Genomic DNA, 144179 nt, shown 5'->3' with positions numbered 1-144179 from the left:
TGCGAGATTCGATCCGGCGACCTTCGTATTACAAACCCGAGCGCTTACCGCTCCGCCACGACGCTGTGGAAAATTGTTAATCGTAGAAAGTATTTCACAGGAACGGTTTCTTTTAACTGTCGAGTTTCTCGACAACGGCTGAGAAGTGCATCTTGGTGCTTTGCCACATTACACCTCTGGTCATGAGCTTTTATTATGCGCAGAATGAATCCAATCTGAATTTCACAATTGGCGGCCTCCCCTTGTTAAAGTTGCTGTAAAATTAAAGTTTTCAGAGCTGGCCGGAAGCTTCCAGGTTTCACCCAGCGTCCACTATTCTTTCCGCATTTCGCCGCTATCAGTCCTTAATCCAGCCGACATGGCTTGTCTCTGACCGATTTAACCACTCACGGCTTCTCGAGTCCCGTACCGGACAGCAGGAGTCCCCCAAAACCAACAACTTGCCAGCCACGTGCCCTTCAGCTAACTGCCAGTACGAGGGCCCGCCAAAATCAAAGCCGCCACGGCTCAAGAGCGTTCGTTGCAACAGCAAGGATCCGCTACGGTCGCAGGTTCGAATCCTGCCTCGGGCATGGATGTGTGTGATGTCCTTAGGTTAGTTAGGTTTAAGTAGTTCTACGTTCTAGGGGACTGATGACCTCAGAAGTTAAGTCCCATAGTACTCAGAGCCATTTGAACCATTTGAATTGAAAGGATCGTACTACTGATAAAGCTGACATTTGATGATCAAGTGTAAGATACCGATATCAATACAGATTAACTAGATAAAAGGAAGGTAAACTAAGAGCATAGTAATTTATCCATCCTAAGCAACTGTAGTCGCATATAATGGAATAATAAGCAACCAGTTGCGTAAAAGAAATTTAATTTTAATGCAGGAGTAGGTTTAAGGACTTGGAAGAACAGTTGAACGGAATGGACAGTGTCTTGAAAGGAGGATATAAGATAAACGTCAACAAAAGCAAAACTAGGATAATGGAATGTAGTCGAATTAAATCCGGTGATGCTGAGGGAATTAGATTAGGAAATGAGACGCTTAAAGTAGTAAAGTAGTAAAGTAGTTTTGCTATTAGGGGAGCAAAATAACTTATGATGGTTGAAGTAGAGAGGACATAAAATGTAGAGTGGCAATGGCAAGGAAAGCGTTTCTGAAGAAGAGAAATTTGTTAACATCGAGTATAGATTTAAGTGTCAAGACGTCATTTCTGAAAGTATTTGTGTGGAGTGTAGCCATGTATGGAAGTGAAACATGGACGATAAATAGTTTGGACAAGAAGAGAATAGAAGCTTTCGAAATGTGGTGCTACAGAAGAATGATGAAAATTAGATGGATAGATCACATAACTAATGAGGAAGTATTGAATAGGATTGGGGAGAAGAGAAGTTTGTGGCACAACTTGACCAGAAGAAGGGATCGGTTGGTAGGACATGTTCTGAGGCATCAAGGGATCACTAATTTAGTATTGGAGGGCAGCGTGGAGGGTAAAAATAGTAGAGGGAGACCAAGAGATGAATACACTAAGCAGATTCAGAAGGATGTAGGTTGCAGTAGGTACTGGGAGATGAAGAAGCTTGCACAGGATAGAGTAGCATGGAGAGCTGCATCAAACCAGTCTCAGGACTGATGACCACAACAACAATAATTTCAAATTGTTCAATTGGCTCTGAGCACTATGGGACTCAACTTCTGAGGTCATCAGTCGCCTAGAACTTAGAACTACTTGAACCTAACCAACCTAAGGACATCACACACATCCATGCCCGAGGCAGGATTCGAACCAGCGACCGTAGCGGTCTCGCGGTTCCAAACTGTAGCGCCTACAACCGCACGGCCACTCCTGCCGGCAAATTTAATTTCTTTACCGGTTTCTGGCACTTTGTGCCCTTCCTTACAAAGTTATTCCTATTGTATTATTTGCGAGTGTCAACAATAAAGTGCGTAAAGGGCCATGGCATTTTGCTCTATGCTCCTTATTGTTGGCACCCGCAAATAATGCGGCGGGTATAACGATGCAAAGAAGGCTAAATTAATTATATGCAACTGGTTGCTTATTATTTCATTATAAGCAAGATCATATTGTTTTTATGCTCCAGAATTACGCGCATATTACCGGGTTCTATTCCAGCTACTGCTGGGGATTTTTCCTTGGCGGGCCGGCCGAAGTGGCCGTGCGGTTAAAGGCGCTGCAGTCTGGAACCGCAAGACCGTTACGGTCGCAGGTTCGAATCCTGCCTCGGGCATGGATGTTTGTGATGTCCTTAGGTTAGTTAGGTTTAACTAGTTCCAAGTTCTAGGGGACTAATGACCTCAGCAGCTGAGTCCCATAGTGCTCAGAGCCATTTGAGCCATTTTCCTTGGCGGGAGGCCTGGTACGCGCTACACTGAGCCGCTTGCGACCAACTGAGAAGTTACTGGATCGAGTAGCAGCGAATCGAAGGTCAAAAACCCCGACGACGACCAGAAGAGCAGTATGGCTGACAACTTGCTCCTGCGTGACACATCCGACGACGCCGTCGGCACAGGATGACATGGCGGTCGGTAGGGACCGGCTGGCCCACCTATCGCCAGAACGCAGAACTTTACTTTCTCGTTCTCTGTATAGTTTTAAGAAGCCACTGTGTTTCAGAGCAAATGGTTTCCTGTTAAACGTTGCATTTGTTCTAATTGTCCGATAAATGGACGTCTTCCTAAAGAAACGTTTTTTTCTCTAGTCTCCAACTGCGTTATATGTTACTGAAAACTATGAGGTGGTAGGTCTTGCTAGGCTCTAGACTCCAGCCATTGGGGCGAGCCGTAGTGCTAAGTAAGTGCTTTTAATTGAAGGTCTATTAGCAGACTACAGGGGCACAATCAAGACGTTGTTATCAGGTGTCTTACTGAGCCTACCGCACAGACGAAGCACGCTGTGTTCCTTGCTGCCCATTTTGCTCTCTCTGCTTCATTTCTACAAAGAAAAAACACATGTGGCTCCTTTAGGCTTTCAAGCTGTACTTCATTCCCGTATTCTCCTTACTTGGCACCCACTGACTTTTCCCTCTTTTCCTGGATGAAGGAACCATTACATTTCCGACATTTCCAGAGTGAACACGAGGGGGAAATTTTCTGAACAGCTAAAATGCAACTTCTGCTACCAAGGTCACCATCATGCCATTTGGAAAAATGTGTCGCATTAGAAGGTGAATATTGGAGATGAACCAACACCCTCACCAATTTTCTTAGGCACAGCTTGATTTTTGAAAGTCATAATTAAAACTTTCTGAGTAACTTTGTGAAGTGCACCGCCTGTAATAGTCGAATCTTTACTGCAGAGCATATCACCTTTAATGCATATTGCTACAAATATATGTTAACGTTTCTTTTCTTTCAGTATCGTATATAGAGTTTTATTTTAATAGCTACTTTCATCTACACACAAGCCATCTTCAGATCATAAAGAGACTCTTGTTTAGTGTGATTTCCACAACGGCCCACACATCGTTAATATATCTTTTATAATGACAACAATACAGAACGTAAGGGGAAATAAATTTACATCGTTCATAACCAATCAAACAGAGAGAAAGTCATAAAAGCCGTTATGCCGTTAAATTGTGTCAGTTCACAACTTTTAATGGAATACTGCGTGAGTTTTACTACTTTCCACCTGATTGGTTATGAAAGATGTGAAGTTATTTTACCTATACGTTCCGAATTGATGTTGTCAATTTAAGAAAGATTTTAACTATGTATTGAGCTGTTATGGCAAATACCCTAATAGAAAACGTTTCTACGATCTGAAGATGGCTTCTGTGATGCTGAAACTAACAGTCAAAACAAAAAGTTATTTGAAATTTCCTGGCAGATTAAAACTGTGTGCCGGATCGAGACTCGAACTCAGGATCTTTACCTATCGGAGGAAAGTGCTCTACAACTGAGCTACCCAAGCACGACTCACGCCCTGTCCTCACAGCTTTACCTCTGCCAGTACCTCGTCTCGTACCTTCCAAACTTTACAGAAGCTCTCCTGCGAACCTAGCAGATCTAGCACTCCTGAAAGAAAGGATATTGCAGAGACATGGCTTAGCCACAGCCTGGGGGATGTTTCTAGAATGATATTTTCACTCTGCAGCCGAGTCTGCGCTGCTTGGGTAGCTCCGTTTGTAGAGCACTTGCCTGCGAAAGCCAAAGGTCCCGAGTTCGAGTGTCGGCCCGGCACACAGTTATAATCTGCCAGGAAGTTTCGTATCAGCGCAAACTACGTTGCAGAGTGAAAATCTCATTCTGGAAACATCCCCCAGGCTGTGGCTAAGCCATGTCTCCGCAATATCCGTTATTTCAGGACTGCTAGTTCTGTAGGGTTTGCAGAAGAGCTTCCGTAAAGTTTGGAAGGTAGGAGGCGACGTACTGGCAGAAGTAAAGCTGTGAGGATGGGGCGTGAGTCGTGCTCGGGTAGCTCAGTTGGTAGAGAACTTCCCTGTGAAAGGCAAAGGTCCCGAGTTCGAGCCTCGGTCCAGCACACAGTTTTAATCTGCCAGGAAGTTTCGTATCAGCGCACACTCCGCTGCAGAGTGAAAATCTCATTCTGGAAAGAGTTATTTGTTTTTTTGACTTCGAGTATTTTCAATCATTAATATACAGATCGAATGTTTCCAACGTTGACAAGATCAGAAAACATGACACGTTAATGGCTTTGTGAGTCTCAACTCAGATGGAGACTCAAATAAGCGACAGTATCGGAATCAGTGCCGGTGCAGCGCTACGCGGGAGAGCCCAACATCCATCATGCCCCGCAGCCCGGAAGGTTCCAGTGGAGGGCGCGCTGCTATCCACTGGAGGAAAGCCCGCGACGGCGATTGAGATTCACTTGGAGCCCGGGCCGCCGCCCTGCTGAACCCCCCGACCCGCTGCCATCAGTCGCCGTTATTGCAGGCCTCTGGAGCGGCGATCCGATCTTTTTCCGCTTTGCGCTCTAATAAGATTCCCGCTGATCTGTGGATCTCTCAGGAATTCCGGAGAAGCTGCTCTATAAATCACGCGTTAATTTAAGACGTTTCTCCCGGAAAGCGGAACGGAGCTGCGACGTCGTCTCCGGAGAGAGAGAGAGAGAGAGAGAGAGAGAGAGAGAGAGAGGGAGAGAGAGAGAGAGGGAGAGAGAGAACGAGAGAACGGCCGGGATTTCGGCGAAATCGCACAGCTGCGACGCGATAAGGACAGGAACCGAAACAGAGAGAGAGAGAAGTGTGAGAGTGAGCGGGTCAGATGGATCCAGAGGCAGAGAGTTAGGGGAGGAGGTCACAGAGTATCTTCCACATGTCTGTATCTCTGCGCTTATCACGGTGCGTGTGCGGGCTTGCGAGTATGCGAGTGTGTATCCCCTCTATAGAAGAGTGGGACACTGAACGAAATCGTTGAACATGAATATGTGAAACACGACTGAGCGGCTTAACCAAGACAGGAAGTTTTGCACTCCAGCTATGGGGATCATTGATAGAGGAGGAGGATAGTTTCCAAATCTCAAAAATCTGAACATCGTTTGAAGACGTCGGTTTCATTATTCAACAGTCGACGTTTGGCCCTGCTGAGCCGTCCGTGGGTGATGCTCATTTGCTCCAGGACAAACACAGTTGAGACAGGTATTACTGGAATGTTTATAGGGTGTTTCGGCTGGCCGGGTAACCGCGTAGTCTCAGGCGTCTGGTCACGGTCCGCGCAGCTGCCCCCGTCGGCGGTTCGAGTCCTCCGTCGGGCATGTGTGTGTCTCTGTCGTCCTTATCGTAAGTTAGTTTAAGTTAGAATAAGTAGTGTATAAGCTTAGGGATCGATGACCTCAGCACTTTCGCCCCATAAGACCTTACCACAAATTTAATTTGATTCGGCTGCCTCTGCCTATGAGTTTTATGGAACCCACAACGCCTTCAAATATCATGCACAAGATTATCATATCCTCTCCTTCCCTACGCGCAAACTATTAGTCCTACACAAAACATAAACAAGACCTTACTGTAGGAAATTTAATGTCGTTAAATTTTCTACTCGGATACGTTTTCAAGAGGCCGTAGTTTTCAGAAATGGCTCTAAGCACTATGCGACTTAACATCTGAGGTCCCCTAGACTTAGAACTACTTAAACCTAACTAACCTAAGGACAGCACACACATCCATGCACGAGGCAGGATTCGAACCTGCGATAGTAGCAGCAACGCGGTTCCAGACTGAAGCGCCTAGAACCGCTCGGCCATAGCGGCTGGCCCGTAGTTTTCGAATTATTCAAGAAAAACGTACAAAACGACCTTCGAACGAGTTTCTTTAATAATTGGAAAACTGTGACCTCAAGCGAAAATGTATCCGCTCAAAATTTGACTACATTAAATTTGCTACATAAAGGTCTTGTTCATTTTTTTCTCTGGAAGTAACAATTTGCACGAAAAGTGAGCGAGAACGCATAAAAACTTTGGGTTTGGTTTTTAAGGTGTTGCGGGTTGAATAAAACCCATAGGTAGGAGCAGCTGTGTCCTGCTGTATAAACTGACGATCTCCCTCAATGTTCTGAAAAAAACACAATTGCTAAATACGATGGGACGTCAAGTAGCAAGTTACGTGTTACTGTGACAGGCCAAATAAACTTTTGTCGTATGCTGTACTACACTTCAGTGACATAGGTACACGATAGTTTTTTGAATATAGTAACCAACAATCCGTAAACAACGGTCGGAACTTTCTTCAATTATTCAACAACTGAAAGATAAAAATTTGCTCCTTGGTCATGGAGTCATTCGAGGAGCGCTGTGACTAATTCAATGAAAGTCTACTGTCGGTAGCGCGTAATTACCCAGATCAAGAGATCAAGAAATACTAGCTGGAGGGGACTTTAACCGACTATAGACTGGGACGTCTATGGAATTATTGCGGCGAGGTGGGGGGGGGGGGGGGGGGGAGGGGGTGCACACAGACAGATAGTCTTACGTTCTTATGAGGTACTTGAGAACACGTGTTCAGAAGCCTGTCTTGGGCCGCTAGCCGGTCGCTGTGGCCGAGCGGTTCTAGGCGCTTCAGTCCGGAATCGCGCAGCTGCTACGGTTGCAGGTTCGAATTCTGCCTCGGGCATGGATGTGTGTGTTGTCCTTGGGTTAGTTAAGGTTAAGTAGTTCTAAGTCTAGGAACTGATGACCTCACATGTTAAGTCCCATAGTGTTTAGAGCCATCTGAACCATTTGAGCAGCTAGTTCCGCAGCCCACACACAATGCAAGTACTCGTATCTTATACCTTGCAGTTTCAAACAAGGTGGACCTTATCACAGCTTCAGTACAGAGACGAGAATTTGTGATCATGACGTGATGTAGCACCTAGGGTTAGTTAAGTTAATAAATCAGTCAAGAGGGCTAGAGGAGTGTTTCTGCTAGAAAGAGCAGATGAGCAGTTCTTGGCATCTCATCTACTGAATTAACGTCACTTAGTTCCAGTAAGATTGACGTAGAGAAATTATCGGCTAAACAGATTGCATATAGTAGTCTGCAGACTATGTGGAGGTAAGTGGTTTAAGGACGGAAAAGATCCACCATGCTTTAATAACGAAATTCAGTGATGAGCAAGCAAAGACTGTTGCACTCTTATTTATAAAAGAACGCACAAATGGCGGCAGGCGAACGTTAGCAGAGATTCGTGCGTCTGTGAAAAGATCTGTGTGTGAATCATACAACTATCACCGTCATATCTCAGCAAAAGATCTGACCGAGAACGAGAGAAAATTCTCGTCCTATGTAATATCGCTAAGCGGTTCTATGGCTTCCATCCAGTGTGGTGTGACACTTGAAGACATCAAAACGAAAGCTGAAGTTTTAACTTCAATTCACGGAGGAGAATCGTACAAATATACCGTCGTCTGACCATCGAAGAGGCTGCCGTATGGATGTCATAGTTATAAACATCGTTGGCGCAGAGAAACAACGTAAAGAGTTCAAAACATAAGTCGCTAGGTCCGGATGGAATCCCAACTCGATTCTACCAAGAATGCCCTACGGCATTTGTCCATTATTTAGCTTACATTTACAGCGAATCTCTCACCCAGCGCAAAGTCACAAGTGACTGTAAAATAAGAGCACGTGACTCCTGCAATTAAGAAGGGTAAAAGAACGGACCCCCTAAATTACAGACCAGCGTCCATAACATCGGTTTGCTGCAGAGTCCTTGAACATGTTCTTAGTTCGAACACAAACTCTCTTGAGACAGAGAAGCTTATATTCACGAATCAGGACCGTTTTAAAAAACACCTCTCGTGCGATACTCAACTTGCCCTTTTCTCTCGTGATATACTGTGAACCATTGATGAAGGGCTACAGGCAGATTGCAAATGCGCGTGTCCAGGTTTCAGAAAAGCATTTGACACGGTACCTCACTGCAGACTTTAAAGGAAGGTATGAGCTTATGGAATAGGTTCCCTGTTATGTGTGTGCCTCGAAGACTTTTTAAGTAACAGGACCCAATACGTGCTTAGGTGGTGAGGGTTCATGAGAGACAAACATATCGTCTGGAGTGCCCCGGAGAAATGACCTGGCAGGCAGGGTGGGCACCAATTTGGGGTTGCTTGCTGATGATCCTGTAGTGTACGGTAAGGTGTCGAAGTTGAGTGACTGTAGGAGGATACAAGATGGTTCAAAGTGTAAGTAGGCTGTTTAGGTTTTTTTATCGGTAACGCCACGTAGAGCTCTGTATGAAAATCACTGGCTGTGCTGTGTGCAGTCCGTGGTTGGTTTGCATTGTTGGAATATTTGCTATTGTAGTGTTGGGCAGCTGGATGTGAACAGCGCGTAGCGTTGCGCAGTTGGAGGTGACCCGCCAGCAGTATATAGACTTTTGAACATTATTAAGGTAAATACATTGTTTGTTCTCTATCAAAATCATTCATTTGCTAACTATGCCTATCAGTAGTTAGTCCCTTCAGTGGTTAGAATCTCTTATTTAGCTGGCAGTATTGGCGCTCGCTGTATTGCAGTAGTTCGAGTAACGAAGATTTTTGTGAGGTAAGTGATTCGTGAAAGGTATAGGTTATTGTTAGTCAGAGCCATTCTTTTGTAGGGATTACTGAAAGTCAGATTGCGTTGCGCTAAAAATATTGTGTGTCAGTTTAGTGAATGTCTGAGTACGTTCAGTTTTGCTTAGCTGTTTGAAAATCAAATAACATAAGATGTTTATCAGCACAGTAATTCATTAATTTTTCTAAGACGACTGCTGCGCAAGCACCTTTTCACGTATGCGTACACCATCATTATTCCACCACGCAAACAATTGGGGTTACAAATGGTTCAAATGGCTCTAAGCACTATGGGACTTAACATCTGTCGTCAGTCCCCTAGACTTATAACTACTGGAACCTAACTAACCTAAGAACATCACACGCATCCATGCCCGAGGCAGGATTCGAACCTGCGATCATAGCAGCAGCGCGGTTCCGACTGAAGCGCCTAGAGCCGCTCGGCGACAGCAGCCTTCGATACGAGATGAATTAGAGAAAATTTAAAGTTGACGATGTCATGAATGGAGCTGGCTCTAAATATAGGATTTGTAAGTGATGCGGATGAGTAGAAGAAACAAACCCGTAATGTTAAGTTATAGCATTAGAAGTGTCCACTTGACACTGTCACATCGTTCGTGTATCTGGGCGTAGCGTTGTAAAGCGGTATGTAATGGGACGGGCATGCGACGACTGTCGTAGAGAAGGCGAATGGTCGACTATGGTTTATTGGGAGAATTTGGGAAAGTGTGGTTCATCTGCAGTGGAGACTGCAATATGAGACGCTAGGAAGAACGATTCTTGAGTACTGCTCGAGAGTTTGGAATCCGTATCAGGTCGGATTAAAGGAGGAAGACATCAGAACAACTCAAAGGCGAGCTGCCAGATTTGTTAGCGGTGGGTTTGACCAAACCGTGAGTGTTACGGAAATGCTTCGGAAACTCAAATGGGAATCCCTGGAAGGAAGGCAATTTGTTTTCCGAGAAACACTGCTGAAAAAATTTAGAGAACTGGCATTTGACTCTGACTGCAGAACTATTCTGCTACCGCCAACATAAATTTCGCGTAAGAACCACGAAGATAAGATACGAAAAATTAGGACTCACAGATGTAAATAGACAGTCGCTTTTAATTAGCTGTGTTTGGTGTGGAACGGGAAAGGACATGACTAGTAATGGTATACGGTACCCTCCGCCACGCACCGTACGGTCTCCTGCAGAGTACGTATGTAGATGTAGACGTGAACGTCTTTCTCGTTGGAAAGTCTCTTTCTCTCCAGGTGTACCTCAAGCTTGCCTAAAAGACAGAAGTTCACATGACTGCGGCCTTGATCGAATTGTTGGCACCATTTGACAATGGCTGGATACGACACTGCATTTGGTTCACATAGCGTCAGCATTTCACAATGAATCTTTATACTCAGTAATATCACAAATTGAGTCCGCCTTGATGCAAAACATCGTGTTATTTATTTCTTTACTATGGGGTAATAAAGAAATAAACAAATAACACGGTGTTTTGCATCAAGGCGGACTCAGTTTGTGATATTACAGTTTTTCTGTGCAAACAGGGACCAAATGGAAGAGTTCCAAGATAATATTATTGAATCTTTATACTCTTTAGAAGTATTGCTCACAGGAAGTATACCGTCCCATGTGTGGTGTCTAGGAATCCTGCGTACTAGGTTAGCCAGAAGAACATTCAAAAAAATGGTATTAATGAGTTTTAGTAAGAAAAGAAACGATACTTAATTTGCAATTACACAGATTTACCGCTAGCAAAGGGCGACACACGAAATAATGAATCTTCTTCAGTAAAACAATTCCAAGCCCGTGCTACATAGATAGTACAAGCGAAGTCACTCGCGTTGACGCTGCTATACAACTGCCTAATCTTGAAGCTGCTATTCAACTGGGGCGTCACCAGTTGGTCGCAGTCCTCTTCACACAGGGGCCGCTGCCAGCGCGTTTTCGTCCTGGATGGAGGTCCGGTCAGCGTGAGATTGGCTGACTTCTTCTCAGAGGCGTCTTCTCTCTTGCGTTTCCGAATGGCGTGCTGGCATTTGACTTTACGCTGTAACATTCCTCCTCCTCACAGCGACGGACAGTCTTCGTATACGGCGGCGGAGACAGGAGCATAGACAGACTGATGGACTGGAAGCTGTGGCTGCAGGGGGCGTCAGACATCCAGTCATCGGCGCGCGGGATTAGCAGAGCGGTCTGAGGCGCTGCAGTCATGGACTGTGCGGCTGGGCCCGGCGGAGGTTCGAGTCTTCAAATGGCTCTGAGCACTACGCGACTTAACTTCTGTGGTCATCAGTCGCCTAGAACTTAGAACTAATTAAACCTAACCAACCTAAGGACAACACACACATCCATGCCCGAGGCAGGATTCGAACCTGCGACTGTAGCGGTCGCTCGGTTCCGGACTGTAGCGCCTAGAACCGCACGGCCACTCCGGCCGGCTTCGAGTCCTCCCTCGGGCATGGGTGTGTGTGTTTGTCCTTAGGATAATTTAGGTTAAGCAGTGTGTAAGCTTAGGGACTGATGACCTTAGAAGTTAAGTCCCATAAGATTTCACACACACACACACTTCCAGCCATATCCCGCCATCCGGCCTTCGCTCAGAAAGGGTACCCATACACCTCCTGAGGTCCATAATAAGATAATAAGACGTAGAAGGCGTCGGCTGCTGCGGCGTGGGCAAGTCCAGCTCCATCGGTAGGACGAGACGAGGCGGAGGAGGCGAAGGCTCCGTCTCCATGCGGACATCCCGCGGTACCGTGATGAAACACTCTGGCGGTGCTGTGGCCACGCTGTCCTCGGGATCCCTGAACCTGGGGGAAGAGATACAGAAGGGTCAACGTGCACGTGACAGCGGCGAATTTGACTGTGATGTCAGCGCTGCAATCCGTCTGGGCCTGAAATGAGGTACATGCTTGTGGCAAGTCGACCAAAGATCTCGCCTCTCGCCAACTCTCCGCTGCCGCTAAATACCTTGAAAAACACAATATCATGCAGCGCGAAGCGACACTTGCTATCTTCCTTCGGCGCCGGATGCTGAGAAGGGTGGAGCAGATGGAACAGTGTCGATGGCGGCGGTCGTGAGTCTACGATTCATTTGGCTTACTCCGAGACTACGCGATGTAATATGCTCGTCTATTAAGTAGATGATCGTTTCACCGTCTTTTTACTTCATGGTAGCGGTTAAGATTTTTCTGCATAAAGACGGTTTTCAGTAAATAGTTAACATTTACATCACTTAAAATAGAGCTGAGTGTTGTTTCGAAGGATTACTCTTCCTGGCTATTTTAACCCTGACGTTACCCATCAATCTACATCTACATCTACATCCATACTCCGCAAGCCACCTGATGGAGTGTGACGGAGGGTACCTCTATCGGTTCTCCCTTCTATTCCAGTCTCGTATTGTTCGTGGAAAGAAGAATTGTCGGTATGCTTCTGTGTGGGCTCTAATCTCTCTGATTTTATCCTCATGGTCTCTTCGCGAGATATACGTAGGAGGGAGCAATATACTGCTTGACTCTTCGGTGAAGGTATGTTCTCGAAACTTTAACAAAAGCCCGTACCGAGCTACTGAGCGTCTCTCCTGCAGAGTCTTCCACTGGAGTTTATCTGTCATCTCCGTAATGCTTTCGCGATCACTAAATGATCCTGTAACGGAGCGCGCTGCTCTCCGTTGGATCTTCTCTATCTCTTCTATCAACCCTATCTGGTACGGATCCAACACTGCTGAGCAGTATTCAAGCAGTGGGCGAACAAGCGCACTGTAACCTACTTCCTTTGTTTTCGGATTGTATTTCCTTATGATTATTCCAACGAATCTCAGTCTGCCATCTGCTTTACCGACGATCAACTTTATATGATCATTCCATTTTAAATCTATCCTGATGCGTACTCCCAGATAATTTATGCAATTAACTGCTTCCAGTTGCTGACCTGCTATTTTGTACCTAATTGATAAGGAATCTTTCTTTCTATGTATTCGCAGCACATTACACTTGTCTACATTGAGATTCAATTGCCATTCCATGCACCATGCGTCAATTCGCTGCAGATCCTCCTGCATTTCAGTACAATTGTCCATTGTTACAATCTCTCGATACACCACAGCATCATCTGCAAAGAGCCTCAGTGAACTTCCGATGTCATCCACAACGTCATTTATGTATATTGTGAATAGCAACGGTCCTATGACACTCCCCTGCGGCACACCTGAAATCACTCCTACTTCGGAAGACTTCTCTCCATTCAGAATGACATGCTGCGTTCTGTTATCTACGAACTCTTCAATCCAATCACACAATGGGTCTGATAGTTCATATGCTCTTACTTTGTTCATTAAACGACTGTGGGGAACTGTATCGAACGCCTTGCGGAAGTCAAGAAACACGGCATCTACCTGTGAACCCGTGTCTATGGCCCTCTGAGTCTCGTGGACGAATAGCGCGAGCTGGGTTTCACACGATCGTCTTTTTCGAAACCCATGCTGATTCCTGCAGTAGATTTCTAGTCTCCAGCAAAGTCATTATACTCGAACATAATACGCAGTCCAAAATTCTACAACTTATCGGCGTTAGAGGTATAGGTCTATAGTTGTGCACATCTGTTCGACGTCCCTTCTTGAAAACGGGGATGACCTCTAACCTTTTCCAATCCTTCGAAACGCTACGCTCTTCTGGAGACCTACCGTACACCGCTGCAAGAAGGGGGGCAACTTCCTTCGCGTAGTCTGTGTAAAATCGAACTCGTATCTCATCAGGTCCAGCGGCCTTTCCTCTTTTGAGCGACTTTAATTGTTTCTCTATCCCTCTGTCGTCTATTTCGACATCTACCAGTTTGTCATCTGTGCGACAATGTAGAGAAGGAATTACAGTGCAGTCTTCCTCTGTGAAACAGCTAGGCCCTGCAGCCTAGACGTTTGGAGAACTCAATCATTCAGATCCATTTTAGTGCCACAGTGGCAAAAGAACTAGCTAGTTATGTGCAGGCAATTCCTTTGTAGCTGGGTGTAAAAGATGTATCAGAGATTGCTAGCTATCAAGTCTTCAAATACAACAGCCGTTCATATTCTATTTACCATCTCTGCTTTATGTGTAGCTATGCACGATTTCTCCTCTCTGCAATATTCAACGGGCCTTTGTAGAGTGTAAATGAGATCAATGAAATACCATATTATTTGTGGGTATACTGTCCAGCTAGGAAAAGCTTTACTCTCAAATTCCAGTTGGTGCTGGTTCAGCCTCATGTCGTGTCAGCTAGCGAACATCACCCAAAGGATAAAGTATCTTAGGAACGCTAAGGATTTTGCCCACGCTCCTTTCCGTCATCTCTCATAGTGAAAAGCAGCAGTGGCAGAAACGTCTGAATATTTCACAAGATGAAGTGGTTGCAAACCGACGTTAATGTTGCTGCACCCTATAACTGCCATGACTGTCAGTGCGCATATACAGGGTCTCTCAGACCTTTTGGGTCAAATTGAAACAGGTGGTTGTGGGCTCACTGCTTCGAATACAACCGAGATAGGGAACCGATTAACGGACTTGCATATTTACAGGGCGATTCAAAAAGAATACCACAACTTTAAAAATGTGTATTTAATGAAAGAAACATAATATAACCTTCTGTTATACATCATTACAAAGAGTATTTAAAAAGGTTTTTTTTCACTCAAAAACATGTTCAGAGATGTTCAATATGGCCCCCTCCAGACACTCGAGCAATATCAACCCGATACTCCAACTCGTTCCACACTCTCTGTAGCATATCAGGCGTAACAGTTTGGATAGCTGCTGTTATTTCTCGTTTCAAATCATCAATGGTGGCTGGGAGAGGTGGCCGAAACACCATATCCTTAACATACCCCCATAAGAAAAAATCGCAGGGGGTAAGATCAGGGCTTCTTGGAGGCCAGTGATGAAGTGCTCTGTCACGGGCTGCCTGGCGGCCGATCCATCGCCTCGGGTAGTTGACGTTCAGGTAGTTACGGACAGATAAGTGCCAATGTGGTGGCGCTCCATCCTGCTGAAATATGAATTGTTGTGCTTCTTGTTCGAGCTGAGGGAACAGCCAATTCTCTAACATCTCCAGATACTGTAGTCCAGTTACAGTACCACCTTCGAAGAAAAAGGGACCAAAAACTTTATTGGCTGAAATGGCACAGAAAACGTTCACCTTAGGCGAGTCACGTTCATACTGAGTTGTTTCCCGCGGATTCTCAGTGCCCCATATACAGACATTTTCCTGTGCTGCGAACAAATGCTTGCTGGATGCGTGCTACATTTTCATCACTCGTTCTCGGCCGTCCAGAACTTTTCCCTTTGCACAAACACCCATTCTCTGTAAACTGTTTATACCAACGTTTAATACACCACCTAGCAGGAGGTTTAACACCGTACTTCGTTCGAAATGCACGCTGAACAACTGTCGTCGATTCACTTCTGCCATACTCAATAACACAAAAAGCTTTCTGTTGAGCGGTCGCCATCTTAGCATCAACTGACGCTGACGCCTAGTCAACAGCGCCTCAAGCGAACAAATGTACAACTAAATGAAACTTTATAGCTCCCTTAATTTGCCGACAGATAGTGCTTAGCTCTGCCTTTTGTCGATGCAGAGTTTTAAATTCCTAAAGTTGTGGTATTCTTTTTGAATCACGCTGTATTGTGTTATGGGCATACACAGCGTACACTGCATAACAACAACGCTGCTCGTAGTAGCTGTTCAAAGTGACGACCGCCACCTCAGTGCGGTGCATGACGAGGCCGCATGAAATTCCGCAGCACTCTTTCAAAGTCCCCTCTCGTTGTGTTCATATACCAATGTCTTGACGTAACACCCGAGGAAAAATTCCAGACGTGTGAGATCTGGCCATCGCGGTGGCCATGGGTCAGGACCTCTCTTTCCAATCCAATGATGAAGGCACGTGCCATGGATGCTTCACAAGCTGTCTTAGGCAATGCGCAAATGAGACCAACGATAGTGGTGTGCGTGCGGCGTGCATTAATGGGCCCGTGCTAAGCTTGCAGTCATTACATGGTACATGTGTTATGAGCTAAGATGTGTGCAGTGTGCCTGTTTGGTGGTCGGGGATGTACGTTGTTTATCACGCAATGTCTCTTCTAGTGTACAACAGACATCCGGGATATGTGCGACAGTGAAGCAGAACGGAATGCACCTCCGCAATACGTAGATTGAAACGCGGTCGACGCTTTCATGAATTACTATGAGCTACATTTTTGCTATACGACCTAGGCTGTGTATCCTTATAACACAATAAATATGCATTTCCGACGATTGGTTCCCCATCTCAATACATCGGTTGTGGATCCACTATCAACCAAAATGTTTGAGACTGTAATTTGCGCGTGGGGCACACAACACTCGTTAAAGCCTGTACTATGGTAAGTGAGCGGGGTTCACCTTATGAGAAAGGGTTTTCGTATAGATATCGACCGCGTGTAGCTGTATGGTGGCAAATCAGACTTATACCCACTCTGTAATAACAATGATCCGTCGAGCAAGTTCGAAATGCAATTTCACGTCAATATGGACCAAAAGTGTTGTGACTTGGCAAGACAGCCAAGTCACAATGAGAGGAAGCCGAAAGGCACGCGCTTAAACTCACGCAGGCTGGCGTGAGGTCTGAAACAGGATACGTAATGAATGCTATAAAGAAAAGTACGTAGCTGCTGGAATACTTAACTTTAATCCACAATTGGTGAACATTGGTCTTGTTGATACAGTATTATCATATCAATATAACTTGGTGACGGCGCCTTGCTAGGTCGTAGCAATTGACTTAGCTGAAGGCTATGCTAACTATCTTCTCGGCAATTGAGAGCGTAATTCTCAGTGAACCTTTCCTAGCAAAGTCGGCTGTACAACTGGGGCGAGTGCTAGTAAGTCTCTCTAGACCTACCGTGTGGTGGCGCTCGGTCTGCTATCACTGACAGTGGCGACACGCGGGTCCGTCGTATACTAATGGACCGCGGCCGATTTAAAAGCTACCACCTAGCAAGTGTGGTGTCTGGCGGTGACACCACAAAAAGCAACACTAAAGATGCTACCAATTTGATAATAATACGCTCGCCAGTCTCATTAGGCATTAACTGAGTTTCTTCCCTGTACAATTTGGTATATATTCATGCAAAACAACACGTAGTAACACTGCGTAATATAGTAGAATTTTAGAACCAGAAAATCTATTGAACTGATAGTTTCACGTTCTGTACTGATATGGAAAAACCATGAATACATAACACTACACTATAATGTATACTACAAAACTTTATACTGTCTATTAATCTGATTAAAATCGGGCATAGGTTACCCTAGAAATATCACTTTCGTGCCACACACAAAATGTCAATTTTGATAAAGATAAAACACTGATAAATTTTGACTTTTATATTGACTTTAACTTTTGCTGGTCAAACCAATTTAGAACACTTCAGAATTCAAATGAATAAAAAAGGGGGGAGGGGGGCCTGAAACTGTTATGATCACTGTATTAAAAAAATGATTACTGAATTTATTATGCGCTCAAGATTTCCAGGATATAAGTTACTACTCTTTTCATCTTATTTACTGCTCATTTAAATACCTTTATATCTGTCTCGAAATAATTAAACTTCATTACTATATCAATATTAAAGTTATCTTTCAACTTCGTTAGACTTTCGTTAGTCATTTACTGGTTCATTAACGAAACATTTATTCAAACACCATTCTAACATAGCTAGTTCTGCAAATAATTATTATTAACACAAATTTTAATTTTCACTTTTGGGACACTCGGATTGCACAACATTTGGAAAGGACCCTGTGTAGGTTAGTTGTGAGGATAATTAAATGATGTGAAAGTTCTGGTAAAATTTAGGTTATTATTGCACAGTTCACTCTCTGATCCATACGAGTACAGTACTAAAAGTTTCAACCTGCTTGTATCGATGCGGCGGTTGGCGGGCGGCGAGATGGCGAGGCACAGAGCACACATACAATCACAGCTATGGCTCTTGATGTATCGGCACTTTAATTCTTCTTAGCGTCGCAATACTTTTCCATTTAGTGGCTATGGAATTTTGCCATGCTATGTGGGCGTTGGAACGGCATACCCGAGGCTCAATGAAACTACGTCTTCCAGGAGAGCCTCCTCGCTCCAGAAAGTGTTGCTCGAACCAGTGCCGAACTCCAACTACCACTGCTGAGCCCGTTGTGCCATGCAGTGCCCGTGTGCATTTTCCCGCGCTCGCTTTCCATCCACCTTTTACCGCTCCCTTACAGACAGGGTATTCACCCGAGGTTTTGCATTCTACATATCCTAGCACATTGCCTGCGTATGGACCAAGCGCACAGCTACAGTTTCAAACATCTTACAACAGTTTCAACATTTGTTACATTTCAATTCCATTACAATATTGCTTGACATTTGACATAAACATTAATATTCACATTGAAACTTATTTACAGTTTTCTTATCATAATGGCATGAAACAAAAAAAAAAAAAATGAAATCAGAACATCAATTACACAAGTTTACCGAAAATTCAGAAGAAAAAAATTACTTATATGTACAATAGTACAGCGTCGTTGTTGTTACAAGATGACCTGTATCGTTTCTGTTCTATTTGACTGGTCGTCGAACCTTCCGCGCGCCATGCAGGCATTAGTCCCGCCAGTTGGACGTGAGTAGAAGTTTTTCATCAACACCGAGCTAGTTTCCTTGCATCACCTGGCTGTTTACCATGTAGTTACACGTCAGGCCCACAGCGTCTGGGGACGCCAAGCAGCCGACAGGCAGACTAACTGTAGCAGCAGAGAGATGTCAGCAGGGCACTGTTTCGCTACGTCAGGTCACGTGCCCTCGCAGAGCCACGCGGATATCCATCCGCGCCCGACTATTTAGGCCACTGCCGGACCATGATACGTCAGTTATGGCCTACAACTCAAGTCGGCAATATCAGTAGTTCCGTCCGGCCGCGGTTCTATCCCAGCGCTGTAAGTTGTACCAGCGGTTTCGCCTCAGAGATCTCCGCCGACAGACCTGATCCTCACCACTGGCACGTAGCCGTCATAGGCTGGCAGCATCGGCCCAGAAACGTCCCTGGTCGCCACGGCTCCACCTACCACGACTCTGGTTCAAAATGGTTCAAATGGCTCTGAGCACTATGGGACTTAACATTTGAGGTCATCATTCTCCTAGACTTAGAACTACTTAAACCTAACTAACCTAAGGACATCACACACATCCATGCCCGAGCGTAGCAGCGGCGCGGTTCCGGACTGATGCGCCTAGAACCGCTCGGCCACAACGGCCGGCCACGACTCTGGTGTTCGTCCTGTAGGCACGTCACAGAAGAGATATTTCTGTTGTGTGTAGTTGTGTTGATATTCATCCAAGGACATTGTTAATAGAGTTTTGGTTCTCTAAATAGACAGTTATTATTTTAAAGTGTCTTTGATCACTCTTCAGTACGAGGATGCGCTTTGCTTCATGTTGTTGTTAGGCTGGATGTGGAAGTAACAAGGCGTAGGCATAACGCTTTCTGCGAAGACATACGGAGAATACGTAGCAATGTAGCACATTTACTGGCATGCTTCAGGATATTTTTGAAAAATTAAAGCTTAATCTTTAGTGCACCCCCGAAACAGTCCCAACACTTGAATGCCACGGAATATCGCGATTCGCTGCCATACTACGAGACTGCCTGTTTCTTGCCAATACGCATCACCCTATCTCCTGCCCTCTTACATGCTAACCATTATAATGCACAAAGACGAATGCGTGCATGCAAGGACAAGTCTGAAATGAAAGCCAAAAATAAACGAAGAGAGATTTGGTACTTAAGGTAGGTGAATAATTTCGAATTATAATTTTCTGTGAACATTATTAACTCTAAATCGTCTGATTTTTATACCAGTAACAACGTAAGACAAAACATTTGGCTTGAGAGTGCACTGAACACAGCAGGAATGAAACCCACCTAAGAATTGTGCTTAACACCGTGTTCCAGTAGCTATACTGAAGAGTTACTGAAAACAAAATAAAGAAGGTCGAAGAATCATGGGGAAATAAAGACAGACATTATATAAAAGAAAAGCCAATTTACAAAGTTTTAGGAAAACTATTTGACAAATTCAGCTAAGAAATCTCCGTAAATGACGGGTAAAAAATCGTTCTTCAACAGTGAAATAGTAGAGACAAGTGACCAGTGGGAAAAAAAATTCTCTACGTCGTAGATTTCTGTGCTTCAATAGATAATACTGGCAGTAGTAACATTTTGTGATTTTCATTACAAAAAGGAGGAACAGCAGAAGACTACCAAACGACAAAGTGTCCGAATCATGAAGGAAAGGCAAAGGAGATGCGTCAGAACACTTCCTCTTCTGTCATTTTGGTTATTACGGTCTCTGTATTGGGCCAGAACAAGAGATTATTCTTCTTCATAGCACGAACCAGTGAAAGTGTTCCTGCTGCTATTCGCCGTTATTTTCAAAACTGCGCGTTGCTAGTATGTGGTAGAGGTAATATTATGTTGGTCAGGAGTCATATCAGCTAATAACGTTAATACACAGAAAAAGCAGTTTACTATAATTTCCTTCATTGCACCAAAACTTGGCACGATACGCAGCAATTCATAGCCCTCCTATATTACCGAGTCAGCGGTGGATATTACCATTAGACACAAACCATCATGGTTCACACTGCTCGCCCGGCTAGCCATGCGCTCTAACGCTGCTTCCCGAGCGGGAAGGCGTACTGGTCCCCGGCACGAATCCGCCCGGAAGATTAGTGTCGAGGTACGGTATGCGGGCCGGCCTGTGGATGGTTTTTAAGGCGGTTTTCCATCTGCCTTGGCGAATGCGGGCTGGTTCCCCTTATTCCTCCTCAGTTACACTGTGTCGGTGACCGCTGCGCAAACACCTTTTCACGTATGCGTACACCATCATTATTCCACCACGCAAACAATTGGGGTTACAAATGGTTCAAATGGCTCTGAGCACTATGGGACTTAACGTCTGAGGTCATCAGTCCCCTAGAACTTAGAACTACTTAAACCCAACTAACCTAAGGACATCACACACATGCATGAGCGAGGCAGGATTCGAACCTGCGACCGTAACGGTCGCGTGGTTCCAGGCTGTAGTGCCTAGAACCGCTCGGCCACTGCGGCCGGCAATTGGGGTAACACTCGGCTGGTATTAGACATTCCTAGAAGGGGGTGGGGGGGGTGGGGAGGGGTTCATTTGAATTGGTAAATCTGCACAAAAGTAATATTTCTGAAATATAATTCAACAAAGCAAATAAATACATAATTCCGTTACGAAATACGGGTGAATGAATTTCTGTGAGCGCACGTAGCGTTTCAGAGTTTAAATTAACTGCCCCTAAAAGTGCACTGTACATCAGTGAAGTAATCGGTAGCTGTTCTCCAAACGAATCTACAAACTCGCGACAATGCTCGGGACACGCGGCAGCAGAACTTCCGCTCCGCAACGAGGCGCCCGCTGTTTCTGGAACGGCCCTCAGCTCGGCTGTCAGATAAATCACCAAAGGCCGTAACGGACGCTAATCGGATTTGGCTGCTGCGCGAGTTGTACTTTCTTTCACCGCGGTTCCATTCTGCTGGAGATAAGATGTTTGGGCGCGCCTCGGAGAGGAGATAAAACAACAGCACCCTGTTCCCGAGAAACTGATTTCTTCCCCTCAGAATACTTCATAGTAGGAGCTCTTCCTGCGGTTGAGCACTTCATTTCCACAATCTCTCTGACTGCATCCATTTCGCGGATGTAGAAGAATGTGGAAGACTTTCTTCTCAGAAGAAATTCTTTATCCTTGCTTTAATGATCGCGGTTGGATCATGTAACTTAAGTGCTAACCATTGTATTGTATTAAATCGGGGACCTAGAAACGACGGAGAGGCTTCGCCTCGGCGTATCCCTCAATGGTTCACAACAGGCCACAGCAGTCCACCCACCCCACCGCCGCCCCGCACCAAACCCAGGGTCACTGTGCGGTTCGGCCCCCAGTGCCCCCCCCCTACCCCCCCTGGGAACGTCACTCATCAGACGAGTGTAACCTTTGGGGTCAAATTAAACGAGGCAATAGTGAATCCACAAAACCGAATATACTGAGATAGGGAACCAATGGCCGGAAACGCATATTTGTTGCATTATGGACATACACGCAGAAAACCGCATAACAACAACAAAGCTCATAGTAATTGTTAAAAGCGGCGACCACCAGTCACAGTGTATGTATTGCAACGACGCATGCAGTTTATGCTGCACTGTCAAAGAGCCCAGGTGCTTGCTGTACACTGGATGAAGCAGCGAGTCATAAACAGCGTACACCCCTGATCACCAAACAGGCATACTGTACACAACTTAGCTCATAGGACATGGGTCATGTGACGACCGTACGTATCGCATCAACGCATTACCCTGTGCCGCACGGACATCACTATCCCTGGTATCAGTTGTCCATCGCATCAGACAGCTTGTGTCCACAGTGAGGTGTGTTACTTTGTACAGTGCATCACGTTTAGGCTAACTCCTCACGAGAGTTGGCAAACATGCAATTAATGTAAGGTGCAGCAGGATGTAGTGCCCATAAACCAGCACGATTTTACAGAGAACGCTTCCCCACCAGATATCATCCTAATTGGAAGAAGTTTGCCTCCATGGATACCAACCTACGAGAGACGGATCGTTCGCCCCACAGATAGTCGGCCAAGTTTCCTGCCAAAGATTTTTCACAACAGCAGACTTTGAAGAGATGGATCGGGTGTCCGACCCTCCAGCAATAAGCCCCCATCAACTCGCCCGTGAAACGTTCACTTCGTAGGATACAGTGTGGAGAGTACTGATGGAATTGGTATTACACCCCTATTTTAAAGAACGTATGCAACCACTGGCATCAACACATTTTGAGCACCGCGTTCATGTCTGTCGGTGGGTTATCCACCGCAGTGCTATAATGCCGACCTTCGTACAGTTTGTATTGTTCACGGATGATGCCACATACACACCAGCAACGATTCCCTGTCAATGTATGGGCGGATATTGTCCAAGATCTCCTAATAGGACCTTATTTGCTGCCTTCCGTCTTGAATGGCCAGAGTTACCTTGTGCTCCTGCGAGATGTGCTGCACAATTCTTGGAAACTGCACCCCATTTGGTCCGCGACAGAATGTGGTTTCAACACGACGATGCACCAGTCACTTTGATGTTAATGACCGGAAGCACCTGAACAACAAGTACCCTCATCGTTGAATAGGAAGGCGAGGTTCTCTCCCATTGTCAGCGCGATTACCTCTGGAATTTTCCTCTGGGGTTACGTCAGAACGTTGGTGTATGAAACCCCCCGTAGAAATGGATGAAGAACTGATTGCTACAGTCCAACACGCCTCTTGTGGTACAACAAACACCAGAGTGACTGCGGCAAGAAGTCACATTCCGTTGCCATGCATGCACTGAGAGTGGCGGTCGTCACTTTGAACAGTTGCTATGAGTTACGTTGTTCTTTTTCGGCTTAGCTGTGTATCTCCACATACCAATCAACATTCATTTCCGACCACTGGTTTTCTATCTCAATGTGATTGGTTATGGACTCACTGTCACGCGTTTCAATTTGACACAAGAGTTCTGAGACATCCTGCATTCCAGGAGAGCGAAAATATTGACTGAAGGGCCATTATAACCATGCTAATGAGAAATATTGGATGTTTAAGATTCTAAGAACCAATTCGTTTTATACCAAACCAGACGTCATTATGCAATGGGTTGGCTATAAAAGGGGCAGAGCTGCCGCTATATAGGCGTCGAGGGCAAAGAGATATTGCTGGTCGAAACATTTCCATGTTAAAACATAGAACTTTCTTCTGGAGCCTTTCAACAACTATGAAGTGGCTATTCCATATATTATTAAACCGGAGCTTGTGGTGATCTTCTGAAAATCACTTTAAGTAAGCATTATATTGGCGAGTCACTTCAAAAGCTTGTAGTTCTCATCGTGTTGTTGACACTCAAGAAGAGTTACCTATTAATCTTAGTGATTCTTACGAAAAATATAGTTGCCAGTGGACGTTCGGCCTCATTGTAAACTGTAAATAATTTACATAACATAGTCTAACAAACAAATGCCTTTCTTCTTATTTCTCCTCCATTTCCAAGAGTGGGTGTTTGTCCGTTTCGAAACCAAGAAACTGACAAAACTATTGTCTCCAACTCTTCTCTGATGGTCTTACATCTACTTTACCAGTTTGGTTGCAATGTAATGCTTGTCATGGCTGTCGCTCAGGTGGTATCCATTTGATGAGTTATACCATTCTTTAAAGCTATGTCTAATCTGTTTTCTGTTATTCTTATTTTACGTGTAATTGTTGTCTTGTGTCTTCACTCTGCACTCTGTCCCTTAGCGTTGGTTCAGGAAATGACCTCAGAAACATCACCTTACTTGCTTGAGCTCTTCGTTCGTCTTCTTTTCTTGGGATCCAGCTTTAACTACCGCACATAAGAGCAGGCTTCGCCACAATGTTCTGTACTCTCAGTCTTTCCTCCTACCTCACAGTTCTACCAAGATACCTCCTTGTGCAACCATTTTTAGCATTACATTTCCGTATATTTCGAACGACATCTGAATTATTTTTGTATATTCTTATCTCCGTCCCGAGAGTTTTAAAAGAATTTACCTGCTATATTATTTAGTTTCACCCTTTTTGCTCTTCTTACACGTTTGCCTTCTAATGCCACCATTTTTGTTTTAGTTACAGATGTAACTATTCATTAGTTTGTACAATGTCATTCAGTTTAAAGCATTTTTCTTGTAATACACTTTCATTGTCTGCTAGGTGCTAAGAATATAAAAATTATACTAGAAATCTATGTTAATTATACTGAAATTGTACACAGGAAGCATTGTGTAACAAGATGAAAGCAGAAAAAAGAAGAACATTGAAGTAATTAAAAATAAATAAAACGTGACCATTGTCGACCAGTTGAGTTTCATATTTGGCACCAGTTAAGGGAAGATGTCCAAGCTTACACATGGATTTTAGCCTTTTCAGCTTCAATCCTACCAGTATTATCTGTCAGTAACTCTCAAAAACAGCTTACGGTAAGAAAAGAATGTGTATTGTCATGCTATAATACTTTATTAATGTGTTAAATCGGGATACATTAAAAGAAATTCAGGAACCGTGTATATAAATAAACCAATGAAGTCCTTTATTTTTATTCCACTTGATCTGTGTTTTGGTTGTAAGACCACAAAATACGTCATTACTATTCAGAGTATCTGAAGAAATATGATCACAAGTGTCAAATAAATAAACTATGAAACTACAGAATAATTAATAGAGTAATATTAATTGTAATAAACATTTGCTATAATAATTAGTAAGATTACTAGTTTACAAGAATGCAGGATGCTTAATTCGTATTAAGAACTATGTATCAGATAAATAGGCATGAATCATTTGTAGTGAAGTTCAATAACCGTAACATAATAATTCTATCTAATATATTTGTACACTAAAAAATAAAGAGCATTCTAGACAAAATTAATTACTGTAAGCTTGTTATTAACTAAAGTTTGTGTAACCTTAGCGAATGTTTCTGAAACATCACATGTGACACGCAAAAGATTAAAAACGAACTGTAATAATGTATATGGGCTTTTGAATATAAGTATCGCTGTTGAACAGAGGATGAAAGCTTTCGCGTAGAACAATGGAGAGAAAGTTCGGAGACACTTATACCTTCAGTTAACTGAGCACTCATGAATGCATTACCTGGCAAGAGCTGTGTGGCGCGCCAGGATTTTACTGGTGGCTCTTTTACCAGTCACAGAGAACAGCTGCTCTAAACGTTTATGTACCCGCAGATGGTGTTCACACCAACAGAGTGACGTTGACATCAGAATATGTGATCTGTGTGATTCCCTTTTTTTGGCTGACTGTGTACCAAACAGCCCAAATAAGATATCAAAAGTAAAGTGGCAGAGGTGAAGAGAGCTCGGCTGATTCAAAAAATCGCTATGGAAATTAAGTAGAAGGTAAAAGTGCGTCTGAACCACAGCATTACGCAATAGTAAACCGTGGACTATCTAAGACATGGAGCAAAAGAGTGGATGCATTTGAAATGTGGTGCTATCTGAGAATGTTTACATTAAATTGGCAGATAAAGTACAAAATGAAGAGCTTTTAAAAAGGTAAGAAGCGACATTTTAAATGGCGTCGAGTGCTCGCGTTGATTCCTTGCTCTCTGCGAGAGCTAGTCAGAGGCTATGCCAGGCCGTCTGTGAACTGGATGTTCTCTGGGATCGACGTTAATCTGGTATGGACGTTGTAGTCACAATTTGCGGAAGGGAACGCTGTTTCAAATTCTTCAATAGGGTTGGTACATGCTTTTTTCGTCATCAGTGAATTTCACGCGTCTTGCAGATCGCGTTACCTTTTAATCACGTTTTTACTCAAATTCTCGCGAAGCGTATTTGTTCAAATGGCAATGAAAAAAACGCTTCCCTCGTGGTGAGATCAGAACTGTGTGGCCCAATGGGTGACAATATGCATCTGGGCTCATCACCTGCTTGAATATTGTTGGAAATTAAAATCTCATACTCTCAGCTGTTTATCTCCCAGCATGATTTCGTAACTTTGTGGATCCGAATAAAATGTCGTATGACTAAGGCCTCCCGTCGCGTACACCGTTCGCCGGGTGCAAGTCTTTCGATTTGACGCCACTTCGGCGACTTGCGCCGCTATGGGGATGAAATCATGACGATTAGGACAACACAACGTCCAGTCCCTGAGTGGAGAACATCTCCGACCCAGCCGGAAATCGTACCGGGTCCCTTAGGATTGACATTCTGTCACGCTGGCCACTCAGCTACCGGGGGCGGACTGTGGATCCAAAGATGGCAGGTTAGTCCTCTGGAAACTAGCAATCCAGTGTGCCTAACACGCGATCAAGGCAATAAAAAACTTAATATCTGAAGCTTTCTTTGCACTGATATCACATCAGTTTCTTCAACGTGATTTTCGTCCTTGTTTGTGAGCAGTTGAAAGTTTTCAAAATGAATGCTTGATTTCATAGTGCACAGACGGTGAATACACTGATCAGTCAATGTTGTCTGTGAGTAGTATGGGAAGGCGCGCAATCTGACTGAGCTTGACCGAGGGCAGACAGTGATGGCCTGGAGGCTCGTCACGAGACTTTAGGAAACTACAGGCTTGTCTGCTGTTAGTGGAGTTCTGTGGTGAAGATCTTCAGCACATGGCGAAACGAAGGTGAAACCACGGCCAGACGTCATGTGGTTCGGCAGGAACCCATCATTACAGATGTCGGACTTCTTAGGCTAGGCAGACTGGCAAAACAGGACAGGTGGCGAACTGTGGCCGAACTAATATCAGACTTTAATGCTCGGCAGAGCACAAGTGTGTCTGAACTCACAGTGTTCCGAAAACTCTTAGTTATGGGGCTCCTCAGCCGACAACCCATGCATGTGTCAATATTAACACCACGAAAAGACCAGGAGTGTGGTTGAATGGCCCTCCAACTCGCCAATTGTAAACCCTATCGAATACATATGGTATGTGACTGAACTTGCCATCAGAGCTCGTCGACCGCAAACCCGTAATTTATGGGAGTTAGGTGATTCGTGTGTGCAGATGTGGTGCCATCTCCCTCCAGCGACCTACCACGGCCTCACTGCTTCCAGGCCACGACGCGTCACCACTGTAATCCGTGACAAAGATGGATATACCGACTATTAAGTAGATGTAAGTCTGCAGGCTTTCAAGGCCGTTGTCACTGAAGTTAAAATCTTGTGGGTTATTAGGCCGCGTTATATTTCTTCTAAAATGGTCGGGATCTTCCTCAGGATCTTATGGTGTCCACTGGCAGTAGTGCACACCAGAAGATCCTGAAGAAGATCCCAGCACAGGTGTCGAAACGTCGATCATTTTAGAAGAAATGCGACGCGGCCTAGTAACTTATTAAGTAGGTGGTCGTAATGATCTGGCTGGTCAGTTTATATTATCTGTCAGGAGTTTTATCTACAACGTGAGACTCATTACATTAATTAACGTGATTCACCTCAAATGTAATAAAGCAGCGATTTTGCTTGTCGTGGTTTTGGTAAGTCCTTCATTGTTTTGTGTAGGGTTGTGACATCTGATGTTTACGCACTGGTCGTGCACTGCCCGTAAATTACGGGCTGGTGTTCTATGACCGTGGAGCTGGTGTCCTGTAGCGTCCCAGAAGTGTTCTATCTGGTTCATATTAGGCAAATTTACTATCATGCTCCTCAGTCCACTGTAACAAAATTCTGGCCTTGTGACAGTTTTCCTCGTAGAGCTAGCCGTCGCCCTCAGAGAACAATAATCTTCAGGTAGGTCACAATGTCACGGTGCCTTAGATGCCTACCACAGGTCCCACGGAAGCCGACGTGAATGTGCCTCGCAGCATACTGCTCTCACCGGCCTGCGTTCTTTGCGAGGTGCATGTTCTGAGTGGCCGTTCGCCTCGATGGCGTCGTATCCGATCACGACCATTGGCCTTCTCACAAGAAGGGCCGTGGTTCTTCAGACCAGTTGACACCCTTACTGATCCACGGTCCTATCTCTAAGATCCCGTACCTGCTCCAATCGTGACAATCTCATTCTTTAGACATGGGAGCGTGGTATCGTCCGCTGCGGAGCCACTAGATGAACAATGTACGCTGGAGGCTCTGCTCCGAAACACTTGTGACTATACAGCATTGTAGGCAATACTGCCCCATCAGATATTTATAAAACGGGCAAGCTTCTGTCCCCCTCGTTCTGAGATGAGGTGACGTAATTCATCTGAAAAGGGTCACCTTTTGCCACTCAGCGAACGTCCAATCGCGGCACTGGTGTGCAAATTCCAGCATTCTTCGCCGACGAATAGCAGTCAGCATTGGTGCATGAACCAGTCGTCTTCCACGGAGGCCCATACTCAACAACGTTCACGGTACCGCCGTTGAAGAGACAATGTTGGTAGTCCCTTGATTCATCTGGGCGGTCAGTTGCATTTCTACGCCTATTCGTCCGTACATGTTCGTAGTTATCCCTCACCATTGTTATTTGTAGCCCTTGGTGCACCACAGCTACCTCGGCGTCGGCTCCGGATATTGCCATTTTAAAATTTTAGAAAGATTTCTTTTAATGGAGCGTCAACAGCGTTCGGTATAAAATATTAAAGTTCAATAACACAGTCTCGCTCGCAACCGAAGTTTATTTAGATGGGGATGAGGTTTTGGTCTGCAGTTTAGACCATCTCCATGACGGCGGCTTGTGGCGATGGAAGGAGTAGTACTAGAAAGAGCACACACGTCAACTGTCTTACGGGTATTGCCCCGTCCACCGCTACCAGCTGCCATCTGAAGATGGTCTAAATTATAGATCGAAACTGGTTGCTAACGTAAATAAACTTCTGTTGCGATGGAGACTGTTTTACTCAATTTTATGCCATTTTGCCACGCGCGGTAGTCTTTAACCATGGCAGCACGTGAACAGTATAAAAACCTAGCCGCTTCGGATATACTTCCACCCTTGGCCTGAAAGCTAATGATCATACCATTCTAGGTGTCGCTCCATGTCCCCAGGCATGCTTTATATCCCCTCCACTGCTACTGCTGAAACCTGCCGTCGATGATGTCGAACATAGGCGGTGGTCACATTAATGTAACTGGATCGTGTAGATCAACTGCCCATTCGTTTCTGCTCAGGTATAGTACCTGTTGGTCCAGAAGTCAGGGCCACGGAAAACCAGTTTTTTTCTATTACTCTAGCCGTCGTCTCCCAACGATAAACGTGGTTCGGATTCCACGTCAAACTACAGGTCCCTTCTCTCCAGTTGAGTAGCCGGGGTAAATTAGAAAAGTTCAAGTCGCTGAAGGGGTGTCAAATTAAAAGTCTTGCACTCAGTCTTTGAAGTACACGAAATTATGATTACTATTGCAAGTAGGCTGTTTAGGTTTTTATATTGGTAACGCCACGTAGCGCTCTGTATGAAAATCACTGGCTGTGCTGTGTGCAGTCTGCGGCTGGTTTGCATTGTTGTCTGCCATTGTAGTGTTGGGCAGCGGCAGCTGTATGTGAACAGCGCGTAGCATTGCGCAGTTGGAGGTGAGCCGCCAGCAGTGGTGGATGTGGGGAAGTGAGATGGCGGATTTTTGAGAGCGGATGATCTGGACGTGTGTTCATCAGAAACAGTACATTTGTAAGAGTGGATGTCATGAACTGCTATATATATTATGACTTTTGAACACTATTAACGTAAATAAATTGCTTGTTCTCTATCAAAATCTCTCATTTGCTAACTATGCCTATCAGTAGTTAATGCCTTCAGTAGTTTGAATCTTTTATTTAGCTGGAAGTAGTGGCGCTTGGTGTATTGCAGTAGTTCGAGTAACGTAGATTTTTTGTGGGGTAAGAGATTTGTGAAAGGTATAGGTTATAGTTAGTCATGGCCATTCATTTGTAGGGATTATTGAAAGTCAGATTGCGTTGCGCTAAAAATATTGTGTGTCCGTTTAGTGATGATCAGAATAAGTAAAGAGAGAAATGTCTGAGTACGTCCAGTTCTGCTCAGCTGTTTGAAAATCAAATAACGAAAGGGATTTACCAGCACAGTAATTAATTAATTTTTCTAAGGGGACGTTTCACTATCAGCTCCACAGCACCAGTTATATACATGCTTATCATATCATGTGCCCACATTCAGAGAGACACTAACATTTCTCACGCTTTTGCTTACATGAGCGAAGTTACTAGAAGGGAAGGCACACAGACCGAGACTTTCACAAAACCAATTCCGCAAATCAATACCGTACCGAAAGATCAGTAGCCTCGGATACCAACGCTACAATGCCGAATCCGTGCGCCCTGCAGATTGATAATTGAAACACAGACAGTAAAACGTCTTCTATTTCTACTTTATTTTCGTCTAGGCTTCATGCAAATTCGTTAATGAAATAGCTAGCTAAATCAGGGATGCAACCAAATTGTTTCGGCATCGTCGAACTGGCGTACAGGTAAACTTTTAGATTCTCTGCGTAAGGTAGAATTCGTCCTAAAAATTCAGTATTCGTTCAGAATTAGTGATTCGTGAAATCGGATGTTCTACGCATATCAACAAGAGTTTTGACTAACCTCTTTTTTGTCATAATTCATGGGACATAATATAAAAATCAGCTCTGAGACTTGCGTATATATTCATTTGCAGTGTATCCAGATCATGAAAAAGCAAACATTCGTGTAACGACAAAAGAAACCGTGTTTTTCACAGTACTCAAACCAAATGGCTCTAAGCACTATGGGACTTAACATCTGAGGCCATCAGTCACCTAGACTTTAGAACTACGTAAACCTAACTAACCTAAGGACATCACACACATCCATGCCCCAGGCAGAATTCGAACCTGCGACCGTAGCAAAAAAATGTTCAAATGTGTGTGAAATCTTATGGGACTTAACTGTTAAGGTCAGGAGTCCCTAAGCTTACACACTACTTAACCTAAATTATCCTAAGGACAAACACACACACCCATGCCCGAGGGAGGACTTGAATCTCCGCCGCGACCAGCCGCCCAGCGACCGTAGCAGCCGCGTGGTTCCGCACTGAAGCCTCCAGAACCACTCGGTCATAGCGGCCGGCTTGACAGTACTCATGACAACGCCAGTACTTGGTGGAACGTCCTCTTGCTCGAATTAAGGCTTGAATCCATCGTGGCATACCATCGAAGAGATCATCAAGACACCTCTGGTCCAAATTGTCCCAGTCTTGAATGGTGATTCTTAGTAAGTCGCGCAGAGTACTTGGTCGTTGTCGATTTCCAAAACCAGCCCATTTCATTCGATACCAAACATGTTTAATTCTGTTCCTGTCCGGGCTACTACATCCTCGTTATTTTAGCATGCTGAAGGAATACGTTCATCACAACAACACGAAGAGCACCCGAGTTGTCATGCACAACGATGAAATTGTCACCAAAATGTTCGATACCCCTCCCCCTCCCCAATTTGGGTTGCAGCAACTCGTCACTGTACCGCAGAGCAGCGAGATTGCCCTCAGCAACCACAGCAACCATGTTGGATCATCACTTCCCCACCAATTTGTTAAACATGTAGGACACAGTTTTCGGGGCGTTCGATAACAACGAGTGGTCTCCAAACACGCTGTGTTCGTTTATCGTAGTATAAACAGATCCGTTTCGGCCGTCAACAACATCCGACGCCAATGCAGGGACGTGCATTCTGCATCGTTTACTGCCGATCTACATTGGAGTCCATGGTGTTGTGGCGCACGACGTGATGCTCGCCACTCTCGTCAGGAATAGAGGTTTTTATCATGCACTCATCTCCTGACACTTTGATGGAATATATGACATTCTGTAGTCTTTTAGAAAGCTGAATTCAGTTCTGGAGCTCTCAGTTCAAAATTCCTTTTACCCTAAAGTCACAGATGTCTATCATATTGTGCACCTCTCGGACGTGAATAGCCTGTGTTGTGTGAGTCCTCCAAAATACCTGTCAATTGGAACGTGTTGCTAGGTCAGTGCCTTATCACTTTGCACACGTCGAGCAACTTCTGTGGTTTCCAAGTCATCTGCTTGTAACGTGATGATGCAGACCCGATATTTGATCGCGATTGTCCTTGGTGGCATGCTGGATGTTCACCCTACTGTGTCTAATGAGTTCGTACTGATGCTATACTTTCAGCTGAAATGCTGCAGTCAAACCGAGTGGCAAAACTTTTGTTCATGTCGAAATGATGGAACCATTTTAACCACTGTAGGCTGGATGCAATATTCCTTTAATGCACCATACATATGATTCACTTTACCGGCCTCTTTCGGACTTGGTCCATTATCAGATGTATGATATCGGTGACTTGTGTGTCAGATTTAAAAATTCTGTCCTCTTGTTATGTAGTGCCAGACAAGTTCCCAGCCATACACATGTCGAATGTTATAGACGTGCTCATGCACATACCAATCGAGAGAGCTCAAAACTATGTGTATGTCTGGGAACGTGTCTCTCCCCATATAAAAAGGAATAAAAATTTTTAATGTGACGTACACGTAACCAATATCACACATTTGCTAATGGCCTATTGTCGAAAGGGACCAGTAATAGAAGTTATATGCTTGGTGCAGTAAATAAATAATTCTGACAGACTACGTTAAAGTGGCTCCATCATTTGGACGATACACTGAGGCTTTGGACCCGCACATGAAGAAAACCAATCACTATAGACGAACGACATAATCGTCTTGAGAGATTCAGTAACTATTCAGATAATTAGTATGATTGTTATTTATTATTGTGCAGCATTTGCACCTTTCTGCCGGACACGGTGGCCGAGCGGTTCTGGGCGCTTCAGTCCAGAACCGCGCGACTGCTGCAGTCGCAGGTTCGAATGCTGCCTCGGGCACGGATGTGTGTGATGCCCTTTGGTTAGTTAGGTTTAAGTAGTTCTAAGTTCTAGGCGACTGATGATCTCAGATGTTAAGTCCCATAGTGCTCAGAGCCATTTGAACCATTTGCACCTTTATAATTAGATTACATACACTCCTGGAAATGTAAAAAAGAACACATTGACACCGGTGTGTCAGACCCACCATACTTGCTCCGGACACTGCGAGAGGGTTGTACAAGCAATGATCACACGCACGGCACAGCGGACACACCAGGAACCCCGGTGTTGGCCGTCGAATGGCGCTAGCTGCGCAGCATTTGTGCACCGCCGCCGTCAGTGTCAACCAGTTTGCCGTGGCATACGGAGCTCCATCGCAGTCTTTAACACTGGTAGCATGCCGCGACAGCGTGGACGTGAACCGTATGTGCAGTTGACGGACTTTGAGCGAGGGCGTATAGTGGGCATGCGGGAGGCCGGGTGGACGTACCGCCGAATTGCTCAACACGTGGGGCGTGAGGTCTCCACAGTACATCGATGTTGTCGCCAGTGGTCGGCGGAAAGTGCACGTGCCCGTCGACCTGGGACCGGACCGCAGCGACGCACGGATGCACGCCAAGACCGTAGGATTCTATGCAGTGCCGTAGGGGACCGCACCGCCACTTCCCAGCAAATTAGGGACACTGTTGCTCCTGGGGTATCGGCGAGGACCACTCGCAACCGTCTCCATGAAGCTGGGATACGGTCCCACACACCGTTAGGCCGTCTTCCGCTCACGCCCCAACATCGTGCAGCCCGCCTTCAGTGGTGTCGCGACAGGCGTGAATGGAGGGACGAATGGAGACGTGTCGTCTTCAGCTATGAGAGTCGCTTCTGCCTTGGTGCCAATGATGGTCGTATGCGTGTTTGGCGCCGTGCAGGTGAGCGCCACAATCAGGACTGCATACGACCGAGCCACACAGGGCCAACACCCGGCATCATGGTGTGGGGAGCGATCTCCTACACTGGCCGTACACCACTGGTGATCGTCGAGGGGACACTGAATAGTGCACGGTACATCCAAACCGTCATCGAACCCATCGTTCTACCATTCCTAGACCGGCAAGGGAACTTGCTGTTCCAACAGGACAATGCACGTCCGCATGCATCCCGTGCCACGCAACGTGCTCTAGAAGGTGTAAGTCAACTACCCTGGCCAGCAAGATCTCCGGATCTGTCCCCCATTGAGAATGTTTGAGACTGGATGAAGCGTCGTCTCACGCGGTCTGCACGTCCAGCACGAACGCTGGTCCAACTGAGGCGCCAGGTGGAAATGGCAAGGCAAGCCGTTCCACAGGACTACATCCAGCATCTCTACGATCGTCTCCATGGGAGAATAGCAGCCTGCATTGCTGCGAAAGGTGGATATACACTGTACTAGTGCCGACATTGTGCATGCTCTGTTGCCTGTGTCTATGTGCCTGTGGTTCTGTCAGTGTGATCATGTGATGTATCTGACCCCAGGAATGTGTCAATAAAGTTTCCCCTTCCTGGGACAATGAATTCACGGTGTTCTTATTTCAATTTCCAGGAGTGTATTTCGATCACACTGGATCAACTTCTAATGTACTCCGATATGTGGTTCTGAGTAGACAAGACGGGTTGCTGACGCAGTTACTGACATCTGAAGATGATCCACTGTGATCGGAACATGAACTCTAATTAAAATGTGCAACTGACACAGAACAATAAATTTAGAAAGAAACTATGTTGTTGATGTGTTTACGTGAAACACCCTCTCCGTCGCTATTTCACAGCTGCAACCGTGTGGTGCCAAAACTTAGCACTTGCATTCCGTACAGTGTAACTCAAGAGTCTTCTCTCCTTTGTTTCGCGGAAAAAGAAAGAATCACAACATTTCTGCGCATTCGATAAGAAAAAAAAAAGGCGCCCGCCGTTAACAGAGAAGGCGCCTCTCCTGACGCGGAAAATGTCTGGTGTGATGCCTCTGCTGGAAAAGGCAAGGTGGGGAACGAATACGTCGGGTGGGAGCCCGACTGTCGGCTGACCGGCGGACAGCTCTGGTCGGCTGAGCGCCTCCTTCAGGCCGCTGACCCCGGCCTTTGATCGCTGGGCCGTCGCCGCCAGCAGCAAGTGTTTTCATTAGCACAGCGCAGCACACCCCAAACACAGTCTGGCGCCCTGTCGCTAGCTGCGCCCCGGCCGCTTCCGACCTTCACCCCGCTCCGATTCCATTTGATCTCGGCTATAATCATTATACAGCGGAGCCTAGCCCGGGAGCTTCCGTTTATTTTTATCGGACGTTAACGAGATGCTGCAGGCTGAAGAAGTCTCACAGTGTTTAATTCACTGCATTTCACTCCCTTCCTTCTCCCCTCTCGACCCTCTCTCTCGCTCTCTCTCTCCCACTTCTTTACTTTTAACCCCCCTCGCCCTCTCTCCCTCTCTCCACCTTACTTTTACCGCTCTCTCCCACCCCCTCTTCCGCCTTCCCCTTTTCCTGTCGACCAATTTGCCAGAGATTTCTTATTTGCTTCCCGATCTGACTTTAACTCTCTTCGAACGGGTCGTTATCGGAGTGATAGCTTTAACAGAATTTTCGGCGTGGAAATTACGAGGTGCTTCTCGAAAGCAAGAGCCGACTGACTAGAAGATCCCACTGTCTGCGCTGATCACCTCTTTCAGTATCTTGTACAGATTCTCTGAGTGCGACTATAAGGTTCGCTATACAACATATCTATCCAAGGTGGACTAACAAAGTGAGTCAACAGCAGACCAGCGAATTAAGAACAGTCTCTTGAGGATACGTTATACTTTTCTACCGTCCTAAGATGAGGGAAGATACCGTCCTTAGCACACGTTATACCATCGCAGCTCAGAAATCGGATGAGTAGTATGTTAAATGAATAGCTGCTACCCGCTGCTTTAATCGCATAACAGTAGTTTTGTTACCACGAGTGATGATGAATAAGATAGCAACTTTAAGAGATGTGTTTGTACATAGTAATGTAGAAACGTACGTATAAAAAATGTTTGCAATGCCGTTAAATAGGTGCAATTAATATGTTTCTATTATTTTGCTGTATATAGAATCTGAAAGCATGAATTTTAGAGAAATACCTCAATTCGTTACATTCGTGCAGAAGCAGAGATTTTAGGGGCTCCTTTCGCTTACCTTGTACTGGATATGAAATTTTACCGTCATAACAACACATACCAACCGTGTCTCCCTTCTATTTTAATGGGTTATGGTGACTATGCTTTTGATCCAGCCCCCTATGATGACTAATCTATGATCACATAGATCATATGCAGCCTCAACAAAAGCCTCCCCTGTTCCATATGTGAAGGTACGATTGTTTTTTGTACGCCCTTTAAATGACGCCGTCGATGTGACTCTTCAAGCGTCTTGTAAGTTGTAAAAGACGCGTGACGCCCAGCGTCTAAAATGCGAGGGGCTTGTGACTGTTCTACTGTCTTTTCTGCATCCAAGTTCCGGTGGAAGTGATATTGCTCTAAGGTTTGTTGGATTCGAGTAACGTTCACAGCTTGACCGCTCTTATAACTACGCGCTAAACCAGTCTCACGTTTGCGAGGCTTATAGCAATTGTTTTGAATATTGTTCTCGGGCTTACAGTCCTATTATACAGTTGTATCTCTACCAATAGTCTCCAGCTACACCAGTGGTGTAGGATCTCAGTATCTCAACCTATGTGCACAGTAACATTGGATCTGCACTGCCACGGAATAGTCTATGGGCACTAAGAGTCGCCGACTATCGTGCTGGCGTCGTCTGCGTGCCATTCACGTATACTACGTGTGGTGTCACCGCCAGACACCACACTTGTCAGGTGGTAGCCTTTAAATCGGCCGCGGTCCGTTAGTATACGTCGGACCCGCGTGTCGCCACTGTCAGTGATTGCAGACCGAGCGCCGCCACACGGCAGGTCTAGAGAGACTTCCTAGCACTCGCCCCAGTTGTACAGCCGACTTTGCTAGCGATGGTTAACTGACAAATTACGCTCTCATTTGCCGAGACGATAGTTAGCATAGCCTTCAGCTACGTCATTTGCTACGACCTAGCAAGGCGCCGTTATCATTTGCTATTTATCTTATGATGCATGTACCGTCAGACCGATGTTCGCCAATTATGGATTAAAGTTAAGTATTCAAGAAGCTACGTACTTTACTTGCTAGTCTCAATTACTTTACCTGTTGCAGACCTCACGCCAGCCTGCGTGAGTTTAAACGCGTGCCCTTCGGCCTCCCGTCCTAGTGGATTGGCTGTCTTGCCAGTTCACAAAACTACGTTTAAAAATGTTAGTAATATTCATGGTTCAACTATCGCCATTCCAAATATCATTGGTATCGGTTGAGTGACAGAGCCATAAAAACGTAAGAGATTGAGTTAGTTTCGCAATTAACAATACTGGTATTAGTGTAGAAGTAGGGATTAGACACATTGAGAATTGATTACGCATTGCGTTGATTACGCTGAATCATATTACGTAGACCATCTCAACTAACAAAAACATTTTCAGAAATATGATTAAGTTCAAAAAAGAAAGACTATACAGCTTTTCCACAGAGTAGATATTTCTTCTTAATTCGCGTCATTTTCATCAAATCAATAAATATCTTGTACTACATACTTTGTAAAGTAGCCTATCTTCTTCAAGAGGGTTCAAGCTATCGCAAGCAAAATTTCATGGTTATCAGCTCAGCGGTTTAATCGTGAAAACGTAGCAGACAGAGGTACTTTCACATGTATAATATTAGTATGGAATCATGAAATGGTACGAAGAATTGAAGAAGCATTGTGTTCTAGCTGTTACCCACCGCTGCGCTCGCGTATCAGTAAAATGAAATGAAATGTGCGTATGGCATTATTGGCCAGGAAACCTCGGTTCTGATGTTCAGGAGCTGGGTGCAAGTCTTTTTCTTTGAGGCCACATCGGTGACTTGCATGTTGATGATTGTAAAATTATGATGAGAACAACGCACACATCCACACGCGAGCTGTGTAAAATAAACAACCCCAGCCGAGCATTGAATCTATGATCACATGACTTTTTTAATCTTTTATCTTTTTTTTTTTTTCTTGGTCAGGTCGTGAGGTGGAGGAGGCAAAATGGGCAGGGGTCGCAATCCGAGGCCTGGGCACAATGCCTCCTCACTCCCATTCTCGGGGATGTGGTACAAGGGATGCAATGGTTTTATTGTTTTGAATGTTTTTGTTTTTGTTTATTTATTATGTTTTTAAACAGTAAGGAACTGAAACGAATAAGTACAATCGTTGCGTCGAATTGGGAACGCATATAACTGAAAACACACATATTTGCAGCAAGGGGCAAAAAGAAAGAGAGCAAAGGAAGCCATTAAATGAAACCTAAAGGTGGATTCCGTACAACCATTAATCGGTACTACATCTTGCACCGGATGGGAAACAAAAACTGCGAGGAACCTTTCGCACTGGGGGCAAAAAAGAGGAAATGGGACAAATACTGCTACACAGTGCTTTGTCAACCAGGTATGACTTCTCGGCATTACCAAGGTAGATCCTATGTTGTACCGTGTGGTATTCTATCATCATCTTGAAATTTTAGCTTCTCTCACCAGTGATGATCCAGCTACGTGGAGGGTCGTGGAACGCACCCCACAAATAATTGGGAAAATATTGTCGACACTTTGGGTTACGGAGGATCTTGCAATGTCGTTCCTGCAAATAGTTCGAAAAGTCTAATGTGTCCTTAGTGCCGTCTTGAAACAAATAATGCGCTGCATGTCCACGAAGCCACGTCACGGCATTAGTTTTCGTGCCTGGGTAATACTTCTCATCCGGGAATCATAAAGTCTTGGGTTCGATATTATTCGGCGTCACTCGAAGGAAGTACGCTGACATTTGCCTCACTAAGTGCCACACTGCCGTAGACTCGCCACAGCTAAGACGGTGTTCATCGTTGTCTTGAACGCCACAGCTCGTGCACATGAATGAGTCCACCATATGGATCGCATGTAGCCTTAATCTGGTTACCTGCTTACTGCTGACAACGATACACCAATTCATAAACGATATTAATTGAAACCCTCAGCTGCAGAAAGGTGTTGTTGATACACCTCGATGGGAGCATCTGAAAATGTGTGCCCCGACCGGGACTCGAATCCGGGATCTCCTGCTTACATGGCAGACGCTCTGTCTATCTGAGCCACCGAGGACACAGATGAATAGCGCGACTGAAGGGAATTATCCCTAGCACGCTTTCCGTGAGACCAACATTCCAATCTGCCCGTAATCTACACGTAATGTACCTAATAGATATTTGCCCATCCACTCATTACTCGCGATTCCCGTATGAGTTCGGGCAACCTGTGCGCATTCGCACAGACGAAGGTCAATGGCTGGGTAGCCTTAACTATATTTATGTTGTTAGTTCTCGGCAACCTGAGGGTTACAATTAACATCATTTATTCTAGAGGAGCTGCACGGTCATCAAAACATGATAAACCGTCCGTGCCGTCGCCAGTCGAATCGCTGGTAAGGAAAGTCGAAGGCAACTGAGTTCGAGATAAAAGACACCTATGTAGAAAAGTGACGAGAGGTCGAGGTGTATCGGCACAGGTGGAGAGAGGAAGAGAGGTGCCAAACTCGTCTGTCTGTCTGTCCGGACGGAGGTGCTGTAGTTTGACTAACGTGCTCACAAATAGGGCGACCGGTCTGACATGAACATGATGAAGGCCAAGCTCTCCCCGATCCGGGGGGAAGGATGAAAGTCTCATATGTGATCTTGAAAAGCATTCCTGAGCTCACGAAGGACTCAAAAGCCGCCAGTATACGGCGAGCTAACATCACTGGTACAGATAATATCTGGGCGATGCTTGGAATACGTGACGCTACACGATTGTTGACATACTGGGTCCGTTGGACGATGTCCAGGGCTCGTAGGCGGTTGTTGGCTATCCCAGTCCGGACATTTCTCAAAAGTCGTCGAAATTTGTGAGCAGCGGTTCGTTGTATATTATCTGTGAAATCAGTGCTGAGACATTTCATCGTATCTCTGAGCTGTAAGGAGTGATCCTGTCCTCAGGCAGTCCGACCCCGATGTTCATCGTCACTGATTTTGAAACGTTGATACGACTACCAGTGGCCATGCTATAAGTAGCTATTCAATTCAGTGAGGTGGCGGTGTCTTCGCCTTTGCGGGTGACAATCACCAGGTCGATAGCGCATGCTTCACATCGGAAAGTGTGGCCTCGTAACGTCATACCCGTTAGTCATTGGCGCAGGCCGCATAGGAGTGGTTCCATGGCTACAGCGTAAAGTAAAGTGCACAGAGGGTAGGTTTAACGTATGGATCGAGAAATGGTGAGGGGCTGCGTAGGTCGGGCTTGGATGTCGCACCGCGGAGTAGTCCCCTGACTACAGTGACAAATGGCTGTGGCTATCGCATATGTTGGGGGACCGTTTCCAAATAATTGTGGTCGACGCGATCGAAAGCTTGACTGAAATCGATTGCCGCCAGAGCACCCTTCAGACGACATGACCTCGCCAGTGAGATCAAGCCACGATATTCACTGGGTGCTGTTTGAATATTTTTGTCGCCTCCTAATGACGTTTGATCGGGTGAGATGATTTGTTGTAAGATCTGGTGTATCCGCGAGGCTAACAGTCGAGAGAAGATCTTAAAGTCGCAATTCAATAGCGTCAGCGGGATGTAGACCTGCATCCGTGAGCCACCGGTCGGTTTGTGAATAGGCATAATCATCCCTTCTACATGGGATAGTAGTTCGCGACAGATGTCCATCCATCGGGTGGCTAATAAATATGGAAAAGTCCGGTAAAATCCCAAGGCCATCAGGACCCGGGGACTAGTTTACAGCTCCTTTTCTAATGGCGTCATTCACCTGTTCTTTCGTAATTTCTTCCATCAAGGCCGCTTCCACTGCCGTGTGCCGGTGACGGTGGTGTAAATTGTCTGAGAGACGTCCTCCACTGCTGTCTGAGCTGAATAGAGCTGGGAGTAATGATTGTAGAACACTGTGCTTATGTCTTCTTGCGTGGTGAGCCGACGGCCGTCCTCTGTGTCGATGAAGCGTATCAAACGCACGGGATTAGCCGAGCGGTCTTTGGCGCTTCCAGCCATGGACTGTACGACTGATGCTGGCGGAGGTTCGAGTCCTCCCTCGGGCATGGGTGTATGTTTGTCCTTAGGATAATTTAAGTTAATTTAGGTTAAGTAGTGTGTAAGTTTAGGGACTGATGCCCTTAGCAGTCAAGTCCCATAAGATTATCTGAGCCTTAGCACAGTGGACCGCCGTTTGTCGATTCGGATCAGTGCCATATCATCGCAGTCTCGCAGTACTCTGAAGTAAAAAACGAGTGTATGTCTACGCCAAGTAGCGTGGTCGCGACCGTAGGTTATCAACGTTCGCCTCAGTGCCGGTTTGGCGTAGTACCATCACCAGCGGACCATCGTGGGATGTGCACGGAGGTGAATTTCACACGAGTGCCAGATATCCTCAACGGCTTGGTGGCAATCCGGGTACGACAGGTGTGCGACGTTTAATTTCCATGGGCTGTGGCTTCTCCACACTTGTTGTCACCGTAGGGTGATGGCACAGACGTAGGCGGAGTGGTCCGATAAAGCTGCAGGCCACAGTTCCGCATCCTGTGTGCCAGAGGCAAGAGAACATGAGACATAAAAAATGGTTCAAATGGCTCTGAGCACTATGGGACTTAAGATCTATGGTCATCAGCCCCTAGAACGTAGAACTACTTAAACCTAACTAACCTAAGGACGTTACACAACACCCAGTCAGCACGAGGCAGAGAAAATCCCTGACCCCGCCGGGAATCGAACCCGGGAACCCGGGCGTGGGAAGCGAGAACGCTACCGAAACGTGAGACATAAATCCTGTCCATGCGACTGGAAGAGTGACTCGGGAAGTGCCTCAGTCCCGGTCCCGGTCGGTGGCCGTGAAGATGTTCCCAAGTGTCCACCATCAGAAGGTCTCGGATTGGCGTCTCGAGTTTCGGGCATTGTCCACAGTCCATGTCGGACGTTCGCTGCAAGCACTCGTCCGATGGAGCCCGCCGCCGTCTCTCGTTGTTTCCGTGGGGAACGCTGTTTACGGACGTGTGTTTCAGTATCCGAATGTGGGTGGATTTCTCCAGCTGCTCAGGTGTCTGGAAGAAAAGCCGCTGTCGGCACAACCCGTGGTCAATGTCCATCCTGTCTTCCGTGCGTTTTTGCAAGGTCCGTCGGTGATTGTCCGCAGGGGAAAGGGGGGGGGGGCAGAGGCGTTAAAGTGGCTGAATCTGGTATTGCAGAATCCATCGTGGCCTCGCCATCGGGGGCGGCTGTCGGACGAATGTGGTCGGCATCGGAAAGGGTGGCCGCCCGTGCAACCCCGGCATAATTGAAAGGAAGGGTCATCATTATAAAAGAAGTCATAGATTCACCCATCGGGATTAGAGCAACCCCAATCCGACCTGATGTGTCCTCCTTGGCCACAACCAGACCAAGTGTATGGCTGTCCGTCATAGGTAATAATCGCCCTGCATTCGACGATGACAAGATAGGATGGTACATGTTGTTGTTGTTGTTATTGTTGTTGTGTTCTTCAGTCCTGAGACTGGTTTGATGCAGCTCTCCATGCTGCTCTATCCTGTGCAAGCTTCTTCATCTCCGAGTACCTACTGCAACCTACATCCTTCTGAATCTGCTTATTGTATTCATCTCTTGGTCTCCCTCTACGATTTTTACCCTCCACGCTGCCTTCCAATACTAAATTGGTGATCCCTTGATGCCTCAGAACATGTCCTACCAACCGATCCCTTCTTCTGGTCAAGTTGCGCCACAAACTTCTCTTCTCCTCAATCCTATTCAATACTTCCTCATTAGTTAAGTGATCTACCCATCTAATCTTCAGCATTCTTCTGTAGCACCACATTTCGAAAGCTTCTATTCTCTTCTTGTCCAAACTATTTATCGTCCATGTTTCACTTCCATACATGGCTACACTCCATAAAAATACTTTCAGAAATGACTTCCTGACACTTAAATCTATACTCGATGTTAACAAATTTCTCTTCTTCAGAAACGCTTTCCTTGCCATTGCCAGTCTACATTTTATATCCTCTCTACTTCGACCATCATCAGTTATTTTGCTCCCCAAATAGCAAAACTCCTTTACTACTTTAAGTGGCTCATTTCCTAATCTAATTCCCTCAGCATCACCCAACTTAATTATACTACATTCCATTATCCTTGTTTTGCTTTTGTTGATGTTCATCTTATATCCTCCTTTCAAGACACTGTCCATTCCATTCAACTGCTCTTCCAATTCCTTTGCTGTCTCTGACAGAATTACAATGTCATCGGCGAACCTCAAAGTTTTTATTTCTTCTCCATGAATTTTAATACCTACTCCGAATTTTTCTTTTGTTTCCTTTACTGCTTGCTCAATATACAGATTGAACAACATCGGGGAGAGGCTACAACCCTGTCTTACTCCCTTCCCAACCACTGCTTCCCTTTCATGTCACTCGACTCTTATAACTGCCATCTGGTTTCTGTACAAATTGTAAATAGCCTTTCGCTCCCTGTATTTTACCCCTGCCACCTTTAGAATTTGAAAGAGAGTATTCCAGACAACATTGTCAAAAGCTTTCTCTAAGTCTACAAATGCTAGGAACGTAGGGTTGTCTTTCCTTAATCTTTCTTCTAAGATAAGTCGTAAGGCCAGTATTGCCTCACGTGTCCCAGTGTTTCTACGGAATCCAAACTGATCTTCCCCGAGGTTGGCTTCTGCCAGTTTTTCCATTCGTCTGTAAAGAATTCGTGTTAGTATTTTGCAGCTGTGACTTATTAAACTGATAGTTCGGTAATTTTCACATCTGTCAACACCTGCTTTCTTTGGGATTGGAATTATTATATTCTTCTTTTAAGTCTGAGGGTATTTCGCCTGTTTCATACATCTTGCTCACCAGATGGTAGAGTTTTGTCAGGACTGGCTCTCCCAAGGCCGTCAGTAGTTCCAATGGAATGTTGTCTACTCCGGGAGCCTTGTTCCGACTCAGGTCTTTCAGTGCTCTGTCAAACTCTTCACGCAGTATCGTATCTCCCATTTCATCTTCATCTACATCCTCTTCCATTTCCATAATATTGTCCTCAAGTACATCGCCCTTGTATAGACCCTCTATATACTCCTTCCACCTTTCTGCTTTCCCTTCTTTGCTTAGAACTGGGTTTCCATCTGAGCTCTTGATATTCATACAAGTCGTTCTCTTATCTCCAAAGGTCTCTTTAATTTTCCTGTAGGCAGTATCTATCTTACCCCTAGTGAGATAGGCCTCTACATCCTTACATTTGTCCTCTAGCCATCCCTGCTTAGCCATTTTGCACTTCCTGTCGATCTCATTTTTGAGACGTTTGTATTCCTTTTTGCCTGCTTCATTTACTGCACTTTTATATTTACTCCTTTCATCAATTAAATTCAATATTTCTTCTGTTACCCAAGGATTTCTACTAGCCCTCGTCTTTTTACCTACTTGACCCTCTGCTGCCTTCACTACTTCATGTCTCAAAGCTACCCATTCTTCTTCTACTGTATTTCTTTCCCCCATTTCTGTCAATTGTTCCCTTATGCTCTCCCTGAAGCTCTGTACAACCTCTGGTTCTTTCAGTTTATCCAGGTCCCATCTCCTTAAATTCCCGCCTTTTTGCAGTTTCTTCAGTTTCAATCTGCAGTTCATAACCAATAGATTGTTGTCAGAGTCCACATCCGCCCCTGGAAATGTCTTACAATTTAAAACCTGGTTCCTAAATCTCTGTCTTACCATTATATAATCTATCTGATACCTTTTAGTATCTCCAGGGTTCTTCCATGTATACAACCTTCGTTCATGATTCTTAAACCAAGTGTCAGCTATGATTATGTTGTGCTCTGTGCAAAATTCTACCAGGTGGCTTCCTCTTTCATTTCTTAACCCCAATCTATATTCACCTACTACGTTTACTTCTCTCCCATTTCCTACACTCGAATTCCAGTCACCCATGACTATTAAATTTTCGTCTCCCTTCACAATCTGAATAATTTCTTTTATTTCATCATACATTTCTTCAATTTCTTCATCTGCAGAGCTAGTTGGCATATAAACTTGTACTACTGTAGTAGGCGTGGGCTTCGTGTCTATCTTGGCCACAATAATGCGTTCACTATGCTGTTTGTAGTAGCTTACTTGCATTCCTATTTTCCTATTCATTATTAAACCTACTCCTGCATTACTCCTATTTGATTTTGTGTTTATAACCTTGTTGTCACCTGACCAGAAGTCTTGTTCCTCCTGCCACCGAACTTCACTAATTCCCACTATATCTAACTTCAACCTATCCATTTCCCTTTTTAAATTTTCTAACCTACCTGCCCGATTAAGGGATCTGACAATCCACGCTCCGATCCGTAGAACGCCAGTTTTCTTTCTCCTGATAACGACGTCCTCTTGAGTAGTCCCCGCCCGGAGATCCGAATGGGGGACTATTTTACCTCCGGAATATTTTACCCAAGAGGACGCCATCATCATTTAATCATACAGTAAAGTTGCATGCCCTCGGGAAAAATTACGGCTGTAGTTTCCCCTTGCTTTCAGCCGTTCGCAGTATCAGCACAGCAAGGCCGTTTTGGTTATTGTTACAAGGCCAGATCAGTCAATCATCCAGACTCTTGCCCTTGCAACTACTGAAAAGGCTGCTGCCCCTCTTCAGGAACCACACGTTTGTCTGGCCTCTCAACAGATACCCCTCCGTTGTGGTTGCACCTACGGTACGGCTATCTGTATCGCTGAGGCACGCAAGCCTCCCCACCAACGGCAAGGTCCATGGTTCACGGGGGGTTATGTCAGTTCAATTTAGATCTGTCGTACCCCATTAAGAGCCGGGTATGTTGTAAAGGTGGTTCATTTTTCGGCCACGTGGTCGACCACTTTGCCGTAAGGCTCGAAAGCCGCGGTGACTACGTCCTGTGGTACTTCGAAAGGGGATTCGAAGATTCGTATCGTGTGGAGGCCAAGTCCTGTGTGATCGATAGAGACTGCCCCAATATTGCTGAGTCGTGTGTGGCTCATGTTCATGCCGTTTATTACTTGACATCTTGTCTTTGCGGTACTGTTGTCCCATTTATTATTCGATTTACTGGCGTCACTAAGATGGTGTCTTGCATTTCGTGAGTGGCAGCAGCAGTGCTTATCGATAAGAGCACTGTCGTACTATCTTTGGAGCGACCGCTAGTGTTTCCGTGTCGCAGTGTGTCGGGAGTTCAATGGGGACGGAGCAGCGGTGAGGTCCGGACAGCCATGACTCTCCTGACCATTGCCGACACACCTGACTTGAGTGGGGACGACCTTGCTTCGTCGTTCGGTAGGTCGTCTCATCGGATGGCGTGTATTTGGTCGCCCTCGACTTGTGTGTCGACTGATTGTTCCACAGTCATTGGTTTTACTATTGTTTGAGTTGCTTGTATAAGTGTTTTCTAGGAACTGTGTGTAGCTTGTGTGGGTTTTGACTGAGCAGCTATTTTAATGCTGTCTCTGTGTTGCAGTAGTCGATTGGTTGGAACAGAACAGAGAAGACGTCTCCGCAGGCGAGATCAGGCTGGTACCGCTGGCGGCGTGCACGCGCGGTCGGATTGTGAGGCGCTAGCTACAAGAGCTACAAAGTTCGTTGCACGTCGAACCTGGACACTGAAGTTGAGTGATCAGTTAACCTTTTATGTAAACCTCAATTGTTGTAGCATCCCTATGCTCATTGCTAGTTGTTGCTTCCTGGGCCATTCCAGCTAGCGGCAGCATACGGTGTGCTGGAGTTGGCGAATTTTGCAGCCGTCTTCCTGTTTGGTCTTTTAACTATCAAATTGGTTGTTACTTATCAGTGAAGAGCACCAGCGGTATTTTTTGCCTTGTGGCCATTAATGCCCCAGTTTACCTGCCCTGGTCGTTAGTGTAGTTTTCCGGCTGTGTGTTTTTGCTCGCCGTGTTCATCCTGTCTGGCACGGCGTGTAGTTCGACAGCCTTTTAGTTTATATTTCTTCTTAGTGGTTATTGTGCCTTGGCTATTCTTATACGCCAATTTTGAAGACATAGTGCTGCTGGTATCTTTGTCCATGGCTGATAGTTTCCGTTGTCATGCCATTGGTCGGGCGAATTGCGTTGATTAGGTTTGTCGCTTGGTCCTTCAGCCATCCCTGGGTCGGGTTGCCATCCAATTATTTATACTTACTCTTGGCTGCCTGTCTCACCCCACTTTACGCTAGAGCTACCTCCTCAGGCCGACCCTTGGAACACTTCTGAACACCACTGTTCTGTTGGTTTTAGATTGTGATTTTCATTTTAGTCTGATGTACTGTGCGAGGCCTTCAGCCGTCTATTAATTTACTTTCGTTTTAATTTTAAAATAAGACCTTCAGCCGATTTAAATAAAAAATTTGAAGATTAATTTGTTTAATAACTAAAGTTCTGAAAGTTTGTTCTAATTGAATTTCTTGTTATCCAGGCCCTAACCCCTGAGTCGTTCAATGTCTTGTGTGTGGCCTCAGCCGAGTATTTACGTGAAATATTTTTTTTTTAAAAAAGGCCTTCAGGCGCGTGTATTCTTTAAAACAAGTTTTTATAATGTGTGTTCAGGCCTTCAGCCATTCTTGTTTTTGGTGTGGTTTTGGGCCTTCAGCCCAGGAGGTATTGCAAGTTTTCTTAACCATTCCTTCAGCCATGTTGTTTTAATTTGATCCTTTGAAGGCAATGTGTAATTAAGTGGTTCTTAGGAAAATAATAGTTTGTGTGTTTTGTGCAACTAACAGTAACTGATTAAGGCCCCTTCCCCAACCATAACCTGATCCGCTCTATTCTGCAAAACCAGGTTTTCAATGGCCATCAGTTTGTTTGAATTTAAGATCGTTCGCATGTGCGCGCAGATTCTGTTGCACACCTCGACACTTACTAACTTGATATAGACAACACTGCTCGTGGTAGAGAGATGGATACCAATGATGCCCTGCAGATCAGTTTTAACGTCGTCACATAGAAAACGTTCCACTTCAAAAGCTCGGGGCCGTGCATGGTCGGGTTGTCTGTATGAATGTGCCACATTACGTCGGTAGCGGCGACCAAGTAGTAAACAACTACGGACACTCGCGACCGCGCGTACGGGACGTAAACAGGACGACGCCCTCGCCGCAGCGCTGCGGAAGGCAGCCTGACTGCTAAACAGGAACGCAAACAGCACGACCACGAGCCGTTCACGTAACTCGAAATGCAAAAAATAGCGTACAAGAGACGCTTGACGCTCAGCTGCTAAAATGTGACAGGATTGTAACTGATATTAGTATGGAAGTGTGGATTGAATACATAGAGGATTGTATAAAAACTGTATTCATTACGTTGAATCGTATTATGTAGGCCACACCCAACCACAAAAGCATGATAAAATTCAAAAGTCCTGAGTAAATAGCTTTTTCAAAGAGTATTTTGTTCCATATTTAGCATTATATTCTTCAGATTAGTAAATACACATTTCCTAAAGTAGCCTATGCTCTTCCTCGGCGTTCACTCTATCTCCATACCAGAATTTACGTATATCGTTTCAGCGGTTTAGTCGTGAAAGCGTGACAAACAGAGTTACTCTCACACTTACAATATCAGTACGGATTTTTGTCGTGCAATTAATGCTCTCGCATGATTCCTTGTTTTCAACTGCTGCGGAAGCAAAGGGAACTTCACAGCAAACATAAACATAGCCAAAGCCTTGCAGACAAACAAAAATTACGGGAAGCGAAATGTAGTGTGAGGAGGGCTATGCGAGAGGCGTTCAATGAATTCGAAAGTAAAGTTCTATGTACTGACTTGGCAGAAAATCCTAAGAAATTTTGGTCTTATGTCAAAGCGGTAGGTGGATCAAAACAAAATGTCCAGACACTCTGTGACCAAAATGGTACTGAAACAGAGGATGACAGACTAAAGGCCGAAATGCTAAATGTCTTTTTCCAAAGCTGTTTCACAGAGGAAGACTGCACTGTAGTTCCTTCTCTAGATTGTCGCACAGATGACAAAATGGTAGATATAGAAATAGACGACAGAGGGATAGAGAAACAATTAAAATCGCTCAAAAGAGGAAAGGTCGCTGGACCTGATAGGCTACCAGTTCGATTTTACACAGAGTACGCGAAGGAACTTGCCCCCCTTCTTGCAGCGGTGTACGGTAGGTCTGTATAAGAGCGTAGCATTCTAAAGGATTGGAAAAGGGCACAGGTGATCCCCATTTTCAAGAAGGGACGTCGAACAAATATTCAGAACTATAGACCTATATCTCTAACGTCGATCAGTTGTAGAATTTTGGAACACGTATTACGTTCGAGTATAATGACTTTTCTGCAGACTAGAAATCTACTCTGTAGGAATCACCATGGGTTTCGAAAAAGACGGTCGTGTGAAACCCAGCCCGCGAGTCCACGACACTCAGAGGGCCATAGACACGGATTCACAGGTAGATGCCGTGTTTCTTGACTTCCGCAAGGCGTTCGATGCAGTTCCCCACAGTCGTTTAATGAACAAAGTAAGAACATATGGACTATCAGACCCCTTGTGTGATTGGATTGAAGAGTTCCTAGATAACAGAACGCAGCATGTCATTCTCAATGGAGAGAAGTCTTCCGAAGTAAGAGTCATTTCAGGTGTGCCGCAGGGGAGTGTCATAGGACCGTTGCTATTCACAATATACATAAATGATGTTGTGGATGACATCGGAAGTTCACTGAGGCTTTTTGCAGATGATGCTGTGGTGTATCGAGAGATTGTAACAATGGACAATTGTACTGAAATGCAGGAGGATCTGCAGCGAATTGACGCATGGTGCAGGGAATGGCAATTGAATCTCAATGTAGACAAGTGTAATGTGCTGCGAATACATAGAAAGAAATATCCCTTATCGTTTAGCTACAAAATAGCAGGTCAGCAACTGGAAGCAGTTAATTGCATAAATTATCTGGGAGTACGCATCCGGATAGATTTAAAATGGAATGATCATATAAAGTTGATCGTCGCTAAAGCAGGTGCCAGACTGAGATTCATTGGAAGAATCGTAAGGAAATACAATCCGAAAACAAAGGAAGTAGGTTCAGTACGCTTGTTCGCCCACTGCTTGAATACTGCTCAGCAGTGTGGGATCCGTACCAGATAGGGTTGATAGAAGAGATAGAGAAGATCCAACGGAGAGCAGCGCGCTCCGTTACAGGATCATTTAGTAATCGCGAAAGCGTTACGGGGATGATAAAATCCAGTGGAAGACGCTGCAGGAGGGACGCTCAGTAGCTCGGTACGTGCTTTTGTTAAAGTTTCGATAACATACCTTCACCGAAGAGTCAAGCAGTATATTGCTCCCTTCTACGTATATCTCGCGAAGAGACCATGAGGATAAAACCAGAGAGATTAGAGCCCACACAGAAGCATACCGACAATCCTTCTTTCCACGAACAACACGAGACTGGAATAGAAGGGAGAACCGATAGAGGTACTCAAGGTACCCTCCGCCACAGACCGTCAGGTGGCTTGCGGAGTATGGAAGGAGATGTAGATGTAGAGGTAGACGGGCTTCACTCAAACTAGAAGCGTCAGTTGAAGACGTATTTGAAGAAGAAGCAGCAAAAAATGGTTCAAATGTCTCTGAGCACTATGGAACTTAACATCCGAGGACATCAGTCCCCTAGAACTTAGAACTACTTAAAACTAACTAACCTAAGGAATCACACACATCCATGCCCGAGGCATGATTCGAACCTGCGACCGGTTAAGAAGTAGAAAGTCCAAGGTCTAGCAAGCCGACAGCAGACGTGACAATGGTGTGCCAATCCCACGCCCCTCTATACTGTGTCCGAAGAATGATACGTAGCAGAGGACGACACGGCGGTCGGTCGGCGCCGTGCAGTACTGTTGAAGTGACTGCAGACTTTTCTTCCAATAATTATTAATGAGACTGCCTTTTGCCAAACCTAACAAAAATCTATTACTGTAATATAATTATTGATGTTATTATTATTATTATTATTATTATTATGGAAACTTCCGGATCGAATCTCGAACTCACAACTTTTGCCTTTTGTGGGGAATTGTTCTAGCGACTGAGCTACCCAAGTACGACTCATTACCCGTTCTCAAAACTTTAATTTCGCCAGTATCTCATCTCCTACCTCCAAACTTCACGGGAGTCCTCCCGCCAATCTCGAAGGGCTAGCACTCCTCAAACGAAGGATGCTATAGAGACAGGGCTTAGCCACGGCCTGGAAAATGTTTTCCAGGGATGCTAGTCCTGCAAGTTTTGTAGGAAAATTGTGACGTTTGAAGTGTAGGAGATGAGGTGCTGGCGGCAGTAAAGCTGTGAAACAGGTTGTGAGTGGTGCTTGAATAAGTCACCCGGTACAGCACTAGCCTGCGAAAGGCAAAGATCCCATCTTCGAGCGACGCTCTTGCACACAGTTTTAATCTGTAAGAAAGTTTAATATCATCTCACACCCCACTGCAGAGTCAAGATTTCTTTCTGGATTATTAATAATTTTGTTATTATTATCCTTACTGGCCTCAATGGACCACATGTGTAGTTCCACGTTCAGTTCCTCTTACAGATCGGATATTGTGACCCACCCAAAACTGTTCTGTTTTCTCAATTCGTCTGAAATCTCTACATTCGTTCTAAGCGTCATCTCTGCTGGGAAGTGTATGGTTCTCAAGAAGAGCCTGAATTTTATCTTTGTTTTCTGCATCTGTTATCTGGAGTCCAACGGCATTAATATCCTACTGAATTTCTCGGATCCATTGTCCCCCTGTCTTCTCTCCAAGATTTCTCGTCAAAGGCTGTAAAACCGTATTTAGTTACAGTCGCAAGAAATAGCGATTCTTTTCTTCTGCACTGTTCTGTGGACTGAGGCAGTCTCTCGATGAAAGGTTTCAGTGGGGAGAACTCTCTAGGCTCTTTCAACAGGGTATTTTTTATATACTCAAATTCTGATGTTTCCTCATTCAGCTTTGAGGACATTATAAGTTCTTCTTTGATATATAATTGGAATTGGGCATTATAAGCAAAAGTGGCTTCCGGGGAGATAAGATTTTATAGTGTTGGATCTTAGCGTCTATTGAGAAGCATTTCTTAGTATATGTTTAGCAGCTTATAAAATACGTTTACATTTTGTTTGTTCCACTTGTTACGTTACGCTTAATGATTTTTCCATATATTCAGCTGTAGAACTATGTTAATTTTTTGATGGTTTATGATGACTTTAACTATACATGGGCTCATGGACACGTTCCCAGTTTTCTCGAAAAATACATCTACATCTACATTTATACTCCGCAAGCCACCCAACGGTGTGTGGCGGAGGGCACTTTACGTGCCACTTTCTTTTAATCTCTGGCTTCAGCCAGCTTTCTGTACCTATAACGATTTCAGCTTCGGTGCTTTCTATCAGTGCTTGAAGTTCCGGTACTTTACCAACGCAGCTTCGATAGTTTACAATTACAATACCAATTGCTGCTTGGTCCCCGCATGTCCTGACTTTGCCCCGCACCCGTTGAGGCTGTTGCCCTTTCTGTACTTGCCCAAGGCCATCTAACCTAAAAAACCGCCCAGTCCACGCCACACAACCCCTGCTACCCGTGTAGCCGCTTGCTGCGTGTAGTGGACTCCTGACCTACCCACCGGAACCCGAAACCCCACCACCCTACAGCGCAAGTCGAGGAATCTGCAGCCCACACGGTCGCAGAACCGTCTCAGCCTCTGATTCAGACCCCCCACTCGGCTCTGCACCAAAGGTCCGCAGTCAGTCCTGCCGACGATGCTGCAGATGGTGAGCTCTGCTTTCATCCTGCTAGCGAGACTGGCAGTCTTCACCAAATCAGATAGCCGCCGGAAGCCAGAGAGGATTTCCTCCGATCCATAGCGACACACATCATTGGTGCCGACATGAGCGACCACCTGCAGATGGGTGCACCCCGTACCCTTCATGGCATCCGGAAGGACCCTTTCCACATCTGGAATGACTCCCCCCGGTATGCAAACGGAGTGCACATTGGTTTTCTTCCCCTCTCTTGCTGCCATATCCCTAAGGGGCCCCATTACGCGCAGGACGTTGGAGCTCCCCACTACCAGTAAGCCCACCCTCTGCGACCGCCCGGATCTTGCAGACTGAGTGTTCCTCAAATTTGTTGCAAATTACACGGGAAAAGTTTTTGTGTGTACAGTCCACAAGGGTTATTCCTCTGTAATTATAGGAGTTCCTTTAATTTAGTTTTTAAGTAATGGGCGGATTATTCCTGTGATTCAGTGCTCTGAAACCTTATGATCCTTGTTATCATTAGACGTTGCTGGAGATTTATGGCTGCACATTTTCGTGTGTTATTTCAGGTTTCTGCACAGGTTAGGTCTTCACAGCATGCCTGGTTATGTTTTAGCCCTCTGATAGAGTTCTGTCTCGTTGATGGTTGGAGGAGCTAATATGTCACGGCTGTTTAAAATGAATATGTCTACATTAACTTGAAACTTTTCTAAAGAGCCATCGCAGTTTAAAAGTTCGTTGAATGTGTCTGCGTGCTCGTGGTTACCATGTGCTACCATTTCTGATTTACCTCTCAGCTGTAACGCTGTGGGTTCTTATTTTTTAAGATATGTTTTTTTGATAATTTCGCTATCGCATCTTTTCATTTTGTTTGTCTGATAATTTTATGGATGGACCTAGTTTCATTATCAGCTCTAATTTCGATTCTTCTGTCTTTTATGCATGTTCATGAACCCAAGCTTATTGGATTCTCTCTACCGCCTGGTCCCATTCTCCATTCCACCATACTTTTCCAGAAAATTTTATTTAATGTTTGGCAGTTTTTGTTGGTTCTTCTCTACTTTTGTTACTTTTGTGGCTGGTGGAAGCACGTAATGTGATAATTGTGTAAGCCTTGGTTGCAAGTCTATACGACTGAGATTCACATTTTATACTCAATTCAGTGACTTCGAGACTTATTAGAAATTTGTTTTAACACTGTGTGCTATTTTTCAAGGCTGGTTTTCCTGTCATTTCTTTCTAAAGTCGGTATTCTTGTGATCCTAGGGTGTTTATCATTGTTCATAATGTCTTCAGAGGCCATTATTAGGATTTTGTGTTTGATCAAGACGTCATCACTGATCTTTAATTTCTCAGTTAGGCCCAGGGATTTAACATTCTGCGGCGAGAAGAACCAGATACATTTAGGTTTATAGTTAAAGTTCTGCATGTGTTGGGGCTGTTAGATTTTAGACCCTTTTGTTCAATTATTTGAAGGTTTTGAGTGTGTGGCGGCTCTTGGATTTTATACCTTCCGATCGGTCACAATGTTATGAATGAAGGACCACTGAATCCGAACACTGCTTTTCCAGTCAGTGGAGTTCTTCTACAAAATACTTTCCATGGTCGACCGTGTAAGGTGTCACTGTGAGGTGAGCTTGAATTCAGCATGTTACTCAGAATATATACCGTTTGTCCCTCCTAACTGTCGCCAGACGCGTTTTTTATGATATTTCGGCAGATATTTGAATTTTCGTTTTTGCCATGTGTAGTTGGAGTTTGCTGGAGTCTGTTGGAGACTGCTGAAATACGACAAAAATGCAGCTGTCGACGCTTAGGAGGAACACCTTGTATATAACAGTAAAAAATTCAAAACATATGTGAATGCCCACTTTGCGACTCTCGTCAATAAACTGTCGTTTACAAGAAGGCAGCGACGCAGCTATACAACTGAGGTTAACTGTGACGTCGGTGCCACCTATGAAGCAAAAAGTGTTACTTATTGAGCAATCTTACTGATTGCCAATCTGATGCAATATAAACTGCATACTGTCGAGCAAATTCAAGTCCTTCCCTCCTATAAAACCTCACTGACATTTTAGTTCAAAAATGGTTCAAATGGCTCTGAGCACTATTGGACTTAACTTCTAAGGTCATCAGTCCCCTAGAACCTAGAAAGACTTAAACCTTACTAACCTAAGGACATCACACACATTCATGCCCGTGGCAGGATTCGAACCTGCGACCGTAGCGGCCGCGCGGTCACCCCGGCCGGCGAGATTTTAGTGAGAGGGTACTAGGTCTAATAATGGCCTCTAATAGGCTTTATTTTCAGAGTCAGCTGACCAACCACAAGAGGAATCAACAGCTATGCCAGAGTACAGGTTTTTTTTCTTTTTCAACACATTGTTTACATGTTCGTCAATTTTGAGTGTCGTACATGAAATAAAAACGCACTTTTATCGCATTATGTATTCTCTGTTGGGGAGATGGGTATTGGGAACCGTTTGTGGTTTGAGTGAGACCCAGGACAGAGGCAACGATTGCGCCAATCCGAGAGTAAAGCTACGGTTTGATTTACCGTCTTCAAGGGGATCGCTGTTATTTTGCACTCCACGATGTGACAGTGATACAGAACTGCTGCAATCGAGTGGTAAAACCCTTTACATTAGGAACTGCGAAATAAGAAACCGTCTTCATTGTGATTTTTTTTATGCTAGAAACAATATACACCAAGTCTGCTCACACATGACATTTTTCTGTTCCCTAAAATTAAAAGTAACTGAAAAGAACGCCGTTTTAGTGAGAAAACTGTCAGCGAGGTTCTAGAAAGCGTAAGTTTTTACGATTTCCGCCTGTGGGGGAAATGTCAGGGAAAGAACATAAAGCCTGGTACACACTGGTTAGATCATAATGAAATTCTGATAATACGAAGTAAATAAGTGCATAATACGACTTACTTTTTGGTCCTCCGTCCTCCAGATACCATACATCTCCTTCGAAACTCTACGTACTATACTGTTGTACAGTTGAACCCAGTCTATTTTTCACTGGTGTTCATCTCGTCAGTGAGCTGCTGAAGGTCAGCTGATCTTCACACAACTGCACAGCTGACGTTCGCCTTACAAATGAACGTCCACGAGTTTACGCATGGTAGCTCACGTTCATGTCATATCAAAAAGACATACAGTGCAAATTAGCAACAGTGCACAAAAGTTCATATTTATAGCAGGTGCAAACAGTTACTTGATGTGGATGAAAAGAAATAAACAGAAGAATGAAAATCTACTTCATGTTTCAACGAAACATAGTTTTCAAATTAAGGATGCAGTGTGAAATAATAGTTTACAATCGGTATGTGATACTAGTTTTGACTTGTGTGTGCTATTAGTTTTGACTTACAACAGTGTTAATGGGCTGTTAATGCAGAAACCTTTCAAAAAGAGAAAGTCGTTCGGCAACAAAACATGAGATTCATGCTGGGAATTCTATAAGTGACAGCAAAACAAACAAATTGACCATAGAAGATACTGAAATTGAAACTCACAAATAGATAATGATGATAAGTAAGTATAGAAATTCTTGTATTCCCCTGATTTCTGGCCGGCCGCTGTGGCCGAGCGGTTCTAGGCGCTTCAGTCCGGAACCACGCAGCTGCTACGGTCGCAGGTTCGAATCTTGCCTCCGGCATGGGTGTGTGTGATGTCCTTTGGTTAGTTAGGTTGAAGTAGTTCTAAGTTTAGGGGACTGATGACCTCAGCTGTTAAGTCCCATAGTGCTTAGAGTCGTTTGAGCTTGAGTTTTGCTGCTCGGTACCTATTAGTTTACAAAGTTCCACGATGATTTTCAATCAGCAGCGGTATGTTCGCTGATTGGAATCTTACTGGCATATTAAAACTGCGTACCAGACCTCGTTTCGAACTTGGGACCTTTGCTTTTCGTGGGCAAGTATTCTGCCGTCTTTGATATCCAAATACCCAATCACGACTCTTTACCCACCTTCCACCCCCAATCACCTCCCTTCGCGGTTTTACTTTCACCAGTTGAAGTTATAAATTAGCGTCAAGATGTCGATTTACGATAAACGAAGTTTTTATAGGCACTTGAAGACTTTCACACGCAGAGATACACTAGTAAGGCGAGACTAGCCATTAAAAAACGGTAGTGGTTGTCAACGTAAGGTCCCGGAGTTGTACGTCCTTGACTACCGCGAAAGACACCGGCTTATGATAAAAATTAGTGTCCCTCTGCTCTATCTACTGTTGTTCTGTGGGTTGGTTGGTTGGTTGGTTTCGGGGAAGGAGACCAGACAGCGAGGTCATCGGTCTCATCTACATCTACATCTACATCTATACTCCGCGAGCCACCTTACGGTGTGTGGCGGAGGGTACTTATTGTACCACTATCTGATCCCCCCTTCCCTGTTCCATTCACGAATTGTGCGTGGGAAGAACGACTGCTTGTAAGTCTCCGTATTTGCTCTAATTTCTCGGATCTTTTCGTTGTGATCATTACGCGAGATATATGTGGGCGGTAGTAATATGTTGCCCATCTCTTCCCGGAATGTGCTCTCTCGTAATTTCAATAATAAACCTCTCCGTATTGCGTAACGCCTTTCTTGAAGTGTCCGCCACTGGAGCTTGTTCAGCATCTCCGTAACGCTCTCGCGCTGACTAAATGTCCCCATGACGAATCGCGCTGCTTTTCGCTGCACCATGTCTATCTCGTCTATTAATCCAACCTGGTAAGGGTCCCATACTGATGAGCAATACTCAAGAATCGGACGAACAAGCGTTTTGTAAGCTACTTCTTTCGTCGATGAGTCACATTTTCTTAGAATTCTTCCTATGAATCTCAACCTGGCGCCTGCTTTTCCCACTATTTGTTTTATGTGATCATTCCACTTCAGATCGCTCCGGATAGTAACTCCTAAGTATTTTACGGTCGTTACCGCTTCCAATGATTTACCACCTATGCCATAATCGTACTGGAATGGATTTCTGCCCCTATGTATGCGCATTATATTACATTTATCTACGTTTAGGGAAAGCTGCCAGCTGTCGCACCATGCATTAATCCTCTGCAGGTCCTCCTGGAGTACGTACGAGTCTTCTGATGTTGCTACTTTCTTGTAGACAACCGTGTCATCTGCAAATAGCCTCACGGAGCTACCGATGTTGTCAACTAAGTCATTTATGTATATTGTAAACAATAAAGGTCCTATCACGCTTCCCTGCGGTACTCCCGAAATTACCTCTACATCTGCAGATTTTGAACCGTTAAGAATGACATGTTGTGTTCTTTCTTCTAGGAAATCCTGAATCCAATCACAAACCTGGTCCGATATTCCGTAAGCTCGTATTTTTTTTCACTAAACGTGAGTGCGGAACCGTATCAAATGCCTTCCTGAAGTCCAGGAATACGGCATTAATCTGCTCGCCAGTGTCTACGGCACTGTGAATTTCTTGGGCAAATAGGGCGAGCTGAGTTTCACATGATCTCTGTTTGCGGAATCCATGTTGGTTATGATGAAGGAGATTTGTATTATCTAAGAACGTCATAATACGAGAACACAAAACATGTTCCATTATTCTACAACAGATTGACGTAAGCGAAATAGGCCTATAATTATTCGCATCTGATTTATGACCCTTCTTGAAAATGGGAACGACCTGCGTTTTCTTCCAGTCGCTAGGTACTTTACGTTCTTCCAGCGATCTACGATAAATTGCTGATAGAAAGGGGGCAAGTTCTTTAGCATAATCACTGTAGAATCTTAAGGGTATCTCGTCTGGTCCGGATGCTTTTCCGCTACTAAGTGATAGCAGTTGTTTTTCAATTCCGATATCGTTTATTTCAATATTTTCCATTTTGGCGTCCGTGCGACGGCTGAAGTCAGGGACCGTGTTACGATTTTCCGCAGTGAAACAGTTTCGGAACACTGAATTCAGTATTTCTGCCTTTCTTCGGTCGTCCTCTGTTTCGGTGCCATCGTGGTCAACGAGTGACTGAATAGGGGATTTAGATCCGCTTACCGATTTTACATATGACCAAAACTTTTTAGGGTTCTTGTTTAGATTGTTTGCCAATGTTTTATGTTCGAATTCGTTGAATGCTTCTCTCATTGCTCTCTTTACGCTCTTTTTCGCTTCGTTCAGCTTTTCCTTTTCAGCTATGATTCGACTACTCTTAAACCTATGATGAAGCTTTCTTTGTTTCCGTAGTACCTTTCGTACATGATTGTTATACCACTGTGGATCTTTCCCCTCGCTTTGGACCTTAGTCGGTACGAACTTATCTAAGGCGTACTGGACGATGTTTCTGAATTTTTTCCATTTTTGTTCCACATCCTCTTCCTCAGAAATGAACGTTTGATGGTGGTCACTCAGATATTCTGCGATTTGTGCCCTATCACTCTTGTTAAGCAAATATATTTTCCTTCCTTTCTTGGCATTTCTTATTACACTTGTAGTCATTGATGCAACCACTGACTTATGATCACTGATACCCTCTTCTATATTCACGGAGTCGAAAAGTTCCGGTCTATTTGTTGCTATGAGGTCTAAAACGTTAGCTTCACGAGTTGGTTCTCTAACTATCTGCGCGAAGTAATTCTCGGACAAGGCAGTCAGGATAATGTCACAAGAGTCTCTGTCCCTGGCTCCAGTTCTGATTGTGTGACTATCCCATTCTATACCTGGTAGATTGAAGTCTCCCCCTATTACAATAGTATGATCACGAAACTTCTTCACGACGTTCTGCAGGTTCTCTCTGAGGCGCTCAACTACTACGGTTGCTGATGCAGGTGGTCTATAGAAGCATCCGACTATCATATCTGACCCACCTTTGATACTTAACTTAACCCAGATTATTTCACATTCGCATTCGCTAATAACTTCACTGGATATTATTGAATTCTTTACTGCTATAAATACTCCTCCACCATTGGCGTTTATCCTATCCTTGCGGTATATATTCCATTCTGTGTCTAGGATTTCGTTACTGTTCACTTCCGGTTTTAACCAACTTTCCGTTCCTAATACTATATGCGCACTATTTCCTTCAATAAGAGATACTAATTCAGGAACCTTGCCCTGGATACTCCTGCAGTTTACCAATATTACGTTAACCTTTCCTGTTTTTGGTCTCTGAGGACGGACGTTCTTTATCAACGATGATAATGTCCTCTCTGGTAAGCCGTCAGGTATTTTATCGTTTCGCCCAAGGGGGGGTCCCTCTAACCTAAAAAACCCCCGTGTGCACGCCACACGTACTCTGCTACCCTAGTAGCTGCTTCCGGTGTGTAGTGCACGCCTGACCTGTCTAGGGGGGCCCTACAGTTCTCCACCCAATAACGGAGGTCGATGAATTTGCAACCATTATAGTCGCAGAGTCGTCTGAGCCTCTGGTTCAAAATGGTTCAAATGGCTCTGAGCACTATGGGACTCAACTGCTGCGGTCATTAGTCCCCTAGAACTTAGAACTAGTTAAACCTAACTAACCTAAGGACATCACAAACATCCAAGCCCGAGGCAGGATTCGAACCTGCGACCGTAGCGGTCTTGCGGTTCCAGACTGCAGCGCCTTTAACCGCACGGCCACTTCGGCCGGCTGAGCGTCTGGTTTAGACCCTCCACACGGCTCCAAACCAGAGGACCGCGATCGACTCTGGGCACTATGCTGCAGATATTAAGCTCAGCTTGCACTCATCGGATTAGGGAAGGATGGGGAAGGAATTCAGCCGTGCCCTTTCAGAGGAACCATCCCGGCATTTGCCTGGAGTGATTTAGGGAAATCACGGAAAACCTAAATCAGGATGGCCGGACTGTTCTGTGGGAGCCAGCGTTTTAAATAGCAGCCAAAGCGAGCAGGGGGTCTCACTTTTTTGGGTCGCCGTTAAGAAGTCTATACGTGTTTCTTCTGCAGGTACAGTCTGTGGTGTCACCGCCAGACACCACACTTGCTAGGTGGTAGCCTTTAAATCGGCCGCGGTCCGTTAGTATACGCCGGACCCGCGTGTCGCCACTATCAGTGAATGCAGCCCGAGCGCCGCCACACGGCAGGTCTAGAGAGACTTTCTAGCACTCGCCCCAGTTGTACAGCCGACTTTGCTAGCGATGGTTCACTGTCTACATACGCTCTCATTTGCCGAGACGATAGTTAGCTACGTCATTTGCTACGACCTAGCAAGGCGCCAGTACCAGTTGCTATTGATGCTGTAAAACATGTACCGTCAAGAGCGATGTTCACCAATTATGGATTAAAGTATTCCAGCAGCTACGTACATTATTGTCTATTATAATTACCTTGTCCTGTTCCAGACTTCACGCCAGCCTGCGTGAGCTTAAACGCGTGCCTTTCGGCTTCCTCCTAGTGGATTGGCTGTCTTGCCAGTCCACAACACAGTCAGTCTCTGAAACAGAGGGACCAAAAGTCTAGCCGCTATATGCTGAAGCATCAGATGTTTAGCGAAGGCTGCAGGTTTTGAAAGAGCGAATCGTATAATCATCTTGATTTATAAGCCGGCCGACGTGGCCGAGCGGTTCTAGGAGCTACAGTCTGGAACCGCACGCCCGCTGCGGTCCTGCCTCGGGCATGGATGTGTGTGATGTCCTCAGGTTGGTTAGGTTTAAGCAGTTCTAAGTTCTAGGGGACTGATGACCTCAGAAGTTAAGTCCCATAATGCTCTGAGCCATTTGAACCATTTTGATTAATAAATATTACGATGCTAGTTCAAAAATTCGGCCAGAAGGAACCGTGGCGTCATCCGTGCTTCCGCTCAAGTAATACCAACAGCTCTACTCTGACCATTGCCTCATTTCACGTACTCTTTCATTTACCTACATTTTCTCTAGTAGTTCAGCATGTATTAGATTTGACCAGCTCCTAGTTGTTGGTTGATTTGGGGGTGTAACGGTACTTTGACTACCGCGCCTCCACCAGATCAAAGATGTGATTTACGATCGCGCATGCAGAAGAGCGCTGCGCTAGCGACGGATTTTGATAAGTAATTTTGATCTTTTTTTTTTTACTTTTGCGTAGGTACTTGTTTTAACAACTAGTTCATTACTCTCTTGTTATCTTGTCTTCATACGTTTAAGACGTGTATTTTTCGGCGCTGATGTCAAATAATGATTTTAAGTGGAAATTAAAACTATATTACGAAACGAACTCACGACGTATTCAAGTTATTTCCGTAGTGATTCGCAATGGTTATCGCCAAATTTATAAATTAATGCAGACAGTGAGAACTTCAAGAAATTTTCATCAGACGGAGAACAAGAGGCCCAGCGAACAATGGAAAAAGGACATCCTACAAGAAAATTAAGAAGTATTCCAGACGCAGCCGCGAAGACTATATTACAATAGATACTACGTTTCTGACAGAACTATAAGATAAATTTCAACTTATTTCTGATGCTATTTCCTTACAGCCGCTTTTTCTAGTGTTGCCGACCCGGTCTGCCATTCACGGTCAAATTACAGCACTATCTCAATCAGTAATACGAAGTCCGCCTTATCCGTAACTTATTCCATCAAAATTCAAAACCCAATCAGATTTTCTATTTTGTATTTTCACGGCAGAACCCCTAGGAAAGGCGCACTACAGGGGAAAACAGCATGGTCATCGGTCCCATCGGATTAGGGAAGGATATGAAAGGAAGACGGCTGTGTCCTTTCAGAGGATCCATCCCGGCACTTGCCTGAAGCGTTTTAGGGAAATCAAGGAAAACCTAAATCAGGTTGTCCGGTTGCAGGTTTGAATCGTCGTCCTGCCGAATGCGATTCCAGATTGCTAACCACTGCGTCACCTCGTCGGTGATTAGCTGCTGTTGGTCGCTGCCGTTACAATGACCCCTCTCGGTACAGCAGTTTAACAATGCTTTGTATCTGTTTCCTGGGCTGTCCATTAATTGGTTAAGCATCTTTATTATACTGTATCTGGAAGATTTATTAAACACATGTTTCCTTGAATCACTCTACGACTCATACTTACGTAGCTTTGTAATCTCCCCAACTGCCATTGGCTTTCGTGGCTTGATCGTGACCGTGCTGGTTAATTAGGTCAGAAAGTACGAGAGGGAGGTGATTACAGGAAACTGTAACTTGTGTGCCAATTTTAGAAAGAGCAGGCGGCACCAAGATAAGGTTGAACTTATTTTTCAGATTCAAGCCAACCTAAAAATTATACACGAAAATCGTGTGTATCTACAGGGAGTGAACTTGCGACCGTTTCTTCCCACCTTCTTTCTTCCATCACACCAGGTTTTTTCTGGAAAACTTCGCACGGTAAACGTGACCACAGCTCGCAGTGACGAGCAGGTGTAATGTGGGAGAACAGGTGGAGATGGAGCACATCCTGATGGACAAAGCACCCTTCTAGAGGCACGGCTGATGTAGAGGATGCCCTGTCGGCCACACCACCACACCAGTTGCCCCGCCCACACACAATACGCCGCCGTCCATTTGCCCCTTCACTATGTGTGTGTGTGTGTGTGTGTGTGTGTGTGTGTGTGTGTGTGTGTGTGCGTGCGTGCGTGTGTTTTCGAATGGCAGATTACGACAGCGCGCATCTGTCAACCCTCTGAGTATATGTTTGCGCAGGGACACAAACCAAATATCAATTTATTTCCCTGCATTTTGGCTGAAATGTTATTGTGGCATCTGTCGAACGTAGTACCCTATATGGCCGGGCTTCATCTTGTTTGTATGTCAGCGGCCACAATGATCCACTGACATGTGTGACGATGCTCCGCTTTATTGCTGTGATGGGTAAATACGGGCGCTTCGTCCGTAATTTGCTGTGTCCTAACAAAGATATACTTGCATGAATTCGAAATAACGTTAGCAACCAAAGAGCTTTAAATTTCTTTACAATGTACAACTGTTGTGCTTTTTCACAAATAACTTCCTCATTTAGTACAATTTTTCTGTCATTCATATTTATCAAGCTCACTTCCTGGCCTTATTTACTGATCCATTCAACAGTCGCTTTATCGTAATGAGCACACGGGATAACGCGAGCTCGTTACCTAGGAGAAATGTTTTCGTTTATCTAATACACTGCCATCTGTGGTTGCGACATGTCTTGGGATTCTTTTTACCATTTGATAGTCCTTTCTATTGTTCCATGATTCAAACGAATCCGTATGTTTATCAATTCCCATTAGGCTGTGGATCAAGTTATGCGTATTATCAAATCCAATTAGGCTGTGGATCAAGTTATGCGTAAAAGCTTTCGAGGATTTTCCTATAACACTGTTTGGGCTTTGCTCATATTTTCCAGTGTCGATTTTACAACTACATTATAAAGTCTTGTATACTGGGCTCTGTGGTTGCGACTGTATGGTACACGAAATAATTTGCCATCCACGCATAGCTAAATTAATATTTTAATAATTGATTCTTTCTCCACTTTCTGGTAGAACAACGTAGTTATAAATGAAAAACATACGGTACTGTATGTCATACGGGATTATCTTATGGAGTTACCCGGTTTTTGTTTACAATGCCGCCATCAGACTAACCGACTATCGTCGTCAAGGATGCTACAATACCTATAATCAACATTGGAAAAGATGTTACTCTCTAGAGTGAGGCATGAGTATAGACTAGATATCATCACCGACAGTGGAGTGGTAATGCAATAAAAAAATTAAAAGTTAAATAGTAAATAAATAATTATAAAGGGTACATATCAGGAAAAAACATGAACACTAAAGTCGTAAAATAGGCCTATATAATGATTTAAATTAAATAAACAACCACAACAAAATAACATTAGTAGTCCACAGGTGTTCAAAGGCATACTTGAGGAGGTATTACATATAGAGAATGATACGGAAATAGAGTGAAAGATAGACAACTGGAAAAACATAATACATGAAGGACATAGACAATCACAATACAATAAATAAATACAGGAAATGGTTAAATAGAGAAGAACATAACATGTGATCAGCAATGCAAAACTGTTAGCCTTAAATGAAACTTTTGAAATCAACACACATCTGGTCCACATTACTGATATATTAAATGACCCAACACAGCACAGTATTTCCCCTGTTCTGAACTTCTCTTAATCCTCACAGTTTACCAGTGCTTTCCACACTGTAGGTTCCTTCGTATTTCTCTATTTACTGGTGTTAATTGTTACATTAAAATCGCCTATGTACTCCACACATTCTGTTGTTACAACTGTCAGTTCGTTATTTTACCCTGTTTCTGTAACACGTCCCATATGCAACACATCTTCAAGCGAGTCTTCAGTGCTCTTGTCAGGTACTAAAATTATTTCATTTGGATTCTTAATTTAATTTAAATTGTTAAATAGGCACAATTTTTCGAGTTTAGTGTTGACGTTTCACCTGGTTTGCTCCCTTTACATTTATTTACTGTCTAACTTCTAACTTTTTAATGGTAGTAACACTCCATCATCAAAGATGATATTTACTCTGTATTCGTGCCTCACTCTGGATGCGTAACATTTATAGCGGTACTGGCCATTAGAATTAAAAGATGGGATCGATTGACTGATGTAATGTATGCTACAAAATATAGAATGAATTAATAAAATGAAGTTTTGCACATTAATTGTTCGGGAGATGCGACACATGACACTGTCGACAGCAGAAATGCATTAATTACATGGGCAAGTAGTAGTTTCGTCACGGAATGAAATTAAAAACTCCTACTGTCTACGAAAACCCCGTTACCTGGATGCTAACGTTCTTGCAATTTTCGGCACAGAAGTCATCCTTGAAGAGCGGAGTAACTTGGTGATGCCACACCATGATAATACGAAATTCAGTGTAATAAATAATTTGCACAACAACAGATATAGTACTCGTACTTCGATGAAGGAATTTAGACTGCAAATTCCAGTTGCGAGACTGTAAATTATGTATAGTACGCTGATAGCTCACGATCGTCATGTCACTAAGCGAACTGCTTCCAGCGTATTTAGATGGCTGGAACACAAATGTATACTTTATGCATTAACAGTGAAGGGTATTAAGCACTTCTTCAATAAATAGAAACATAGTAAATTCGATTAATATTATTGTTTACAACCAAACTATACATAACAAAATAATATGTTACTTCATGGCAGTCTGAGGACAAAAAGTAATAAGAAGGAGAATTAATATGTGTCATTTCTTTTCGAAACATAATATAGCGAAATTTATGAACGGATACTATTTTAAATCAAAGACATAAATTTTGCAATAAGCTCAAAATGATCTGATAGTTGGAATTACAAACTGTTATTTGTTATGAATAACTGAGGCAATACACAGGGTGTAAATTTTAAGTTGACAAACCAGAATAACTCGAAAAATAAGCCTCACACGAAAACATGTGTAGAATACAAAGTTCATTATTTTCGAGGGGACATCTGCTGGTTCTAAAATTAGCCGGCCACCCCAGCCCCCTGTTGATGAGGCGGGAGGCAACTTTAAAATTTCAAATGGGAACCCCCACCTTTTTATTGCAGAATGAGATATTACATAAAAAACTAAGTACATTTTGTCTTAAACATTTTTGATTCTTGGAAGTTGGCGCTGTAATTCAAGAAAATCCATGTTCTCATTTTTGCTTGGAAAACGTTTACGGATAAATGAAAAATATTTGTTTACTACGTAAATTTTGATTCGCTGAAACTAAAACTCTCCCTCTCTCCCCATAGAGTGAGATTTGAGAGAGAGTAATCAGAGTTTTACAAATGAATGTGCGGAAAAAATTAATATTTGGGTCAACATTTGTAAAATCATAATTCCTCCCTCCCCAACCTCAACCTATGGGGAGAGAGAGAGAGTTTTAGTTTTAGCGAATCAAAATTTACGAAGCAAATAAGTATTTTTTATTTATCCGTAAACATTTTCCACGCAAAGTGAGTACATGAATTTTCTTGAATTACAGCTCCAACTACCAAGAATAAAAAAAAATGTTTAAGACAAAATGAGCGTAGTTTTTTATGTAGAATCTGATTCTGCAATAAAAAATGGTTGCCTCCCTCCCCACCCCCAGGGAGCTGAGGTCGCAGGCTAATTTTAGCACCAGCAGATGTTCCCCTCGAAAATAATCAACTTTGTATTCTACATATTTTTTCGTGTGAAGCTTATTTTTCAAGTTATTCTGGTTTGTCACCTTAAAATTTAGAACCTGTATAACAAAACATTTACGTACAGATTTAGCATAAAATACAATAGGAATACGCTATCACCTAGTTAGGATTTCTGATAGGGTCTGATAACACAATAAATGTCAGGCTTAGTTTTACCGTCAGCAATTTTAAATATGTTGAGGACTATTTAGAGAAATATTTGTCCTCTTCTCCTCCCACATCCGAGTGTTCGACAGAAAACCTGAGAAAACTTCGACAGGGCCCTCAGATGTTAAACCTACATAAGTAACAGATGTAATTATGTGTCGAATAGATGAAAAACATACTTTACAGATTTGAAAAATCGATGAATACAATTTTTCGACTGACAGTTTGTTATAATGTGGAATTTTACAAGATTGTCAAAGTCCTTTGACAGTTTATTCTTGGAAGTTTATATTATTCTTATTTATTCGCTGTTAACGGTAACTGCCTTACATATTTTAATCAGTGTGGGAACTGATAGTTCAACCGCTTCTGCAAACAATATAGTGTTACTACGTCATAGTACACTAGGTGGTAACATAAGACCTACATCCACAGTTTTTTCTTTTTTTTTTTTTTTTTTTTTAACTGTAAGCAACAAAGTTCATGAGATGCTGGGTTATCGGAATGGTTGGTTATTTCTGTCGGCGATGACCAGGTACAACGCTGTTGGTTGTGCTTAACTCTATCCTAATGGCCAGGTTCGTGACAGTCAGGTCGTCTACCAAAATGGTAGACGGTAAGTGTCAGCTTAGTCCACCTTGAATCTCAGCGTTGCCTGAAAGAGTTCACCATTAACAGGCTACATGGCACAGTTCTACAACAGAGTTATTACTATACATCTACGATCTCAATAGGATGCACTTAAAAACTCTTTTTAGGATACAAGTAAAATTTTTACTCAGACAGGAACAACACAGCATAAATTATATATATATTATAGTGAACCTTGTTTAGCATTGGGGACATCTTTGCGTCTTCCAACCAGAAAGTATCACTCAACATCCAATTCGTTATGTTTAAGTTACTTATCTTCTTGAAACTTCGAGGCAGATTGTGCACCAGACCGAGAATCGGACCCGGGACTTTTGCCTCTTGCGGGCAGGTGCTCAAGCAAAACAAGTAACTCATTCTCATAGCATTACTTCTGCCACTACCTTCTCCCCTACCTTCCAGACTTCACAGAAGCTCTTTTGTGCAGCTTGCAAGAGTGCAATTTCTGGAAGAAAGGATATTGTGGAGACATGGCTTACCCACATCCTGGGAGATGTGTCCAGAATAAATTTTCACTCTCTGAGTGTGCACTGATACGACACTTCCTGGCAGTTAAAATGCCAGATTAAAACTGTTCACCAAACCGAGATTCGACCTCGTCACCGTTACCTTTCGCAAGCAGGTGGTCTACCGACTGAACTGTCCAAGCACAACTCATGACTCCTCCTCGGGTTATTACTTCCCCCAGTTATCATCTCTCACCTTCCAAACATCATGGATTGTCTCCTGCAAGTTTCGCAGCAGAGCTCCTGTGAAGTTATTGAGATAGGAAACGAGGTACTGGTGGAAGTAAAGCTGTGAGGAGGGGTCCTGAGTCTTACTTGGGTAGGTCAGTCGGTAGAGAACTTGCCCGCGAAGGGCAATGTTTCCGAGTTCGAGTCTCGGTCTGGCACACAGTTTTGATCTCCCAGGAAGTTCCATATCAGCGCACACTCCGCTGCAGAGTGAAAATTTCATTCTACTTAAATTCTTGGTAAGCGAGTTCCCGAAGTCAAAGCTCTTTTGTACCTAATGTCCTAAGCATGCACGTGCGAGTATCTCTGCTGGACAATTTTTATATTGTTTTTAAAACACACAGTTGAAATTAACAATGATGGCGCAGCGAGTAGCTGCAGCAGCAGCCACGATCGGCGCCCTGCCAGCAGACGCTTGCCCACGCGGCCGTGGTGTTGTGTCTGAAGAGCATTGAACATGAGGCCTGTGTCTGTGAGTGTGTAAGTGTGCAAGAAGGCAACCACCTCGGACTAGGAAAATTTCATCGTATTGCGTCGCACCATAAGTGGATGGCAGATTTCTGAGTTCGTCCTAGATAAGTACAATTTTTTTTTATCGCTTGCAGTAGCATTTCAGGTTTTTTGCCCATCTCGACACGTCCTAAAGCCGTCGGTACACGGACCGTGCTGTCGAACGTCAAGGTACACGGACCGTGCTGTCGAACGTCAACGTTGAACGTGCTATGTCCAACGTGCTGCTGAACGCTCAGAAACGATGCGACTTGTGCATACCGTATGTGGACCCCGACGTGGTATACGAGATCACAACGCACTCTATCGGCAGTTGCGGGATGTTTCTAGCTCGTAAATCACAATGTTTACTAAACGGGCACGCGGTAAATTCCCACGTTAGCTCTACTAAAACGCACATTTCCTCCATAGCCCACGGAAAGGAAAGTACCATGTTCAAACAATAAGGACACAGGCTTAGAAAAGTTCCATTACAAACAGTGCGATACAAATTGGCAATACTTATCCACATAACATAAACATTATTTCATAATTCCCACATTTTAGTAAAACCCCAAGGTCAGCCTTACTTGATCACTGTTCCTACCCAGTAGCAGAATCTTTGCAACATGTGAATTACGAAGCGTAAAAGGGAAAGGAGCAGAATGTCTTTACACAAGTAGCGCAAGCTGTCCTATAGATTAAGCCAATCGAACAAAGTCAACCCTCAAAAAAGTGAACTTATATTTACATAACATCAAATATTATACTATATACTTATATTAAACTAATAATAAAGTATCAAAACCAAATAGAAACGCAAATCTTAGAAAAAAAAAAAGTTTCGAGTCACGAACCACTGCCCAAACACGCTATTTCGTATAGATCACTGACGCTACTCACTTCACTTTTTTTTTTCTTCATTTTGTCCGTTGTTGATCGTTGTGTTTGGTCGTTGCGGACGTCGCAAGACATCCTGTTCAAGTTCGGTGATTGATCTTTCCACTCAGTTTTTTTTATTACAGAGACCAACCGGCTCTCTGACCGAACACGCTGAGCTACCGTGCCGGCTGTGTACCAAAAACAACGCGTTTTGGGTGGATCTTCAGTGAGTCGCTTCCTTCAAATAGCATACTCTCATAACACGCAAGTTACAATAATTCTTTTGCCACGAATATGATGTTTCCCGTTATTTTATTGGAACGAGTCACACAGTTAACAACGGGTTTTCCAGTGATTCTCAATTTGCTGGTGCCCAGAAACGGCATATATACGTATAGGCTTGAAATGAATGCCAATATAGCGCCTCACAACACTGTACTGGAGGGAGACGGCGTGCGTGTGACGTAGGTGGCGTTGTGCCATCTCATTGGTTAACGCTCAGGCGCACTCTCAGAATATCTGACATGCCACATATTGCTCTGCACGTTCGGAAAGACTCCAGAACGTGCTATTCCACGCTATGACGTCAGAAATTCGGCACGCTCAACGCTCAGTTGACGCTCTATGTGCCGACGGCTTAAGGCACTGCTACTTTGACTGTGCCGTAACTTTTTACGAAGTGTGTTCAGCAATGCCCCATATCTTCGTTGGATATAAACCAACCAGTAGCTGTCCAAAAGCTGAGTTCACTAGTTCACAGTTGGTTCGTTGGTTGGTTGGTTGGTTTGTGGGATGAAAGGGACCAGACTGCTACGGTCATCGGTCCCACTTCACAGTTCATCAGCAATGGAAATGAGCGTATGGTATCGTTAGCCTAGAGGCCCCATCCGCGGAAGTTCGGCTGCCAAATGCAAGTCATATTTCAGTCGACTACACAGAGGGCGACTTGCGCGCCGATGATGAGGATGAAAGGATGATGACGACAACCCAACACCAAGTCCCCGAGAGGAGAAAATCTCCAACCCGGCCGGGAATCGAACCCGGGCCCGCTTGCATGGGAGGCGAGCACGTTACCACCCTGCAAAGCAGGCAACTTTATCAGTATAAACCGCTTACAGTTCGTACAATCGTGCTACCCCCAGGGATCTCAAGTGTTTTAATAAAGCAAAGATAGCAACAGGTTTATAAAACAAAATGTACATTTTTTAAGCATCAAGTCCATACTTGATTACAGAAAAAAGTTTTCAAGCATCACTACTCTGGCCTGACTTTATATAATCCCACACTTTGAAAGGACCACATCTGTGTAGGCTAGGACAACGTTGCCCATTTATACTACAAGTATCAATCCTTGCGTAGAGTGTTTAACCGAGACCACATGTGGAACCCAGAGAAAAACAAACAGAAAGATAAGGAAAACATGCTCGAAGCTGAGCTAGGGTATATGTACTCTCTGAGTGCTGGCTTACTTGGCTAGTGATAATATTTACATTGATTATGAACACTAGTGATACTAAATTAACTTTTAGAAATGGAAGTTAATACGTTATAGTGACATGGCAAGAGAGGTATTTTAAAAAATGGCAAGTATAGCGCGTCCTTTTTGGGCTAGACTTTTATCTCTTTTGATCCATAAATACTGGAGAGATACATAAAGAGGAAATCCTTACAGCTAAATACTTAATATTTGAAACATCATAACACAAGGTTCACTCAGAGAGGAGTCAATCCATACAAATCTTCCATACAAGTCTTCTCTTTCTTTACCAAATATAAAAACACTAATATTCCATAGAATAGTGTCATGTCAACCTTATATGTAACTAAAAGTAGTGAAACGTTTTGTTATACCATAAGCGAATGTATCTATCTCGTTTATCACAGCTACATGTAGATTCTGTCTCTTACAGTACACTATCAGTGGTGTATTCATACTAAGGCTAAAGTGTCTTCCTTACAATCTTAACAAGTACTGTTTACATAGATACAGCACAAGTGCTTGTATATAACTAGGCAGTACAATGAACAGCAGTCAGTTTATTAGCGTGCCATGCAGACACGCTTTGATATCGATAGTTCCCGCTCGGTATTAGCCTCTCTGGCTACAAGAGCTTCTCGCCGGCAAGGGATGGGTATGTGGGCCATCGATTAAGCACTGTTGCGATCAGGAGGCGCTCCAATAGTGGTTGAGCGGTGTGTTTGACAGTGGTTGGAGAAACGCAGTGACGTCATGACGACAGTATCCTCGGCCCACAGCTAAAAGTAACTTGGTCGGTGGGAATGAGTGTCGGCTGAGACCGTGAAGAATGGTAGTTGTAAAAACTATCTCTGGGTGGTACACGGAACCCATCTTCTTCTCGGAATTTGAATTTGCAAGAAGTATGTGTCCACTGTGGTGCCGGGTTCGATTCATGTCTATCACATTCAAGAACCGGGTACAGGGGCGTCTCGTGAATATCATCCGTTGGTTCCTGATTCTTAGTAAACTCTTCATAACACCTGCTTGATGGCAGCTCTTGGTAGAGCGGTTCTCAACTTACGCTTCGATCTGCAAGAAATTATGGTTAGCGCCCGATTACCGTGTGCATGATTATGTCTATTCTAACTCACCATCCTGGTTATCCATCGTGACATGTAAGCACCTTCATTCACAAATTCTTTAAATGATCTCATTCAAGTTACTTTTCTGTGAATGTGTGTGACTGAAGTAGTGGTGTTCGAGCTGCCTGACTAAGTTTGGTTGCACCTATAATTAAAATTTGATGTTTATTTTCTAATCATGTGCTCCATCTATAACATTCGCCTTTTCCAAGTATATTTAGAGTGTGTATTTGTGCTGTAAATGAAAATTGTTAATAAGCGGTTCGTATGTTACAGGATGTTGTGGGGCGGCGGACAGAATTAATGTTGTTAAATGTTCCTATTATTTAGAATGTTATTTATGCTGTCTTTCGCCGTTCTCATCACTGGCTCTCTAACTACAATATTGGCAACCAGAAAGTTATTAGTAAAACGTGAAGCCTGTAATTAGAATTCCTAGTGCCCACTTCATCTGAGAATACACTTATAGTTACAGCTTATAGCTCTGAGGAATTAGGAGATTGTCCGGGATTTATAATCAAAAACGATTTTCTAAAATAGTTGAGTATATTCTGAAAGTCACAGATGAAAAACAAGAGAACCCACACAACCTAACTAGCAGAGCAGTTCAGAGTCTAACGCGCTGATGCAACTATAATTGTCCAAATTGAATATTTAAATGAATGCTCGCCATAATTTGATGATAATGTTCATCAAACGCCACGCTAAATAATGGTAGAATGTCCGTCCCGCGGCGGCACGTGAAAATACGACATACGCAAACTGAAGCTATATAATTAAAATCATCCCAGAATTAACACTTCACTCGAAAATGATTTCATGGTTACGCGTATCCCGAGTAACTTACTACGGCATCCGAGGCCGTTTATAGCAATGATACCGACGCGACGCGACTCCCGACACAGATGGTGTCTTATTCAGCGTCTGGAGAGAACTGGGGCCTTGCTTCCTCGCGCAGCGTTCTTATATATAAAGCCGCGGTGCGGACGGCTAAGGGAACGCCTGATCAAATCGGCTCTCCCGACTAGCCGCTGGGCTAGTAATGCACCACTTTAACTTATTGAATAAATCATTGCTTCCTTTGCTGATGGCCGATGAAGCTCTCAATTTAAATGTGCATTCAGCACACAGGTAAGTAATCATAATAAAATTTTGACGTGGCTAAGATAAATATTTTGGGCGAGAGAATTAATTTAATTACACTGCACGCAGTAGATGAGCTCTGAACTGGCCCTTTGGAGATACGCTATCGCTATCGTTTTATAGGTATTCAAATGAAACTTTTCACATCTTCATAGTTATAGCGGATCTCCAACCTACTTAAATATAAACATCCTAGCCTTATTTATTAGCCTACTTAATCTATCTTGCTTCCTTAAGTTTTAAGACGAAAACCAGAAAATCATGAATTTCCACTAAAATTTTAATTTGTGAAATCCAAAGTACTGTTTTTATTAAATAATTATGAAAAATGAATTTAATTATAAATTTTGAATTCTCTGGCTCTTTTCTGTTGCGCCAATGATTTTTACAGAAAAACGTCCAAATTTCGAAAATGGCTAAAGTTATCGAACTGATATTCAACACGTATTAATTTAGTCTTACTCCTGACATACTAGAAACATTTTAGGTTATTTACTCGATTTTTAAAGTATTTCGCAACATTTATGACGTCAGAGCTAGTTACAGCGGACTGGCTGGCACACAATGCAAAGACTGATGTGAATTTACTACGGCGTGAGTAGGCTGCTTCCCTACAATGCATCTGTTGTTTACATTGTGGGTCCAGCTAAACAGGCCTGGTTATGATAAATACCTTTACTGAGAGTGTCTGTCTCTTTAGTGGCGATCGCCATCCACACTTGAGTGGAGAAAGATACATTGCTTGGCTCTGCAACTCCCATTTGAACCACACTTGGAATTTAATGTTTTGAGGCTATTCCGCTTCCTTCGAACAATGGTCTTTCTTCTCAATATTTGCAGTCAGTCACGTGATAGTGGATGGTTGATGTTAACGACCTGTTAGTCAATTTCATTAGGTTTTTGAAGCTTGTAACCTGAAATATGTAGGTTAATTTTGTAGCCTTGTAATCTGATTAGAACTCTGTGCTAAACATCTATCACATTCTTTTTACCTAATGTTGTTCTATAAAAACATCTTTTTTTTAATTTCACCCCCCCATTTCTGAAAGTTATGTAATATCTACCAACAGTTATGTTCTTTGAAATTAATTTAATTAATTCTGGGGGTAGCTGCTCAGAATTTGTCGCATCATTTTCTGTGTTTTAATAAACTGTTTTGTGTTTTTAATGAATATGTTAATTTGTGGACGAAATTCCATCCGCTCAATACCATTTCTCTGCTACACTGCAGTTAGATATGCACAACTAAGTGAGAAATAACTTTACCTAGATTCTCTCTTTCACTTTGCTTGTAGCAGATCAATGCTGGGTACATGTCTATTCATGTGACACCGTTTAGGAGACTCACATGTCAGTGATAATCAAACGATGATGAAGACAACTCAGTACCTAGCTCCGAGTCGGGAAAATCTTCAATCCGGCTGAAAATCAAACCTGGACCCCCTCGGTTGGCATTCAGCTACACTGACCCAGCAGCTACTAAGGCGAACACCTGGATACTACTACTAGTTGAGAATTTCTCTTTGTAATTAAGGGCCAAGTACCAATAGTACTAGTCTCATAGTATTAGTTCAGTAAATATAAACACTTTTCCTTCACATGAACCAAAAAACTTTTACTAACATCACTTGTCAAACCAGCCCTTAGATCACAAGCAATAGTCAATTTAGTCTGAAGGTTAATACTCAGTTTTAATGATTCTGTCCTCCAAAGATGAAGGCGGTATATTTTCTGGAATTTTGAGACAGGATGACATGCCAGCACGAATATCTCATATCAGTGCAGGTGAGGTACTTAACTTCAGAGAGTTTCTGCAACTGTTCATCTAAATTTTCAGGTCTGTTTCTTAAAGGAATACTGATTTTGTTTATGGCTCTTGGCAAACATATCCACCAGGCTATTCCACAGCTAAGAAAGGACTACAGGAGTGTTACACTGAGCGTTCTAATACTCTCTACCCAAGCATTTGCGTTATTTCATTAGTGGCCGCCACTCTCATGGCCATGGGGTAGATATATGTATTGCGACAGTATCTTTCATGGGGGAAAACTCGCATTTGATATTCGTATATGTTATTAATACCAAGTTTCTTTCTAAACACAAGTAAATTCTTCAACAATAATTCTTTTAATTCTGCCTGTTGCAATTAGTCAGTAAGGTTAGTCTCTACAATCTTGTCTCTTACACGATTTTCAATATAGTTTTTTTCCAGATGAAACTCATATTAAAACTCCTACTGTCGAAAACTATCCCACTACCTGAATACTTAAGTTCTTGTAATTTTAGGCACAGATGACAGACCATTCAATGTAATAAATGATTTCCATAACAACTGCTACAGTCGGACACAGAGAAATGAATGTAGACGGTAGGTTCGACTTATGAGAATGTGTATGTGCAGTTCAGTGCCCGCCATTGGGCCACCATCGTCATGTCACCAAACCAATTTCATGCAATGTATTTAGTTGGCTGAAACATTAATACATGCCCGATGCATTATTACTCAAGGGTGTTAATAACTCCCGCTTAGTGTATTCATCTCTTGGTCTCACTCTACGATTTTTACCCTCCATACCTCACACCAGTACTAAATTGGTGATCCCTTGATGCCTCAGAATGTGTCCTATTAACCAATCCATTCTTCTAGTCAGGCTGTGCCACAAATTTCTCTACTCCCCAAATCTGTTCCGTACCCTCTCATTAGTTACGTGATCTTCCCATCTAATCTTCAGCTTTCACCTATAGCATGCCATTTCAAAATCTTCTATTCTCTTCTTGTTTAAACTGTTTACCGCCCATGTTTTATTTCTACACATTGCGACACTCCAGACAAATACGTTCAGAAAAGACTTCGGAACAACAAAATCTACATTCGATGTTAACAAATTTCTCTTCTTCACACACGATTTTACATCTACGTCTACATCTACATTTATACTCCGCAAGCCACCCAACGGTGTGTGGCGGAGGGCACTTTACGTGCCACTGTCATTACCTCCCTTTTCTGTTCCAGTCGCGTATGGTTCACGGGAAGAACGACTGTCTGAAAGCCTCCGTACGCGCTCGAATCTCTCTAATTTTACATTCGTGATCTCCTCAGGAGGTATAAGTAGGGGGAAGCAATATATTCGATACCTCATCCAGAAACGCACCCTCTTGAAACCTGGACAGCAAGCTACACCGCGATGCACAGCGCCTCTCTTGCAGAGTCTGCCACTTGAGTTTGCTAAACATCTCCGTAACGCTATCACGCTTACCAAATAACCCTGTGACGAAACGCGCCGCTCTTCTTTGGATCTTCTCTATCTCCTCCGTCAACCCGATCTGGTACGGATCCCACACTGATGAGTAATACTCAAGTATAGTACGAACGAGTGTTTTGTAAGCCACCTCCTTTGCTGATGGACTACATTCTCTAAGGACTCTCCCAATGAATCTCAACCTGGCACCCGCCTTACCAACAATTAATTTTATATGATCATTCCACTTCAAATCGTTCCGCACGCATACTCCCAGATATTTTACAGAAGTAATTGCTACCAGTGTTTGTTCCGCTATCATATAATCATACAATAAAGGATCCTTCTTTCTATGTATTCGCAATACATTACATTTGTCTATGTTAAGGGTCAGTTGCCACTCCCTGCACCAAGTGCCTATCCGCTGCAAATTTTCCTGCATTTCGCTGCAATTTTCTAATGCTGCAACTTCTCTGTATACTACAGCATCATCCGCGAAAAGCCGCATGGAAATTCCGACACTATCTACTAGGACATTTATATATATTGTGAAAAGCAATGGTCCCATAACACTCCCCTGTGGCACGCCAGAGGTTACTTTAACGTATGTAGACGTCTCCCCATTGACAACAACTTTGTTTATCAGGCGACAGTGCGGAACTGTATCGAACGCCTTCCGGAAGTCAAGGAAAATAGCATCTACCTGGGAGCGTGTATCTAATATTTTCTGGGTCTCATGAACAAATAAAGCGAGTTGGGTCTCACACGATCGCTGGTTCCGGAATCCATGTTGATTCCTACAGAGTAGATTCTGGGTTTCCAAAAACGACATGATACGCGAGCAAAAAACATGTTCTAAAATTCTACAACAGATCGACGTCAGAGATATAGGTCTATAGTTTTGCACGTCTGCTCGACGACCCTTCTTGAAGACTGGGACTACCTGTGCTCTTTTCCAATCATTTGGAACCTTCCGTTCCTCTAGAGACTTGCGGTACACGGCTGTTAGAAGGGGGGCAAATTGGGGGCAAATTCTTTCGCGTACTCTGTGTAGAATCGAATTGGTATCCCGTCAGGTCCAGTGGACTTTCCTCTGTTGAGTGATTCCAGTTGATTTTCTATTCCTTGGACACTTATTTCGATGTCAGCCATTTTTTCGTTTATGCGAGGATTTAGAGAAGGAACTGAAGTGTGGTATTCCTCTGTGAAACATCTTTGGAAAAAAGGTGTTTAGTATTTCAGCTTTCCGCGTGTCATCCTCTGTTTCAATGCCATCATCATCCCGGAGCGTCTGGATATGCTGTTTCGAGCCACTTACTGATTTAACGTAAGACCAGAACTTCCTAGGATTTTCTGTCAAGTCGGTACATAGAATTTTACTTTCGAATTCACTGAACGCTTCACGCATAGCCCTCCTTACGCTAACTTTGACATCGTTTAGCTTCTGTTTGTCTGAGAGGTTTTGGCTGCGTTTACACTTGGAGTGAAGCTCTCTTTGCTTTCGCAGTAGTTTCCTAACTTTGTTGTTGAACCACGGTTGGTTTTTCCCGTCCCTCACAGTTTTACTCGGCACGTACCTGTCTAAAACGCATTTTACGATTGCCTTGAACTTTTTCCATAAACACTCAACATTGTCAGTGTCGGAACAGAAATTTTCGTTTTGATCTGTTAGGTAGTCTGAAATCTGCCTTCTATTATTCTTGCTAAACAGATAAACCTTCCTCCCTTTTTTTATATTCCTACTAACTTCCACTAACTTCCATATTCAGAGATGCTGCAACGGCCTTGTGATCACTGATTCCCTGTTCGGCACTTACAGAGTCGAAAAGTTCGGGTCTGTTTGTTATCAGTAGTTCCAAGATGTTACCTCCACGAGTCTGTTGCTCGAGGTAATTTTCGGATAGTGCACTCAGTATAATGTCACTCGATGCTCTGTCCCTACCACCCGTCCTAAACATTTGAGTGTCCCAGTCTATATCTGGTAAATTGAAATCTCCACCTAAGACTATAACATGCTGAGAAAATTTATGTGAAATGTATTCCAAATTTTCTCTCAGTTGTTCTGCCACTAATGCAGCTGAGTCGGGAGGTCGGTAAAAGGAGCCAGCTATTAACCTAGCTCGGTTGTTGAGTGTAACCTCCACCCATAATAATTCACAGAAACTATCCACTTCCACTTCACCACAGAATAAACTATTACTAACAGCGACAAAAACGCCACCACCAGTTGCATGCAATCTATCCTTTCTAAACACCGTCTGTGCCTTTGTAAAAATTTCGGCAGAATTTATCTCTGGCTTCAGCCAGCTTTCTGTACCGATAACGATTTCAGCTTCGGTGCTTTCTATCAGCGCTTGAAGTTCCTGTACTTTACCAATGCAGCTTCGACAGTTGACAATTACAATACCGATTGCTGCTTGGCCGCCGCATGTCCTGACTCTGCCCCTTACCCTTTGAGGCTGCTGCCCTTTCTGTACTTGCCCGAGGCCATCTACCCTAAAGAACCGCCCAGTCCACGCCACACAACCCTTGCTACCCGTGTAGCCGCTTGCTGCGTGTAGTGGACTCCTGACCTATCCAGCGGAACCCGAAACCCCACCACCCTATGGCGCAAGTCGAGGAATCTGCAGCCCACACGGTCGCAGAACCGTCTCAGCCTCTGATTCAGACCCTCCACTCGGCTCTGCACCAAAGGTCCGCAGTCAGTCCTTTCGACGATGCTGCAGATGGTGAGCTCTGCTTTCATCCCGCTAGCGAGACTGGCAGTCTTCACCAAATCAGATAGCCGCCGGAAGCCAGAGAGGATTTCCTCCGACCCATAGCGACACACATCATTGGTGCCGACATGAGCGACCACCTGCAGATGGGTGCACCCTGTACCCTTCATGGCATCCGGAAGGACCCTTTCCACATCTGGAATGACTCCCCCCGGTATGCACACGGAGTGCACATTGGTTTTCTTCCCCTCTCTTGCTGCCATATCCCTAAGGGGCCCCATTACGCGCCTGACGTTGGAGCTCCCAACTACCTGTAAGCCCACCCCCTGCGACCGCCCGGATCTTGCAGACTGAGGGGCAACCTCTGGAACAGGACAAGCAGCCATGTCCGGCCGAAGTTCAGTATCAGCCCGAGACAGAGCCTGAAGCCGGTTCGTCAGACAAATTGGAGAGGCCTTCCGTTCAGCCCTCCGGAATGTCTTTCGCCCCCTGCCACACCTTGAGACGACCTCCCACTCTACCACAGGTGAGGGATCAGCCTCAATGTGGGCAGTATCCCGGGCAGCCACAGTCGTAGTCCGATCGGGGGATGCTTGGGACGAGCTGGCCGTCCCCGACAAACCCCCATCCGGACCCCCACAGTGATGCCCATTGGCAACAGCCTCAAGCTGTGTGACCGAAGCCAACACTGCCAGAAGATGGGAGCGAAGGGATGCCAACTCAGCCTGCATCCGAACACAGCAGTTGCAGTCCCTATCCATGCTAAAAACTGTTGTGCAAAGATCGTCTGAACTAATCTACAGAGAGCACAAACAATTCGACACAAAATTTAAACGGTTATTAAAATACAAGATTGCCTAGTAAATGCAGTAATGCTGCTACTTGCGCACTGCTGACACACTGCTCGGCGGCGGAAGGAGACTACGCGATTTTACGCTATTCGGTACTAAAATGCGATGCTACAACTCTCAAATACTACAATACGTCCGAAATTTACGAATTGAACAACGCCACAGAACATTTTCTACACTCTCTACTTCGGCAATTATCAGATATTTTTCCGGGGAATACCAAAACCTATCTACCTTTTTAAGTGTCTCCTTTCCTAATCTAGTTTGACTTCTTTCCACTGTCCTTATTTTGCTTTTGTTGATGTTCATCTTACTTCCACCTTTCAAGACACTGTATATTCCGTTCAACTTCTCTTCCAATAACTGTACTGTCTCTGATAATTTCAGCGGCAAACCTCAAAGTTTTATTTGTCACCTCTGAAATTTAGTTACTAGTCCACATTTTTCTTTGGTTTCCTTCACTGCTTGTTCAATGTAAGATTGAATAAGACGGGTGACAGGGGGGGGGGGGGGCACAACGCTTTATCACTCTATAAAACATTGTAAGCAAATTACATATAACAAAAAATACAAGTAAATTCACGTCTCTTTACAGTAGGTATGTGTAAGCTGTTAATTAGCCCTGTTATCTCACCCCTGTGAAAATCTGTTTTCGTTATCCTTATAGGATGTTAATACTGAAATTAGGCTGCAGTGCCTCGACTGTCTGGTAATGTCGCTTGCGGACAGCACAGTAATGATGCCTGCTTCGTTGTCTAAAGCCGACAGCAAGCTCCCGATTATTCGTGATAATGCGGATCCGAACTGCACAGATACCGAAAAACACAGGCAGTCCAAAATGTGGGGCACTCCTGCATTTACAAAACATGCTACATTTAGCATTACTCGTCCAAAAATGACTATGAATTTACAGAACTCTTACTGAAACAAACTATATTTCATATCATTTGCTTTATGTTTACAATCGGGAAATAATCGCCACATGCTTAACAATGGACTTTCTCTAAAGGAAAATATGCCTTCTAATTAGAATGGAATACTTCAAGCCTGGTTTCTATTATTACCTATGAGCCAGATAATACGCACTGTGATGACAGGGGCTTGCTGTATTAATTATAGATTCATGTCCTGAGAGGAATGTCTCCTACAGGATTATAATCTGTTACCGCCTCCATATGTTGTTTGAGAGTGAGAACCTCGATGTCTACGTTATAAAGTTTAGATTCAAAGTGGCCAAAATGTTGGGGGCATACAAGTTGTGTTGTTGTCTGCTATCTTTGCCTTCATAAAAACTACATTCGTCACAGTTTCTTGTCAGCAGGTTACTACTCAGCTGTTGCACCGCACGAAGTTCGTCTTTTAGAGGGAAGTGCAGGATCTGCTTCCGTTGTACTGCGTCTCTTGGCTGTTTTTCCATTTAAGAGGGGCGTTTATATTACTTTTGTGTAATTTTTTTTATCATTTCTCAGGGAAGGTTCGGGTCTGCATGACTTGATTTACTACTTTCTGTATTTCACATACCAAAAGAAATCAGCTGACAACTCTCTGCTTGGAATCCAACTCCTCTACAAACGATATTTTGAAGGCTACGTATGGCGCCATCACCTATCGGAACTGCATGAAACTATAGGAGCTGAAATTCCACATTGGTTCACCCGAAATTGGCCAAGAAACAAAAAGTGTTGCATTAGTTGTTGGACTCCCCTCTTGAAACGACTGCTATGCGTGTGGCCATCGTTTTGATGTGAAAAGTTGAACCTGTCTTCACCATGAAAACATTATCAGAGAGAAAAAAAGAGACTGTAACTATTCGATAAATGCCTAAGACCTACAGCATATTGAAAGTGGTCCAGTCTATGGCACTTATTCGCACAGCTGTAGAGAAACAAACTGTACTTCACATACAAAATCGGTAGGTAGCTCTCTGGCTCCTATGGAGCGCTGTAGGTGGTGAAGAAGTGGTACCAACCGTACTGTGACCCTGAGCGCTGACGTAAGCAAGACACTGAACTGGTGTGCATGTGACGGTTGGTTAAACGGAATCAACATAGTGAGTTCGGTCAACGTGCATTCGCGACGAAAATTTGTACTACTCGCAGTTGTGTAACACGGAGTAAAAAGACTGTAACACCATATACAGGCTTTCACAGTCTAAATATTCCATGCTGAATAAGGATAGCTGCGACTGTTGAAAATTTTTGTTCAAAGACACAATCGATTTCGCTAAATATATTAGCATCATCAGGTGTTTATATACATACAGATGTATAAAATCACTTATCAGAGTTTTGGCAATGGCAGGTAATGGAAAAAGAAAACGATTATATTAAATTATATCCATACAGTCAGTTTCCAGTACTAAACAAACAGTAAATAGTAGTGTGACCCACGCTGAAAGTCGAGTATGCGCAGTGCCATAAACAATCTGTAACTATGTGATTCTTGAGTTTCTCCCGGCGTATTTGATAATCGAAATATCCACGGGTGTGCTGCCGGTCTATAGCGTCCAACGGGCACAATATTTCGGCGATCATACATGTCGCCATCATCAGGTGAACTGACGGACTGAGCTCCTGTGAACGTGCCGGCACGGAGATCCGTGAACGTGGACGACACGTTCGTCATCTGGCAACACAGTATGGATAAACTCCTTGACTTCCTTACACATCTAAACTCCATACACCCCAACATCAAATTCACTATGGAGACTGAAACGGTGGGTAAATTACCTTTCCTTGACGTCTTGGTCAAGAGAAGGGCTGACGGCACCCTAGGTCATGGGGTGTATCGGAAGACTACGCACACTGATCTGTATTTGCACGCAGACAGCTGCCACCACCCTTCACAGAGGAATGGGGTACTTAAAACTCTAGTACATAGGGCGCGCACTATCTCTGACGCAGAGAGTCTACCCCAGGAATTGGAACATCTGAGAAGTGTATTTGGAAAAAATGGGTACTCAGAATGGCTGATTCAACGTTCTCTCCGCCCAACCACTGCAGCACAACCTGTTGAGATGGATGAAGTCACGAGGGAGGAGGTAGGCACTGCATTTATTCCATACACAGGCGCACTCTCGGGGAAAATCGCCCGCATTCTGAAGAAACACCGGGTCGGAACTGTGTTTTGTCCTCCAAACAAAACTAGTGCACTGGTGGGGAGCGCCAAAGATAACCTTGGTTTGAGGAAGGCCGGGGTGTACCAGATTCCGTGACAATGTGGCAAGTCGTATATTGGTCAGACGATGCGTACCGTCGAGGATCGATGCCGTGAACACCAGAGGCACACTCGACTGATGTATCCGAGCAAGTCGGCGGTCGCTGAACATTGTTTGTCGGAAAATCACGCCATGGAGTATGACCGCACGAGGATTCTGGTACAGACGTCGAGATACTGGGACAGCGTTGTTAGAGAGGCCATCGAAATTCGCACCAATGACGACCTCATAAACCGTGACTGTGGCTATAATCTTAGCAAGGCTTGGGAACCAGCGATTGGGTTAATCAAGAGTAAATCGAGCAAACGTATAGTTGTGACGACCACGGCGGACAGAGCCATCACACTGACGTCATCTCAGACGCTGTCGCAATCTGTTCCACCGCGCGATCGAAGCGCGCGGCGCGGACGGCGGAGGGAGCGCGCCGCGCTCACCTCAGGTGTTAAGTCCCATAGTGCTTAGAGCCATTTGAACCTAATAACGTTTGCATTCAGAATGTCACATTACGTTCAGAAATATCATTTCTGACTCTTTTCCATGTAGATCTAAAGGATTAGATGCAGGGTGGTGTGGCGGAAATCGTAACACAATATAATGATATTCGATTAAAATACACTTTCATACATGATATGGCCTGGTTTGTTCAGTTCGGTCAATGAGTACATTTGGGGTCTCAGCATGTCCTTCTGGAAGGAAATCCCCTTTACAATTAACCTGGACATCACTTCTCTACTCATGGAATTTGATGTTGAAGCACGACTCAGTAACATACTGTGGTAAGGCGGCGTGGTCTGCAACGAGGACACTATGGAGTAGTAGGTTAACTATTGATCTGTAAGTGCGACACTTTCCATAATTTCAGAAGTAAGATTGTTGTGATAATCTTGTTTTCTGACCAGAATTAGACCTTACGTAGGCATTCTGTACAAAATCGTTCTCCCCGCCAACATATATGATGACGACTCAGCTTTCTTTCGGAAAATGTTCAAAAAAAATGGTTCAAATGGTTCTGAGCACTATGGGACTTAACATCTGTGGTCATCAGTCCCCTGGAACTTAGAACTACTTAAACCTAACTAACACAAGGACATCACACACATCCATGCCCCAGGCAGGATTCGAACCTGCGACCGTAGCAGTCGCGCGGTTCCGGACTGAGCGCCTGAACCGCTAGACCACCGCGTCCGGCTCGGAAAATGTTTCAACAGACTCTGTCCAAATGGTTCAAGTGGCTCTGAGCACTATGCGACTTAACTTCTGAGGTCATCAGTCGCCTAGAACTTAGAACTAATTAAACCTAACTAACCTAAGGACATCACACACATCCATGCCCGAGGCATGATTCGAACCTGCGACCGTAGCGGTCGCTCGGCTCCAGGCTGTAGCGCCTAGAACCGCACGGCCACTCCGGCCAGCAACAGACTCTGTAGTGAGCTGTTGGGTAAGGGTGTGAACAGGCGTCTCGTCCTTGCAGACAACTGGATAGCACTCATGTCTGTACTCTCGGATACATTTTTGGGAAGAAATTATTTTTGCCCTTATTTCACTTAATTTCTGCAGAACTTTAGTTTTTAAGTTTTCCTTTAAAGTGGGTCTTCTTTCATCTGTAATGCAGACATTATTCATCGTATGACGAAGGACTTTGTCATTATTAAAGTTCTCAAAACTGGCCTTTCAAGATTTTCTGACCTTTTAACACAGTGTCGCTGATTCACCTGTTTGGGTTCTTTCCAGTTCTCCGTCGATTCTCCGATCAGAAATAAACGTTACGCCAGTTGCTTTAGCTACTCATTTCATTGTGAATTTTAATGGTTATGGAGCACCTAGAACAGTTTCTTTCTTCATAAAACGGTAGACAATGGCAACCACTGGGCTTGTTTGACTATGGAAAACTTTGCGGTGTAACTTGCTTCGTACTAATGGCATCTTCCGTGCGGGAAGGTGCGCCGGTCCCCGGTACGAATCCGCCCGGGGGATTTGTGTCGAGGTCCTGTGATCCGGCCAGTCTGCGGATGGTTTTTAGGCGGTTTTCCATCTGCCTCGGCGAATGCGGGCTAGTTCCCCTTATTCCGCCCCAGTTGCACTATGTCGTCGATTGCTGCGCAATCAAGTTCTCCACGTACGCGTACGTCACCACTACTCTACCACGCAAACCTAGGGGTTACACTCATCTGGTGTGAGACGTTCCCTGGGTGGTCCACCAGGGGCCGAACCACACAACAACCCTGGGTTCGGTGTGGGGCGGTGGAGGGCTGAAGTGGACTGCGATAGTCGTCGTGGGGTTGTGGCCCACACTCGGAGCCTCTCCGTCGTTTCTAGGTCCCCGGTTAACATACAATACAATACAATACAATGGCATCTTCAACTTCGAGTTTCTGCCAGAGTATTCACCAGTGAAGCGTTCCGCCTGTCGCGATGGTAACACGTCCGACGCTAGCGATCCACTGGGTAGGTCTACTGCGCGTTGTTTCAGGTGTTCACGTTCGGTTGCATGAACGCTTGAAATGTTGGGAGCTGGATGTACATTTTTAAAAAGAAACTGTAATAAATCAAAAACAATACATTCTGTTATTGAGCCGCTTATGTACAGATTACTGTTACAATTAATTTCAAAACGTTTTCAGATACTACCGAGCGAGGTGGCGTAGTGATTACCATACTGGACTCGCGTTTGGGTAGACGACGGTTCATACCCACGTTGTGCCCTCCAGATATAGGTTTTCCGTGATTTCCCTTAATCAAATGTTCAAATGTTTGTGAAATCTTATGGGACTTAACTGCCAAGGTCATCAGTCCCTAAGCTTACACACTACTTAATTATCCTAAGGACAAACACACACACCCATGCCCGACGGAGGACTCGAACCTCCGCCGGGACCAGCCGCACAGTCCATGACTGCAGCGCCCTAGACCGCTCGGCTAATCCCGCACGGCTTTCCCTTAATCGCTCCAGGTAAATTTCTGGATGGTATCTTGGACGGTAATGGCCGATTTCCTCCCAAATCCTTGACACACTCCGAACTTGCGCTCTGTCTCTAAAACCTCGACGTCGAAGGGACGGTAGACCCAATCTTCCTTCCATTTTCAGATACTATCAGAGTTACTGTTGGGCATTAATAACCAATGTCATGCCCTTACAATTAATAAATATTTACAAAGGATGTGGTTTTCCCGGATTTGATAATGATCGCTTCTGTGGATTGATTGTAAGTTGATAGAGACCCAATCAACTTTATTTTCCACTACCTGCCATTGCCAAAATTTTAATGAGTTGTTTGTTGAATCTGTACCCAGAGAAATACCAGATGATGGAGACAGAGTTTGTGAAACCGGTCGTGTCTTTTGAATAAAGATTTTTAGCTGTCGCAGCGTTCCTTTATATTCAACATGCAAGAAGAATTGTCGTCAGCAGATGCTGATGCTAAGGAATAGGGGGCCTGAGACGAGTGACACCCTTTGTCAGTCACTATCAACTTCAAAGGCTACAAGAACTGCTGCTGCCAACGAATGCCAAGTCCATCTCAACTAGTTTCCCGGGGAATATTGTGAAGGGAACCGTATGCGGTATGTATCTGGAGCCGATTGGCTCAAGCGAGGCCCATAAAGTTGTGCCAGACGATTCGGATACTGGACCCTAGATAACTGGAAGTGTGTGGTGTGGTCTGACGAGATATGGTTTTTTATATGTATATAATGCCAGTCGTGGAGTGCAACGACCGTTTCTCTTTAATTTATTGTCTTTCTGGACGTGTCCATCCATACGTGTCATTTAAACAGTGGGGCGTCATACATGTCGATAGGCGCCACCGTCCCCCCGACAGGGGGGTCTCGGATTCGGGACCGGGCCCCTTCACTTAGCATTCCGCCTTTTCGACAACGCAGTTGCAGGGGCGAACCAACGGCGTTTGAATGGGGCGATTGATCCGCAGTATGTTGGTGGATTTGTAACGTATTCCAAACCATTATCTGATGAAAACTCTCGTCTTTCATGACGGCGATAAGTGTACGCATGCAAAGTTTGGGGCATGCGTTACTGGTTAACAAGCACACGGTCACTTTACGGGACCATAACTGAAAGAACCAGAGGTTGTACAGAGTTTCAGGGAGAGCATAAGGGAACAATTGATAGGAATGGGGGGAAAGAAATACGGTAGAAGAAGAATGGGTAGCTTTGAGGGATGAAGTAGTGAAGGCAGCAGAGGATCAAGTAGGTAAAAAGACGAGGGCTAGTAGAAATCCTTCGGTAACAGAAGAAATATTGAATTTAATTGATGAAAGGAGAAAATATAAAAATGCAGTAAATGAAGCAGGCAAAAAGGAATACAAACGTCTCAAAAATGAGATCGACAGGAAGTGCAAAATGGCTAAGCAGGGATGGCTAGAAGACAAATGTAAGGATGTAGAGGCTTATCTCATTAGGGGTAAGATAGATACTGCCTACAGGAAAATTAGAGAGACCTTTGGAGATAGGAGAACCACTTGTATGAACATCAAGAGCTCAGATGGAAACCCAGTTCTAAGCAAAGAAGGGAAAACAGAAAGGTGGAAGGAGTATATAGAGGGTCTATACAAGGGCGATGTACTTGAGGACAAAATTATGGAAATGGGAGAGGACGTAGATGAAGATGAAATGGGAGATATGATACTGCGTGAAGAGTTTGACAGAGCACTGAAAGACCTGAGTCGGAACAAGGCCCCCGGAGTAGACAACATTCCATTGGAACTACTGACGGCCATGGGAGAGCCTGTCCTTTCAAATCTCTACCATCTGGTGAGCAAGATGAATGAAACAGGCGAAATACCCTCAGACTTCAAGAAGAATATAATAATTCCAATCCCAAAGAAAGCAGGTGTTGACAGATGTGAAAATTACCGAACAATCAGTTTAATAAGCCACAGCTGCAAAATACTAACACGAATTCTTTACAGACGAATGGAAAAACTAGTAGAAGCCGACCTCGGGGAAGATCAGTTTGGATTCCGTAGAAACACTGGAACACGTGAAGCAATACTGACCTTACGACTTATCTTAGAAGAAAGATTAAGGAAAGGCAACCCTACGTTTCTAGCATTTGCAGATTTAGAGAAAGCTTTTGACAATGTTGACTGGAATACTCTCTTTCAAATTCTAAAGGTGGCAGGGGTAAAATACAGGGAGCGAAAGGCTATTTACAATTTGTACAGAAATCAGATGGCAGTTATAAGAGTCAAGGGACATGAAAGGGAAGCAGTGGTTGGGAAGGGAATAAGACAGAGTTGTAGCCTCTCCCCGATGTTATTCAATCTGTATATTGAGCAAGCAGTAAAGGAAACAAAAGAAAAATTCGGAGTAGGTATTAAAATCCATGGAGAAGAAATAAAAACTTCTAGGTTCGCCGATGACATTGTAATTCTGTCAGAGACAGCAAAGGGCTTGGAAGAGCAGTTGAATGGAATGGACAGTGTCTTGAAAGGAGGATATAAGATGAACATCAACAAAAGCAAAACGAGGATAATGGAATGTAGTCGAATTAAGTCGGGTGATGCTGAGGGAATTAGATTAGGAAATGAGCCACTTAAAGTAGTAAAGGAGTTTTGCTATTTGGGGAGCAAAATAACTGATGATGGTCGAAGTAGAGAGGATATAAAATGTAGACTGTCAATGGCAAGGAAAGCGTTTCTGAAGAAGAGAAATTTGTTAACATCAAGTACAGGTTTAAGTGTCAGGAAGTCATTTCTGAAAGTATTTGTATGGAGTGTAGCCATGTATGGAAGTGAAGCATGGACGATAAATAGTTTGGACAAGAAGAGAATAGAAGCTTTCGAAATGTGGTGCTAGAGAAGAATGCTGAAGATTAGATGGGTAGATCACATAACTAATGAGGAAGTATTGAATAGGATTGGGGAGGGGAGAAGTTTGTGGCACAACTTGACCAGAAGAAGGGATCGGTTGGTAGGACATGTTCTGAGGCATCAAGGGATCACCAATTTAGTATTGGAGGGCAGCGTGGAGCCTAAAAATCGTAGAGGGAGAACAAGAGATGAATACACTAAGCAGATTCAGAAGGATGTATGGTGCAGTAGGTACTGGGGGATGAGGAGGCTTGCACAGGATAGAGTAGCAAGGAGAGCTGCATCCAACCAGTCTCAGAACTGAAGACCACAACAACAACAATTGTTTCGCATACTCTGCCTCAATTTTTTTTTTTTTTGTTTTAAGTCCGGGGTGATAAGTTACAATACAGCATCACCGGTCTATTGCGGTCTAACTGTGTCGGTGAGGCAGTAAATTTCCACAGGGCAGTGACTGCGTCACTGCAATTCACTTTGAAGGTGTGGCGGTGGGACTTGTAATCCCGTACCACCCTCTGACGGTGATGGTACTACCTGAGTCGGGCAGAAAAATTTTGCAATTTCCACAGGGCAGTGACTGCGTCACTGCAATTCGCTTTGGAGGTGTGGCGGTGGGACTTGTGGTCCCGTACCACCCTCTGATGGTGATAGTGCTACATGAGTCAGGCAGAAAAATTTTGCCTAACATGGGCAGGTGAAGGTGTGGCAGTGGGACTTGTAGTCCCGTACCGGGGATGTGGGGTGCCTCAATTGTAACGTCCCTACGTAAAGTAATATGATTGTAAGATTGCGGCTGCGAGAACCAGCGATTACGCGGTACCGTAATTTGATACGACAACCCACTTTGCTCTGACGACAACGCTCTTTGCTGAAAAAAAAAAAGAGGAGCATCTATGTTTTCCTGTAATTGTTAGAGATAAGAAATGTCGGTTGGACATTGTGCCTTTTGAGGTCAGATAAATTTGCATTTTTGGAGTGCAGAGATCAACATGTAACCGCGATTATCAAGAATGAAAATTGAATTTGTGGACAAAAAGAAGGTAAATATCTTTACTAAGCTTTATTCGATGTTGGATCCTCGAATCTTCATAAAAACTATTTTACGTTTAGCAATACAGTGTATTGTTATTTCTTCGTGAATTAACACTACTGGGTGAATCTGCTACTATCACGGACCGAACGACGCGCAAATTCGCCGTCCGCTTCTATGTTCAAGACGTCCCCTAAGCACAAATCTGTTAGTCAGAAGATATCATACTGCCACTCTTGTTCAACCTTATCATTCTGAAAGTGTTTCCAGAAAAGAAAATCTTACGGCAACTGTGAACATTGTAGCTGCTAAGGGAGACGGAATTTTCATCGTGAGTTGTAGCAGTTTTCTCCGACTTTGCCCGGCGTTCTCTGAGAACCGGATAAGCAGAAACCTCCTACCGCCAACTCATCCTGTACCTAACCCGTTCTCTCTTTACAGCAGCCACGAAGAAAACACATTCATCTATAGTCAATTTTTTTCACAGATTGTTTGTATGAGACAGATAAAAATTTTACGATCTATGCATCTAAAAGCAGAGAGTTTTTTTTAATGCAACACCTGTCTTATCTTTGTCAAAGATAAAAATCAAAGAGCAAGGTTTTTTTTTTTCTTTACGACCTAGAGGTCTCATTTCACAATTGTGCAGCGGCTCCCGACTCTACTCCGGTTAAGTTACCCTTCCTGCACCTTTACTTCCGCTGGTCATCCTACTTGTGGTTGCCTCCCGCTAGTGCAGGATTGATGAGGATAAAGCCACGCGTGGGGCAAAGATCCGCACCTAGGTTTCGAATATATTGCCATCGATTCAGAAGCTGACTACCACGTGGCAGGTTTGTCTAATTGTAGCGTTTTGTTCCATGAAAGTTCGTCCTGGTGATTCCCTCCATAGACGGGAAATTGATGTAAGCCTGTTTTTCACTATTTACCTGTCACGTTTCCGATGTTTTACTTGAACATCGTATAATGCAGGGTTTGAAGCGAAGAACCAGCGAATTATTCGTTCACAGAAATACGTAATTGTTCCAGTTGGTCTCCAAAACAACAGTGGCTCCTTCCTCAGAAAACTGCGAAACGGGGCAAATCGCTGCAGGGATTTTGGGGTAAATCCCCGCAGCTCCAACAATGTGACGACAAATCTTCAATAGTAACACCCGCAATAGATGACATTCAACACACAAAGATTATCTCACCTCAAGATATAATTCTGCTGTCTAAAATAAGGACTTAGGGGAAACTTTCTGGCAAGCTGAAACTGTTTCTAACGTCCACACCCAATACCGAATGAAAGGAAGAAGAATACAAAGCAAAATAAAAAAGCTTGTTATTGAGAAGGAAAGACGTTATTGAGAAGGAAAGATGTTCTTAAGCTAACTTAAATCTACTGAGCTCAGATGCTAAACTAAGGGACGAGGCAATTCAGCAGCACAAAACAATTAACACAAACAGCAACGACAAAAAAAAAATGCAAATTGGCAAAGCATACAGCAATAAATATAAATTAGGAAAGCAAATGCAACATTATCACTAATATGAGCCAATGTGCAGCAAACAAGAAAAATAAATCAGTAGTAAAACTGGCTTAACAGAGTAATACAATGTGACATTCAGTAGCACTATGCCTGGCAAACAGCAGCAGCAAATGCAATAACTTATACGTAAATATGACATAGCTCAAGCAGAAAAAATAGTACACTAAAGACAACAATGCAGATAAGGGAAATGTCTATTCACATCTTAATATCTATGTCATTAAAGTGGTGCACCACAAGAAGTTATTCTACCAAAAACATTACCAAGTAGCTGAAAAGAAATTTACGTATGCAGTAACTGTTATTAATCCCTTCTTATTGTTCTTTCCTTTCCAATTGCTCCTTTTTCGAAGAATGTTATAAAATTATTATTTAATAGATCAGTTGACAGAAAGTTTTCACATTAGCAAATGCATTTAATTTTATTTGATAAAACCGATGCTGTAACACAGCTGGAAACCAGATATCAAATGAAATAAGCAACTATCTAAAGTGAAGCATAAAAATATCATTCAATAGTCATGTGGCATTTCATAAGTTAGTAGAAATTCTCCCAACTCTCGCAGAAAGACACTTGTCATAATCAGGTGTGCAGATGTAAGAATATTTCCCATCAGTTTATAAGCATTTCAATAAGTAGCATAAAGTACGCGCTCCACAATATAATCATATAAATCTTCACGTGTTTGTTCAAGCGTGGTGTGAAGATTTTGTTCCATTGCGTCTAACTGTTGCTGTGTTTGTCTCTGGTGTTGTTCCATTGTGTCTAACTTTTGAAGATTTTGTCCCATTTGTTTCTGATTTTGTTCAAGCGTTGTGTCTAACTTTTGTAGCCTTTGTCCCATTTGTTGCATTAACTGTAGTAACAATGCACTGGTGTCTGAAACATGTTCCACAGTGCTATTCGGCAGCGCATTTGAACCGGCAATATTCGCATTTTGAAAAGCAGAAAATGTGTCTTGACTTATCTGAGAAAACGGTGAGGACGCAAAACCTGAATCTACAGTATTTGCAAGATTGTATCCTGTCATTTCGGATTCCTGAGGCGAGCTGTTGCCGACCGATCGATCGATAATGCTTCCCTGTTCACTATTTGTTTCACTGTCTACGCCATTATTTGCCGCCCGCTCCATTACGCTATGCACAATTTCCAAATTACTACTTTGAATGTCTGTTAATTCATTACACAGTGGTGCTGATAAGCTACGCTCGTCGTCACTATTATTTCTCAGTTTACTTTGGAGCCTAGTGTTACGTTTTTCACACGCCATAATTATCACGTATTTCACACGATAACACAGAAAAGCACAATTTGAAGAGCAAAATAAGTAAACACATTAACATAGCACTGAAAATAATATCTACTTAATTGCAAGCGCAGCTGTGAAATACTTGATGCAAATCTACATGCATGCCACAACTGTTTTACTGTTCAACAATGAAAAACTGCAACTACAAAGGAGATTCTCTCTACAAATACGAGCTAGCAGTGAACAAAAGCTACACAGAAGATTCCAGTTAGGTATCCTCGGCTAAGGGTCGACATATGAAACGTCCCCTTTGAACAATTATACATGATTGCGCTTAAACTGACACACATATTTTTAGCGCAACGCAATCTGACTTTAAACAATCCCTATAGAAGAATGGCCCTGACTAACGAAAACCTATACCTTTCATGAATCACTTACCTCACAAAACTCTTCGTTACTCGAACTAGTGCAATACAGCGAGCGCCACTACTGCCAGCCAAATAAGAGATTCAAATTACTGAAGGCACTAACTACTGATAGGCATAGTTAGCAGATGAAAGATTTTGATAGAGAACAAACAATATATTTACCTAAATAGTGTTCAAAAGTGATAATATTGTATATATCAGTCCATGATATCCAATATTATAAATTTACTCTTTCTGATGGACACATGTCCAGATCGTCAGCTCTCAAAATTCCGCCATCTCTCTCCCCACATCCACCACTGCTGGCGGCTCACCTCCAACTGCGCAACGCTACGCGCTGTTAACATCCAGTTGCCCAACACTACAATAGCGACTATTTCAACAACGCCAACCAGCCGCAGACTGCACACAGCACAGCCAGTGATTTTCATACTGAGCGCTACGTGGCGTTACCAATAAGAAAACCTATACAGCCTACTTACAATTTTCATCCTTGTTTATCTCAAATGGGAAGGAGTGGGGTAAAACCCCACAGTTTTCATTTCAACTAAATTCTAATTTTCTCTGTGATTTATACTCAGAGTTGGAATTTGGAGGTAACAACCCACCCTATGACTTTAATTGTGGGAAAATTTACGCCTCATTAACAATAATAGCAGAAAAACCGAAAACTGTGACGCCTTACCTCCGCCTACCCTACCGGAAAAAATCGGAGGGACTAGAACTTTCTCTCCATTTAGCCAGATCCGCCAATCAGCTCAAGTTCCTACAGCTACGCGTTGTAAGCTACATCTGTATCTACATACATACTCCGCAATCGACCATACGGTGCGTGGTGGCTCCCAAACAGAACAAGGCTCTGTACGAGCCCTAATCTCTCTTATCTTTGTGGTCTTTCCGCGAAATGTAAGTTGGCGGCAGTAAAATTGTACTGCTGTCAGCCTCAAATGCTGGTTCTTTAAATTTCCTCAGTAGCGATTCACGAAAAGAACGCCTCCTTACCTCCAGAGACTCCCACCCGAGTTCCTGAAGCATTTCCGTAACACTCGCGTGATGATCAAACCTACCAGCCCGCCTCTGAATTGCTTCTATGTCCTCCCTCAATCCGACCTGATACACATCCCAAACATTCGAGCAGTACTCAAGAATAAGTCGTATTAGTGTTTTATAAGCGGTCTCCTTTACAGACGAACCACATCTTCCCAAAATTCTACCAATGAACCGAAGACGACTATCCGCCTTCCCCACAAATGCCATTACATTCTTGTCCCACTTCATATTGCTCTGGAATGTTAAGCCTAAATATTTAATCGACGTGACTGTGTCAAGCGCTACACTACTAATGGAGAATTCAAACATTACGGTATTCTTTTTCCTATTCATCTGCATTAATTTACATTTATCTATGTTTAGAGTTAGCTGCCATTCTTTACATCAATCACAAATCCTGTCCAAGTCATCTTGTATTCTCCTACAGTCACTCAACGACGACACCTTCCCGCACACCACAGCATCATCAGCCAATAGCCGCACATTGCTGTCCACCCTATCCAAAAGACCATTTATGTAGTGAAACGTCCCCTTAGAAAAATTTATGAATTACTGTGCTGATAAACCTCTTACATTATTTGATTTTCAAACAGCTGAGCAGAACTGAACGTACTCAGACATTTCGCTCTTTACCTATTCTGATCAACACTAAACTGAAACACAATATTTTTAGCGCAACGCAATCTGACTTTCAGTAATCCCTAGAAAAGAATGGCCCTGACTAACATTAACCTATACCTTTCGCAAATCACTTACCTCACAAAAATCTTCGTTACTCGAACTACTGCAATACAGCGAGCGCCACTACTGCCAGCTAAATAAAAGATTCAAATTACTGAAGGCACTAAATACTGTAGTCATAGTTAGCAAATGAAAGATTTTGACAGAGAACAAACAACGTATTTACCTTAATAGTGTTCAAAAGTCATAATATACACTCCTGGAAATTGAAATAAGAACACCGTGAATTCATTGTCCCAGGAAGGGGAAATTTTATTGACACATTCCTGGGGTCAGATACATCACATGATCACACTGACAGAACCACAGGCACATAGACACAGGCAACAGAGCATGCACAATGTCGGCACTAGTACAGTGTATATCCACCTTTCGCAGCAATGCAGGCTGCTATTCTCCCATGGAGACGATCGTAGAGATGCTGGATGTAGTCCTGTGGAACGGCTTGCCATGCCATTTCCACCTGGCGCCTCAGTTGGACCAGCGTTCGTGCTGGACGTGCAGACCGCGTGAGACGACGCTTCATCCAGTCCCAAACATGCTCAATGGGGGACAGATCCGGAGATCTTGCTGGCCAGGGTAGTTGACTTACACCTTCTAGAGCACGTTGGGTGGCACGGGATACATGCGGACGTGCATTGTCCTGTTGGAACAGCAAGTTCCCTTGCCGGTCTAGGAATGGTAGAACAATGGGTTCGATGACGGTTTGGATGTACCGTGCACTATTCAGTGTCCCCTCGACGATCACCAGTGGTGTACGGCCAGTGTAGGAGATCGCTCCCCACACCATGATGCCGGGTGTTGGCCCTGTGTGCCTCGGTCGTATGCAGTCCTGATCGTGGCGCTCACCTGCACGGCGCCAAACACGCATACGACCATCATTGGCACCAAGGCAGAAGCGACTCTCATGGCTGAAGACGACACGTCTCCATTCGTCCCTCCATTCACGCCTGTCGCGACACCACTGGAGGCGGGCTGCACGATGTTGGAGCGTGAGCGGAAGACGCCCTAACGGTGTGCGGGACCGTAGCCCAGCTTCATGGAGACGGTTGCGAATGGTCCTCGCCGATACCCCAGGAGCAACAGTGTCCCTAATTTGCTGGGAAGTGGCGGTGCGGTCCCCTACGGCACTGCGTAGGATCCTACGGTCTTGGCGTGCATCCGTGCGTCGCTGTGGTCCGGTCCCAGGTCGACGGGCTCGTGCACCGTCCGCCGACCACTGGCGACAACATCGATGTACTGTGGAGACCTCACGCCCCACGTGTTGAGCAATTCGGCGGTACGTCCACCCGGCCTCCCGCATGCCCACTATATGCCCTCGCTCAAAGTCCGTCAACTGCACATACGGTTCACGTCCACGCTATCGCGGCATGCTACCAGTGTTAAAGACTGCGATGGAGCTCCGTATGCGACGGCAAACTGGCTGACACTGACGGCGGCGGTGCACAAATGCTGCGCAGCTAGCGCCATTCGACGGCCAACACCGCGGTTCCTGGTGTGTCCGCTGTGCCGTGCGTGTGATCATTGCTTGTACAGCCCTCTCCCAGTGTCCGGAGCAAGTATGGTGGGTCTGACACACCGGTGTCAATGTGTTCTTTTTTCCATTTCCAGGAGTGTATATTTCAGTTCATGACATCCAGTCTTGCAAATTTACTCTCTCTGATGGACACACGTCCAGATCATCCGCTCTCAAAACTCCGCCATCTCACTCCCCATAGCCACCACTGCTGGCGGCTCACCTCCAACTGCGCAACGCTACGCGCTGTTAACAGACAACTGCACAACACTACAATAGCATATACTCCAACAACGCAAACCAGCCACTGCCTGCACACGGCACACTCAGTAATTTTCATACAGAGCGCTAATTGGCGTTACCAACATAAAAACCTATAGAGCGCTACATGGCGTTACCAACAAAAAAACCTAAACAGCTTTCTTGCAGTAGATAGAAAACAGCGGACCTACTACACTTCCCTGGAGCACTGCAGATGATACCCTCACCTCCGATGAACACTCACCATCGAGGACAACGTACTGGGTTATATTACTTAATAAGTCTTCGAACCACTCACATATTTGGGAACCAATCCCATATGCTCGTACCTCAGTTAGGAGTCTGCAGTGGGGCACCGAGTCAATCGCTTCCCGGAAGTCTAGGAATATGGCATCCGTTCAAATGATTCAAATGGCTCTGAGCACAATGCGACTTAACTTCTGAGGTCATCAGTCGCCTAGAACTTAGAACTAATGAAACCTAACTAAGCTAAGGACATCACACACATCCATGCCCGAGGCAGGATTCGAACCTACAACCGTAGCGGTCGCTCGGTTCCAGACTGTAGCGCCCAGAACCGCACGGCCACTCCGGTCGGCTATGGCATCCGTCCATGGTTCGCAAGATATCATGTGAAAAAAGGGCGAGTTGTGTTTCTCAGGAGCGATGCTTTCTGAAGCAGTGCTGATGCTTGGACAGCAACTTCTCCGCCTCAAGGAAATTCATCATATTCGAACTGAGAATATGTTCGAGAATCCTGCAACAAACCGATGTTAAGGATATTGGTCTGTAATTTTGAGGATCCGTCCTTCTACCCTTCTTATACAGGGTGTTACAGAAAGGTACGGCCGAACTTTCAGGAAACATTCCTCACACATAAAGAAAGAAAATATGTAATGTGGACATGTGTTCGGAAACGCTTACTTTCCATGTTGGAGCTCATTTTATTACTTCTCTTCAAATCACATTAATCATGCAATGGAAACACACAGCAACAGAACGTACCAGCGTGACTTCAAACACTTTGTTACAGGAAATGTTCAAAATGTCCTCCGTTAGCGAGGATACATGCATCCACCCTCCGTCGCATGGAATCCCTGATGCGCTGATTCAACGCTGGAGAATGGCGTATTGTATCACAGCCGTCTGCAATACGAGCACGAGGAGTCTCTACATTTGGTACCGGGGTTGCGTAGACAAGAGCTTTCAAATGCCCCCATAAATGAAAGTCAAGAGGGTTGAGGTCAGGAGAGCGTGGAGGCCATGGAATTGGTCCGCCTCTACCAATCAATCAGTCAACGAATCTGTTGTTGAGAAGCGTACGAACACTTCGACTGAAATGTGCAGGAGCTCCATCGTGCATGAACCACATGTTGTGACGTACTTGTAAAGGCACATGTTCTAGCAGCACAGGTAGAGTATCCCGTATGAAATCATGATAACGTGCACCATTGAGCGTAGGTGGAAGAACATGAGGCCCAATCAAGACATCACCAACAATGCCTGCCTACCGTCAGCCCACACATGTTGATTGTGAAAATTTACAATTTGATCACGTTGGAATGAAGCCTCATCCGTAAAGAGAACATCTGCACTGAAATGAGGATTGACACATTGTCGGATGAACCATTCGCAGAAGTGTACCCGTGGAGGCCAATCAGCTGCTGATAGTGCCCGCACACGCTGTACATGGTACGGAAGCAACTGATTTTCCCGTAGCACTCTCCATACAGTGACGTGGTCAACGTTACCTTGTACAGCAGTAACTTCTCTGACGCTGACATTAGAGTTATCGTCAACTGCACGAAGAATTGCCTCGTCCATTGATGTGTCCTCGTCGTTGTACGAGGGCAGTTAAATAAGTAATGCAACACATTTTTTTTCTCGGCCAATTTTGGTTGAAAAAACCGGAAATTTCTTGTGGAATATTTTCAAACATTCCCGCTTTGTCTCGTATAGTTTCATTGACTTCCGACAGGTGGCAGCGCTGTACGGAGCTGTTAAAATGGCGTCTGTAACGGGTGTGCGTTGCAAACAACGGGCAGTGATCGAGTTTCTTTTGGCGGAAAACCAGGGCATCTCAGATATTCATAGGCGCTTGCAGAATGTCTACGGTGATCTGGCAGTGAGCAAAAGCACGGTGAGTCGTTGGGCAAAGCGTGTGTCATCATCGCCGCAAGGTCAAGCAAGACTGTCTGATCTCCCGCGTGCGGGCCGGCCATGCACAGCTGTGACTCCTGCAATGGCGGAGCGTGCGAACACACTCGTTCGAGTTGACCGACGGATCACCATCAAACAACTCGGTGCTCAACTTGACATCTCTGTTGGTAGTGCTGTCACAATTGTTCACCAGTTGGGATGTTCAAAGGTTTGTTCCCGCTGGGCAAAGGAGAACCATCTGTGCGGAATTGCTTGCTCGTCATGTCGCTGAGGGTGACAATTTCTTGTCAAAGATTGTTACAGGCGATGAAACATGGGTTCATCACTTCGAACCTGAAACAATCAATGGAGTGGCGCCACACCCACTCCCCTACCAAGAAAAAGTTTAAAGCCATACCCTCAGCCGGTAAAGTCATGGTTACAGTCTTCAGGGACGCTGAAGGGGTTATTCTGTTCGATGTCCTTCCCCATGGTCAAACGATCAACTCTGAAGTGTATTGTGCTACTCTTCAGAAATTGAAGAAACGACTTCAGCGTGTTCGTAGGCACAAAAATCTGAACGAACTTCTCCTTCTTCATGACAACGCAAGACCTCACACAAGTCTTCGCACCCGAGAGGAGCTCACAAAACTTCAGTGGACTGTTCTTCCTCATGCACCCTACAGCCCCGATCTCGCACCGTCGGATTTCCATGTGTTTGGCCCAATGAAGGACGCAATCCGTGGGAGGCACTACGCGGATGATGAAGAAGTTATTGATGCAGTACGACGTTGGCTCCGACATCGACCAGTGGAATGGTACCGTGCAGGCATACAGGCCCTCATTTCAAGGTGGCGTAAGGCCGTAGCATTGAATGGAGATTACGTTGAAAAATAGTGTTGTGTAGCTAAAAGATTGGGGGATAACCTGGTGTATTTCAATTCTGCATAAAACAACCCCTGTTTCAGAAAAAAAAAATGTGTTGCGTTACTTATTGAACTGCCCTCGTAGTTCGCTGGTAAACGGAAATCGATGTTTTTGGATACATCAGTGAATTAGTGGCGGCCGCGGAGTGTGAGTCGAAGGGACACGGAGGCGGTGCTGGGTCCCCCGCTGGCGTCGCGGCAGCGGTCTCTGAGCTGCCAGCCGCAGACGCAGCTGCAGCCACAGTGCAGGAAGCGGCTGCTGCTGACGAAGCCCGCCCCTTCCTGTGCGTGGTCACGCCCGAAATTACTCCCGCTGCCGCCCCCTGAAAGCGCTCTCCTTCCCCTTCATTTAGTTCACCCTTTACGTTCCAGCAATATAAAAGTGCTCGGGAGGGGAAGCAAGGAGAAAGTGTTGGGGGGGGGGGGGGGGGGAGGGGGCAGTCCCAGGTCTGAGTTAATGCTGAGGCTACTGAAAAATGTGCTGCGTTGTATTCACCGGGGAAAAAAAAATAAAATGCCTTCTAACCAGTTTAATTTTTTGCATTCCTCTTTTTATATCCTCATTGTGGCAGAATTACGCAGATTACTTAAACTTGATGAATTGTCTGTCCTTCATAGCATGTTCACCCGAGGAAGAAAACGTCCCAATATACACGTACCACATCCTCGCACGTGATAATGGCGGGAAAATAAATCTCTAGCATTCGTTTTCCTCAAATGATTCAGCAGAATCACGGAAAACCTAAACTAGGGTTGCCGGACTTGAACCCTGTCTCTCCTGAAAGTGTCCCCAGTTCAAATGGTTCAAATGGCTCTGAGCACTATGGGACTCAACTGCTGAGGTCATTAGTCCCCTAGAACTTAGAACTAGTTAAACCTAACTAACCTAAGGACATCACAAACATCCATGCCCGAGGCAGGATTCGAACCTGCGACCGTAGAGGTCTTGCGGTTCCAGACTGCAGCGCCTTTAACCGCACGGCCACTTCGGCCGGCGTGTCCCCAGTGTACTATGTTTAGGCCTCCTCTGTAATCAGTGGTAAGGGACATTCAATAAGAAACATTTACTGTGCGTGAAACGTGTTAAGTGTTGTGCTTTATTCGTATTAGTTCATAGTTCCACGATAATCCGAGAAATGGAGGCTCTACCTCTAACTTAAGGTTACTGCTAGTAACAACTTCATCAGGGTGTGTGCATACCAACAGTCGTAAGTTTCAGGAACAAAAGTGGCTGTAGTACTAATTCGTTTGTGTTTCTGTCAGAAAAGGCTTTCCAGGGACTATTTGTGCGTATCTGAGGACGATATGGGTAGCTACAACTAAAATAAAAATCCTCAATATACCGGGTGATCAAAAAGTTAGTATAAATTTGAAAACTGAATAAATCGCCGAATAATGTAGATAGAGAGGTACAAATTGACACACGTGCTTGCAATGACATGGGGTTTTATTAGAACCAAAAAAATACAAAAGTTCAAAAAATGTGCGACAGATGAGAATAGCAATAATTAGCATAACAAAGTAAGACAAAGCAAAGATGATGTTCCTTACAGGAAATGCTAAATATGTCCACCATCATTCCTCAACAATGGCTGTAATCGAGAAATAATGTTGTGAACAGCACCGTAAAGCATGTCCGGAGTTATGATGAGGCATTGGCGTCGGATGTTGTCTTTCAGCATCCCTAGAGATGTTGGTCGATCACGATACACATGCGCCTTCAGGTAACCCCAAAGCCAATAATCGCACGGACTGAGGTCTGGGGACCTGGGAGGCCAAGCATGACGAAAGTGGCGGCTGAGCACACGATCATCACCAAACGATGCGCGCAAGACATCTTTCACGCGTCTAGCAATATGAGGTGTTTTTTTTTGTTCTAATAAAACCCCATGTCATTCCAAGCATGTGTGTCAATTTCTACCTCTCTATCTACATTATTCCGTGGTTTATAAAGTTTTCAAATTTATACTGACTTTTTGATCAACCGGTATACTGCTGAACACAAATGTGCTTCAAACATTTTTTCTGAACACTAGTTTGTGAACGTATGATTAAGTAATTAACAATGTTAACTTGTACCACAGTTTATAAGCACACTGGTGTCCAAAATTAAAGCAACAAACGGAAATTTTGCAGTGTTGCGTTTATTTTGCCACAAAACAGTATAAACAAGTGACAGTAAAGTAGATACAATGTAAAGGGTAAGAGCCTAATCAACTGCAACAAGCATAATGGTAGACAAAAATTTTCTTAGTTTTTTTTATATATGATGGTAGTATCTGTTCCCGAAAGAACAGTTACCGTGGATGACCATGCAGCTTTGCTAGAAATGAAACGATAATTAATTGGACACCCTAGCAAACAGGCGTTGATGTACTTCATTGGGGACGTGTTGAAAATGTGTGCCCCGCCCGGGACTCGAACCCGGGATCTCCTCTTACGAGTAATGAGAATGATGGGCAAACATCTATTAGGCGCACTACGAATGTAGTGGTGTGGACATGTTGGGAATGTGGATCTCACGGGGAACGTGCAAGGGATAAGTCCCTGCAGGCGCGCTATCCTTTGTGCCCGCGGTGGCTCAGATGGATAGAGCGTCTGCCATGTAAGCAGGAGATCCCGGGTTCGAGTGCCGGTCGGGGCACATATTTTCAACACTTCCCCAATGAAGTACATGAACGCCTGTTTGCAGCTAGGGTGTCCATTTAATTATCGTTTCATTTTTTTAACGGATTTCTACACGCACTCTGACAACTGGTTAATGTGCTCAGCATGGGTTGTGACGACCTCTGGTACCAATATAGGCCTGACAACGACGGGGCATTCTATGAATGATGTCAGCACGATCATGTTGAAGCAGAACGCCCATTCTTCCTGCAGAGCTGGAGAATGATTGGTGGATGCTGATGTGATGCAACCCGTCTCCCTAGTGCATCACAGACATGTTCAATGGGATTCAAATCGGGAGAGCGAGCAGGCCACGCCATATGTGCAGCATCTTCCATTCCCAAGAAAACATCAACCACGCGTGCCGTATGAGATCAGCATTATCGTCCAGCGATACGAAATCTGGGCCCACAGCACCTCTCAACAACCGTGCGTGAAGTCCCAAGACCTCTTCACGGTACCTGACAGCAGATGTATCTCGCTGATTCACTCGTACAATTTCATGAAGAGGTGTTCGAGTGGTCAACATAATCCCTGGCCACACCATTAGGGATCCTCCTCTATATCACTCTCTTTCCGCAATGTTTGTGTCCCGAAGCCGTGTTCCATGTGCCCTCGGGATACGAATCTCCAGACCAAAGGAGAACTCATCTGTGAAAAGTACATTGGCCCACTTTTCGACCACGCAGATGGCTCCACTTTAGACGTTCCCTTCAGGGTGAAGATGCGCAGAGGTAAGCAAACAGCAGGTCTCCAACAATAAAAGCCACTGTGCTGAAGCCTTCTGTACACCGTTCACTGCGAGATCACATGTCAGTTGCAGTGCAGTAGTAGGGCGATACCGTCGCGCCATTACATCCACTCTTCATGATGTCACACGTGGCCGGCCCTGTCCTGGTCTCCAGAACGCAGTTTCGGTCTCTGTAAATTGCCGCCTCATTCTAGAAACAACAGGGCGATTCACATTAAGCCATCGGGCTATATCAGTTTGCGACTCTCCTGCTTCCATTCTTCCTATGGTCCTTGAAAGCAGAGAGTCTGTAGAGTCTCCTATGTACGAGGTGCATTCAAGTTCAGAGGCCTCCGATTTTTTTTCTAATTTACTCACCCGAAATCGGTGAAACTGGCGTTACTTCTCGACGTAATCGCCCTGCAGACGTACACATTTTGCACAACGCTGACGCCATGATTCCATGGCAGCGGCGAAGGCTTCTTTAGGAGTCTGTTTTGACCACTGGAAAATCGCTGAGGCAATAGCAGCACGGCTGGTGAATGTGCGGCCACGGAGAGTGTCTTTCATTGCTGGAAAAAGCCAAAAGTCACTAGGAGCCAGGTCAGGTGAGTAGGAAGCATGAGGAATCACTACAAAGTTGTTATCACGAAGAAACTGTTGCGTAACGTTAACTCGATGTGCGGGTGCGTTGTCTTGGTGAAACAGCATACGCGCAGCTCTTCCCGGACGTTTTTGTTGCAGTGCAGGAAGGAATTTGTTCTTCAAAACATTTTCGTAGGATGCACCTGTTACCATAGTGCCCTTTGGAACGCAATGGGTAAGGATTACGCCCTCGCTGTCCCAGAACATGGACACCATCATTTTTTTGGTGGCGGTGAATCTGTGTGCTTCCATTGAGCTGACTGGCGCTTTGTTTCTGGATTGAAAAATGGCATCCACGTCTCATCCATTGTCACAACCGACGAAAAGAATGTCCCATTCATGCTGTCGTTGCGCGTCAACATTGCTTGGCAACATGCGACACGGGCAGCCATGTGGTCGTCCGTCAGCATTCGTGGCACCCACCTGGATGACACTTTTCGCATTTTCAGGTCGTCATGCAGGATTGTGTGCACAGAACCCACAGAAATGCCAACTCTGGAGGCGAGCTGTTCAACAGTCATTCGGCGATCCCCCAAAACAATTCTCTCCACTTTCTCGATCATGTCGTCAGACCGGCTTGTGCGAGCCCGAGGTTGTTTCGGTTTGTTGTCACACGATGTTCTGCCTTCATTAAACTGTTGCACCCACGAACGCACTTTCGACACATCCATAACTCCATCACCACATGTCTCCTTCAACTGTCGATGAATTTCAATTGGTTTCACACCACGCAAATTCAGAAAACGAATGATTGCACGCTGTTCAAGTAAGGAAAACGTCGCCATTTTAAGTATTTACAACAGTTCTCATTCTCGCCGCTGGCGGTAAAATTCCATCTGCCGTACGGTGCTGCCATCTCTGGGACGTATTGACAATGAACGCGGCCTCATTTTAAAACAATGCGAACGTTTCTATCTCTTTCCAGTCCAGAGAAAAAAAATCGGAGGCCTTAGAACTTGAATGCACCTCGTACCATACTGCACCGTCTTTGAGTATATACACAGCGATTGTGGATGTGGGACTACCCTGCAAACACTGCCCTGCTTGATAGGTGAACTGGAGTCGTAGCTGACGTGGTCATATGCTTGCTAAAATTGGTTTTATTTTGTGCTGAAATATATAGGGTGACCCAAAAGTCCGTTCACATTTCAAAATGCACCAGTTCACAGAATAATGTAGGTTGAGAGGTAAAAATTTGAACTCATGCCTGAAATAACGTAAGGTTTGGGAAATTTGGGCCGTCCGCTGTGGCTGAGTGGTTCTAGGTGCTTCAACCTGTTACGGTAGCAGGGTCGAATCCTGCCTCGGGCATGGATCTGTGTGATATCTTTAGGTTAGTTAGGTTTAAGGAGTTCTAAGTCTAGGGGACTGATGACCTCAGATGTTAAGTCGTATTGTACTTAGAACCATTTGAACCATAATTTTGGAAATTTGTAGTAAGGTGTTATGGGACCAAACTGCTGAGGTCATCGGTCGCTAAGCTTACGCACTACTTAATCTAACTTAAACTAACTTACGCTACACCCATGCCCGAGGGAGGACTCGAACCTCCGACGGAGGGAGCCGCGCGGACCGTGGCAGGGCGCCCAAGACCGCGCGGCTACCCCGCGTGGCCCGTGAGGTTTTATCGAAACGAAAAACGAGTGAAAAATCCGGCTAACAGATGGCGCTGGACAGCACCATGACAGCGACATCGAGTGAGAGTCGTGTATAAAATGTGGTGTAGTCAAAGAGGGAGTCAGATCCGCCAGAAGTCGCTGCATGTTGATTTTACAGGAAATAGCACTGTTAGTGAAGCTTTACTATCAGAATGGAGAATCCGCTATTGGAGCTTTATGATCCTATCGCCATAAGAAGGGTATTCGAAAGGGTAAATGTCCTGTTACTGACTCTGTGAAGTAAATGATCACGAAGTTCGAAGTCACGGGTTGACTAGACGGTCGGCCCCGTAATGGGTGAGACAGAAGTCTACGGTTCAGGAAGAAATGGATACTTCAGCGGGTTCATCTCCGCACGGTGAAGTCAGCGCTCGTGAAGTCGCGCGTCAGACCGCCATTCCATGCACTAGTGTTTGAGAGCACTAAGGCGTACACTCCAACGCTAGTCGTACGAAAGCCAGCGTCATCATGGACTCTTAGACACCGATTTTATGATGCTGAGAGCATTTACCTGAGTTGGCACCTCAAAAAAAGAAAGGTGGGGGGGGGGGGGGGGCGGCGTTGGGTTGTCTAATGTGTTGTGGACCGACGAAGCTGATTTCATATTGCGAAGGTCCGTCAACAGCCGCAACTGCAGGCTTTCGGTTACCGAAAATCCTATAACTGATGTGGAAACTCCATTGCGTGATCAGAAAGCCACGATGTGATGTGGATTTTCCACATCAATCCTGAACGAAATGTGGGGTGCTGCCTTTCAAACTGTCAGCGTGAAGGGCGCCAGGTATGCCGATGTTACAGAATCACACCATCCCTTGCCTGGCTGATAAATGCCTGCTGGAAGGTACAATTTTTATGCTGGACGGCGCTCCACCCCCTATCGCTACACGTGTGAAAGATCTCCCGCGCACACCGTTCGATGAGGGTCGCCTGTTGAGCTGCCACGACCGTCATGCTTGGCCTCCCTCTTTCCGAGTCTTCAATCCGTGTGATTAGTGGTTGTGCAGTTACCTGAAGCCGCAAGTCTACCACGATGGTTCAACCTCATTCGGACACTAAAAGACATCTTTGTTATCAAGACCATCGTCTTTGCTAAAAATCAATTTTTATGCCAAGTACTGATTTTGTACCATATGAAGGGCGATCTGTTGGTTTCTTTTTTCAGTAAATCCTCATGTCATTTCAATCATGTTCATGTGCGCCGACTTTGACCTCTCTAACTACATTAGTCCGTGAAGTACTAAACTTTCAAATGTTAACGGACATTTGGGCCACACTGTAAATTAGGCTTTTAGGTTGTCATACTTTATTACTGCACATATCTTTAATGTGAATCTTGATACCAAAAACTGAAACAATTCGGACCATTTATATTCATATTTTTGCGATGTTCCGTGGTAATGTTTCGTTAATTCTCCAAGAAGAAAATAGTGGTAAGTCAATTCTAAATTTTGTCAAGTGCACTCAGATTGCAAGTAAACGATGTTAAATAAGTAATGACGAATTTTTGAGAGGACCATGTTATGCTGAACGTACCATTTGAAAACAATGACAAATGTGTCTAAAAACTTCTCATTCCATGTAGTTCAAATACCTTACGAGATTTTGTTCGAGCTTATGCACAGTTTCTCAAAACAGCCAACGTTTGGGAAGACCTGTAACCAACAGCTGGTGAAACGGAAGCCTGCCATTCTATAAATACACAGTCTAAAAAAATAACCTCTTAATGTCAGAGTGGGGTAAGGAATGTCAAATCGAACAAAACCTTTCAATATTATCGAACATCAAAAATGCACTGTTATGAACGACCATAAAACGAAAACCAATCAGCGATGAGGGAGCAAAATTTGCCTCTTAAGCGACAGTGTTTAGCTGTGTGTAGCAGTGTGGTTTTGAACGACTATTGTCTTTACAAACGAATAGCGGTACGATATTTTCGTCGTAGTTGGGGTTCACGTAGTAAACATCAGATAAAAAGTTCGCTTCTAACGTAACGTAAATCTTTGGCTTTTCAGCTGAAACTTATATCTATAGCTAATTTCATTAGTAACTACACCCCTTAGCATAACAGGGGTAATTTGCAACATGTTAGTTTAAATGTACACACACCCACATTTCTGAGTGACAGACTGTGATCCTATGGCCGTAGCTTCACAGTGGTGCGTTTCTGATATAGAATTATCTGGGAAACTTAGCTCCGTTGTATCTCCCCTATCCTGATCTTCAATTACCAGGTTATTCTTCTCCACCCTGTATAATTGACTCGTTTGCATAATGAAGTAAACCTAAATAAATACGAAAAGCTGTCAAGGGTTCATTTAGGGGGCGGAAATAGCATAACTTTGTGGCTGCCGAAAACAATAGAATTCATGAGAGCCAGTACAAAAATCTCAATTATCGAAGTAAAAAATACTCAAGTGTAATAGTAAAGCAAAAAGTACGCAGACCATATCTACAAAATTTTATTTTCACTGCACATTCTACGAATACATCCTACGAGGTTGAAATTGATGTGCCATTAGAGAAACTTCTCTGCTAACTGCTTTCTAATTTTTACATAACGCTCTTGAGTCTCCACATAATACAATTGTGATAATTCGTATATTTAATGTCTAGTAGAGATACGGATAAAACGTGAAATATGTTCAGTGTGGTACAGTACATTATGCTTAAATCGTTTATTGGCATGCTAGTGACTATCAAGAACAAGAATTAGTTGCCACTAATCATTCCATTTTTTTTTTTTTTGAGAAATTATTCTATTTGGTCATTTAAGTTCTACAACGAACAGTAATTCTGTAGCAGGTAATAATTCTAGTGTGCACTTTATGGTACATGATTTACTTCCCTACTCTTAGGCAGTGATTTCACACAGGTAACATGAAACAGATTCGGCTGAGAAGTTATAAATCTAATTTTATCCATATTTCGCAGCTTCGAACGTGACTTTATTCGATACACAGGAGGTATGAATTAAAAAGCGCCTTCAGTCACAAAGTTTCGTGTTTTATTGAGTACCAGATGCATTTCGGACCCTGTGGGTCCATCATCATGAGTAATTTGTCTCAATATTTATTTTATTTTTTCTCTTGAATGAGGTGAAATCCATATTTCTGTCAAAATATGTGCGAAATAGTGTAAACGATGAACAGTGTAAAGTTACCATATAATCCAAGATAAGCATTTTTAACGTTTTAGCATCAGCAAACATTCTTTATTCCATCGTTCTCGTACATGTAACTTCAATCAAGATGCACGTTTGTATGTACATGTTGATATTTATGCAACTGACCATTTTTTAAATGTTTTATTAAGTTTTCAAAGATTATGTCTCTTGTTTCTTCAGTTGGTACATTTGTAAATAGGTTAGTTACATCAGAAGATGCAAAACTTTGACCTGCAGGAATATTTATATCTTTAATTTTAGTTGCTAATTAATTCGTGTTCTTAATGATTTATCAAATGTAGGGTACTGTTTCAGAATATCGTTCAGTAACTGGGAGACTTTGGAGGCAAGTGGATTTGTAGAATTAACAATGCATGTTAGTGGAATATGGGGTTTATGGGTCTTAGTTTCAGCTTACAGTTTGGAGCTGTGGGATTAATTAAAACTTCATGTTTTTGCTTGTTTTTCTTTGAAGAGGAAATTGCATTATATTAACTATTTTGCTGATTTTGTTTTGGAATTTTATAGTTGGCTCTTATTTGAGCTTTATTGTGTTGTTTTCAGAAAAGAAAGTAAGTGCTTTAGTGAGGCATTCATTTTTGTTCATAACTACTACAGAATAGCTTTTGTCAGCTTTCAGAATCATGGCATTGCTATTATTGAGTTTCATGTTTGTGCTATTTACTAGCTTTCTCTCTAGATAAACTGCTTTGGAGGTTTCATTATGGTTACTTATGTTTTTCTGAATAATTTTATTTATGTTGTGTGCTAAGAATGTCTTTTCAGAATTATTTAGATCAACTAAGCTGATTTTATAATGTGTATGATGAGGTTTGTCAGCTTATTGTTAATCAGAATTTTTCATTGTGTTTTAGCCCTTTGCTGAGCAGATGTTGTTCTATTTCACTGAAGGTGATATCACTTTGGTTAGTGACTCTTTCATAAAACTGTGTTTTCTTGGAGGGTTGGTCGTCCTGTTGCTGATGCCGTTTTAGATGCATTGCTTCTATTTCTTTTGGTACCTGTGTGTGATTTCAGTTTGCATTTTGCTTACAATACAACATACTCATCAGCAGCTTTTAAAAATAAAAATAAAAAGAAGCAGGTGTAACAGTTGCATTCTCAGCTAATAATAAGTTAGGAAACTTTTCGTCCATAACATAAAATCAAGTACGCAAACATACAACAACAGCGGAGTGTACAAAGTATCATGCCCCAATTGTCCTGTCTACTATGTAGGGAAACCAGGCAGAAACTTCAAAAACCGTTTTCAAGAACATCCAAGTGCTTTCAGGCTCAGCCACTTCGAACAACCAGTCATTGCACAACATATGAGGGAAGCGAAACATGTCATCAACAGTCTAGAAATCAATTTGGTAGTGCTACATAATGTAGCCAATGGTACGCCACTAAATCTGTTAGAACAAATGGAGATATACGGGTACCTCCACAAAACCAAAAATCCAGAATCTATGATAAATGAACAAACTGATTTCGCAAGCCAAAGTTATGTCAGTAATTTTAAAGACATATTCTAAAGTTATTTGCCGGATATGTCAATTGTTTAATAATTATATCTGTAGCTTTAAGAATAAATTCATCAGTGACCATATCATGTACAAAAACATCAGGGAAATGTTTACAAACATGTGCATACAAATGCGCATCTTGAATGAAGTATCATGTACGAAGACGATGGAGAAAATAATGTTTCCTGATGCTGAAACGTTAAAAATGCTTATCTTGGATTATGTGGTAAGTTTACACTGTTCATATTTTCCACTATTTCGCACATATTTTGACAGGAATATGCATTTCACCTCATTCAAGAGAAAAAATGAAATAAATATTGAGACAAATTATACATGATGATGGACCCACACGGTCCGAAATGCATCGGCTACTTGATAGAACACGAAAAGTTGTAACTGAAGGAATTTTTTAATTCATACCTCCAGTGTATCGAATACAGTCACGTTTGAAGCTACAAAATATTGATAAAATTCAATAGAATTTGTCCAGCCAGGCCCTGAAAGCAGTATATTCATACAGAAACTGTAAAATAAAACTCATGAAAACCAGAGCTAGTATTAAGTTCACCAATGAATGTCTAGCATGTGATTCTCGTCCTAATTATGTCAAAGCGAAGATCAAAAACATGTCTCTTGCAGCCCAGATTGCTAAAACGAAAGGTGAGATAATGTGGATGAACTCAGAAGTAAAATTTCAGTAAGAAGAAAGAAGATATTATTAAGTGCATTTATAACACATATTTACAATTAGCTGATGCACTACACCCATTAAAACTAAAATCTGCTGAAGATTATGCTGAAAATATTGTAAGCAAAATGCAAACTGTAATCACACACAGGTACAAAAAAAAATGAAAAAGAAAGAAAGAAAAGCCTTAGGAGCCATGCAACTAAAACTGCACCAGCAACAGGACAACCGAACATCCAATAAACACAGTTTTATGAAAGAGTCATTAACCAAACTGACATCACCTTCAGTGAAGAATAAGAACATCTACTCAGGAAAGGGCTAAAACACAATCTAAAACCTAAATTAAGGAACAATAACCTAAAAAAACCTCATCATACACACTAAAAAAGCCTGAAAATAAAATAGTTTAGTGGCGACAAGTGAAATTTTGTGCTGGACCGGTACTCGAACGCGGATATCCCGCTTTACGCAAGCGGTCTCGTAAAGCGCTCGCGCGTAACCGCTCGCATAAAGCGGGATATCCGGGTTCGAGTACCGGTCCAGCACAAACTTTTACAGGTCACCATCAAATTATTACAATGCTCTCATGCGGTTAACGTCAGTATCTCTCTTTCTTCATTTTGGAATAGGATTAGCACAGTATCATGTTGCTGGTAACAAAATGTAGTCTCCTAATCAAACTACGCACAAATATCCCACAACTGGAGCATAATTATAAATGTGGGTTAAACTTTGTGAACAAAACGCATACCAACACTGCCACGGATTATCGACATGACACTTGTATCTACGTCCACATCTGCACACATGTTCCACAAACAACCGCAAGTTGCGCAGCAAAAGGGACACTGTACCACAACTACTCATTTCCTTTCCTCTTCCGCTCGCAAACACAATAATGGAAAAACGAACTGTATATATTGCTCCGTATGAGTCGTAATTTATCGTTTCTTATCTCTGTGGTCCTTAAGTGAAACGTATGTTGGTGGCAGTAGAATAGTTCTGCAGTAAGCTTCAAATATCGGTTATTTCAATTTTCTGAGTAGTGATCCTCGAAAAGAACACATCCGCCTATTAATATCATCTGGCCGCGTGGGATTAGCCAAGCGCTCTGGGACGCTGCAGTCATGCACTGTGCGGCTGGTCCCCGCGGAGTTTCGAGTCCTCCCTCGGACATGGTTATGTGTGTGTTTGTCCTTAGAATAATTTAGGTTAAGTAGTGTGTAAGGTTAGGGACTGATGACCTTAGCAGTTGAGTCCCATAAGATTTCACACATATTTGAACATTTTTAATATCATCTACAGTCCGCCAAGGCAACTTGAGAGGGGAGCTTTACTATGCCTCTACTGGAAATGAGAGCTACCATGTCTCTTCTAGAAATAAGAAGCTTCTACAGATGGAAGGTAGTTCTTCAGAACCATCGTCCGATCACTGGGTGGCCATCCACCAACGCTGCCTACTGTTGTTATTACTTTTCAATATTTTCTCTTGTCTTACTGATTTCGTTACTATTTTTCTTTTATAAACATAATTTTGTAGCTGTACACAAAGAATGTTTTAGCACATACTCTGGATTGGGCACTCATATGAGCACCGTTATAAGACCTTGCTGCTCACAGAATCCCCTCCGCGCCAATGTTCTGGTGTCCTCATAGGTCAGCTTCCGGTGCTCTTTGACCTGCGAACGGTATCAATGGCTCACTCTGCAAAACATACAGAAAACCAACTCGCAGAATCGAAATCCCTAGCATTTTTAATTTATTTTCAATAACCGCACTGGAGGGCTGCAATGGTGTAGTGTACATTGCAATGAAACTTACTGACGCAATATAACTGTTTCTCTGATAGCATGTCAGACCCTGAGCTTTGTATTTCGCTGTCTATAGTACGAAAGCTGATGCAGTTGTTGAGCAGACCATGTACCACCTCTAACCCTCTCCCTTCTTCGTTAAATAAAGTACTGTGCTCCACCCCGTTTCATGGCGGTAAGCTAGGCTGCTATTTAGAAAGTATTACTATCTGCTTATTTCGAAACTTTTTAAACCATCTCGAACACTTGACGACCTACAGCACGGAAAATTACAAAATAAAGTCATATACATTACGGAAACCCCATAGCAGGGGGAAGTCAAAAAAATTCAAATTGCTCTGAGCACTATGGGACTTAACTTCTGAGGTCATCAGTCCCCGAGAACTTAGAACTACTGAAATCTAACTAACCTAAGGACATCACACACATCCATGCCCGAGGCAGGATTCGAACCTGCGACCGTAGCGTTCGCGCGGGTCCATACTGTAGTGCCTAGAACCGCTCGGCCGCCGTGGACGGCCAGGGGAAGTCTTGTAACAATTTTCCGACTCTCTCATCTATGTAATAGAAGTTTAATATATTCTCTTATTCCATACTGAAACGATAGGTTTCACTTTATGTGTGCTGCTGCATTGTTCTTAGATTACACTTACTTGGGAAAAGTAAGTTTTTCCAAATGTGAAAAACTGTACTAGGGTACAATATGTTCATGCACCTAGGAACAAATATGCTATTCGAATTTAAAAGGGTTAAAATCGATAAAATTTTTTGAATTATGTGTTAATAATCTTTTATTTTGTCACTCTACCACACGCCAATAATCAATAAGTGAAATAAAATTAAGGAGAAGTGCACTCATGTTCAGAAAAAACTGAACATCTTGAACAACTAGAGATAGGACGTTTATATTTGCAGGACCGGTACATTACAATGTTCTGTAGAAATGATTGCCCTTTGAAACATGTCAGCCCACGAGTTCAAAGTTAACATCTATATCTTAATGCAACACGATCTATCGGTTAAATGTGCCTGCTGCTCTTGTTGTCGCTACAAACCGAAGGTAATGGATCAGTCCAAGTTGAGTAGACGTGCATGATGCCTTGTAGACAATGCGCAAACCTTACCGTCAAATGAATGAATTTGAAAGAGGACGCATTATTGGCATAAGAGAAGTGAAGCATCCATTCGGGAAATTGCTGCTTGTGTGGGACGAAGTGTTTCGGCAGCGCAACAGGTGTCTGCAGAATGGTTCATCGAAGGCCATAGAACATGACGTGATGGATTACGTCGCACCACCCAGACCACCTCCCGGAATGATCGACACCTCATCCGAATGGCATTAAAGGACAGATCTGCCTTCTCCTCTGCTCTGGCGCAACAGTAAACAGTGTAACACATCGTACACTGTCAGGGGTGGGAGACTGTCGCCGTTTATTACGGCGTGGGTTAAGTACGCCTTGTCAACTTCTCCGCCTACCTTTGGTGAATGTGCATAAACATGTTAGACGGCAGTGGTGTACGGAACGGCGTCACTGGGGGCAGGAATGGCATCGGATAGTGTTTTTGGACGACTCTAGGTTCTGTTTGTTTGAAAATGGTGGCCGCATCTTGGTCCGCCGCAGACAGGGGGAACGGCATCACAGGTACTGGATTCGCACAAGACATGCAGCATAAACTCAAGCTTTATGTTACGGGGTGTGTACAACAAGAAATCACAGTTGTTGCATGTCCAGGGCACTGTAACCAGTGTGACCTACTTGAATTTTATCCTGCGATCCTTATCCATATCCTTTCTCCACAACACCTCCGACTCCATTTTCAGCGAGACAATGTACGACCACATTTTCATTCGCTTATGTCGTCTGGTATTATATTTTGGGGTATCTCTTCCCACTCCAAAATGATATTTTTGGCTCGGAGTCCGCTGCTCGTGGTCGTGCGGCAGCGTTCTCGGTTCCCACGCCCGGGTTCCCAGGTTCGATTCCCGGCGGGGTCAGGGATTTTCTCTGCCTCGTGATGACTGGGTGTTGTGTGCTGTCCTTAGATTAGTTAGGATTAAGTAGTTGTAAGTTCTAGGGGACTGATGACCATAGATGTTAAGTCCCATAGTGCTCAGAGCCATTTTTTGGCTCGGAAACAGGTGGTTCGGGCAATAAATGGTGTAAGTTCGCGAACCTCTTGTCGATCGCTGTTCATGGGTCTGGGTATGTTGAATTGGCCTCTGAATGTATAAGTTCCTTACTGTCATTTCTTGTTAAAAATATTAGCTTATTCTAAGAAGAAGCAGCTTTCACTCAGTTAATACTCGGCACAAATGAAACCTGCATTTGGATCGGACTTCCTTAACTCTTGTGCAGAAAGGTGTGCTGTATACTGCTTCATCCATTTTCAATAAGCTACCACTCGAATTCAAAGATCTTAGCAGTAACCACGCGCTTTCAAATCGCGACTGAAGAGTTTCCTCATTCTGTCGAGCAGTTCCTTCAAAAATTAAGCTAACTCTTGTTGTATTGTTGATTGCGTGTACTTATTGTTGTTGTTGTGGTCTTCAGTCCTGAGACTGGTTTGATGCAGCTCTCCATGCTACTCTATCCTGTGCGAGCTTCTTCATCTCTCAGTACCTACTGCAGCCTACATCCTTTTGAATCTGTTTAGTGTATCCATCTCTTGGTCTCCCTCTACGATTTTTACCCTCCACGCTGCCCTCCAATACTAAATTGGTGATCCCTTGATGCATCATGCTAAGCTATTTATCGTCCACGTTTCACTTCCGCACATGGCTACACTCCATAGAAATACTTTGAGAAACGACTTCCGGACACTTAAATCAATACTCGATGTTAACAAATTTAATCATACAGTAAAGCTGCATGCCCTCCGGAAAAAATTGCGGCTGTAGTTTCCCCTTGCTTTCAGCCGTTCGCAGTACCAGAACAGCAAGGCCATTTTGGTTAGTGTTACAAGGCCAGATCAGTCAATCATCCAGACTGTTGCCCCTGCAACTACTGAAAAGGCTGCTGCCCCTCTTCAGGAACCACACGTTTGTCTGGCCTCTCAACAGATACCCCTCCGTTGTGGTTGCACCTACGGTACGGCTATCTGTATCGTTGAGGCACGCAAACCTCCCCACCAACGGCAAGGTCCATGGTTCATGGGGGGTACTTAAACTTATGGACTGACTTTTTTCGGGTTCATAAACATTTTATTTTTATCTCTTATTATTTTTATGCTGTAATTTCATGTACAGACACGTTTCATGACCTTAGAGATTTCCGCTTTGGTCCTACGGAACTTGACGTGTAAACAAAACAAAAAAAGGAAACAAACGTACCTTCTTGGTGTCAGAAGAAGGATGTCTGCATTTTGCGCTGGCCCGCTTGATTACTAGACTTATCGACAGTCGAATATGTGTGGGATATAGTGAAACGAGGGATGCAGCGCTATGAGCCAGTGGGAAACATCACAGATGATCTTTGGCACCAGGTGAATGCAGCGTGAATGGCTACACCGCAGGACACCATTCGCGCCTTATACGTGTCGATGCCATCACACATGGAGCAAATTATCAGGGTCCATGGTGGACTCTGTGGCTAGTAGGCAACACGACACATGCTGGGCCGAGATGACTGAAATGCTAGTCGTTTCTGCAGAACATAGCAATGTACATGTCCTGTGAATATAAACTCCCTATCTCTAGTAGTTCAAGGTTTTCTTTTTTTCTGAACATGAGTGTATTATAGAAAACTAAATACAGTTTAAAGCTGCTTTGAAATAAACTATTTTCAACACAAGGAAGTTACTGAAACGTTAAGGAAACTAATTTCATTTCCAAATGTCTTATGTTACACGGCAGAAGGCCTTCCATTTCAAGACACAAGATGGTGCACGACCGACCAACTATGGGTTAATAGTACACCCTTTATGTAACTGGCTCAAAATTATACAGAATTTTGCCCACTATAACGCTCTATAACTGAAGACGTAACAGTACTCTCCAAATAGTTTCAGTATACTACACAGCGCTTAAGTAGAATTCATAATATTTTCCGACGCTGCGCTAACGACAATCTCACGTCTCACAGCAACAAAACTTATATTTACAGATGAATGGCAGTGACAGCTATTCAGGTAGGTACAACATTATATTTTAAGCGTGTTTCTAGTCAATTTTATTCGTCCAACACGGGAAACTTCCTTTGTTAAGTCCGGTGTTAGAGTGCCCTGAAGCTGTGAAGTAATTTTTGAGACAGTCATTGGAATGACCTTGATGTCTAACATATATTTGCTGAAAAATGAAGTCACAACTACAAAAATTTTTAAAGTATTTAAAAACTATTTCGAGACAGCTGAATACTTTTGATGCATTTCCAGAAAGGAAGAGTGCAAGGAAGGAGTGCTGGTTATCGACAATTATTTGATGCGTCGGTCGAATTCTAACAGCTCCTTTCATTGATTATGATTCTATATGGCTGACCTTCTTCAATAATTGCAGCACACTTCATTATCTATTATGAACATCTTTCTATTAGGTCTCTTTCTTGTCTGTCTGTCTGTTCAGAACAAATTTTGCAATTGATACTATCTTCCTGATGAGCTAAAGTCTTCTAAATGTGTAAGTTTATACACGTCGCATATTAAAAAATATTTCACAAATTTGTGTTTAAACAGCTGCAGTGAACTTCTATTACCTTGTTGTAAAACCTTGTCCGTTACATACCACTGACGTGGATTGCTACGGCATCAGTTAACAGCACTGAACGGAAGGTATCTGCAAGTGGGACACAGATTTCTGTCAGATTTCAGTTAGTTCCTCAGTCCTTCCAGAACGTGTCGCATCTGTCGTCCGCCGTTTAACTATACTTGTTTCTTCATCTGCTCTCCTTTCGTCTGAAAATCTTCATAAGAAAATCAATTTCGTTACTTTTTCAACAGACACGCTTCATTTCTTTCTAGATCTGCTTTCACAATCTCTGAGCGTTTCATAAGCTGAATGTTCAATTACAAGATGGCCAATACGTTCCACCATGAAACCATTAGTCAATCTCAAACAGCACTCTTTATTTACTTGTAATTGCTCCAAAACAACTTCGTTTAAATTCTTCCTCGCGGTAGTAATTCTCCGAGCACAGTACTCCACTCGTTTTCCAGTATACTTTCACCATTATTTAAACCGCACTTTCCCGAACACTTCTTCGATTGATTACGCAAATATAAATTTTGTCGTAAAGAGCATTTATATATATGACTACATTTTACATTATTACATAAAATATGAATTTATTTGTAAACAGAATTTCAAATATTCAAACATGCAGTACTGTGCAAAACTTAAGGACGAAAGTTGAGACGTCCCCTTAGAAAAGTTATAAATGACTGTGCTTAAACTGACACACAATATTTTTAGCGCAACGCAATCTGACTTTGAAAAATCCCTACAAAAGAATGGCCCTGACTAACAATAAGCTGTACCTTTAAAGAATCACTTACCTCACAGAAATCTTCGTTACTCAAACTACTGCAATACAGCGTATGCCAATATTGCCAGCTGAATAGAAGATTCTACTGAAGGCAGTAACTACTGACAGGCATAGTTAGCAAATGAAAGATTTTGATAAAGAACAAACAATGTATTTACCTTAACAGTGTTCAAAAGTCATAATATATATATGTCAGTTCATGACATCCAGTCTTACAAATTTACTGTCTCTGATGGACACACGTCCAGATCATCCGCTTTCAAAACTCCACCATCTCTCTCCCCACATCCACCACTGCTGGCGGCTCACCTCCAGCTGCGCAACGCTACGCGCTCTTCACATCCAGCTGCCCAACACTACAATGGCGAATATTGCAACAATGCCGAGCAGCCTCAGACTGCACACAGCACAGTCAGTGATTTTCATACAGAGCGCTACGTGACGTTACCAACATACAAACCTAAACAGCCTACTTAAAAAGTATCTTTGGCAAAATGTGTCACTGACAACTAACAAAGCTCGACGAACCATACAAATGTTCAAATGTGTGTGAAATCTTATGGGACGTAACTGCTAAGGTCATCAGTCCCTAAACTTACGCACTACTTAACCTAAATTATCCTAAGGACAAACGCACACACCCATGCCCGAAGGAGGGCTCGAACCTCCGCCGGGACCACCCGCACAGCCCATGACTGCAGGCAGCGCCTTAAACCGCTCGGCTACGAACCATACACTGAAAGAACTGTTACAGTATACTACAGAAGTTAGCTGAAATAAGTACGCAACGAGACGAACAGAAATGATACTTTTCGTCAAAGACAATAATTCCATTGATTCATAATGGTCCCCTGCACGTCACAAACGGCGGAACATGGTTCTTAATAGTGTATATGGTCCTAACGGACTACAATGCATACTCCGTAGCGTGCTCCCATTCTGGCCATGAGATTAATGAGCTTGACAACTGCTGGAGAGTCGTTGGCGCTTGGTAACGTACCGCAATATGCCTTTCAAACATATCCCATACGTGGTCGGTGAGACAAACACCGATGAGCCAAAACATTTTGACCCAAGTGCTTAGTAGCTTGTTTGTCCATCTTCGGGACGAAATAAATGGTTTAAATGGCTCTGAGCACTATGGGACTTAACATCTGAGGTCATCAGTCCCCTAGAACTTAGAACTATTTAAACCTAACTAACCTAACGACGTAACACACATCCATGCCTGAGGCAGGATTCAAACCTGCGACCGTAGCGGTGGCGCGGTTAAAGACTAAAGCGCGTAGAACCGCTCGGTCACACCGCCCGGCACGAAATAAATCAATGATTCTGCGTATCAAGGATCCGAAAGTTTCGTGGTAGGTTTGTGGAGGCATTAGATGTCTACGCACAAGTCATGTAACTCACGCAAATAACGCGCCGTTGATTGGCGGCGCGGTGATGGTGCCCGGTACGGACTCAGATGTGGCGAATTTGGTTGCCTGACATCAACGTGAGTTCACTATAATGTAGCACGGTTCTGGCTCCGAGACAAGGACAACTATACTGCTGCAAGATGACATCGCCGTTGCGGAAGACATCAAGCAGGTAGGGGTGCTGTTGGTTTTCAGCTGTCATCGTGTCTTCGATTACTACAACAGGTCTCTTGCAAGCTCAGAAGAATGCCTCCCATAGCATAATACTGCTTCCAGTAGCCTGTGTTCGTGGCGCATTGCACGTTTCGTGCCGCCGTTCACCTCCATGACGACGTTTGTGGAGATGACCATCGACATAGTGTGAGCCCACGGTCGAGTCCCGATTGCTTCCTTCCCACTGCAATTGTAATTTGCTATTTCATTGTGTCAACATGTGGACACGTAGGGGTGGTCTGCTGCGGAGATCCATGTTTAATAACGTACGATGAACGGTGGTCCGAAACACTTGTGCGTGCACCAGCATTGCGCTCTTTCGGCAGAGATGCCACCGATCACCATATATCCTACTTTACAGATCAGACAAGTCTCCGAACCCCACATTCTGTGAAGAATCGTGGAGTCCAGCCATTTAGCAGCTAGTGGTAGTTTCACTGTCCTGCTACCTTCATCCGTAGATGCTCACGACAGTAGCACGTAAACATTCGACAGGCATCGCCGTTTCTGAGATACTTGTTCACAGGCTCTGTGCAATAATAATCTGCCCTTTGTGAAAGTCGCTTATCTCAATGGGTTTCCAAATTTGCAGTCCTTATAAAGAAACTATAAGAAGATATTGAAAGGGTACACAGTACGTATAGGTACATGTAAATCTAACAGTCACCGAGGACTGGAATGCAGTTGTAGGGGAAGGAGTAGAAGAAAAGATTACAGGAGAATTTGGCATTGGGACAAGAAATGAGAGAGGCGAAAGACTAATTGAGTTCTGTAATAAATTTCCGCTAGTAACAGTGAATACTCTGTTCAAGAATCACAAGAGGAGGAGGTATACTTGGAGAAGGCCGGGTGATACGGGGCGATTTCAGTTAGATTACATCATGGTCAGACAGAGATTCCGAAATCAGATATTGGATTGTAAGGCGTACCCAGGAGCAGATACAGACTCAGATCACAATACAGTAGTGATGAAGAGTAGGCTGAAGTTTAAGTAGTTAGTCAGGAAGAATCAATTCGGAAAGAAGTGGGATACGGAAGTACTAAGGAATGACGAGGTACGCTTGAAGTTCTTTAAGGCTATAGCTACAGCAACAAGGAATAGCTCAGTAGGCAGTACAGTTGAAGAGAAACGGACATCTCTAGAAAAGGCCCATCACAGAAGTTGGAAAGAAAAAAATAGGTAGAAAGAAGGTAACTACGAAGAAACCATTGGTAACGGAAGATGAAAGAAGGAAATACAGAAATGTTCCAGGAAACTCAGGAATACAGGAATACAAGTCGCTGAGGAATAAAATAAATAGGAAGTTCATGGATGCTAAGACGAAATTGCTTGCAAGATATGAACAAATCGAAAAAGGAATCATTGTCGAAGGACAGACGCAGCACACAGGAAGTCAGAACATTCCTCCGTGTCATTAAAAGGAAGAGAGGTAACATTAAGAGTGTAACGGGAATCCCACTGCTAAATTCAAAGGTGAGAGCGGAATACATTTAAAGCTCTATGAGGGCGAATGTTTGTTTTATGTGATAGAAGAAGAAACATCAATCGATATCGAAGCGATAGGGGATCCAATATTAGAATCAGAATTTAAAAGAGTTTTGGAGGACTGAAGATCAAATAAGGCAGAAGGGACAGATAACATTCCACCAGAAACTCTAAAATCATTGGGGGAAGTGGCAACAAAACGACTATTCATGTTGGTGAGTCGAATGTACGAATGTGGCAACGTACCATCTGACTTTCGGAAAAACGTCATCAACACAGTGCTAGATGACTATCAGTTTGACTTTGGAAAAGTTAAAGGCACCAGAGAGGCAATTCTGACGTTGCCGTTGATAATGGAAGCAAGACTAAAGAAAAATCAAGACACGTTCATAGGATTTGTCGAACTGGAAAAGCCTTTGACAATGAAAATGGTGCAGGATGTTCGAAATTCAGAAAAAATAGGGATAAGCTGTAGGGAGAGACGGGTAATATACAATACGTATAAGAGCCAAGAGGGAATAATAAGAGTGGGCGATCAAGAACGAAGTGCTCGGATTATAAAGGGTGTAAGACCAGGATGTAGTCTTTCACCCCTACTCTTCAACTTATGCATCTAAGAAGCAATGATGGAAAGAAAAAATAGGTGTAGGAGAGGAATTAATATTCAAGGTGAAAGGATATTTGTGACACGATCCGCTGATGACATTGCTATCCTGAGCGAAAGTGAAGAAGAAATAGATGATCTGCTGAATGGAACGAACAATCTAATGGGTACAGAATATGGATTGAGAGTAAATCGAAGAAAGATGGAAGCAATGAGAAGTAACGGAAATGCGAACAGTGACAAACTTAACATCACCATTGATTGTCACGAAGCAGATGAAGTTAAGGAATTCTGCTACCTAGGCAGAAAAATAACCAATGACGGACGGAGCAAGGCGGACATCAAAGCAGACTAGCAATGGCAAAAAGAGAATTCCCGGCTAAGAGAAATCTACTAATATAAAATATTGGCCTTAATTTGAGGAAGAAATTTCTCAGAATATACGTCTGGGGTATAGCACTGTAAGATAGTGAAACATGGACTGTGGAAAAACCGGAACAGAAGCCAATGGAAGCATTTGAATGTCGAAAATTAGGTGGACTGATAAGGTAAGGAATAAGAAGGTTCTGCGCAGAATCGAAGAGGAAAGAATATGTAGAAAACACTGACAAGGAGGAGGAACAGGATGATACGACGTCTGTTAAGACATGAGGGAGCTGTAGAAGGTAAAAACTGTAGAGGAAGACAGAAATTCGAATACATCCAGCAAATAACTGAGGACATATGTTGCAAGTGCTACTCTGAGATGAAAAGCGTAGCACAGGAGATAAATTCGTTCCAGGCAACATCAAACCAGTCAGAAGGCTGATGACCCACCCAAAAAGTCATTGCTTGGGTTTTTTTTTTTTTCATTCCTGCTCCTGATGGGAGGAGACGGGCACATGGAGAACCTAATGTTCTTTGGTGCCTTAGCTTATCTTATGTACTGCTGTTGCACAATTTATTATTTCAGTTGGGATTTTTCCTGTATGATCTTATATTTTCTTGGCTAGTGATACCCCGTCCGCGTCTACTCGGCTTATATAACTTTGTTACAGCGTCATGTGCCAGTTGCTCCAACAGGTAGCATCCATCGTAACGGTAGGCAGTGGTCATAAGATATTGGCTAATCAGTGTAAGTCGGGGGGAACGGGCAAACCAGTACATTCGCCGAATATCCTCTCGTTCCAAATGCATCTCTATCTGCACTGCTCGATGCGATCACAAATTGTCATTCTCAAAATGTTCGACAGTTTTTCTGGGTGTATTAAGTACCTTCATATGGCGGGAAATGGGATCACGTAAAGTACCCAGTAAAGCACTCCGTCTCCAGGCCGCGAGTGGCCGACCGGGACCATCCGACCGCCGTGTCATCCTCAGAGGAGGATGCGGATAGGAGGGGCGTGGGGTCAGCACACCGCTCTCTCGCTCGTTATGATGGTATTCTTGACCGAAGCCGCTACTATTCGGTCGAGCAGTTCCTCAATTGGCATCACGAGGGTGAGTGCACCCCGAAAAATGGTAACAGCGCATGGCAGCCTGGTTGGTCACCCATCCAAGTGCCGACCACGCCCGACAGCGCTTAACTTCGGAGATCTCACCACTGTCGAAAATGATGGTTTTGGTGATCCAGCTGTTATAGTGGGGGAAAGCATAACGCTGCGTTCAGGTGCTGACATCTAAATCTTTGAACAGTGTACACTCAACGGTTAACGCTATTGACACTTTTATGTGTGGTGCATTCGGCGCTGACCTCTTTTGTGTGGGCACCAACGCGAGACCGCTTCGATCAGCGCAGGTGTAGGAACTCTTGCAACGAGAGGATATTCAGCAAATGGACTGACCTGCCTGTCCAGGCAAACATCATAAATCGCAGTGATTTAAATGTAATTATTGTCTATCACTAAAAGTCTCTTTTCTGTTGGTGACACTGCGCATTTCTTTCAGCTATCTTCTGTACTGTAATGTAGCAATTCTTTCTATGAATGGTCCAAGTTTCTTGGAGCTACGTTACTTTTCATTGGTGCATTGTGCAAAAATATCTTCCTCAAGTATTGCGCGCCATTACAGATATACTACGATTGTTATTAATAAAAACAGTATTGTTGTTGTTGTGGTCTTAACAGTTCTCCTGGGTGTATTAAGTACCCTCATATGGCGGGAAATGGGAACACTAAAGCACCCAGTAACACTGTCGAAAATGAGGGTTTTGGTCGTCCAGCTGTTATAGTATACGTGTGTTGTGGTCTGAGACAGGTCTGATGCAACTCTCCATGCTACTCTATCCTGTGCAAGCTTCTTCATCTCCCAGTACCTACTGCAACCTACATCCTTCTGAATCTGTTTAGTGTATTCATCTCTTGGTCTCCCTCTACGATTTTTTCCCTCCACGCTGCCCTCCAATACTAAATTGGTGATCCCTTGATGCATCAGAACATGTCCTATCAATCGATCCCTTCTTCTGGTCAAGTTGTGCCACAAACTCCTCTTCTCCCCTATTCCATTCCACGCCTCCTCATTAGTTATCTGATCTATCCATCTAATCTTCAGCATTCTTCCCTAGCACCACATTTCGAAAGCTTCTATTCTCTTCTTGTCCAAACTGTTTATCGTCCACGTTTGACATCCATACATGGCTACACTCCATACAAATACTTTCAGAAACGACTTTCTGACACCTAAATCTACACTCGATGTTAACAAATTCCTCTTCTTCAGAAACGCTTTCCTTGCCATTGCCATTCTACATTTTATATCATCTCTACTTCGACCACCATCAGATATTTTGTCCCCCAAATAACAAAACTCCTTTACTACTTTAAGTGTGTCATTTCCTAATCTAATTCCCTCAGCATCACCCGACTTAATTCGACTACATTCCATTATCCTCGTTTTGTTATTGTTGATGTTCTTCTTATACCCTCCATTCAAGACACTGTCCATTCCGTTCAACTGCTCTTCCAAGTCCTTTGCTGTCTCTGACAGAATTACAATGTCATCGGTGAACCTCAAAGTTTTTATTTCTTCTCCATGGATTTTAATACCTACTCCGAACTTTTCTTTTGCTTCCTTTATTACTTGCTCAATATACAGATTGAATAACATCGGGGATAGGCTACAACCCTGTCTCACTCCCTTCCCAACCACTGCTTCCTTTCATCCCCCTCAACTCTTACAACTGTCATCTGGTTTCTGTACAAATTGTAAATAGCCTTTCACTCCCTGTATTTTACCCCTGCCGCCTTCAGAATTTGAAAGAGTGTATTCCACTCAACATTGTCAAAAGCTTTTTCTAAGTCTACAAATGGTAGGAACGTATCTTTGCCTTTCCTTAATCTACCTTCTAAGATAAGTCGTAGGGTCAGTATTGCCTCAGTTCCAACATTTCTACGGAATCCACACTGATCTTCCCCGAGGTCGGCTTCTAGTAGTTTTTCCATTTGTCTGTAAAGAATTCGCGTTAGTATTTTGCAGCCGTTACTTATTAAACTGATAGTTCGGTAATTTTCACATCTGTCAACACCTGTTTTTTTGGGATTGGAATTATTATATTCTTCTTGAAGTCTGAGGGTATTTCGCCTGTCTCATACATTTTGCTCACCAGATGGTAGAGTTTTGTCAGGACTGGCTCTCCCAAGGCTGTCAGTAGTTCTAATGGAATGTTGTCTACTCCCGGGGCCTTGTTTCAACTTAGGTCTTTCAGTGCTGTATCAAACTCTTCACGCAGTACCTTACATCCAATTTCATCTTCATCTACATCCTCTACCATTTCCATAATATAGTCCTCAAGAACATCGTCCTTGTATAGACCGTCTATATACTGCTTCGACCTGTCTGCTTTCCCTTCTTTGCTTAGAACTGGGTTTCCATCTGAGCTCTTGATATTCTTGCAAGTGGTTCTCTTATCTCCAAAGGTCTCTGTAATTGTCCTGTAGGCAGTATTTATCTTACTCCTAGTGATACGCGCCTCTACATCCTTACATTTGTCCTCTAGCCATCCCTGCTTAGCCATTTTGCTCTTCCTGTCGATCTCATTTTTGAGACGTTTGTATTCCTTTCTGCCTGCTTCATTTACTGTATTTTTATATTTTCTCCTTTCATCATTTGAATTCAATATTTATTCTGTTATCAAAGGATTTCTATTAGCCCTCGTCTTTTTACCTACTTGATCCTCAGCTACCTTCACTATTTCATCTCTCAAAGCTTCCCATTCTTCTTCTACTGTATTTATTTCCCCCATTCTTGCCAATCGTTCCCTACTGCTCTCCCTGAAGCTCTCTACAGCCTCTGGTTCTTTCAGATTATCCAGGTCCCATCTCCTTAAATTCCCACCTTTTTGAAGTTTCTACAGTTTTAATCTACAGTTCATAACCAATAAAGCTGCATGCCCTCAGGAAAAATTACGGCTCTAGTTTCGTCTTGCTTTCAGCCGTTCGCAGTACCAGCACAGCAAGGCCGTTTTGGTTAGTGTTACAAGGCCAGATCAGTCAATCATCCAGACTGTTGCCCCTGCAACTACTGAAAAGGGTGCTGCCCCTCTTCAGGAACCACACGTTTGCCTGGCCTCTCAACAGATACCCCTCTGTTGTGGCTGCACCTGCGGTACGGCTATCTGTATCGCTGAGGCACGCAAGCCTCCCCACCAACGGCAAGGTCCATGTTTCATGGAGGGGGGGGGGGGGAGGGGGGGCTTTTATATGTGGTGCATTCGGCGCCAACCTCTCTTGTGTTTAGCAACACGAGACCGCTTCGAACAGAGCAGGTGTAGGAACTCTTCCAACGAGAGGATATTCGGCAAATGGACTGAGCTGCCAGTGTAGGCAAACATCATAAATCGAAGTAATTTAAGTGTGATTACTATCAATAGAAGTGTCTTTTGTGTTGGTGTCATTGCGTATTATTTTCAGTTATCGTCTGCACTGTAATGTAGTAATTCTTTCTATGAATGGTCCAAGTTTCTTGGAGCTACGTTACTTTTCAGTGATGCATTGTGCAAAAATTACATTCTTCCTCAAGTACTGCACATCATTACAGCTATGCTACGATATGCATTAATAAAAACAATAAATAAATAATAAAACAACACAACACTGAAAGCAAATACAGCTGACAAAATCCAATACCACTTTTAAGTTAGTACATATTACCTACACAGTAGAAAAATCTCCCACGCAGCCTCATAGTTCTAAGACTAACCCCAAGTGGTACAACACGAATCCATGCAGATAGTGGTCCAGTCACTGAAGGTGCTAGACGTGTCCTTTTTTTAAGGTACAGGCGTTCTGAATAACAGGCGTATAAGACAGGGGAAGACGTATCGTTGAGAGACGACTGCTACCCAGACACCTCTTTCGTAGAACACACTGCAGTCTCCAGAGCGGTGTGCGCGGGCCGCCCGGCGCCTCCGGGAGGAAGAACGGGCGCTTACCTGCCCGCGATCGCCCCTAACACCTGCGGAATTGCCGCTTATACTGTCTCCGGGGCCGCACGGCGCCGCGCCTCATGAATAAGTATTACCTGCGAGGAGGACTCGAGCGCCTGATAAAGACGCCGACGGGCCCCAAGTCGGCTCTGCTCGCACGCGGGACCGCCCCCAGCTTCAAAAACACAGCCGGCAGCCAGCGCCGCCGAGGAAGTGCCGTCGACCGCGGTGACTGCAAACTTCGCCAAACGACGTCCCACATCCAGATACCTTCCATTCGGTGCTGCGAACTGATTCCGAAGGCAAACCACTTTAGTGGGATGTAAGAGACAAGGTTTTACAACAAGCCAAGCGTAGATTACCGCAGCTATTAAACATAAACTTACAAAATAATCATTGTTCACTTAAAACCCATTTTTTAAACACATGACACCTATAAATAGAAAAAAAAAACATATTATTTTCGATCCCCATACACGTTCCTAATCGCATGCGGATCGTTCTGAAAATTTTTGATCGTGAATGGTTAATGGCTACTGTTACGTCTGCCACAGATGGCCCCTGTCAGGCAGACTACACTCAAGACACCCCTGTGTACCATACAACATACAGAAGCACTTGCATGCGCAACTAAGTGGAAAACAAATCTTCAAAACAAACAGAACTTGCTAGAGACTAATGCGAACCTTTTTCTGCAGAAGTCGCCTCACAGACACAGGGAAGGTTGGAACACTCCTCCGGCCTCCGCCGGCTTTATAAGGCCAGCGCAGCAGCAGTACAGCCAGTTCCTCACCGAGCTCGGACGAGCTCTGCCGAACCTCACCGACGCTCTTGATGAATGGTCGTCTACAAGTTATTTGCTTTTGTGTGTATATAGTGATTGTTCGAGAAGTGTAGTTCAGTTTCAATAAACGACATTATTCTGAGTGTTCTACAATACTGAGTTTTTTCCAGCTACAAAAATTCTTGTAAGATTGAAAACGAAAAACGTGGGCACATGCACTGAATAATTGTTACCGCTTCATTTGGTAAGCTGTGTGACAGTGCCGAGGTGATCTATTCATCCATCAATTATGTACCGCCTATTCTGGCCATTTTCGTTATAAAACTTGTAACGTTCCCTGGCAAACTCACGCTATTAATGAACAAGAGTTTATTTGTACCATATACGCCGCTCTGAGCAAGTTGTATATAACGTAATTATTGAAAAAAAATATTATTGAATTTTGTGTAAAAGACATTGGTTATTATCGTAATATTTTTTGTAGTAGTATTCTCTCTGTATTTAGGATAGTAATTTTTCTATATTTATTATGTGATTGTGAAATGTGTCAGTATCTGCAATAACAGAGATGTGAAATTTAGCCAGAGGAGAATAATATTGTCAAATTACAAAGAAATGTTAATAGTCAGCAGTAGTATAAAAGAACCATGTACAGCGTATTCTTTGGTCTTCTCTGTGTAGAGCTGAATGCGAGAGGAAGCTGTGTCGAAGCGATTTATGAATGGGTAGACTTCTTTTGTCTCTGTCTAGATTTAGCCGCCATTAGAGGAGGCGTTACAAATTAATGTGAGTTCAATTATTGTTTGATCTAAATATATCAGAATTTATCAAAAGTGTGTATTATTAATGTAAATTAGCTTGCCCATGTCATCTATAAAATTTCTTTAAAGAATTTTCAGCATTTTTAGCGGTGTTGCTGGGCTGTGCCGCGAGCGATCAATTTGCAGCGGCGGCACATTTAAAAAATTGTTCCGCTAAAGGAAAAATCAACCAAACCCGTAAATCGGGAACAGATAGATAAAAAAATTAACAGTGAATTAAGAAATTGTTCTTCTTTTACAGTGATCCTGAGACTGATGAATTTTAAACTAATTATACGTTTGTGCATTCGTAGGCGGATAGTTAATGTTAGTTAACATTGAAATTTAACAATTTTGGTTCTTTCAAATAACTTAAATGTATAGCGAAGTAGGTTTGATCAGTGATAATTAAATGTCGGCTTGGCAATAATTAACCATTTTCTGCTAATAGAGATAATCTTGTGTTCCATAGCTAACGCCGGGATAGAATTCAGTAAATATTTAACAAAAAAAAAAAAAAAACCCACTGCATTTAGAAAATGTGTGCCAAGGCCGAATTATGTAAAGGATTTAATTCTCAACTAAATTTTCTGAATCAGTTAATACGAGTTCACGTAATTCTTAAATGTACGTAATTCTTTTGAAAGTGAATTTTTTTTATTACCACACGTAAATAAGAGAGAGGTTCTACAACAAAGTTCGTACTTACAGAAGACAGTTAAAGAGAGGCAAATTAATTAACTAAAAGCAATAATTATTATACTATCTTTAACGAAAATAAAAGCAATTTCGTTAAAAACTTAACAAGTATTTTAAAATTTATTAAAAAGTCTCAGTTGCAAATTCTCAGGACTGTTTGCATGGGGCTAGAAATCTGTATAGGGCTAGAAGAAATTTTTACACTTTTTAGTCCAATTTAAAAACGTGGTATGTTAAAAATTCACTTTTACTTGAATAAGTACTTTCTGGAATGAGATTTTCACTCTGCAGCGGAGTGTGCGCTGATATGAAACTTCCTGGCAGATTAAAACTGTGTACCCGACCGAGACTCGAACTCGGGACCTTTACGTTTCGCGGGCAAGTGCTCTACCAACTGAGCTACCGAAGCGCGACTCACGCCCCCTCCTCACAGCTTCACTTCTGCCAGTATCTCGTCTCCTACCTTCCAAACTTTACAGAAGTTCTCCTGCGAGAGCAGTTGGTAGAGCACTTGCCCGCGAAAGGCAAAGGTCCCGAGTTCGAGTCTCGGTCGGGCACACAGTTTTAATCTGCCAGGAAGTTTCAAGTACTTTCTGCGTTTTAACGTTGTGTGTGTGCTGTGTAGTGTAAGATGAATCACCTGCGTTTTGTGGAGCGCGAAGTTATGCGAGCTTCAGTGTACAGTGGTTTACATAAAGGCCTTATTTGGACGGTAGAGTGAAGAAATGTGACAGTTTTGCAAACTCTGTTTATCTAAATCTTTAATAGTTTTATGGACTTCTGTTAGCGACATATAATCAAACGTGCCCTTTACTTGTCTAATAAAGGGGAGATTGGGGCGGATGGAACCACGAGGCAGAACGGGATTAAAGGTTTACTTTGGCCTTCAAGTCAGTGACTCTAGAATCACTTACAGCAACCATTATCCAAGCGAGAAGCATGGTAAGAATGCATTGTAGCAGATTTTGTTTATGATTGTTGTGAGAGTAGCGCCTTGGCACTTGATTTTCGTGTACTTATCCCAATATCTGCAAGGTAAACGAAAACATTTCATCCGCCAGGTATCTCTTCCTTAACATCTCAAAACCGACGCTAGTGCCTTTACTGTACTGCGTTTAGATGAAGTTCGTTTATCAGAGGCTTTTGTGGGCTTTGATCCGTAGTTTTGATTTGCACGTAATTTCACAGGTAAGGGCGAATCGCGCCGTCGCGGATCGAACCGATGTTCGACTGTGCCCCAGGTAATGTACCATTCTTACCTAGTGTTTACATTTGAGTATTTATATTTATTCTAACACTCTAAAATACACTACTGTACTTTCATATTTCTGATATCGTAGCTATTTAGAGTTCTTCTTTTCATAGGTGGTTATAAGAGGCGAAAATAAAACTAATCATCAAATCTGGTTTACAGAAGACTTGGAAGAAACAGTGAGAGCTTTAATGAAAGAGAAAATGGAACTTAGAAAAGCCAGTATTCCATTGAGTGTTCCTAAAACATCGTTTCAGAGAACAGTTCAGAACGGACTCCAAAATGAGACTTTTGAGACAGTAAAAGTAAAAATTTTGTTGTGTTTTCTCGAGGAATCAAGTGTTAGAGTCTGTTGGTTACTTAAAAGACATGGAAGCCAGATTGCTTCCATTCGTAATGAAGGATCAGAGCTTTAGCTTTTCAGTTGACAGAGAGAAAGAATCCGAAGCACTCGTTTAATAAAGAATTGAAAATGGCAGATGAAGACTGGATGAGTCAATTTCTGTCAAGCCATCTGGACGTGCAGATACTGCCATGTTTTTTGAACTTTTGGTAGGAATGTTGACAAGTGTAAGCTTTCTCCGGATCGGATTAATAACTGCTACGAGAGTAGAACATGAGTGAACCGAAAGAGGCATTCGGAGGTAATTGATACCCTGTGAAAGCGTGAAGTAAGTGCCCTTACTTCTTCAGGGAGGGAAGAAATCGTAATAGCGGCCGGTGGCTACGGGCCTCTTGTGCTCATCTTCCCCAGGAAAGGGATGGCAGCTCGAGTTGGGTCTTCCTGCAGGTGGCTGCGCAGAATGCAATTAATCAGACTGGATGAGCATCGAGATTTTTACCAAGTGGTTCAAGAAATCCGCAGAGTTTCCCACGTCAGTCGAACAAAATAAGGTGCTGGTGATTCTAGATGGCCTCGCACCGCGCACAAGGAATCTCCGTGCGATTGACTTGGTGAGAGTACGTGATGCTACGTCATGTCTTCCGCCCCGTTCTTCTCATGTGCTGCAGCCGCTTGATGTGCCCGTTATGAAGCCTCTTATTTCATATATTGGGCAAGACAACTCGAAAGCTGCTCATAATAAGTCCTTCAGAAGTTATCACTATTTGTCAAATAGCATCCCTTTTTGGCTCAACATTTCTAAATGCTATGACCACGAGATCTGCAGTTAAAGCCTTTGAGGCTACTGGAATTTGTCGTGTCAACATGTGTGTCATTGCAATGACGCATATTTCTTACAATCAGCAACAACTGATTATCCTTATGGAAGGCAAAATGACAAGCCCATAAACTTCACTTGACACTCTCGTAGTACCAACAATAACTCCTGTCTCCGATAATTAGCCGAAACGGACTGCACCAGTAGACAGTTGGCTATTACAAAAGTTGATGCGAAAGCAAGGACAGCTCCAAAAAATAATTCATTCCTTAGGAAAGGATCATGATAAATTAAGAATTTTAGCCTCAGTCTACTTTCAATTAACAGTTGTACAACAGAGGTTTCAGTATATGAGCGAAGCAAAGCAATTTCATTTTTCAAGTTTGAGAAACAATCACTGGAAAAAATTCAGATCTAAAGAAATGCACAAATTAAGAGTGCAGAAGTTTTATTTATTTTACAAATAGCTTAAAGTACCCGGCTGTTTGGTTTGGTAAGTATTCTATTATTTATTTCTGTTCAGGTCAGTAAAAAAGGCTCAATTGTTCAGATAATAATATCAAATCCAATTTGCAAAATAAGTAACTGCAAAGCAAAATGTGCTTGCTTTTTTCCTAAATTTCTTTGATGACGTTACGTTGAGGTCACTGAAAGTCATTGTTCACGTAACCAAATTCTATACTAACATAGAGTTTAACTGCATATTTTCAAATCGTTACTCGATTGCCTTTTTTTTCCAAATTTAATGACAAACATAATGTAAGAGTGATTTCTCAGGTTTCTTTATCATTACATACTCACTTAAAATAAGGGTAAAAAAAGAAACCTGACAACCTTCAGTTGCCACATCAGTGTTTAATAATACATGGTTTTCTTTCCCATCATCTTGTACAGGGTTTTGGATGTAAATTGCCCTAGTGGTCTGACGACCGTTAATTACTTCCTGTTCGTTCTTTAGTGTAACTTTTGGATTCATGATCATTGGTACCCCTTTTCTGTCCAGTGTTGTTCGTGAGTGAATGCAAAAAATTAATTTCATTTTTCCAAATTATAGCCCTTTTCCTTCTAATGACTTTTAATTTTAGAAGAGTTCCATCAGAAGGGCCTGTTGTTCATTTTACTTCTACTTATCGGTATTACGTCTTCGGGTAAGATAGCGTTATCCATTTAGTAAAAATCCATTAGGCATACATGCGATTAACGGTCATATTCATATCGCAAGCAGGATAAGCCAATTAGTAAGGGGGAGATTGCAAATTTAAGACTTAATCTTCTTTCAGCACGACCTAGGCCGTGTTGGACTTCTCTTCGTATTGCATGTGTTTCTGTCGAACCTTGCTGTATAAATGTGTTAGGATAGGTGGGACGGTTACAGGCAAGAAAAAATTATGACAATTTTAACTTAATTTGGATATATTCTTCAATATAAACGAGATTTGAGGCACCCTTTCCGTAATAGGAGCCACTGACCTTTATTCCGTATTACCGCCGGAAGTATCCCTGTTACACTCGAGTCAGTAGCCTGATAGAATTGAACGAAAAGATCGCAACAGCCAAATTAGCTACCACGCTTGCGTAGGAAATAACGAAAATCGTTCCAATTCAAGGGTGTTAAAAGTGTGTGCTGTGTTACGCAAAACGAGAATTTGCACGAAAATATCACACAGAAAAGAACAAGTTAGGTTTTAAAAAAATTGTCTACTGACGACAGTTGTTATATTGGACGTCGGGATTGTGATAGGATCCCAATTATCTGCTGACATTCGTGCGTTATATTTCGATTGGATGTACTAACTCATGCAGCATGAATAACTTTTGGCTCTGTACCTAAATTTAGAAAATGTTTGGTGACTTTTTATGGATATCAGCCGGTGGTGCAAGACATATTTCTCTGCCTAATGTTTCGTCTACAATACTGATAACATCATCAGAGGATGTAGTACCTCAGAAAGCAGTCACAGTCTCCAAAAAGCGCAGCAATTTCAAATGGCAATTCGTACGCAGCAGCAAGTTCATGAGGTCATCACAGGTGGAGTCGCGTCGCGGTGATGCCGACAAGTGTCAGGAACTTATAAGGGGATGAGTTCGTGCTGTTTGCTTTTTTTAGCACTAAGGGTCACAACTTTTCTAATTTCAGTTCCTCTTCTTTTCTGTTAAAGTTATTTTTCTGCTTTGGAATTTCACCAACCTCTCTACATCATAGCACAGAAATAATTAATGGGCGCAACGAGAAATTCGATAGTTTGGAAAAGAAGAGAATGATTTCCTACATACAGACATGAGTCACACTGTTATTAATAGGTATGACACGATTCTGTCTAAGAAATAAATAGATGTTTTTATCAAAGAAGGAAACTATACAGTTGCCCCTTCTAGAATACTGACGGAAGCCATTAATACTAATATCAAACCAGGAATGCGTTTAATCTAAATTAGCTGCATGTGAAATACTAATAGAATTAGCTAGGATATTGCTTAGGAGCAAACCACCTAGCGGTAAACGGCGAAAGGTCAAATGAAAACTCCATGAGATTTATATTCTGATAAATACATTCTGATTCTTGCAGCAAATAAGGGCGATGCTGCTAGAAAGAAGACAACTGCAGCACGATCTGGGACATATTAGAACCAGGAAGATAAAAAGAGCTTGAGGGAGATCCAACAACATTTTTCTTAGATCAAAGAATAAGTAAAATCATCTTTGATAAATCCCACTGACATGAAGGGTCTCATCTAATCAGAACGTTATCGCTAAGATTGGTTTAAGAAAAATTACACAGTCAACATTCCGTTAAGACGTATTGAACTCGTACGGAGCTAGGATTTACGAGTAGTAAGGTTCCGAGCATAAAAGAAATAATTTAATAATTAATGATTTATTTTTCACAGAAGCCTATCTTATATGTATCAAAGTAAGCAAAACTGCTTCACCATAATACTTTTGATTACAAGAATCAACAAATCGGAAACAAATCTTTCGAGGCTGATTAACGGACAAGAGTTCTCAAAGCATTTATCAACAGTTACTGTAATCAACAGTAACAGATGGGAGAAACTTAAGATGCCCTACATTTCTGTGAATCAGACAGTGAAACCATTAATGCAAAATTATTCTTTAAGTCAGTAAATTGCACCTGTCTGTGAAGCAGACCAAACAGCACCTTCAAAACTTATCAGAACACACGAGTGAAACCATTAATGTGTGAAATTTAAATGAACAACAAATTATATACATCGGTGAAGCAGACAGAGCTGCATCTTAATTAAAATATTTTAAAGACGAATAAATTGCTCATGTCTATGATGTGGACGGGGCAGAAGGGTGTAACAGAACTTAAACGTTTGTAGAGTATTACTTTTAGATGCCAAGGACATACCTTGATTCAGAACACAATACAAATTAGTCTAGTACATCTACATCTACATCTATACTCCGCGAGCCACCTTACGGTGTGTGGCGGAGGGTACTTATTGTACCACTATCTGATCCCCCCTTCCCTGTTCCATTCACGAATTGTGCGTGGGAAGAACGACTGCTTGTAAGTCTCCGTATTTGCTCTAATTTCTCGGATCTTTTCGTTGTGATCATTACGCGAGATATATGTGGGCGGTAGTAATATGTTGCCCATCTCTTCCCGGAATGTGCTCTCTCGTAATTTCGATAATAAACCTCTCCGTATTGCGTAACGCCTTTCTTGAAGTGTCCGCCACTGGAGCTTGTTCAGCATCTCCGTAACGCTCTCGCGCTGACTAAATGTCCCCATGACGAATCGCGCTGCTTTTCGCTGCACCATGTCTATCTCGTCTATTAATCCAACCTGGTAAGGGTCCCATACTGATGAGCAATACTCAAGAATCGGACGAACAAGCGTTTTGTAAGCTACTTCTTTCGTCGATGAGTCACATTTTCTTAGAATTCTTCCTATGAATCTCAACCTGGCGCCTGCTTTTCCCACTATTTGTTTTATGTGATCATTCCACTTCAGATCGCTCCGGATAGTAACTCCTAAGTATTTTACGGTCGTTACCGCTTCCAATGATTTACCAACTATGGCATAATCGTACTGGAATGGATTTCTGCCCCTATGTATGCGCATTATATTACATTTATCTACGTTTAGGGAAAGCTGCCAGCTGTCGCACCATGCATTAATCCTCTGCAGGTCCTCCTGGAGTACGTACGAGTCTTCTGATGTTGCTACTTTCTTGTAGACAACCGTGTCATCTGCAAATAGCCTCACGGAGCTACCGATGTTGTCAACTAAGTCATTTATGTATATTGTAAACAATAAAGGTCCTATCACGCTTCCCTGCGGTACTCCCGAAATTACCTCTACATCTGCAGATTTTGAACCGTTAAGAATGACATGTTGTGTTCTTTCTTCTAGGAAATCCTGAATCCAATCACAAACCTGGTCCGATATTCCGTAAGCTCGTATTTTTTTCACTAAACGTAAGTGCGGAACCGTATCAAATGCCTTCCTGAAGTCCAGGAATACGGCATCAATCTGCTCGCCTGTGTCTACGGCACTGTGAATTTCTTGGGCAAATAGGGCGAGCTGAGTTTCACATGATCTCTGTTTGCGGAATCCATGTTGGTTATGATGAAGGAGATTTGTATTATCTAAGAACGTCATAATACGAGAACACAAAACATGTTCCATTATTCTACAACAGATTGACATAAGCGAAATAGGCCTATAATTATTCGCATCTGATTTATGACCCTTCTTGAAAATGGGAACGACCTGCGCTTTCTTCCAGTCGCTAGGTACTTTATGTTCTTCCAGCGATCTACGATAAATTGCTGATAGAAAGGGGGCAAGTTCTTTAGCATAATCACTGTAGAATCTTAAGGGTATCTCGTCTGGTCCGGATGCTTTTCCGCTACTAAGTGATAGCAGTTGTTTTTCAATTCCGCTATCGTTTATTTCAATATTTTCCATTTTGGCGTCCGTGCGACGGCTGAAGTCAGGGAATGTGTTACGATTTTCCGCAGTGAAACAGTTTCGGAACACTGAATTCAGTATTTCCGCCTTTCTTCGGTCGTCCTCTGTTTCGGTGCCATCGTGGTCAACGAGTGACTGAATAGGGGATTTAGATCCTCTTACCGATTTTACATATGACCAAAACTTTTTAGGGTTCTTGTTTAGATTGTTTGCCAATGTTTTATGTTCGAATTCGTTGAATGCTTCTCTCATTGCTCTCTTTACGCTCTTTTTCGTTTCGTTCAGCTTTTCCTTGTCAGCTATGATTCGACTACTCTTAAACCTATGATGAAGCTTTCTTTGTTTCCGTAGTACCTTTCGTACATGATTGTTATACCACGGTGGATCTTTCCCCTCGCTTTGGACCTTAGTCGGTACGAACTTATCTAAGGCGTACTGGACGATGTTCCTGAATTTTTTCCATTTTTGTTCCACATCCTCTTCCTCAGAAATGAACGTTTGATGGTGGTCACTCAGATATTCTGCGATTTGTGCCCTATCACTCTTGTTAAGCAAATATATTTTCCTTCCTTTCTTGGCATTTCTTATTACACTTGTAGTCATTGATGCAACCACTGACTTATGATCACTGACACCCTCTTCTACATTCACGGAGTCGAAAAGTTCCGGTCTATTTGTTGCTATGAGGTCTAAAACGTTAGCTTCACGAGTTGCTTCTCTAACTATCTGCTCGAAGTAATTCTCGGACAAGGCAGTCAGGATAATGTCACAAGAGTCTCTGTCCCTGGCTCCAGTTCTGATTGTGTGACTATCCCATTCTATACCTGGTAGATTGAAGTCTCCCCCTATTACAATAGTATGATCACGAAACTTCTTCACGACGTTCTGCAGGTTCTCTCTGAGGCGCTCAACTACTACGGTTGCTGATGCAGGTGGTCTATAGAAGCATCCGACTATCATATCTGACCCACCTTTGATACTTAACTTAACCCAGATTATTTCACATTCGCATTCGCTAATAACTTCACTGGATACTATTGAATTCTTTACTGCTATAAATACTCCTCCACCATTGGCGTTTATCCTATCCTTGCGGTATATATTCCATTCTGTGTCTAGGATTTCGTTACTGTTCACTTCCGGTTTTAACCAACTTTCCGTTCCTAATACTATATGCGCACTATTTCCTTCAATAAGAGATACTAATTCAGGAACCTTGCCCTGGATACTCCTGCAGTTTACCAATATTACGTTAACTTTTCCTGTTTTTGGTCTCTGAGGACGGACGTTCTTTATCAACGATGATAATGTCCTCTCTGGTAAGCCGTCAGGTATTTTATCGTTTCGCCCAAGGGGGGGTCCTTCTAACCTAAAAAAAACCCGTGTGCACGCCACACGTACTCTGCTACCGTAGTAGCTGCTTCCGGTGTGTAGTGCACGCCTGACCTGTCTAGGGGGGCCCTACAGTTCTCCACCCAATAACGGAGGTCGATGAATTTGCAGCCATTATAGTCGCAGAGTCGTCTGAGCCTCTGGTTTAGACCCTCCACATGGCTCCAAACCAGAGGACCGCGATCGACTCTGGGCACTATGCTGCAGATATTAAGCTCAGCTTGCACTCCGCGTGCGATGCTGATTGTCTTCACCAAATCAGCCAGCCGCCGGAAGGAACCAAGGATGGCCTCAGAACCCAAGCGGCAGGCGTCATTCGTTCCGACATGTGCTACTATCTGCAGCCGGTCACACCCAGTGCGTTCCATAGCTGCCGGAAGGGCCTCCTCCACATTACGGACGAGACCCCCCGGCAAGCACACCGAGTGCACACTGGCATTCTTCCCCGACCTACCCGCTATTTTCCTAAGGGGCTCCATAACCCGCCTAACGTTGGAGCTCCCTATAACTAATAGGCCCGCCCTCTGTGACTGTCGGGACCTTGCCGGAGAATCGGCCACTGGTCCAACAGGCGAGGCATCCTGTGGTGGCTCGGAAACGATGTCATCACCACTAGGAAGCACCCCGTACCTGTTGGAAAGGGGTAAGGCAGCTGCCACGCGGCCAGATCCCACCTTCGCCTTTCGGCCAGGCACGCGCGAGCCCACCACTGTCCGCCATTCACCCTGGAGTGATGGCTGACCGGTAAGATGCTCACTGCCGGAAGACGCAGCGATATCAGGGGTTCCATGTGATTCCAAGGCCACCGAAGTAGGCATAGGTCTCACCACAGTTGCCCCAACGCCACTACGAGCCGACGCCTGCGCCTCGAGCTCGATGAGCCTAACAGACAAAGCCTCCACCTGCCCCCGAAGAGTGGCCAATTCTCCTTGCGTCCGCTCACAACAACCACAGTCCCTACACATGACTATGTTTACCCTACTCTATACGGTGACAAATTCCCAAGATAATCTTCTGATGAGCTACTCTGATAATCAAGAAACACTCACTGAAATACGAGACGCGAAAACTACGCTAGGTTTTCCCAGAAAAACTATTTAAAAGCTAAGCGCAGCAAATAAGTACAAAAACGCTTTATACAAACAGTACTCGCTGCTGCTGGTGCTCTCGCTCTGGCTGTCACAAGACAACTGCTGATTCAAGTGACTAGTGGCTAACGGCCGCGAAACAAACAAAAGACGGTTTTAGGGCGCTTTCTGTTCTAAACGATCAAGAAAACACTAAGAAATCTAACACGAAAACTACGTAAAGTTTTATCAAGAACTGTTAGTTACTATGCAGAGCAGATAAACACAAATAGAGTCCCTTCCTTAGTGGAAGGTCGTAAACAAAATGCAAAATAAACGCTTTATACAAACAGTACTCGCTGCTGCTGGTGCTCTCGCTCTGGCTGTCACAAGACAAGCGAATGACGAACCGAACACTGGCCCCGTTAACACAACAGTGATTTGTGAACCTTGTTTTGCACAAATAATTAACCAATCTGATGTTTAAATTACCAAACATACGCATTAATCGTGCAAATTAAAATTAAATAAAATTTTGAATTATAAATAGGCAGAGGAGATCATTACACTAGACTACAAACTTGCAAATTGCGAAAAGGTGGTAGCGCATGCTTCCGTGAACACAGTACAGAACTAGTATGTATTCCGAAACGTACATTCAGAATGCAAATCAGATAGTAAGTGAAAGACAGCGCAGGCCTGCCCAAAACACTACGGAAATAGAGCTCAAGTGATAAACTTGAGAGGACGCGTTCAACATCAGGAATGCAATTTACAACTGCACGCACCAACAGTACAACGCGAAATTTACAATCCAATGGGCATTACATTTCATGACGTTCATTATGCTGATCCATCTACAAAGCATCGGCCAAACTACGGTCAGTAGAATGATCAGACAAGAACAACTAACGACACCTAATTATGAAAGAGTGGAAACTTGTCTTGTGAACGGCCACTAACACATTTAAGCCCACCAAATGTGGAACTATCCATGATTCCTCCATTAGGCCGAGGCCAGTTTCGGATTACATAGAGATCCATGTGCCACATCCTCCAATCAAAGCAACAGGGAACTCCCGGGAACGAACTGCTGCACGTGTCCTCGTCACCTTACAGAGAGAGATGAGCCTCAACTCTTGAGTAGGCGAAGGCGCGGTCCGCGATCTAAAGACAGGGGGCAGCCCTTCACGACACCTCGGCACAAACTCCGATTCCAGGCACGGCTCGCCCCGCGGCCAACTCCAGCCTATCTCCACCCGATGTAACGCTTCGAGCTGTGGGCGCACTTAAATCGTTCTAGCGTTGCAGCAAAAACCACCGCAGAGGACTCCTGAGAACAGTAACTTAACAACGCAACCAAAAGTCCTCAACGAGTACCACAATCGAAAGCAGGTAGGGCGAATGGCTCATCTATAGTTAGTGCTATTGATTATCTGATATATGGGAGTGTTAAACAGTTGTCCACTCTCGTATAGCCATTTATAAGATAAAATGAGATTTATATCAAACATTCTTCAGGTTGAACGCAAGTGACGTTACTGTGAGTTTTCATATTGTGTCACTGTTTACTGTGGCCCTTTTTAATGAGGTGAGGTCACAACTGGAAAATATGGCAGATCTCTGAAAATATTGTCTCACATCAACTTACTTTCACCGGGAAAATAAATTCTGTTTGCATACTGATGCTCGGCTGTGTGGAGCCCAAAATTTGAAGAAGTAACAATTGAGACGGCGAAGAAGAAGCCCTCAAGTTTCGGTATGTTGATGATGCTTTCATTACATAGACACTAGGAGAAACAAAATTAAAATATCTTCTAAATGATATTAATTCTAATACAAAGTTCAGCATAGGAAAAGGAGGAAGGAGCTAAAATTTCGCTTTCGGATCTACAAGTACCTAGTAAACCCGTTGGAAGTTTAGGGCACAGAAGTGTACAGGAAGTCCACTCATGGGGGAAGACACCGTGACACGAAATCTAGTCACGATTCCAGGCAGAGAAGAGAGCAACGAAAAGATTCTCTGAAGATCAGCCACAGCCACAGAACTTTCAGGACGAGCTCGATCATTTAAGAAATGGCTTCAGAAGAAAAGTCTTTTCTGAGAAACAGTTAAAAAGGGCACTACATCCTAAAAGGTATGCAGCTCCTAGTGACAAAAGAACCAACTGCAGAGAATGTTCCCTTCCATTACCAAAAACAGTCGAAGATGACGTCAGCAGAGTACTCAGGAAGCACGCTGTTCGCACAATATTTCAGCCAACAAAAAAGATGCGTGAATATTTTGACACTGCTCAAGATCTACGCCCCCTGCTTGCCACAGCAGTAGAATATGAAATCTTTTGCATTTATGGTCAAGTGTACGTTGTAATCACAAAAGGAAGGAACGCAAGAGAATCTATCATCTGGGAAACACGAATAAATCAGCGGGAGCTGATCATGCACTGGGACCAGGGCATAGCCAAATTCGGTTCTCCGGTAATATAGTTTTACCAAGCTCTCATATTTAGTGCCAGGATATACGCAGAGGACAGAAACTGAAAAGCACCAAAGAAACTTTAACAGAAAGAAGAAGGATTTAAATTTGACAGGTTGTGGGCATTAATGGTAAATAAAGCAAACAGCGCCAACACTTCCCCAACACACGTTTCTAGAACACACATAGGCGTTACTAAAAAATCCTAGGCAGCGGTCTTATGGCGTCATGAATTGAGTCTCGTGGATACATATAAAGAGTTCGGCTTGCTGAGCTTGTTTGAGACTGTAAGTGCTTTGTGAGTCGTTAAAGCCTTTGTTAAAGTCTCCTGCATTGGAAAACGAAATTTCGTACAGTGAATCATGTGTTGCACCACAGTCTGAGGCCAATAACCAAAGACATTGGCCTAGAGGAAGTATGACTATCGCAGTGAGGGTTCCGTTCAAACGTAATATTTAGGCCCTGTATATATAGTTCACCCATTCCGGTAATCGAGAATCTCAACGTCTTTTGACTTTTATCGATATCGATACTGATAAAACATTGGTCCCAGAAGATTCAAGACTATATCAAAATCTTTACAGTAGTTCCTGAGACTAGCCCCCGTACAAATAGAAGCGAGAGGGGACTTCGATTTATATATGCAAGGAGAGAAGATTTAATAAACTATTTATGTTTATTTACTTAAAAGTGACTACAACTTACATTTTATGTTCGCATCCAGTAATATTTCTTCATTATGCTTTTGATGGACGATGAAAGCAAATGTACGTTCTGACGGCAAAAAAATATTTTTAGGTGTTATAATTGCAGTTAAACAATTATCAGTCTTTTTTCATTTCCTTGTACTATGAAATCTCGCTTCTTGCAAAATTTCATGATTATAGGTGAACAGGAAGTACCCTATGGGTCTTGTTGAATGAGTTTGCGAGAGTCAAGATTTGTGTTATAAATAGCCGTATCTCTTGATTGCATACGCTCAGAACCTTCAATTTTTTACATTGCCAAGCGTCTGTAGATCTTAGTACTTGACATAAATTTCAATTTGATTCGTCTAACCAGCTCTGAGAGAAAGGGTTCCTAACAGACAGACGGACAAAAAAGCGTTCCTGTAACGGGTTCGCTTTTATCGTCTGACATAAGGAGGCCTAAAAACGACCAAATAAATGCCCCGAAAGCCAGTACTGCGCGACTGCATGGTGTCATGGCTGTTCATATTGATAATGTTGCGATCGTCAGTACGAAGGCTGGTTTACTGCATCTCTTCATGCTAGTCATTTCTGTGCAAGGATCTT

The sequence above is a fragment of the Schistocerca serialis genome, chromosome 2 (genome assembly GCF_023864345.2).
Source record: "Schistocerca serialis cubense isolate TAMUIC-IGC-003099 chromosome 2, iqSchSeri2.2, whole genome shotgun sequence".
NCBI lineage: Eukaryota > Metazoa > Arthropoda > Insecta > Orthoptera > Acrididae > Schistocerca > Schistocerca serialis.
This window is presented reverse-complemented; position numbering follows the sequence as displayed.